Raw genomic sequence first — 113,424 nt, 5'->3', positions numbered from 1 at the left:
TCCAACCTGACCAGCTTAGGTAGAGCTTAGGGTCCCAGATCGCTAGCGCTGCAAGTGGTATTATTGGGCTAATGGGGGTAACAGATGCCTCTGTGACGACAGCATCTTTCCGTCTGTCCATCTGTCCATTCAAGCCGAGTCATCCAGAGCACACACCAGGTGTGCTCAGAAATAGAGTTCACATGAAAGGATATGGGGGCTTGTCATTCAATAGCACTGTGTTCGCATTCACCTCTGTGGCATTAAGCAAATCGATACAGACAAGAGTCGATGAATGAGGAGAGCTTTTGGGACTGTAGGAGGCAGCCAGTTACTCAAATGACAAAGCCCCCCCCATCAGCCAGCTGTTCATCCCAACAGTCGTTTGGCTTATATACAAGTTACTGCTTCAGTAGAAGCAAGGTGTTGGCACACTTTCTGATAGCTTGGAATAAGTGTTGAGTAGCCAGTTAGCATAAGCCATTCACAGAGCTATTCTGTTGGCTTAGCTCATTAACAAAAGCCCAGACTGTCGTGCGTTCGGAGTTCTCCCCGACTAGCCCCTGAGTGTGTCGTAACCATGTGCAGGTGCGTCAGAGCCCATGTTCCTACAGATTAGACCTGCTGCTTGGATACAGACTGATGCACTAGACCTGCACAGCACAGCAAACAGAGGCATTAAGGCCCCAAACACAATATTAGGCAAGCATAGACCCCATTAACCCTCTGCAAACTCCTGATCATGCAGTGGAGGTTCAGCGTGTTCTGTACAACATCTGACTTTATTAGCCAAGCAACTTTGCAAAGTGAAAAAAAGAAAAGCAAAAAGAACAAAAACTTCTGTGTATCCAAACATCCAGCCTACTATGCGCAGCTGGCGTTCAGCTCTCCATGCTGTGAAAACTGCCTCTTCTGCACAATAAGGGCTAGAGAACAAGGTTCAAGCAAACAAAGTATTCAGCAGATCATGTGTCATAAAACATGTGAGTGGGAATGTGGAGGACTAAAGTCACTGCTTTTGTCCTCGACTTCCTGGTATCTGGAATAAAGAGTCCCTCCCTTTCAGAGAACTTGTCCAATGTAAACCACAGGGTACACGAAAGCAATATCACAAAACTTTAGGTCTCACAGGCACAGCACAGATGAAAGCCATAGTACAAAGTCCAAAATAGATTCTACAAAATAAGCCACAAAGATATAAAGGCTTATCAAAACACTGATAAGACGCTAATTGCTTATAATTGCGTACAAGGAAGAAGTAAAATCAAAGCAGCGCTTCCCGGACCCCCCCCCCCCCCCCACACACACACACACACCTTGTGATTGATATAAGGTGGCAACACAAAAGAAAACATGTTTACAAGTTGCGTCCTGGCCACAGAACGGCTTGAAATAAATGTGTCAATAAAAAACATTTTAGGTACACCATATTTTTGTAAGTGCCAAGAGCTGTTAGGGGACGAAGCCAAAGCCACGAGATGGCAGGGAGTGTTTGTTTCACTTGGACATCAACTGGTTTCGTGTAGTTTAAGCAAATCTACATTAGGCAAACAGAGGACCGGAGGTACAAAGAGTGCAACACTTTGTTATGGTTACCTGTTGCTATTGGGCCCTCAGGTTTCCTGCTTATGATCATCATAGTTGCATTTAATACGTGATGCCAGCATCCGAAGTCGAAAAAGAATCAAACAGTAAAAAAAACCAAATGGTCAAACTAGTCACGTAGCAAATTTAGCTAATAGCATTGATAACTTCGCCGTGATCGGTTGTATCTGCTGGTAAGTGAAGTCCCAGGAACTTCGACTTGAGTTATAGTTTCGACAAAACTAAACTCAAGGGAACGTTACAAAGTGCTTTCTCCTGCCTTAATGAAAAGCACACTGCTGTAAGGTCAGTGTGTTGCTCTCACGCTGGCCCTGGCTAACATTAGCCTTGGCTGCAGTTTGAAAAACCTGAGCAGGCGGTGGGGGTCGCTTCCTTCAGCTAACGTTAGCTAGCCAGCTAGCTAGCACCGCCACGTCCAATTCGACTCCCCTGTCCAAACTAGTCTGAGTCCAAATACTACAGCTTGGTGGTCTGACCCGTGTGCCCCTCGCCTTTCTCTGTCGGTACAATGGGTCGATCCAGAGAACCATTCCCGTGCTTATTCCCGGGTAACGCTAGCTGACTTTGATGGAGGCAAACGGCGATGCTACCACTTGGCGAGCCCAGAGGATTGTCCTTCTCCGGGGCAGCTTGGGGCTGATTCGCTCGTCTTCGAGGAGGGCTAGCCAAAGGAGGCTAGCTGCACTGGTGCCCCATGTTCACAACAGCAGCATCCCTTCTGTAGTAAAGCTTCACCTGTACTCTGTTCAGTAATTAAATCTGCAGTGTTTAATCCTTCTCTGCGGTAGGAGTTTCCTATTCGACACAGCTGTGTGCTGTTGCTAAGGGCGTCTTCACTGAGCCCGGAATCAGCAGCCCACAGAGGGAGGGAGCAGGGCGGCGCTTCGCTTCCACGCAGCCAGGAGCAGAGCGCCCCACAGCGACCTGCATGAGAGTTTGATGGATAGTACCTTCAGATTTTAATGGCCTGTTTGGACAGGGAGAACGATTCCAGCTAGACAAACCCGTTTCAGTGGTCATGCGAACACCTTCCACTATCATGCAAAACGAATGAATGTATCTTTTAAATAAGAGGTTGTAAAAGAAAATAAATTGATAATGAAGGGCGCTTGCAATAATCCAAGTCTGCAGTGTTAAATGTTGATGAGTCAGAATAGAAATCAAATAAAGAAAAATCAATTGTAATGTTTTAGGAGGGAAATGGCCGAACACAACCTGGCAACCCAAAAGCTGATCCAATTAATGGATTGTAAATATTCTAAACCACTCCCAGTAATGATATACTAATCTTTATTATCGTCATCTACTGAACGCTAATAACTACTTCAGCCTACTTTCAGCTAGAAACACCGTTCAAACTTTAAAACGTTCAGCTTATTAAGGACATTATTGTTATAATGTTATGCCATTATTTTATGGCTTTTAAATATCTCTTATACTTTTAAAGGTTTTTATAAGTTTATATAAAAGAAAACATTTCTTAAATGGCGTCAATCAATCACGTCACATAGTTGGCCTTTATAGTTTCTACCTTTGAAGTTTAGCTAACTGGCTTTGAAGTTTGCGTAACCAATATAAGGAAACGGCATTTTGTTTGAGCTATTTGAGCAAAACCAAAACTTTCAGCTATTTCAGCACTTCAGCTTTTTTTTTTTTTTTTTAGCTTTGCTCGGAAAATCCTTTCAGCGCTGAATCATTCACAGTGCATTTTCTTTGCCACCAACTAACACTTATAAACTCTCTATAAAGGTCGCTTTTTTAAAAAATTGATACCATATGACTTCTACATTTAATGTACAGATTCATGTTTTTCACTTTGTAAAGCATTACACTGAGGGGCTAAGTAGAGCTCAAACAAGTTGGTAATAAACTTTTACTATTATATAAAGGGTTAATTGGTAATTTTAAAGCATTGTGCTGAAAATTCACTGGTTTTTACAATATCAGTATAACTGGATTTTTTTACTTCTCTGTCATAAATGCTATAGGGCTTTGAACTGGTATGGCACGTCATTTCTAGCAGGCAATTTGGACAATAGATAATTTTGATGGGTTTCAGCTTTATATTGTCTTATATTTCACGAGACAGAGAATATTTTAATCCTGAAAATAATCTTCTGATTAATAGATATAAAAACCAAATTAGTGGCAGCGCTGCTGTGTTAAGAAGTGCTAAGAAAACCTTTAATCAGGCCCACACAGTGGTGTTGGTCACTCACTTTGCATACACTGTCAGGAAAGTTGAAACATGGGTTGAAATTGGAGAGCATACAGAGATCTATACAGGGCTAGATATAGTTAGGGACAGGGTAGAAGACAGACAAAGTGAGACCGCACAGGCATGAGCAGGGGGAGAGGCCATATTCAGACAGCAATGCATGCTGGGTGGCGGGTGGTGCTAATCCTAGCTCTTTCTCAGAGGTGAGAAGAGGGGTCTGTCTATATTTGCTGCAATAAATAAGCATAGTGACACAGTTTTAGGCACCCCTCTGGGAAGCAGCCAGCTCTTAGGGCCAACTTGGCCGTGCTGATTATTCTAAGATGGTGGTGTGTAGAGAGAGTAGGGTGACAATACCTATGAAGTGATCACTTTCCTCTCAAAAGGGTTGAAGGTCAAAGTGTGGGGACTCTAATCACAGCCAAGGAATTTACAACCACAGCAAGAAATGGGGCCAGACACAAAGCTACCTATAAATCCTTGTGGGGGGTTGGGGGCACTTTCTGTATTCGGGCCTTGAGCCTGTTGAAGATACTGACACCTGTGCCTTTATTGGTCTGACACCTTCTATTGAATGTGGTTTGAAACAGAATCAGCAAAAAAACAAAAAAACAAAATACTGAGAAACTTGAATGCTCTATTACATGAAGTAAATCACAAATGTGTACTTGGGTATGACCATAGACTGTTTATATTCTAAATGGAGGGATGTGAATTACAGTTTAGATGTGGTATCACCACCTGCTGGTAGTATAAAATAAAGACAAGCGGTCTTCTAGTGAATAAAACAAGATATTGAAATCTTCAGCACTTCCATTGAACAATGAATTCGGTTTAAATCTTTGACCCTCTAGGTAATGTTCACTTTTCGCTGTAGTATGAGTTGTTTTTTGTGAACAAAGCTGAAACGCCTGGTCAGTCATTTTTAATTAAAAGGCATCTGTGTAGGTTTTCTTCTAAGATACACCCAATAGTTTCTAAGTCTAAAACTACCTTTATGACATATAGAGAAATACTAAAATATGAGCTATCAAGGAAGGACTTACTAGTTCGCCGCTTCAATACTAGTTTATAGTGATGTAACATAAAACCCAAAGATAAAACGAAATTAGCACATTTCAATAAAGGGATAACCTTTTTATTGAATTTTGATAGTCTGTACAGTTCTACTGATATATATCTTTACACACTTCTTCAGATAAAACAAAATAAATTGCAAATAAGCATGTTGTGACAAAAGCATGTCTCAACATCCTTGACATATCACGTGGTTCGAAAGAACCATGAAATAAATAACAAGAACCTCGCACACACACACTCACACACAAATACGTTCACACACAGAGTGCATGTTAAAAAGACACATGGGTGTTAAGGGTAGAGGAACAGACAGCAAAAATACACCACCGCCCAAGAAAACACATGCAAAGCACCCACACATAGACTCAGGCACCTGTGTGCTGAAACACACATTACACAGGGGTACATTAAACAAAAGGCACTGCCAGCAGGAAAAGCTTAGGCTTTGGGTGGTGGTGTCAAAAAAATCAAAATAAAAAAGGTTTGGGTTGACTGAGCATGTGCTTATGGACAACAGACCTCATTCATTAGTATTTATATCCATAAAATGAAGAATTTCCATTTTTTAAAAATGCTTTGGTAAATCTGTTATTTTATGATGCATGCATTCCAAATAGTTGTTCTTAAAACATCCATTATTACCTATATGTTGGGATATACGTGAACTCTCTGCAATGCTTTAATACTTGATAAATGAGGCCAAATGAGGGAGCGCCACACACACCAAAGTCACACTAGTCACATTTTCCCATATTAAAGGAACATGCAAGCACACACGCACACAAATGCGCGCACACACGCACGCACGCAAATGCGAGCACACACACACACTCACAACAACCATTAGGAATTATCAAAAGCATAATAATATTCATAATAATAACAACAAAGTAAAGATTTTGTCAAACTTTTTCCAGTGTCTACATTATACATGTGTTTTGCAAACACAGCACTGGTACATCATAGCCATTATCATGAATTTTAAATATTTTTTTGTTTCTTTTTTCCCTTTTTGGGTGGAAGGTGATGAGATGATAGAAAAGGAAAACAAAGATGCATGACCCAGACTAGAACCAATCAATGATTGGCATCTAAATGTGCAAAACAGAATCCGGTTTATTCTTTACATACACCACCCTTTATATCAATAAATTCCCTAACTCTCATACCTTTAAAATCCACTCAATACCTATGTGCCTCTAAGCTTTGGTGTAAAAATCATCTCACATTCAAATACACCCCATAAACAATAACAGTGTATGTAAAGTGTAACATCTGTAAAGGTCGTGAATTGTAGGCATCATTTGTGAGTGGAGTTCAGACAAGGTTGGTCAGATCAGGATTGATGGAGGGAAATGTAATCACAGTTATCATCTGAGAAGAGGCCAGGTTTCTTTTTCTGTATGGAGGAGGCAGGGGTGGTAACAGTGTCTGATGGAAGATCTTTCCGTCAGTTAATCACCTGACAGTGTCTTCACACAAGTCTTTACATGGCATTTAGGTGGGTGAATAACAATAATTACAGGGATGGAAGAGTGTCCTCTTTTTTTGCCTCTTTTAGGCTTTTTTTTCTCTGCTCAACACATGCTCCCTGAGAGAGATCAGAGAATGGATCTCGCTTTTTTTAATCTTTCTGGTCCTTGTTGTCATTCTCCTCCGGACTCCAAACCTGACACTGACACCTCCATAACATCTCAATAAAAAGCAACAACATCAATGATAACTCTATACATCAATTGCAAGAATAATAATAATAAAAAAAGAACACAGTGTGATTGTCCTTCCATCCCAAAGAGATGCAGAAAAAAGCAATCATGCCTCTCGTTTTAATTCTAACTCTATGTTCGGGGGGATGAGCTGAGAGAGACTCATGCATAAGTAACACTTGCAGTAGCAGCAGCAACAGTAGCAGAAGAAGAAGTAATCTTTAAAAACACCATCTCTTCACAACAGTCACAAATGAAATCTAATGTTGGAGTTTCAGGTCCTTGGCAATGAAAACACTACAAGTCCAATCAGTTAGCAGACCCACACAACCTGTAGGCTTCCATGTCGCTTTCAGCCGCAATTCTCTCCTCAGGGAGTGGATGTACGGATGATGTTGGGGTGATTCATATGTGTCCTGAGAAAGGGTTTGCAACTGCGTGTGATGTGGGTGTATGTGCTGTATGTTTGTGTACATATGTCGAGGGCTTTACATCCGGTTTTACATAAGTTCAGCTGTGGCTCCAGTTTCTGAGTAAGCTCATGGGGTCAGTGTTCAAAGGGTCAGTCTCTCCCTGGGTTGAAATCATAAGGTAAAAGGTGAGGGGTCAGGGATCATGTTGTTGTAGGGCCAGCTGTAGTTTCTTACGGTACGTGGCGTATTTTTGCTCCACTACCCTCACGCGCTCCGACTCCTCCTTCTCTAGGATTACAAGGAAATTTTGTAGCTCAGGGACAGAAAAAGCATGCCACTGTAAGAAAAAGAAAGAAAGCGAGAGAAAAAAGACTGTTAGACTAATGCAAACAGTTCTTCTCCATAGCCTTCCACGAATGTCTGTCAACCTGCACTGTAATAACTTCAAGTGTGTAAAAATATGTTTGTGTATGTTTGTATGCTTTTTTACCTCCACCTCTCCAGTCTCATTTTCCTTTAGGACAAAGCTGAGTTGCTCTGTGTCCGGTCCTGCTATCAACCTCAGCAGAAGAGGACGGTCACATAGAGGAAGCTTCTGGAACAGATCTGCAAATAACAAAGAAAAATATGGTGTTAAATGCTATTTTATTACGTACATACTGTATATCTCCTCTGAGCTGGTGACCAGGTGTGCTTTTCTCACCCTGCCCGTCCCGGTGCGTCTGCCTATACAATGCAAACTTGCGAGGATTGTCCAACACCATGAACTTCTTTAGCAAGCCCTGGATGACCTCTTGGGTGGTGGTGAGAGAACTGATGTGCAGCTGCTTCACACAGTCGGATGGCAGATAGAAAGATGTTCTTTTTTCACTCTGCCCACAGTCTGTCCCATCCTGGTCCTCTGACAGTGCTCGATTGTGGCTACCGGTCTGCCTTGACGCTCCATCTGATCTCACCGACTCCACAACGGGGACCGTGACTGGTCGACTGAGCCTCAGGTGGACCTTAATAAAGCCTGTGTAGGATCCATCTGAAGCCTGCAACCCACACAGACAAACAGGGAGACAGTTAGAAAGGACATTTAGGGAAATATACTATCTACTAGCTGGGCTAGTTAAGAAGGCTAAGTCTACAAGCAAGCAGCAGCTTAGATATTTTAGCATGAAAACTGCAAACATCTACCCTGGCTCTGTCCTAAAGTAACTAAAGTAGTATGAGTCAAAAAATATGCAGATCCACAATTCTTGTACAAATTAAACAAATAAGATGTAAATAAATGAGCTTTCGATGTGCTGTTACCTTTGGGCAGACCCATACTAGTTACATACTAAATAATGATAAATTGTCGGAACTTATAGAGTGATTTTCTACCTTATAAGTACCCAAAGTGCTTTACAGTTGCTTTTCATTCACCCACTTACACACCAATGATGGCAGCTGCCATGCAAGGTGCTGACCTGACCAAACAGGAGACACTGTGGAGTTCAGTGTCCTGTCCAAGTACACTTTAACAGGAAAAGATGGGGATCAAGCTGCCAATACTGGGATGGAGGGGCAAGTTCTCTACCTTCTTTGACACAGCCGCCCCAATAAAAATAATGCATCTTTAGCCATTCATTCTGATCAACTCACATGGATAAGAATTCTCTGGTTGTTCCTACTTTTATATGGTTAATTGCTACATATGTCCCAGCTCAACTTCCTGTTTCAATTCAATAATTAAGAAAGTGAGGAAGCTGTAAAATGATTTGTCATAGCTAGTTTATCATTATACTAGTACAAGTGCAACAAGTGTTTACAACTCACCAGTTTCATGCCATTTTCAGAGACTTGAGTGTTATACTCTTCTATTCTGGTCCGCACCTCTTCCTCTGATAAGTCTTTTGCTCCTCCCTCCTCTTCCTCCTTTTTCTCAATCTGCTGTAAGTTGAGAGAAAAATAAATGATTAGTGAAATGTAAATAAGAGGGTTTTATTTTTAACCAGCAGATGGCGCTGGTTTCACTTGCAGTCCTAAAAAATGGTCTACCTTGGTTGGCTAAATTTTATGAATAGACATCTAAATAATATATAGTCAATCTATCACATTTTTATTTAACAAGTGGACTGACAAAATTTTAGGCACAGCAGGTACAATATTTCGTTTAAAACAAGACTAAACGACATCTAGGCCAAGTTCTTGAGTGTGTGGTCTCTCACATTATCATTTACTTGTAAAAACCAGTTGCTCTCCTATCTAGCGCCATTTTAAAAAAGAAAACCTGCTGCCCTGATTTCAACTAATGCAGATTCTTATAGACCCTTCACCACCCTCCTCCTCCTAACCATGGTTTCACAATTCTGTAGATATACACAAAGACAGGAAATGTTGTGAATGGACTAAACCACACTCAATATTACAACACTAGTACACTGAAAGAATTGTCTCCCTGTCACTTTCACTTATTTCCCTCTGCGACTACTAATAGAGAGAGAGAGCGACAGAGAGAGAGAGAGAGAGAGACTAAGGCAAGAATAAAGTGGGAGGAGAAGGAGTCAAAGAGTGGGAGGCAGTGAAAGAAAGAAGTAAGGGGTAAGGAATGATGAAAGAATGGCTGCTGAGCCAGCCTTAGCAACACAGTTTGACTGGGTTATTTATAGTACAGTGGGATGCATCCTCTCTATCTCACAATTTTCTGGGACAGAGAAAGTGAAAGGCATGTGTGTGTAAGGTATTATTTACATTATAGGGACTTAAATCTGACCACACAATCACTTGTGGGAAATGACCGTCCTTGTGGGAAAAAGATGCTGATCCCTGTGAGTTTAACTGGGATCATTTTGTTTAAGATTAGGGTTGTTTGTATGTTTGGGGTTAAGTTAGGGTTAGGAGAATGAAATATCTTGATGACCTAGTGGATATAGTTAGGTTTAGGGAAACTGGACGGTGTGTGTGTGTGTGTGTGTGTGTGTGTGTGTGTGTGTGTGTGTGTGTGTGTAAAAGTTGATGCAAGGCAGGAATTGTTCACTAGGGGAGTCCTCAGGCATGAAGTCACTGTTTAATTCAATATTGATGCAGCGTATATGTATAAGTGTATATGTGTATCTTTGTGTTTGCAAGCATATAGAGTGTGGCACCTTCTGGCAATAAGCAACACACACACGCACACAGTGTAGTGCGGTAATAACATTTAAGATTCAAGGCTTTTGCTGGAAAATGTGTCCATATGTGAAAATGGACACATTCAGTGTCCTGTCCAGTGAAAACAAGACTTTTGATTCTGCAGTGAAGAAAGCTGATACTATTATGATCAACTTAAATGTCATTCATGTAAGAAGGATATTAAAACCCAGATTTCAATGAAACTTTGTTATCGTAGATAGATGTTATGTATTGCGAATGGTTCGATCTGGGAGTTAAGCAAAGAATCTGGAACATAAAAGCTAAAATTACTCTCAGTCCAATGCTACAAAATGAAAAGAAACTTGCAGGAATTCCTGTGTTTGTATGCGAGTTTCTAAAAGTAGCCGAAGCAGGTCTCTGCCCTCCCTTTCTGCATACCAGTGAGAGTGGTCAGAGGACAATAGAGCAGGACAACAGTGCTGTTTCCCCCCTTACAAAAAGTCTTGGGGACACCGACCTGACCAAACCAGGTCATAAGGAAGCCAATGACCAGCAAGACACAGAAACACAGAGAAGTGAAGCCTGAAAAGGCATGTGCAGTTTGGTAGTTGGTTACAGGAAAACACCAACATTTTGAGACACTGTAACTTTGGTCTTCAATTTGTGAGAAATTAAATCTTTTTTACTGTGTTTTTACTTATCAGTATAAGTTACAAATATCCGTGACCGAGACGCTGTCACTCTAAACTGCCCACATTTTATTTGTTTGCCCCATCTTAACCTGTCTGTCTTGGGCTGATAAAGGTTGACTTTCACGAACAATACCAGCCTCTGGCAGTAAGTGAGCCCACTCTGTCACTGCCTGGTAATATTAGTGTAACAGGTGACAGAGACAAGTCCAGTCAGCATCACATCAAACTGTCTGTGCATTTGTATATACTGACCACCAGTGTTAGTCAAATTCAAGTGTGTGTGTAATTGACATTATGATCCTAAGAAAACCCTTAACTCTGGAATCCTTATCTCTCGGCCAATAAGACTAAGTGTCTCTGTGAGAACTGCCTTAACAATTAATAATAAAAGAAGCTGTGAGAAGAATTCAGCAATAAAATATGCAAGCACAAACACACAAACACACACGCACCGACACAACTGCATGAGTTAGCAAAATGCCGTTACTGGGTCAAGTGTCGAGTTGGAGCAGCATGAGTGAGAACACACACACTGATTCGATTTCACAGCCCAGAGACTGCTGCGTGTCAGCACTGCCAGAACACACACAGAAATACAAACACATTTATACAAAGGTGAATATATTCTGGCACTTTCCTTATTTAGAATTAATATAATGTACAGGTTCGGAATTCTATGTTTCACTTATGCAACAGCCGAAAACATGTTAAAGTATGTTTAAGTTCATTGTACTAACAATACTTAGATTTTGTAGTATATCTGGTCCAACTTCTTTTTATAGTGTTATGTGTAGCTATGCATCATATGTTACAGTTTATATTTTAGTGTGTTTTGTGCATCGCAAATCTTTATCTAGATAATTAACGAGTACTTGCAATGAAGAAAAAAAATGCAATGCAATGAAGACTGTTCCAAAATTGTACAGAATAAAAACACTCAACGATGGGCCAGTACTTTAAAACTGTCCAGTTTATGAGTATTATATTGTATTGTTTACCGGCTTTTTCTGATGTGTGTTATGCTTGAGTGTGTGACTGTGCAGCAAACGTGTAAAATATGTAAAAAATGCATTTTTTAATCAACGGTGATATAACCCACTTATTTTTACTGCATTAAAACACAGGGCAGAGAGAACTGCACACAAAGTAGCTCCTGCACTTCAGTGATACACATGCAGATGCACATACACAAAACACATTAAAGCTGGTTGGCTTATCTGGAGTAAAAGGCTCAGACATGGAAATAATCCATAAAGAAAAGAGGATCTGAACTCCCCTTCTATTGATTTAATGTATCTAAATATATATCACTGTATATGTGTGTGTGAACATAAATGTGCACTCGCATAGAAGTAGACTTATACAGTGACACATATTTTATACACAAAATACACAACGATGGCTGTATTCACAAGATCTTTGCATATCTCATTTCCATAAGTCATTTCCACATTCAAACGCAGTAAAGAACCAGGACAGGTTAACTTTCAGGGAAGATACAGCACACTGCAGGGCTACCTTTAGTGCCAGGCACAATTCATTTGTTGAGCCATTCTTTTTCATTTCATCTCAAGGCTTCTTATCCTACGTATCCTTCTTATTTTTATCTGTTACATTTCTCACTATCGTTCACCTACTGTGCATTAAGCCCCAAAGACAAAAAGGCACCACCTAACACCAGTACCATAAGTAGGACTCTGCTTACATATGTTACAGTACATGACAAAATTATGTGAAGTAATCAAATATGCAAAACTAAGTCTCAGGAAGTGTGTGCGATGAGTTGCCATGGTAACTAGCAAAACGGTTTGCTAGTGTAAAGTAGTTGCCCTACACAAACGCGTGTACACACACACACACACACACACACACACACACACACACACACACACACACACACACACACTTGTCATAGTGCAGCAATACCAGTACCAGCTTTGTTTCTACGGAAACCTCTCCCACGCAGCATAGCGAAGGAACCTCTACCGAACCTGTAAGTTAACATTATCTGCTCAGAAGTTCTGCTAAAACACAGCAAACACATTATCTTTGTTGACCAGAGGTAACAGTTTGAGATGACACCACACAGCAGTGTCCAAACAGTGCTTTCAGATTATGATGTTACATCTATGCTACTTCTTTAACAAGCTGTGATGAATGTTGAAGAACAATGTCAATGTTACACAACAGATGTCTAATAGTAACCTTTTCCTACACTCTCACATACATTCACACACACCTAGAGGCCTACTTAAGCATGTACAAACACCACCACTTCCTCTACATACTTCTGCTTTTTGGTTCTATGTTTTTGATCTAAATGGCAGTTTAGTTTCGCATTCCAACTAAAATGTCTGATCCCTCTGAGTTTGTCTTACTCCTGCAATCACATTTGTCAGAGTCAGAGTGTTATCCTGATTCTGTACCTTCGCTGCATGTCTGGGTTTGCGGAAGAATGAGGTCTTAGCCGTGAAGAAAGAGAAGTCTTCGCTTTCATCGTCCTGGCTGCAGTACCCACTGCTCAGGCTGTTACTGCTGGTCATGGAGGGGGTCAACACTGTATTAACAGTCATGGAGAGATCCAGAGAAAGACTCTGGCACTAAAACAGTACCAGAGCGGCACAGTGACAGCTTGAGGAAGTCCTGGCTGTTCTCGAAAGGCAGGGCTGATGGAACACTCAGCCACAGTCAGAGTTTACACGCGTCCAACTCTCCTTTACTCATCCAGAAAAAGTCAGTGCTCCTCTGCTTATACATCGAGAGTTTAAGTTCCACCTGTGAGGGTGAGACAGGTGAACTCGGCTCAGATTCTGCACTTGGCGTGCTACTGGAGAGGGGACCAGGAAATCTGAGAGTAAGCACAGACGTGTCACTTCCTCCTGACGTGTGTGTGTGTGCAATCTCTGATGCCGGTGTCACAAACACGCATACACAGCATGTGCACCTGATCATTTGCAGCTAAACATACACAGATGTACACATTCATCCACAGTACGTAACCATTTCAGTCACATACACAGGCACATGGTGGTGTCATGGAGTCGGTTTACAGGTCGGTTTCAAGTTAACCCTGCTCACCTGAGAGCACCTGCTATATACTCACAAACAAATGCTCAAAAACGGATGCACGCAATGCCTCATCCTGCTTTCATCATGCTTTATATCTGTAAAGACCCTTCAGTGAAGAAATGACACCGCTGTAGATTCAGTTCAAGTCCTGGTTGCAGTAGTAGCGCAATGCCAGCATTTATGTGTAATCTGTCCGTCCCTTTAGTCCGGAGTAAACAGTAGCAGAAGATGATTTAGCCGCAGCAATACTGTCGCTCATAGACCTTGTACACCCTTTCTCCTCTTCTCTCCGTTGCTTTGGCAATACTACCACAGAAACACAGATGCCTCGCAGCAAGCCTCTCTCTCTCTCACTCTTGCCCTCCCTTTCTGTCTGTCTGTCTGTCTTTGCACCAGCTTGCCTGCCTCACTGTCTTGCAGCCTTGCTCAACGATCTGTGGTCGAGTATGCTATCAGCTTGCAAACACCCTCCCCCTTCTCTCTCCATTCTCTCTTCCTGCAAGCGACTGCACCCTGCAGAGCATGGCCACTTCCGCTTACAGACAGACAGAGAGAGAGAGAGAGATAAAGACAGAGAGACTTAAGTAGAAACGTTGATGAGGGAGAGATTTGAAACCTTACAGCTCCTGCTTTACATACATAAGTGCAGCAGCTACAGGAAATACTAGCTCAGAAGCTGGGAAATATTCTGATACTGACTATCTCCTTCACCAAGCAACGGTTGGCTGTAAACCCTTATAGCCACTGTAAACATGTGCATTTTATGGGGCCATGCCATATTTAGGACTTATTTGTTGATATTCCAACAACTCGGGAACAAAAAAATACAGAAAAACCACCTTAGCGGCAACCACTGCTGATGTTGGAGGCGTGGGATCATAGTGCATAAGGTGAAGGAAAACAATGGATAATAGCCCTCAGGGTGGACATTAGGGTGACCGCTAATCTACAATGACCCTACAATCTGCCCTCTGACTCCTAGCAGTGAATACCCTTTGTCAGAATGCAACTTAAGCTGCTGTCTCTTCTGAAATTAATCATGCAAATGGGCACCTGTCTTCATATGCCATTCCTGTGTTTAATATGATTTTAAAATGTACTCACGCATGATTCTAGGTACACATATATGCTACAGAGGAGACATAGCATGCAGGGAGTGTGTCATCGTTTCATCTGGTGTCTTTCTGTCAGGTTTGACTCGGCTGATGATTGAGTATTAGACACTTTGCTTCTTGCTTCCAATCAGTGTTGTCATTACTGTAAAAGGCCGTGTCCAGGGGGTGGGATGCTGCACACAAACACCCCCACACACACATGCAGCACATAGTGAACAACACTACTGCAGAAATAGCAGTGAACTGGGGGGGGGAAGAATCGATTTCTGCTGATGCACACACAATAGGGCACAGTAAAGACATAGGAAAGACAACACACAACCACTCATACGCAGCCACAGCTATAAAACAGAGCAATGGGGAGACAGAGTACTGCAGGAAATTAGCTGTCATGTCTTGTCTGCAGTACTAATGTATAGTAGGAAGCAAAGGGAGTGTGATTGTATGACAGTTCACATACCTTAAAGACAGCCATCTGTCACAAACATAATTCTGACTGAGCTCAGCTCATTATCTTCAACTACAGGGTCAATAAACTCATTAAGAATAGCAGTGGGAAAGCTAAAAATAACTCTATAAAGTATCTGTTTAAACAGACATGGGTGAAGTATTTTGAGGATGACTTGTACATAATTATTGTATCACTGAATTTCCTGTGGGTCATATAATATGAGTTACAACGATGAAACTACAGTTTACCTGAATTAATTGATAATGTCATATATTCCATTAGCACACAGAACATTTGCGAACAGCTAAAAGCACAGCCATTCCATAATAAAGGCCTCTACTGAGAACAGTGCTTAGCCTAATTATTTTGGTCTTTATTTTACTGATAATGTGAGGACATCAGGATCCACCACTGACTGAAAAAAAAAAATAGCCAAACTGCAGGGGGAGAGAGGAGCTTCAGACAAGAGGATGAAAGAGGCTATGAGAGTGAGTGGGAGAGCAAGAAGGAGAGAGAGAGGCACATCAGATGTCAATGTGTCCTAGGAGATTCTATCCGCAGAACATTCTGTGACCAAAAAAAACCAAATGAGTACATTTAAAAATTTATAAGTAGACGGCTTGTTGTGAAAGAGGAGGGTGGTTATGTAAAAGTGTGGGTGATGAGATCAATCCTGACGCATGTACACTTTTGTCGCACACACCCACACACAAAGAGTTCAATAGACTACAACTGAACAGTTGTCCTTTACATCCATAAAAATACACAAGGTCTGATACCTACCCTTCTTGTGTATTCTTATATTATTTCTCTTTTAATGCTCACCTTGTGCGGTTGGGCTGTGGAGAAGCAGTGGCTTCTGGGAGATTGAGTTTCTTCCTGCTTTTTGTCCCTCTGGTTGCAGTCCAGCTGGACCTGACTCTCACATTCCAGGTGGCAGGTATAGCTGCAGTCTGACAAACACAAAAACAGGCTAGTGAAAACCAAGAGCACGTATAGGACACAAGAAGTATGTGGCCAGCAGTGAAGAAAACACTTATCTAATGCAGTGAACTACACCTCTCTATGACTTGTACTGTCAAAGAGTCAAATGCTGATTAGACACCAGTAAGTGCCCCTTTCTGATTTAATCAACTTGTATGGTCATATAAATGCTCATATTGAACAAATAACTAGCTCCATCTAGTGGCTGATGCCAGTCTCACAGCTACAAGTCATTGACGGCACAGAGTATTTCTTAACACAACATACCTGACAATACAAGTTTGAGTGTAGAGGGATTTAGACTAAATATAATTCCATAGAGAGCCCCACCCACTGGATATACCCATTCATTTATTGTAATAATAAAGAATTAAGTTGTAATCAGGCAACTTAACTTACATCACACCACTGAGATCCACTTTCACATATCTAATTTCCCCTCATATGAAAAGAAATATGATGTCTTCTGGTGCAGACTCATTGCACAGATGGATAGTCATTTAATGGATGTACAATTCCGGCAGATAGCCCATAACAGAATCGAATACATAATGTTACACAGACATAATGCATTGCACGAAAGATGGGCACACTTAAACATTCAAGGCCAACAAATTGTAACAGTTTAGCCCCCCAAGTTTGGTCAACTCCCACCTTACTGCTTACTTAGAAAAGAATAGATTTAGGTACTTCCCCCAAGACATTCCAAAATAGTCCAGCTGTGATTTTTATTTGGTTTCACATATGAAAACCCGTTGAAAGTCTGTTTACGCTTTACAGACTTTATTGTGGCTGAAGGCTTTTCCCGTGAAATGGACATCTCACTTCTCTTCAGGCAGTGAGATAATCTGTGCTAAAGAAACGAAAGATTTTAAAGAGTGAGTGCAGTTTGAGGAAATTCTGAGTCAGATCCCTGTTTTGGCTCTCAAGCATAGGAGCTTCTTGAGGACCATCTTGCCAGCTACATATATTTAACAAGACTGAAGAAAAACATAAATTCATTTTTAACAAATACATTGTCTTCTGGTGTTGCTGCAGGCATATTAAGCTGGACTCTGTATGGTTGTTTTTCTGTTTACTGATATTAGTGACTGACTGTATTATTCTTGGAGAGAGACACCACTGCATCTCTCAAACTCAGCATCAGCACCAGCACCATAACCATGGCAACAAGCTTCTTGATGACCGCTGTTGAAACAGCAGAGCTCTATTTACATGGGGCCACTGGTAGAACACCATGACGTTTTCTTTACTAATTACCTATAATTCTCTGTGTAGTATTGATATCGAAGTTTTGAGGAGCTTGTTTGTGAATGATAAACTCCATATGTTTTCATAGTAGTAAATAACGTGTTTGATTACAGCACCCAGGACAAGGAAAGTAAAGGGAGACAGGAAAGGGCTTGCTGACCAGCAAAGAGTAAAGTTCAAGACAAAATATTCTTTGCTCATTACACTTTCGAGGTCACTGCATTATAAGAAGAAAACAGACAAGTATGTGTGTGAGACAGAGACAGGTTGGCAAATAGCTAGAGTGAAAGGAAAGGGCTGCAAAGCCTGGCTGACACCAGGGATGTGTTGAGGAAAGAGGGGAGTTCAGATAAGAGGTATTCTGCTCACGACAGTTTAGAGGCCACAGCAGAAAGAGGGATGGAACGGAAACACATAGGGGAAGGGAAGAGAGAGACTCTTTTCCTGCTCTGCGTCATTTCATTCATTCCATCCAGGAGACTCCACCTCAGCCATAGTTACAGTAAAAACAAATGTTTGACAATTTGGGCAATATTATTTTTAATATTAATATTATTTTAAATAATATTATTATTTAGTTCTTTGATGAGTTACTTAGGAAGGACCCTGGTCCCTTGGCTTTTCAAATAATTAATTTTAAGAGCAAGAACCAGTGAACCACAAGTAAAAATAGTGGCACAGTCAGACTCAATCAAAAACACCTACAGTATGACAGGCCACTGTCAGCAAACCACAGTTCAGTCAGGATCCAGATTATTCCCACACTGATAAGACAGAGTCTCTCACTCACACTCACATATACATAAACGCAAGAAAATCAGCCTTTCAGGATTTTTAACCAATTGTGGACTCATCTTTATGAAAACAAGGGTTTAACATGCACTTAAGTTACAGGATTCCTGTACCTGTTACTTAGAAAAGGTGCTTTTTGTTAAATATCGAACTCGTGATCTAGGCCTTTTCTTCGTTACCTATCAGCCACAACATTTACCCCACCAGTTTAATGTTGTGGCTAACTGGGGCATATATGCATAGGTGTGTGAAGGCCCAGAATAAGATGTACCTCCTTGGAATGTAGTACCATACTTGTGTGAGTCATAATAGAAACTGCTACAACAATCAAATGAATAAAGGCTATGAAGGGGTGCTGACACAGGCACAATCACAAGGCAAAAGAGAAAGCAAAAGAGAGGAATGTAAGCAAAAGGGCCATATTTTTTTGGTGGTTTAAATGTCAAAGACAAATCCCCCCTCTAGATTCCATGGTAGTACTTAATGGGTTTCCCTTTTACTTCTCTGGGGAAGTACACTGTTACAAAATATGGGAAGTTCCATAAATATAAAGACAGAAAGACTGATTCCTCTCTGCTGGAATTTTAAGAGAAGTTGTATTCAGATCTATTTACAGTAATGTCTGCCCCCACTTCTGGATTCTGGACATGATCAGAGACATTTTTCCATCCTACTTACATATTCATGACGTTAAATTAGACTGGAGCCTTTCTCCTCCTGATGTTGGCTTTTGATTGAAGTCTGCATCAAACACGGTATAGGAACCGCCAAGTTCTCTGCTACCTTTGACTAAAAAGTGCTTCAATCACAAGCAAAACTTCGAGAACCAGCTATAATACATTTTGAAAAAGCATTTATGATTAGAAGGCAAGCTTATCTAGCTGTCAGTGTTAGAGCATTTTATTTGACTTCCCTTTAAAGATATTTTCTTTCATGAACTGAAGAACTATGATTCGTTTGATGCCTGTATTCCCTTCAACAGGTTGAACTCAATTTAATTCCACTGAATACATTTATTCATGTATTGGTTTACTACTTCTATTACATCTCTGAAACCACTTAACACAGTCCTTCAGACCTGATTCTTCACATATTTTAATTATTTCTATCCTTATTTATACATTTTGTAATTCCTGTTTTGTATGAACTAGCTGCTGCTCCTCTAAAAGACAACATATTGCCTCTGTGAGGTATTTCCTGCTTTAATAAAGCTATTATTATGTGAACGCACACACGTAAACATCTATCTGAGTTTAGGACACCAAGAGATGACTGTAATGAGCCTAGGCTATAAACACCCATCACCATCTACTCCTTTGCACAGAGCCATAATGTCTAGCGTCTGGTGTTATGTGTCACCACTGAACAGTGGCCTCAGCTGATTCTCCACAGCTGAAGGTGTGTGTTCAGACTACCACTTTGTCTGCTATCCCATCATTCCAGTCTGACTGCTTCTTAACTGACACTGCCTCAAGACAGTGCTGGACAATAATGTAGACAGACAGAGATGAAGAAAAAAAAGCACCAGTAAAATCCATCAGTGCAATGCAAAGAGATGAGGGAGCTTATACAGTGGGTGGGGGCTGTGTTAATGTCCACTTCTGTATTTGGGTCGATAACAACCACTGCGAAGGAAGACAGGAAAGGAGGAGTGTCGATTACAGCGTGTTAAATGACGACAGTGAGAAAATCTTGGCTGCTAAATGAAAAGTTTCCAGAGTCATGTTTCTGTTTTCTACAGTATCTCCTAAAATCTCTGTCCTTTGTTCTCTCTTCGCATGGATTTCACAAGCCCAAGGAGGCATAAAATTCTCCTTATTTCAGTTTCATCTCCAGTAACCTTAGAGGGAGCTGTGTGTGATCAAATCTGGACAAATTGTGTGTGTGTGTGTTTCCAAGACAGAAAGGAACTGGAAGATACGGGATGTGGGTGGTTGTTTTATTGAGACAGTGGGTGTGTGGTAGAGACAAGGGAGGGTAAACAAAACAGATTAGCAGCGTTTCTCAGCTCACAGAGGATGTCTGGATGGCACCAGATAGACATAATGGCAGATGAACGGTGAGGAGGGAGAAGGTAAATAGGGGTTTGGTAGCTATAACGCATGGGTAAGGATATTACCACCATCACTTAATCAAGGAATTAAGAGCAGCTTTGGGGTCTTTGAGAGGTTTTAGCCAGTCTGATCCCATCATAGCTCATTTAAAGCAATTATAGATGGTCAACTGTGTGCCACACACACACACACTTTGATATGCTGCCCTGTCAAATGTGACCAAACTGATTTCCCGTAAACCTAAATAAAATCTGACCCTTCGCCTCGACATCTGTGTGTACATGTGAACAGTAATTTTGCACTAACCCTGTGCGTGTTTATGTCCATCACCACAGCATCTCTATCTTCCTCTCTCTATAACTCCATCTGTGCAGCTGCAGATGCTCCCAGAATTAAGTAAGCAAACACGAGGAGAACCGCGCTTTAATTTGTTCAAAGGCTTTTTCTGTCCACTAAGCTGCAGATTGATTCAACTGAATGTTCCAAGTGGAGCATTTTCTTATCGAGAAGGCTTCTGTGGCTGAAGATTACATAATTACCAAGTTTATGATCAGTAATTTTAATAAAATGCTCTTTTGTGGGTGTTTGTTGTCCTATACCTAGGTCATGTGGTGAAAACTGAATTATATCCATAAAATGGAGCAAAAAATAAATAAAAATCACATTGATGTTCAGTGATGTATAACATGTCCTTTTCTTATGCATTTATAGAAAAATGCTTTTCCAAATGAGTAACATTACTAACCTATTTTGTGCATTGTACTACCACCAAGTTTGAGGATTCATAAGAGACTGAATAAATTCGGATTGGTAATTGATTTTGAAGCTGCTAAGGCTGATATATTTTGACATTTATCACAAGTATCAATCAAACTCCAGAAATGCATTTTTGCCACAAATAGCCTCAATTTCTTTATGTTTGGTATCAACAATATCATTGACCTGGGGGATGCTGTAGCTCAGTTGGTAAAGGCAGTCGCACAGACCAAAGCGTGAGTGAACCCCTAACAGCCCATTCCCCTCCCCAGCTGTAGAGTGCCGGTCCAAGCCCGATAGAAATTGGGGAGGTTTGCGTTTTGAAGGGTATCTGGTGTAAAAACTGTGCCAAATCAACAAGCAGACAATGATCCGCTGTGGCGACCCTGAACTCATGGGATAAGCCGAAAAAAAAATAAAATAAATCAACAATATCATTTTCCTCCTCTTCAACAATTATCACATTTTTGCAGAGGAAAATTATAGATGGGGATAAAACAAAGCTATTAAATGAGGCATCTGATTTGGGCCACTTCACTCATAATACTTAACTGGGTTTTCTTACAGGAAGCACCATCTAAAAATACCCATTCTCTCGCTGTGGTAGCTTACGCTGTTGACGCTATTCCCGAAGCATCTGAGACTGCAGCATAACGTCACTCAGGTGGAGGGGTAAGCTTTTGATGAGCTGCACCCTGAGTCATGCTTGGTCAGGGTCTTATCAGGTTTAGACAGGAGGCCGAACAAGCACACACACACACACACACACACACACGCATACACCTAAGCTGCAATAGCATCTATTTTTATTCAATTGTCAGTCTCTTGCCATGAATGAATCAATAATTCTGCATTACCTTGCCATTTTGCTCACTCCGTTTTCTTGCTCATCTACACTTACAGCTAAGAAAGCATAATGTATTTGCCTCTACCCCACACTAAAACAGGCAAAACTGCCCCAGCCAGTCCTCTATTTGGTGAAAATATAGTGAATTTGATGCTACGCTGCCTCCAGCAGTCTCACTTGTATTTCAAAATGCCGCTAACAAATATGAATGTCAATATGATAATGCATTTACACTGCATATTCTTACTCTGGATTGGATTTTTAAATTAATCTGTGTGTGGATGTGAAAGAGAGATGTCTGTCTGAAGAAAGAACAGACTGATAAAATCTAGCACATTCATCCAACCTTTTTTTTACTGGACTATTCTACTGTTTACAGCAAATCTACAGCTTCTGTCCTCACTGTTCACACACAACGATATACACATAGACACTATGTGCTCTTACACAAAAGCCAGATCAGACAGGGGAATATAGATAGACAAAGAGTAACAGAGTTCGAAGGCCATACACAGACAGACACAGACTGATGCACACAATACCCAAATATTTTGGCCCACAGTTGGCCTTTCAGGCCAACCCGGCACAACCTGTCTACTCATCATCTTTCTTTTTTCTAAAATACTGATCCCGCTTTTGCTTGTACATACAACTTCTAAGTTTCATACCCCACTTTTTACAACTTGTGCACACTCCATTCTCCTCTCCATACCTGAGGTGGTTAGCAGAGATCCATTAGAGGATGATCTTCGGAGGATCCGCAGGCTGTCACTCCAAGAACGAGACTTGGGCAACCTCTTTAGGAGTCGCCCAAGCCGCCGGGACACCTGTCCAAAGCAGGCGCTGCCAGCCTCCCCTTCGGAATCACCCCTGACCTCCTCCAGATGCAATGACACCTGCCCGAGAAACGTTCTGCCCACCCTGACGCCTTCAGCTACCCCAGACCTGACCTCCGCCGCTACCTCCTCCGTCTCTTCCTCCCTCCCTGGGATGAGAGTCGCTATCTGTGCCATGGATGGAGCATGGTGGCACCATCTGGCAGGAACCGTTCTGTGTGCATAACCCTCGTTGGCCCTCTTGGCCTGCCCCTGGCTGCCTCTGTCCCTCTGAGGACTGCCCCAGCGCCAGCCCCCCCAGTTCCCCCCTCTGCCATCCCAGCGCAGCCACTCTGCCACCGGTGCCACGCTCCGAATAAATAGCCCCCTCTCCACTCGCTCTGCCACCCCTCCACCTGTGCTTCTGACACACTCCCTAAAGCTCTCGCCTCTCTACTTGCCTCACTCTTTTCTGCACTTGTCTGTCCTTGACTGTTGTCCCCTGCACATCAATGTGTGGACATGAACCCTGATTCTCTGCTGTGCTGCTTGCTTCTACTCTTAGCCTTTTTCCGTTATCAATGCTCTCTCATGCTCTCCCTCTCTCCTCTCAATCTCACTGACTCTACTGCAGCACCCACACAGTCTGCAGCAACAAACAGCCAGCTTAAAGGCACAGACACCCCCAAATGCAGTCACAATCCAGCCTTCTCTGCTCCCTTTTCTCATCTCTGACCAGCAATGGGAGCATTTCCCCTTCCCATTTCCTCAGAGGACACCTGCTCAATTAGTTGAGGTCATGGTGGACCAATGTGGAGGACAAATGTAACCGACCACGGCGCAGCTGCTTAATGATGCAGCCTCTTCTTCTCTGCCCCTTTTCTGTCTTCTTGGTGTGAAACCCAGCAGCTCGGTTGAAGAGAAGTGAGTCAACCACCCTGACTAACCCCACAATAGTGACATACAGTATCATGTCAGTGTGAAGGACATGCATCACCTCAAGTCTTCATGGGTTGTGGTGATGCATAGTCTGTTGGTTATTAATATGTGGTCAGAAAGAGAGAAAGCTACTGGGAGTTCTCCTCCTGCCCTACTTCCAAAATGGAAGAGTTTGGAGAAAGAAGATGTGCTCACCCATTTCCACTCGCAAGCTTATGACATAATCAAGAGCAATGCCACAAGAAGGGTATGCTCTGATGTCACTACTTTTCTCATTACTGTGTCTGTTGTGTTCATATAGGTTGGATATGATTGATAAACGCCTATAGTGCGCTCTTCCAACACGTTTAACAATGCCTTACTACTCTCCTTTGTGCTCTAACCACCTCTGCCATTGCAGTCCTGCTATCACTATTCACCAAGGGCAACCTAAATATAGCCTGTTTGAAAATCCCCACTGATCTGCCATACATACAGCAGAGCAGCAATGTACAGTAAGTAGAGGACAACACACCAAGCAGATATTTCGGGTAAAATAAATATTTTTTCATGCTCCATCTTGGCACATCCTCCATTTATAAAGGTCAAAAATTGTTGAAGGGTCTGCTTGGGTAAAGAATCTTTTCTGAACAAAAATGTACACAACATAATTGGAGCGACTGTGGCGCAGGAAGGTAGAGCGGTTGTCCACCAATCTCAATCACATGTCAAAGTGTCCTTGAGCAAGACACTGAACCAAAACTTAGTTGCTCCCGGTGAGTGTTATGAGTGTGTGAGTGCAAATGGGTGAATAAGAAGCAGTGTAAAGCGCCTTGAGTGCCAATAGGTAGAAAAGCGCTATATAAGTGCAGACCATTTACCATAACAGAAGTGTGATGTGATACTTTGCTGAACTTGTGTTTACTAGTTCTTTTTGATATTCAATGCAGCTTTGTATGCATATTCTATTTTCTTTCAAAAGACTTATGAGCTCTGAAGGAATGATTTCGTGAAAGTCTAGTTAAAACTATATTCATTGCAGGTGTGGCAGAGTGGCAGCAGTGGTATACCGAGACAAGAAGGTAATGAGCCATCTAACACAACTCTACTCCCATGTTCTCTATTTCCACTGTAAATGGCACTGTGATTGGACCAATGTGAATTGTATAAAAAGGTTCATGACACAAGACCTGCACTGGGGAGGAGGTGAAATAAAGAATTTAAGGAAAATATTATCCCCTAAATAGAGATCAGGGCATCACGGCAACACTGAAAGGGCAATTGTTGGCAATATGTGGTGAATTTGACTGCTTAAAGATTTTTATGTGGCGTTTCCTTGCTGCCATGTGTCAAAGTGAGGACAACTTCCTGTCTCTGCAGTGACCTGCACACAACCTTACATCTGCTCCTCTATAAAATGAAAATTAAAAAAGAATGCAACTACATGCAAATAATTTGAAGCCTAAAGTAGAAAATAGTACAAAAATTCTACATCAAATGTTTTAATATTACAATTTGTCTATCAAAAATATGTATTCTTCTACTTAGATTTTGAAACATGTTACTGCCACAGATGTCTAAATATAAATATATACCAATATAATTTGAAAATGGGGTTGTAGTTAAGTAATGCCTTTTATTGTGGTGAAATCATGTTTACATTACATTTACCTAGCCATACAATGTTCCACCTGCAGACTAATTTGTAAAACCAATAATTTTTTTTGTCTTTTCGGCTTATTCCATGAGTTTAGGGTCATCACAGTGGATCATTGTCCACCTGTTGATTTGTTGATTACACTAGATGCCCTTCCTGATGCAACCCTCCCCAATTTCTACTTGGCTTTGACCGGCACTGCACAGCTGGGGATGGGAATGGTCTGTCGGGGGTTTAGCGTCTTGCCCAGAGATGGTAAACCCCGAAAACCAATGACAAACTAAAACGGAGTGAGAATAAGGAGAGTAAATTCATACAAACATAGCCACACTGAATAATCTCTGTTATATCAAGGTATCAAAATGAGTTGAAATGCTTTCCTTCAGAAGTTCTTTAATTCTAGATTTTTAGGTGTGCAGATTTTCCTTTTTATTATTTTATTGTAAATTTTAAATTTAACTTCCAGTCTAAACAATTAACTAATTAACTGCAGAAAGGTAATAAAACAAAGTCTACTATGAGGCGAAGTGTTCTTATACAGTACGATTTTGCTTGGCTGAGATTGATGGTGCAAGAGAAAAACAAAGTTAATGTGTCAAAGCACTGCTGCCACATAAGCATGGGTCCCTGAAAGCTTTAATTAAATATTAATCTGGCGTCTGACTCTTGTCTTCTAGTCTGTAATCTGTCCTCTCAATCCCCGAGACATAATCCCCCTCCGGAAATGCCCAGAGCCTGACTAAAGGAGGATGCCATCCCCCTCCCTCACTCAATAATAGAGTAACTGTTCCAAATGGGACAGATATCGTTTTTTTTTATTGGTCGTATATACATACTATTGCTGTTTTTAGTAAATAATGGCTTGACATTTGGATACAGATCGAAGATCATCAGAGTGAGGGACAGATTTATTTCTCTAATTGAACCAGATTAGTGTCAGTAATCTGACATACAGTACAGAGCTCATACATGTCTAGTGTCATTCTTATCAGACATGTTGGTCATTTGTTTCAATATTTTATGCCCCATTAAGGCTGATTTCAAATATGGCTCCTGTCTGTAAGTGTGTGGTGGTTCTATCAGTAAAGGGTGGGGGTTGCTGAATAGTGTCCAATAAAACACAAGCATACACAAAAACCACCAGTAGGGATACATTCTTTGGACTCTACGACAACAAAGCATCAGAAATTGGAAGTTGACATATTGGACTGTAGGACAAGGCCACATCACCACAGTCCCAGGAGACACGAACTGCACGGTTCCAATGAGCTTCATATACACCAAAGTCAACACAGAGGGGGTGATAAATTAAAGACAGGCAGAGGGAGCCAGGCATTCACCAAGACAAAGACAGAGTGATAGTTGTTTATGGTTGCAAGGTCTCCGTCTCTCACTCCCTGTCATTTGCTGAGTGTAGTTGAAAGAACGGAACGTGTGTGTGTGTGTAAGGGCTAGAGAGAGACAGAGAGAGCTGTTTCTATTTTGGAAGTTTTGCTTATGTTTCTCCTTAAAATGGCTAAATTTGTAGGGCTCGTCATACATGTCATGGTGACTAACATTGCTGTACACCGCAATCACCTCTGATGTTTTCCAGGAAAAGGGAGCAAAAAAGACAGTTTGCTCAGGAGCACAGCTGTTGGCAGCACAAGCTGACAGCTAATTTGCTTGATCTATAAAGAGAACTGAAGAGGAAAAAAACAAAGTGAAGTTCATGGGTTATATAGAAACTCAGTACTGTGTGTGTAAGTATGTGAATAGTGCTCTCGCTCCACTGAGCTCTTGCTGATAACACACTAAATCAGACAGCTCTGCAGTGCTGGACAAACTCTCACTTTATTTCCTGTAGCCCCACTTACATCAGCTCTTTTTGCTCCTCATCGCTCTTGTTCTAGCTCTCCATCTCTCCTCATTTTTATCAGCCTGCCCCTCTCCACCTCTCCTCTGACTCTTTCCACTGTTTTTGTCATTGCTGATAGCAACTACTTGGCATCCTTTGCTTTTCTTGTGCAGTCTCCTTCTGGGCTGGTCCCTCTATTCGAGCCAGTTTTTAATCTGTACCCTTCTTCACCCACTTTTAACCTGTTCAATTTCTGTATTTCACTGTCTCTTCAGCCTCACCATGACAGTGTGCTGCTGACACAATGCCAACTCAGCAGTTGCATGCTCTTATATGCACACACACACACACACAGAACTTATGCATTATGTAATATGTGCAAAATAAAGCCCTACACATGTTAAAATCTTTGAGCAGGGCTCAGTGATTCCAGCCTAAAGTGCAGATGTGTGTACCTTTATGCACATTCTGACTACATTAAACACATATTCACACTGCTGAGTCAAACTGGCTTGGCCCAAACAGAAAGGAGCGAACAGAGCACAGAGAACAGCAGTTCAATATATAGCAACTGTCTGGTTTATGAATAAAATTTTTTAAATGGCCTTATATACAGTATATAAGTGCTGCTTACATAGTGTTTACGTGTTCTCTGGGTGTCACCAGTTCACCACTGTGAATTCTGCTATCTTCCCTTGCTCTTACAGCTGAGGCTTCAAATCACAGAGTGAAAACTCTTGAAGGCAAGGCTGTAAGGACAAGAGCTTTCCATGAGAGGACCATGCACAGATGTTTTGTGCCCTAATACAGGGACACCAGTATGGTAGAGTTAAGAGCTACTTGTGCCCTTCAGAAAATAGTCCGGATACACTCCAGTGAAGGCCAACATTCTGTGTGTAGAGGTGGTCCAACAATTATCCAATCCTGAGATCGCTGTATGACTCTGATCATTAATTGAACTGCTCAACTTAGCCGAAAACGGACTTATTCTACAATACACGTTCACAAACACGTTCACGAATCAATTCCATCAAGCAAGTTTCTCAAAGTGATTCCTACATCCACAGAACACGGGTAAGAACCTCCACAGCTACACACTGAGCCTTTCACTTCTACCTTGTTGGGATTCCCACTATCTTGTATTCAGTTCCTTTGCTCCTCTCTTGTTGTCCACGTCTGTTCCTTTCAATAGCTGAACCGCCTCTCTCGTAAAAAAACACATCGTTAACATGTTTCCTTGACAACTAGTTAAATTAACTTAAAAGGTAAAATACAAAGCCAAACTATAAAGGCTAACATCAAAGCCAAATGTAATTAATGACATCATCAGTACGCCTATGAGCATACTTCTTAATCTAATTAACCTTACAAAACACAACATAAACAAAAAACGAGGAGACCCTGGCTGGCTCATACACTCTGCACCATTTCATGATGGGAAATTAAGTACAAGCACACAACTGATAAAAATGTGTGCTGTAGCCTATAGATACTGTACATTCACATCGCGTGCAAAGAGAGGAGGCAAGTGCTTGGCTGGACCTATGGGTGACTGTAGTATCACTATTTCCCACTAAGAATCTACAAGAAAATAATAAACAAACGTGTCGGAGGACTCTACTTACTGTGACACGTGAGTGCCCGAGCATTGATCTGGCGGCTGCAGACGTCACACCAGTCCTGTGCGACCGGCTTGGCCTCAAATCGGTGTCCTTCGCCCCGCTCCGTCCTTACCCGGGGGTCCCCCCCCTGGGGAAAGATGGACCAGGCCTCCCTGCGGGAAGGTTCGGAGCGGGCCAGCCTCACGACTCCGGTCCTGCCTTGTGTAAGCCGCTCCAGCGGGAGACCACCATTCTCTCCTTGCGCTGACACAGCTGAGGAGATGCTGTGGTAGCCGCTGTCTCTGTGCCGCGAATCCCGTCTCCCGTGTGGCGCGTCCCGGTACCGGCGTGCCCCTTTGTGTCTATTCGCTGCTGACTCGCTTGGCATGACATTAATGTGAGACCTCTTGAACGAAGAAGTCCTCCGACCACCTGCGTAACGGTCCGAGTCACAGTTGCTGTTGCTGTTGCAGTCACTGGTGATGTGCCCGGTTTGACTTTCTTCGATCCTGGTCCCGTTGTTCCCTTCGCAGTCCGCTCTGCCCTCCTTTCTGTCCCGGTCCGGGCTACGTGGCGCAGCAGGCACGGCGGGGGCTACGCAACCTTCACCGGGAACCATTCGTCCACTCGCTGGCTCTGGGCACATGTGTTCCGTTCCCGACTCCGGTTCCGCAGTGACTGTCCAGCACTCCCGGCCGGTGCCCGAGCTTCTCCTGAACACCAACTTCTCCTTGGAAGGTTTCCTAAGCGGCGGGATTATCTTCCTCACGCTGGTCAATTTCAAGAAAAGCAGCGGTTCGGGGTGCTGCCCCACCACACTCGCAGACGCCATTGCCCTGTCCCCCTATACTGAGTGTGGTTTTCTGTGTCTGCCTGTTAGGTGTGTGTAACAGTGTGTATTTTCGTTCCGTGCCGTGACTGTAAACTCAACTCACGCCCGCGACAAGCGTGTAATAGTGACGCAGGGTACTCGTCGGCTCATGCCGGGGGCGCGCTCCATTAAATCCAAGCGAGCGCGCACACATCCCTGCTTCAAATTTCGGGTTTTATTTTGGCACTTCGAGATGAATTAGTGAGCACTAATTCACATGAAAATTGATAATTCGCGGAGACCTCACTGTAATATTCGTGTTGCTTTTAGCTATTTACTCCTGAACTAGTCATAATATGATCTTCTAAAACCACCTGCACTAAAAGTAGATTAGAATGACATGGCGTAAAACCCCAGTCACAGATGAAGAATCTTAAGACTACAAGACTGGTGGCTGCTAAGCAGCAGCATAACGTACAGAACACTAACATTTACTATACGTTCCCTATTTACATACTAGGCCAAACTCTATTAAAATGTCGTATGACAATATTAAAGAGCAACAAGTTGTACCAGGGCCTTACTTTTATAATGTAATCAACTTATTACTTTTGTGGTGTTGTATTCCTACTTAACTACACAACAGATCAACCAAATATGTCAATAGCAAAGACCCATAACAGCAACAGGACTGTCACAGCAAGGACTATAAACATTAATACTATTCAGATGTAGAGGAGTGAAAAATGTAATGATTAAAACAGTGTCACACTTGTTTGTGTAGGAACCCAAATTTTCCGCGTTGCCAAAAGCACGTCATATGACTTTCACAAAACCACAAAGGCCAGCACGTTAGGCTTGCCCCCTTGAGAAACCCCCCTTAGGACACTCACACACTCCTACACAGACCCACAGAAAAAACTCAGTTTCATTATTTTAAATGTCACAGCAGCTACTTGTTTTCTGTTTTGAGACCTTTCATTTTGAAAAAACATATTACAATAACTCAAAGTTTAACACTGAAAGTAATCTGAATAAACAGTGACTGTGAAAGTGTAGTTACTAAAGTCATTTGTGAACTTACTGACTTTTTAAAATATGGTGATTCATATTGACTAAAAGTTATAATCTCACTTTACAAGAGGGGACATGAAATGGCTTTTACTTTCACTTTTCAGTCTACCATTACTTCATCAAATGATTGATGATTTCTCAAGACAAAACAAATTAGATTTTAAAAATATGGAAACGTTTATAGGTAAAGTAAAAGTCAAATATAATTCACATTTTTTGCCACCCTTATCACTTTTTAAGCATCTATTAGCAAACACTGGGATTTCCCTTCATTGTAAACCACAATGGGTAATTTAATTTCATACAGTACATTTATGAACAGTCACGGGACTGTTACTAGATGCTGTGGTGAATGCTGAGTTTCCCCTGGTGTTGTTCTTCTCTTTTAGGGTGAAAACTGCAATAACATACTGAGAAATAAATTATGATCACAATTACACACACTAGAAGACACTAATAAACTACAGCACTGCACAGACAGTCACATTCATAGCATTTATACTTACATATTTACAAAGTAAATCTAGACAGGAAGTTACAAGTTTGACTGAAATAGACAACAGATAAGACAAGCCTGCTTCATCCAAGACACATAAATGCACAGACAGTGATAGCATCATTCTGGTTAACTTAAATCTTCTGTGGGACATACAAGAAACACAGCCTGAGAAAACACTCAAGCAGCTAACATTGCATTAATTTCCTTTATCCTGATAGTCCATCAACGTGGCAACCTATTAAAAATACAATAACAATAAGGAATTAATGAGGTTTGTATTGAACTGCTGTACTCAGTTGGTAACCACACACACAGATTTTAAAAAAATAAATAAAAAAATCATCAATAGCCCTTCCTCCTACTCTATTCTGTGCATCTTATCTCTTAACAAACATGTTTGTTGTCTTCAGTTGCCTCCTTTTCATATGACACCAACAGCAGCTTGTCTTTAAATGAAGATCCATTACATTGCCATAACTGCTGATTAAAGTAATTTAAAATGAGGTGTTTGTCACAGGTTGTATGTGGATTTATTTGCTAAGACGCTGTACATATGTCACAATGTAGAAGGTCTGGCCAGATTTGACTCCAAACTGGCTTCAGAATCCTCTCCTCCCAGACTAAACAACAAAAGAAACACAATCAATTAACATTGTACTGTTTCACCTAGTGAATACACAGGTCACAGGTGTGACACAGAAATGTCTAGACAGGAAGTAATTGAACTGACCTCTCTATAATGCTGTTGTTACACTGTAGTTCCCTCACCAAAATCTCCATTTCCTCCTTCAGATGGTGCATCCTAGAACAAAGTAAGAGGTTATCAGATGTTATCTCTATCTTATATGCACACACACTACACATGCAACATAGACACACACCTAGAGACCATTTTGTCCTTGTCCATGGGTGGGATTCCAGGCACTTGTCCTACTCTTGACTGCAGAGCGAAAAGTAGTTTGTCCAAAATCTGAGTACAAAATAGATGTTGCATCACTGCATTGCACATTCTCCATAAATCATTAAGATCACAACCAGATTAATCAAGCATAAACAATGAATTGAAAGACCACAAACATCATGTACGTTGGCAGAGACTTGGGGTTTCCACTAACAGAAATATTACAATGTTCAGATTTAGGTCAGGTATTGAAAGTGAATTTCTGACCTTATTCTGGTGCGGCTCACTCATCTCCAGGTCTGCCAACAAGTCTGTAGACAAAGAGCTGAATTCACGCAGTCGGGTCTGGATCTCAAGTAAAACACTGTTATGAAAAATGGTATTCAGTTACATTATCATATTGGCTACTTTTAAATGAGCAAAAAATGTGTTGGCAGAAAAAGTTGTTTTTTTTCTTTTAACGTCAAATTTTACACAAACCTAAAACCTTTTTATTTTACAGACCTTAATCAATTCATTCTTAAAAACTTTTATGCAGTACTGTTGTTCATGTTTGTTTGTGTCTGGCATAGTTTGCTTTAGTTTGGAACATCTGACCCTGCTTCTTGTTATGTGAGACTTTGAGTCTTCCTTTATAAATACACAAGACCTCATAGATAAGAGTAAGTTCTACATTTGAAATCAATATATTCATTGGTATAAATTAATTAGATATTTTACCAAATAAATAAATAAATAAATTTTAGCACAACAGAATAGAACATAGGTCACACACACCCCCTTGTCATTTGACATTTGAGTCTTTAGTTTTTTTGATAGACATAAGTAAAAGGACAGTTTATGACATGCAACAAAGGTCCTTTGCCAGACTCGAACAAGCGACACTGTAAAATTAAAAAAAATCTAGAACTGAAAACCTAAGTCTAATAAAATCTGTAATCTAAATATCACTTTGTTAAAAAGAGTGATATGACCCGTGACAGTGTAGGCTACCATATTCATTTGTAAGTCTGCAGAGTGTGTGACTGTTAAAACAAAAACACAGTTATCAAACTGTAAATAGTCAAGAGGTTTGGGAATAACATAGCTAAAGTAAATCTGGGGCAAAGATTGCAATGTTTGGACCATAAATATATATGTTAAGTAAGAACCTGCTCCAGTTTCTGGTTGAGTCCAAAAGTTCTTTGTATTTCTGAATACATTCTTCTCTGAAGAGCGATTTCACTCGCTTAATATGGTTCGACAGGTGGATTCTGAAAAAGGACGAGTGACAAGTAGATTAAGAGGAGAGCTCAGATTACCACACCCACAGGTGGGGTAAGTAGAACACACGCGTAGACACACAAATCTATAGTCAAAGACGCATACTCACTTCTCAAACTTGTGGATTTGTTCATCATTATATGCCAACTCTGTGGTGAAAATAGGACAATGTTCTCTCAATTGTACCAGGAATATAAATATTAACTAATATTATAGTACAGTACACATTATGAGAACAAAGACACACATACTTCCAGTAAGTCTGTCTTTACGATATTGCTGATGTATTGCTGTTATCTTCTGCAGCAGCACCTCCATCTTCTGACAACTAATGAGAAACAAACAACATGTTTAAAGATCAAGACCCATGAGACTATTCATTCCCTGCTTCCCCAGATTACCTCTTGTCATCAGCCAGGGTCTCTGCTACCTTGGCTTGTTGAATCAGCAGGTGCTCCAGTCGGTTCTGAAACTCTTGGATTCCTGCAGCGTATATAGGCAAGTGCTCATGGACCTGCAGAGATGTCAGCAATAGACTTCTAAACCTGATAAATCAGCAAATAACTATTCTGCCATAGCAAGATATTGTTACAAAGTCCACCAAACCTGGATTAGTGTACATTTTCATTCAGCATACATTGAGATACAATACAGAAAGAACATTGTGTGAGCCAATGGAAGTTTTCTCTGCGTTTGTTCTGTTTTGCTTTTATTTATTTTTTGGCTGATTCTTGAAAGGTTACGTTAATTCTGAAGGATATGTATAAGTGTAACGGCGATGTCATCAATAGCATCACATAAATGCTTTTGAAGTTTGCCTAACCAGTTATTAAGGAATGTTTTTTTTACAGCTATTTACAGCTAACGGATGTGGATTACAAGGTAGTAGTGGAAAGTTGAGTGTGTAGGTGTGAATTACTCTGGAATTCGATGAATTCGTTATCTGCTCAATTGGAACGTGGAACTCAATAAATGTTCAGTTTTGGACTACTGGACACGAGTAGGCCTGCCTCTACAAACATGTAATGAGGGTACTTCTTATTTTTACTTACCTTTTACTTTTATGTACACGTACTTTCACGTATACGTGTTGCTAGCACTGTTTTCCTAAGGACATCTCATCATTAATTGTACTGCACAAGTTTGTACCCTGAGTATTTGTCTAAAGGTAATTCGTTTTAGTTTGCCTAATTTGTCACACAATGGTTGAAAAAAATTATCTATCACCTTAACAAATTAACAGCAGCACAAAGTGGAGCATTCAAAATCACCATTAAAACAACAAAGACAAAACGATCCTAATTTCTTGAAGGTAAAATTTGTTACAGCTAGAAACATACATACAGTACTGATAAATAAGTTAACAATGGTAAATAGCAAAAAAGGGAACTTCCACAATCCAATTCCCCACACAGTACCACTGCCACTAACCACATACGGTTAATTTGCACTCACCAGTTTCAGCTTTTGACTGTTACCAGCTGAACCTTGGTTGTCAGAAGTGTAATGGCCTCTAAAAAGCATAACAGATATGGGAGGAGAGAGGTGAAAGGATACATTCATAGGTTAGATAATGACAATGATGCTTTACATTTGTTTAAACATGAACAATCTAACAAGGAAACAAATAGATTACGTTAACATTTTACTGTGTAACATAATGCTTGTCATACAAACCGGCAGTCAGTCAGCCATTTCCCACTTTTCACACAAGTTGATTTAGTGTAAACTTACAGGGTCTGTATCCTGTGTCCTACATTGAGGAAAGACTGCACTCTAACGTTGAACATTCTAATAAAGTGCATGCTTTCGCCACACTCCCTTCGTAACCCCATCCTGAGGAAAAATGAGTGAGACTGAATGAGATTTACCTGGGGCCATGATATAACTTGAGAAGGACACAATGCCGTGCAATGACACAAATATTAATTTAATTTGTTTTAGCATGTGTCTTACATATAGCTGTAGTATCCTTGCAGTAGAAGCTCTCTGTGTGTGTGCAAAACTTTAATTATCTTCAGATACTGGTGGACAACTCCTACAATTACCTAAAGATAAAAGGGGGTTAAATGAGATAAGGTTGGGTTGAGAGCTAAAAAAAAAGAATCAAACTCAAATCAAAAATTGACATAAAGTTAGACATGGGTGGGAGAAAAAACCAGCAATGGAGTAACACCTTAGTGAAGTTGTAGTCTGCTACGACATCAAACCTGGATGGGATGACCGGTGTTTCTGCTACAGAGAAGAGAAGAAGCCCAACAATATATGATATATAGAAACAAAGTGTTGGTTTATGGATGTACCTGGGAATGAATCATTGCCTGCACACTTTATTTCAATTATGATTAATTCTCTTTGTAGCTTGCCTTCATTAGGCATTGCCTAATGCAATACTGCAATACTTGCAATACTAACTCATCTCTCACTAGAAAAAAAAATCAGATCAATACAAACTCATCTCTGTCTTCTTTGTCTTACGTTCTCTGAAAGGAGGGCTGCTGTTAGCTTCAGGTCCACAGTTTAGCAAAATGAGGGGCTTCACAGCTGAGGTATGTGGGAGGTTGACCACCTTCATGTTGCCCTCCAGTGGCAGATCATGCCCCAGATACAGCAAACGTTGATGTTGAACTCCTATGCCAGTTTGAGATGCCACCTCCTCAAGGAAGACTGACACCCTGAGTGAGAGGGAGGAAGAGACAATTCCTGTTTCATCACTATAAAATTTAAGTGAACTGTTAGCTAATGTGACAGAGCTCAGGCCTGCTGCAGGGATTTAATTTGTTGAGAGGGAAAGTCAGGATTAAAGATAGAATCTAGAATTTAGTACAAACCTATATCAAAAGTATTATACTGATCATCCCTAATTAGTCTGCAAATTTGCTACACATTTCTGGAGTTTTATGTTGCATTTGTTGGTGGAGTAAACCAACAAAGTCATGTTGTCAGCAAGTAGTAAAACCTTATTTACATGGATCCACTATGTCCTCAATCCTCTTCCACCTGTTTGTCTCTGCTGCCAGAAAAACAAACCATATTCCCTGAGCTCATGTTGTGGCTCCAGAATTACTTTAAAATCTAACTAAATACTATCCTCAGATACTGGTGGGCAACTCCTACAATTACCTAAAAATCAAAGGGGGTTAATTGAGATAAGGCTGGGTTAAGAGCTTTAAAATAAAATTTGAATCAAAATTTGAGGCACGGGTGGGAGAGAAAACCAGCAATTTAAATCTTGGAATCTGTGGTTTCACACACAGGACAAGTTATGTCATGAACAGTTTCTTTCCCACAGGTTTACTAAGTCTTGATGTCATCTGCAGGGGAGAATCTCACATCTGATGATTGTCTATCACTCACAATATGAACAGCATTATTTTTGTTTTATTAAAATGTGTGTGATGATACAGATGTGACTTACGTGTTGTAGTGATGTATATATATACAGTATGCCATGGCCTGTTGCAGAGAGAAGACGTAAACTGGCTTCCGCTGCAGTATATCTGTGGTGGCTGTGAAAAACTGGTCAAATCCCCAGCACCTCTCCTGGTCAGCTTCCAGTATACCTGCTAACACTGGAACTAGCTGAACCTTCAGGCCCCTACAGACACAGAAAGAGATATATACTATAGATGGAGACAATTAAAGAAAAATATGTGTCCCGTTTTCTCATAACAGAATCACTGGGATTCATGTTCTGCTCTTTATTAAATGACATACTGCGACAGCTGGCAGCTGTTAGGGAGGTGGTGGCTCCAATCTATAGGTCCGCGCTCCAACCGCTGCATTCCAGCTATTGCCCCCACAGGTTTCTCTGTGGTTATTTTGAACCTTCACAAGAAAAAACATTTTGTGTATGACCTCAGCCTTCACAGACAAGCAACAAACATCCAGCAAAATGTCTGTAAGGGGAAATCCTACGCATTTGCCCCAATTAAAATGGCTGATTCATTAAAACAAAAAATCCCAGGATGAAAAAGGAACTTAGAGCAAGACGTTTAAGACCAAACTCAATGTCACAATTTAATCCATTATGTAAAATTCAATATAAAATAATAACTTTATTATAGCTACGACTAAAGGGGTGAGTGTGAAATGCAATCTTCCTATGAGAAATACATGTCTTTTGATTTACTTTTTATAAAAACTGCAAATGTATTAACTTACATGGTGGGCTTGTTCCTGCGCGGTCCTTCAAATGGTGTAAAAGGAAGACTGCCAGTGGCAGCCTGGTAAAATGTCACGCCAATACTCCACAGGTCAACATTCACTCCGTAGGACTTCCGATGAGTCTTACGCAGCACAGCACGTTCATACATGTCTGGATGCTACAAACAGATACACATACTCAGCAGTGTTTTGCCCCACCAAGAAACCTTTGCCACAGACTCTTCTTTTTATTGGAGAACATGAAAACTTAACATGATTCTTAGGAGCATTAATGCTGAACAGCTCTACAAGCTTTACATTATCCTACTTTGAAAAATGGTAATAGCTGTGGTAGCAATGGTAACAAGCTTGTAAGATATGCGCCCTTTATATATCAAACATACAATACACAGTGATGTGACATAATGTAATGCTGTTGGCTGGAAATATAAATTATATTTGGCCAGACATATACAGTCACTGTAAAGTAGACAAGCTAGTGCCTGTTGGTTAGTCAAGTGATTTGTATTTGCAGCATTTCCTTGCTCAATTGTTTAATCTCCTTATAACTAATCCTGCTTTGGCAAAGGGTATATAAGGAACATCTGTTTCATCATATGCTGCTTTCAGATCTTCTCAGTGTCTCCTCTCTTTCTCGCGCTGTAAAAATTCCTAAAACCAAATTTGATAAATGATTCTTCTCTCCCTCATTTCCCTATATATTTATTAGAGCCTAAGTATTAAAGGCAAAACTTATTTTTGTAATTATGTTAGTTTGTTACATTATTCATGAGCCACCATCATCTGTGATGTACAGAGGCCAAATCCCAGAAAAAAACTCTCCTTATTCAAATATACAGTATCACTAGAGGCCTAACCAGTCTAGAAACAAGCAGATGTGTAACACACACAATGTCTAAGACATCAAAGTGTTTGTTTTTATCAATTTTTATTTTAAAAAATAATTTTGAACTGCATAACATTAATACGGGTTCAGTAAGCTTTTCTGTAGGATTACTTACCAGATACTCTTCAGTTCCATAGATAGACACAAATTTCTCATCATCCTCCAGCTCTCTTGCTGCTCCAAAATCTGTCAGCTTATAAACAGACTTTCCGTCTTCCCTAACCTGTCGCATGATGTTGCCTGGCTTAATGTCCCGATGTACCACTCCGTTTTCCCGCAGGTGGTTCATCCCCTGCACTAAAGAGAGCACAGGGATGAATATTTCAGCAAAGCAAACCAAACAATTATTAAAATAAAAAAAAATAAAAAAATCAGATACACAGACCCACCTACACACTGTAATACAGTAAGGAACTCTGTTTCAACCAGGCCAAAGGCATTTTCTGGATCTTCCAGGAGGCTGAGCAGACTTCCTCCTGAGCAATACTCCATCACCAGTACCTTCTGTTTAGAGGGCAACTAAAGACACAGCAATAAGAAGCTTCTTTAAGTGGAAAGAAAAATTTGAATTTACATTATTTATTGCTCCTGTTTTTGAAATTATCTGACTATCTTGTAAGTGTAAGTGTAAGATCAGATACCAAATGCTATTTGATAAAAATGTTTAGTATTCCTATTGTGTGACCAAATTTGTCTTCTTCCTTTGTTGCTTCTCCTCACAACTTTTTATATGTACAGTAAGTAAGTAAGTAACCAGTTTACTCAGAGTGTTTATATTTATAAACAGTTTATGTAGCAGGTCAGTAGTCATATTTTCTCTCTATTGCTTGAGCTTATTTTGGAAGGTCAGGTAACAGAGTTTGAATAAGGATCGAGTTCTTATTTTACTGTATGCAGTAGTAAGAAAATAAACTGTGCTCAGTGTATATAATATATATAATATATGCATATATTATAGAATATTAATGGTTATTAATATTAATAAGCATGGTGTGTGTGTGTGTGTATGTGAGAAAGTCAGCATGTGAAATAGTCAGGAATGTAATCCTCTGGTCTTAAATGAGCAGTGCACAAGACTGTGTTTGTTGTAGAGACAGCAATGAAATCCCATCTTTTCACCTGCTAGACACCGCTTCTGTAGCTATGAAAGCTAAAGTAACGGCATTCCTCACGTTTTTAATACCAGTATGGATGGCTGGGGTTTGTGAAACACAAACAACTTACAGTAAACTGGGAAACGCCAAGTAAAACTAGCAAAAATAAATAAATAGATACATTTTACTCACTCAAACTTACCACCACTCATTATCTCACAGCACAGCGGCAGACTGAGAAACTTATGTAATGTGAAGTGATTGTGGAAAAATGCTGTATTTATAACCAGCACGCAAAATCTCCACTTTTTTTCTGAATTTCTCTTACGTCTTGTACAACATAAAAGGTCATCCATTACTTTTTAAATAGACATTTCCAGGTAATGTTGTGCATGAATATGGAAAAATGTTTAACCTGCATAATGGATACAGTCAGCTCACTGCAGAAGGGTGACTGTATCACATCTACTTAAGTATTTGTAAAGTCATTAGTGGCAGTCTTACCTCTTCCACAGCATAAAGTCTGACAATATTTAGGTGGTTAAGTTTCCTCAGCATCTCAAACTCTCTCATCTGGACCTCATGAGGGCGGTTGTAGCTCATTATGTTAAACACTTTGACTGCTACCAGTTCACCAGACCTCTGCACACAAACACATATCCTTGTGTCAGCAAAACACATAGAGCACCTTATAACAACGTCGAAAACAACCCACACATCCGCGCTGCAGCTACAGCCTGTTCTTATCGCACATCCTGGAGTCAGTCGCCTTTCAACCACCAAGTAGACTAAAACCTCTTAGTTGATGCAGCAGCGATGTCGTAGTGCTGTTCCATGAAAAAAAAACTGCATTATAATAATGAATTTGTTTTTAATGTGGCTTGCCTTGTTTCGTGCTCTGTATACACTGGCAGTAGCCCCTTGACCAAGGACATCCTGTAAAGACCACAGGTAGTTTGCTGTGCTGGCTGTCATTGCTGACGTACTGAAAAGAAAAAAGGAAATTGTGCAGACAATTAGAAAACCTTAAATAGACTGGGAAGGAAGCTTTGTGGTTTTTAGAAGACAATAACCAGCTAGCTAATTCATGAGAAAAGTTAAAACACAGTTAATAGATAGTAATATAAAAAAATGTCACTATCGTGGGCAAGCCAACCTATATTATATACACATACATAAAATTATAATATGGCGCGACTGTTTATTCTCTAAAAAATATATTACTTTTACTCTTAAGGCACAAAGCCTTTTGGCATAACTACAAACAATCTAGCCATTTTAATATAATTTGTCACTTGACAAAGTTTTTTATCCAAATAACTGTGACATAAATCCTGTTGGTAGAGCAATTAAAAGCTTCATCCCACATAATAAGTACTCAAATTTGTTGTGCAACTGAGTAAAATAATACCACACTGCTATATTTTGGTGCATCTGCCGCTGACATTTCTCCTGCCGGTGCGTAGTGCAGTTAGAAGTACCGCTCTACTAGGATGTAAAACATTGACGTATATTCAAATATTTAATTAGTTCAATGTAGTCAAAGATTTGATATAAGACATAGAGCATATATATATGTCTTATATCAAATCTTTGGATACATTGAACTAATTAAATATAGTCAAAGATTTGATATAAGACATAGAGCATATATATATGTCTTATATCAAATCTTTGACTACATTGAACTAATTAAATATTTGAATAATCAAATAATTGTTATTCATGAATATGCCTTAAAAGAATTAACTAAAGCTTGTAAATAGTATTTCATTTTTACTCACATGTCACACCATGAGACGGGAAAATGGCTTCTATTGAGAAGATCACAGATCTTTTTAATTAGAAAATCAAAATAGGCTAAATTCAGCTCTTAACATGCAAAAGACTTCAGAGGTGTTAATGTAACTTCTTGATAGAGAATATACCTATTCACCAACGCTGTCCTATTTATTTCATGGTCGAAACATAAAGTATTATGCTGATTTATATGCACGTGAAAACACTGTAAATCTACTAATTACTAATATGTTCATACATTACTTGGATGTATTCCCACATTAGTAAGGTCACACATGTCCAGCCAGCCACACAATACAATTTTTAAGTTATAGTTACATAATTACAAATGTTATAGCACCGATAAAAATGTTAGCATGTGTAGCTTCCAAAAACTAAAAGCGTTACGTGTTCGATTATGATGAGCAACATGGCACCTGAAGACTCATTTAAACAACGACCACATCGGTTATAACGTTAGTAAACTAGCAAATAGCATAAATTAGAAGAATTCACTAACTTAGCAGTAAATGAACGTTAGCGTACCTGAACGTTAGCCGTCACGTTAGCAAACTAAGTACATCAGTAACGTTACGTACTGTGGCTAAAGTCAACATACGTCTTTGCTGAGCGTCCGGTTAATCTGTTACAGGGTGGGACAGCGCGATTGTCATCGCCAAAGGTATCAAACTGTTCCCTGACTGTGCCGCGAATCCAGCTTGTCTGGAACAAAGTAACCAAAGTACGCCTACGTGCGAAACTTCTTCCGTAATGATAAAACGGCAGCTCACTGTACGTTACGTACCGGTTGAGCGGCTGTTTTCTCCACAGGTGCGACAGACGCACAAGTAGACGTCGTTGTATCGGACGCTTTACGTAATTCTCTGTCTCTGCCCAAACAATTCATGGGTTTCTACGAAGGCCGCGACCAGTGGCAGCGTTTGCTTCACGACGTCTGATGCGGGAAGTCAGGGCTTCACACGGGGCGGACTCTGGTCTACAGATGTGGGCGGAACTACGCAACAAGGTAGACTTTGTTTCACTTGGTGCCTGAAGTTCCGACTGTGCTAGCAGAGAGTGGGCTGGCACATACTCTTAGATTTGATACCAGTCTGGCCACCTCCAGGTCAGAAAGAAGCGTCAGCAGTTTCCACCCTGCTGTTCATGTATCAGCATAACGACAAGCATCAACAGTCGTTTCCCCGTGAGAAAGATTTCAGGGCATCATTTTTAGGATTTGTAGTTTACCATCATTGCAATCCTACATTCAATGAGAATATTTAAGTCGGTTGTGAAACTACTTGTGAGTCACAACCTCACAAGTGATTAAACTATTTTCCAAACTACATCATTTACATTTGATTATTTGACTCTCCATCTCTTCTTTGGACAAAGACGTTATTGGAACAAACATGAAATAAATGAAGAATCTTTATAGCAAGCAATGTTTATTTAAAAAAAACAGATTTACTACAAGTACTACGCAGAATTATATAAGGCCTATTTGATTAAGCTACTATTGCTATTACTGTACAATATTGTACCAAAAAAGAGTGTACCTCTGTAATGTACAACATTGTATATACAAAGTACATCTGAACACAGGATTCTCCAGACAACTATAAATAGATTTGACATTACAGTCTTTGTTTTTTTTTTAGTTCTGCTGATTTCACATGGACACAAAATGCATATTCAACAATTCTGACAAATCATCCCCACAGTTAGTCCACACACAAGCCAAGTTGTTCAAGTGCATGATGATTGATTTGAGATAGAAGAGGGTCCCAGCTCCCCTTGACAGCACAGCTGGACTATAATACAACAACCACCCACATGCATGTCTGTATGTAGTAGAGTTTACATATTGATAAGGTGAGTACATCACCACTAACACTCCCACAGTCACAGGCCCTCCAGTTGTCATGAGGTAAGAGCAACACAAATACACCAGGTAATACACAAACAGTATACAGATTAAAAAAACAATTATAAATTACCTGGTAGAGAGCATACAGGAATGCAGTGTGAGATTTATTTTGGGCGTAAGAGCTCGGGAGAATGTATGTAGGGATGTAGGGATAGTGAGGACAAGAGGGTAAAACGATTTCAATACTTCCTCAAGAAAGTGAAAAATTTTATATAAATTTATTTCATTCACTCTGAATGGCATGTTTCTAAGTCAGTGTTCAGCAACATATGCCTTAACTCATTGGGTCTAATTCTGCAAAGGTACTCAGTATCCCCCCCCCCCCAAAAAAAGATTTTTCAACGACATGGGTGTTGTTACAGCAGTGACTGAAAACGAGACATTTCATGGTTCCCTGCAGGTTATTTTTCTGGTCAAATGTACACAGTGCATATTTATTCAGCACTAAGGCTGCTGGTACTCCTGAACATGGGAGAAGAGTTTTCTTGTCGATCTACAGATATCTGTTGATGTTGGGTGGTATCCCTTTATAGTGGGTGGGAAAGGCTGGAATGAGATGAGCTGAGGTGCATACATAATCTACATCCACCCATGCTTTCACAGGCGCACATGCTCACACCCAGATGGCTACACATTTCCACATTTTATCATAACAGACTGAGCATTAATAAACAACTGGGAAAAAGGTAATAATAAAAGCAAAATTTGCCTAAGAGTGCACTGGATGAGGTGTTCGGTTGTGCTTTTATCTAAACACACTCAGGAGGAACCTCAGCTCCATGCTTCCAGTTATCATCATGGTTATTAAACGTACATACACACCATTAGAATATTAAAACCCTTTTTACTGTTAATTGAAATATATAGTTAAAGGAGCAAGCTGTCACCTTGTTTGAAGCTGTTCTATAGCTGGTACTGCAGATACATAAACTAATGCAATCAGCCAGCTTGCAACTGTGGCTACTGGTTATCGCCCCAGCATGCAAGGAAAACCTGAAAGGTGTTTAGCTGCCACAAAACACCACCACACACATATCTGAATAAAATGTGTGTGCGCACAATCCAACATTACATATAAAAATGTTGGGTTTCAGTGGTCCCCTACACACATACACAGAATAGAGCTGCAAGCAGCATAATGCCTCAAACCACCAGCGTTCATCATTTTATTGCTCTATCTGGATTTAAGATTACTGTGGTCCACGATAGCTATATTGGAGAACACTGCTCCTGCTGAGCTCCTCTTGTGGTACTTGTACTGAACAGTAATTTTACAACAAGAAAAAAAAATATATCACCAACATATCAAACACTAGAGGAATAGATAAAATAATGCTCTTGATCACAAGACTTGTACTGATATTTGGCACAGTTTTCTTTCCTTTAAACATTTTTAAAGTCCAGCTTTATCTCCAGTCTTCCACATCTGAAGCAGCCAGTCTGTGCTTTACTTCTACAAAGAGCAAGATCTTAGCATTTCACAGTCTGTTCTTGGGAATCAAATACTCACTCCCAGTCCTCTAGTCATGGGGTCATTGCAAAAGAAAAAAAATGTCATTTCCTACTTTACAAAATCAAACAGTGCTTTTTGATCCTCACTTAGATCTGTGTTGTAAAGGCAACTAACACTTTTGCAAACCCACTTAAACACAATTTCAAACATTGCAAATTAGTGTATGTAAGCTCCTGGTGCTCAAGGTATGTAGATGTCCATCCTGAGTCCTGTTCCCTTGTACAAGATTTTGAAAACCAGTGGTCACTGGAGTCTTTCTGGCAGCAAAAAACAAAGATGTGTCTTTGAAGGGCATCAATGGTTACTATGCCCCGTAATAGCTGGTCTGGATTAAGCTGAGCTGCCAGAAGAGGGCAGGAGAAAACTCTTGACACTCCAAGGGAAAGTGGTAAAAAGCCTGGACACCATGAGGTGAATGCTACACATGTGTAGTGGGTTAGGGGTCGTGTGTGTGTGTGTGTGTGTGTGTGTGTAACGAAGAAGTGCTTCTATCACATGGTAGAAGACCTGTAAGAATCTAAGAGTTCGTTAGGATCGGTGTCATCGTTTAGATCACGGCAACCTAAGCTGGACAGGATTTGTCATTAGACTGGGGTGGAGGTGGGGGAGGAGGAGGAGGAGGAGTGTATGGGAGTGAGAGCATGTGGCCTGCAGGTGGAGGAGGGGGTGTAGGGGGAACGGTGGAGGTTGGGGAGCCCATGGCTGGACTGCCACCCCCTCCTCCACTCTTTGGGAACACCACTGGCTTCGGCCTTGTTGCTGGGGGGCGCACCTCTCTAGAGGAAGGTACAGAAGAGGACAGAGAGGGCGAGGTGGTGGAGGGCAGAGGGCTTCGTGGTTGGCTCTTGACAGGGCGGAAGGAGGAAGGTGAATCGCTGGCAGAGGAGGCACTGCGCTGAAGCGAGTGGACATGCGAGGACCCCACCTCGCTATCCCGCAACAGACGGGAGTGGAGTGGACTGGAGGGCTCTGAAGCACCTCCTCCTCCTCCACCACCACTCCCACCTTTTAGTTGCTCCAGTGTGTCCAAGACCACATCAGGGGCGTGCGTATGTTTGGAGGTGCTCTGTCTTTCGAACTCAATCTCCTGCAGCATGAGAGGAAGATATAAAGTAAACAAACACATGTACACAACAATGTCTCTTATGGTAGAAAGCTGAACTGAGACCAGTACCTGTGCGCTGTGCTCAACCTGAGCTATGACCTCAGGATCCAGTGGTCTGTGATTACTGAAGCTCTTGGATCGCCCTGCTGTAGTTGTCTTCTTTAACTGTGGACTCTCCACCTAAACTTTCACAATGGTCGCGATTAAAAGCTGGCCACTTTCAACTAAACGGTCAATTTAACACAGTTATTAATTGGAGATACAGTAAAATGTTACAGTACCTTGGTCTTGAGAGAGGAGTGGCGAGTGACTGAGTTGAGAATGCTGTGAGCACTGACTGGTCGTTTCTCTCCTGTTTCTTTCACCAGAGCCTCGCCAGCAGGAAAAGAAGCTGTTCTCACCCCTCCTCCAGTAGCTCCTGGACTGGAACTGTCACTCTCTGAGCTCCGGAATGTTCTTCGGATGTTCCCAGGCTCTGAACGTTTCCTCAACCTGAATGTAATAAATGTTTCAGTTAAAAGCCTAATATGATGCTGAGATTCAAGTGAAAGGGTGCTAAAAGCCAATTCAGGGACAAAACCAACTGAAACCAAAAACAAAAGCAACTCTTTAATCATTTCAGTTGTTTTTTTCTTTTTTTTTTGGGCGTGTACACCTTGTGGCCCTAACTTAATTTTCCAGTAAAACAACTGTAAACTGGATTGTAACACACTTGTTCAAGTTGGCTAGGTAGATGTCAGCCACATGGGCCCCCGTAGGAGAAGCAGCACTTCCTCTAGTGGACACCCTCTCCTCCAGCAGGTCCCTGGAGTCAACATCTGGCTTTGGACTTCCCCGTCCTCCATCAGCCCTGAAACAATCATCATGACAAAGCTGACTATGGTGCATCCCACCCCCCAACTCAAATTAGTAGCTGCTGAATCCAGATTATGATAATGAAGAGAAGAGTTGGCTTTGATGAGAACTGTTTTCTTGCTGTACTAAATACCAGACATTAAACACATAACATAAAAACATAAAAACCAAGTCCAGCTTAAAGGGGAATTCTTGCATTGGTCATCCTGGGTATCATTTTCATATTATATTCTGTTATGAAAGTATAGCACTATCACTTTGCTCTCAAAATCTGTTGTAGAGTTTTAGAAAATGTGATTTTTTTATGCAGAGTTAGGAAAAGGTTTATTTGCAAATCCTTGTAGCTTTTCATCTAAACCTTTAGTACCTGTAAAACAATTACCCACAACTGGACCATCAATAAAATGTGTACATTGTGGTTTTTGTTTCCCAGTTTAGATTCTAAGACACCTGATCCATATTCTCATGTCTGCTAGCCAATCTAAAATGCACTCAATTTTAAAAAGCCTTTGTTTGTTTAGACCTATGTAAACCCATCATTCCACCCACATGAATTTAACAGGTGAAGTTGAAAAGGAAATTGATCTGATGTGATCTTATCATAGTAATTACGCATTCTTAGCTACGGTGATTTCCAGTGGACTGTTTTTACTTATGGTCAAACTAATGTTTGAAACTGTTAATGTTTTCTAGAGAAGGCTTTTAGACTGGAGTTTGCATTTCCCAGAAGATCAGAGATCATCCTACAGTATTTATAATAGAAAAATAGATGACACAAACTGAGCTGAGAATGTACCTTGAAAAGAATTTTATTGGTTTTATTGCTTGAGCAGATATTTGATCAAGACCAGGACTGAAATATGTCTTACGTGTCTTGGACCACAATGTATTGGTGTGGCACCAGACCATCCACTCCATTGTGTTGTCCCTCCCACCAGTCATCAGAGGCTCGCTGGTACAAAAGCAGAGAGGCACCCTTCTTGAACGATAACTCCCGACTAGTCCGTCCGGAGTAGTCAAACCGAGCAACAGCTTCAATCGGGTCTGACTCTGAAACAGCCAAGGAGCCTGAGATTCAGAGAAGAGTAGACAGAGACAGGATGCGACAGAAAAGCAAGGAGGTGCAACAAACATGAAAGAAAAGAAACGTGGAAGAGAGGGGAGGCCAGATTAGTTCACAGCAAGTTAATCCAGCTGTATTTAGTGACTGCACAGAGGTTAAGTCAAAGAAATGCAAAGCTATAACAAAGCAGCATAATTCACAGGTTTACTGAGAGCACGGTGTGAGCAGTTTTAAAAGGTTAGCCACAGTCACTGGTGAAAAAAGCAGGAAGATCTGCTGACAAGAGGAAACTCGTGAATTCTTTTATATAAACAGAGTGACACCTCAACCTCAACAACCATCAAATTATATTCCAGCTGTTCTGTCTGTCCACAATTACTAATGAAGAACTGTGTGTCTACTTGGAGGATAATACTGTAATTCAGCCACAGCAGTCCAGCTTTAGACCCACTCTTAACCGCTTTTGTTGAGTAAGCTGCTGTCAATAGGATTTTATGTTTCTGCTCTCTGTTGTTTGCAGATATTTGAAATAATGTCCTGAGATAACTGATAAAGATGTTTCTTTATGATTAATATAAGGCCCCACAATTTTTTATTGTTTGAGTAATATTTAATTTTCACCTCATCACTGTTATCTATCTTTACCCACATTCCTCCTGTCAAACATTTATTCTATAGGAAGACAATTGTATGCATTTCCCCAGAGCACAGATCACTGATATACTGAATTATACTGTAAAGAGAGGTATTTGCTTCAGTCCAATATTATAATAACTTAGAAATGTGCATTGAAAGATGGTCACACAAATAAATCTAAATCTAGCTCAAAAATCTAGCTCAAAAATGTAATTTTTTAAATATTTATCTTAAACAGTGCTAGTTTGTGTGTGTGTGTGTACAGTTGCTCCATTTACCATCTTCACTGTTGTTGTGGCTCACAGAGACAGTATCAGGCGCAGGTTCTTCCACAAGGGGGGGCTCACAGTGTGGACTATCACTATGTAGCCCGCTTAAGAGGAACAGAGAAAATTCAGATATGAGACCAGTTCAAAAGAAAGGTATGTGTTTAATGACTCACAGCTACAGCTCATATCCATCTGTTTGGTCACAGGCACTCATTCAGGACATACCACAATACAGTTTAGTACTGACATCATAACCCCTGTGCAAACCTGTACACTCTTTTTATGAACATTTTTGTTACAAATTTGTCTGTTCAGGTTTAAATCACTAAAGTACCCAGAGCTAGGGAAGTACACCAAGGCTTGTGGCCAGGTTTTTACATAAGGCCATGTCCAATGTGAATATTATCCGTCTAAAACAAAGAAATTAGGCAATTAAAAAAAACAAGCAAAATACCTGGGTGGAACAGCCATGCCAAAGGGATAACAGTTTCTGTTTATGCTTCATACAACACAGACTGAACAGTGCTCCTACAGTGTGACTTGCAGTCTAAACATCTGCACTGACTGGCAGCTGTAATTATAACTGGTGCCAAGGTTTATCATTACAGCAAAACTGAAAATTGGCCCTTGTGCACATTGTGGTGTGCTTGTGCATGCTGAGCTGATGTGGTTAGGCAGTACTTTAATCTCCTGTGTGATGGTGGGTAAGCTGATCCTCATGGTCCACTGGCCCTGAGCAGAGCAGACAAGCAATCCTCCTTTCTGTCCTCCTCATCACCCTAAACCACCCTTCTTCGCCATCGTAGTGGCTTCCTAGGTTATACCCTATAGGACTTATTGCTCCCCTCTCATACACATTCTACCAATTTTTGGCTCTTACCAAAAGTCATCTCCTGCTCCAGGGATTGTGTAGATGGGGCCTTGCAGAGCCTGCAGTCCAGGAAAGATACTGTCATGGTGAATGATGATTGTTTTAATGAGCTCGTTGACATGGGCCTGGCAAGAAACCTGGTCATTGCCCTCGGGGACAGACATCAGGGTGGGACCAAAACAGATGGCCAGGTTGTAGGGGTCCATCATGTTCTCCTCACTGTAGTTGGACAGGCTGTGCACAGGGGAAAGCAGAGTGTTTTGGAGGGCATTTTCTCCTTCTCTTAAAACATACAAATTATACAAAACAGCCATGAAATGTTATTTATAGCCTATATCACATTCTGTGTGTGTGTGTGTGTGTGTGTGTTTCGTATGAAATCAAGTCCAACAGTACACTTTACCCATGATATATCACTTAATTTGAATGATGATGAAGAGAGCTGATGATGTGTGTGTTTTTCAGTGCGTGAGTAGAACCAGGAGCTCTGAGATGACTGTAAATCACTTCGGCAAAAGAAGACACTTTCCCTCTGTCTCAGATCACTTGGTTTACTTGGGAGTTTCATATTTTAGGTCTCCCATCTGCAAAGTCTTGATGTCGTTCCCTCCCCTTTGCTACCTTCATTTACTGAAAGGCTACGTCATAAATCAGAGCACTTGGAATGTGTCTCTACATGGGTGGATAAAATACAGTACGGACTGGGTAAAAGCATAAATTCAGCTCTTTTCTACAACAAACAAAGCAAAACTTACCTAAAAGATTTTCTTTTACACAAGTCACTCTTATTAGTCTCTATTTGAATTATTCCTGCTGATGTTTTCCTGCTTTTCCTGGTCGTTTTTATGCATTTGGGTTTGTGTCTGTAGTAAGACCCTGAATGTGATACTGGGCTATAAAAATAAATTTGACCTGAAGTAAGAAATTTAACTATTCCCCAGGGATAAGGTGACTCTTTGATAAACTGCTGGTTTGAGAATTTGTTTAGACACATGCTCATAGAAATAAAGTCCAACAATAAGCCCAATCAAAAAACTCTTTGCCTCCTCACAAACCAACACCAAAACACCTAGCTCTAATCACTGTAGGCTTTCTTAAATACATTAGTATTTGTGGACAAACATTTATGTGTGTTTTCTCAGTGTGTGTCCTTAAATGAACGTTCCATTAACATGGCTCCTACAGGAAGTTTACATTTGGTGTGCCAGAAGGAGTTGAGAAGACCAAAGGACAGCGTTGTGACCTCTCTGGTTAATAAAACCCCTGAATGTTTAAGGGGGAATATCAGTGGTTTAGGATAGAGAATGTTCCTTAGAATGTTTAAAGATGGCATATTATGCTCTACTACCTTTATAACCAGATATGTAAATTCTGGTTTACTGCACTTTATATGAAATGATGGACCATTTTATATTCTTAGACGCAGTTATCAAATGGATGCATATACGGTACACTGCTACCAGATGGTTTGCTGTAATATTATTGTGTGTGTGTGTGTGTGTGTGTGTGTGTGTGTCTGCATCCTGCTACTCACTGGTTAAGGAAGGCGAACAGATATCTCATGATAATAAGGATTTTATTTGGCAGAGATTGCAGGACCTTCTTAATGTGGACTGCTCGCTCATGGAGGCTTTCCATCGCTGGAAAATAACACAGCCATAACACCCAGGAGATTACTCGCACAATTCAGCACACACAGAAATGCACATAAACCCACAAAACAATGCAACACTTACAGACACAGGATATGAGGTCATGGAAGACTTCCTTAGGGAAGAGGGCATGATCAAGTCCTCTAAAATAGAGCTTCAGTACACCCGCAATAGAGTCCATGTCGTGGTCATTCTGGTCCCCTGCCAGAGGATCCTCACCTATTTCCGGGTGAGAAGTAAAAAGAGGAGGGGGTAAGAAAAGATAATAAAGCACTGAATAAACATATTCTGTGTACACAAGTTAACTCTTGCTGAAAGCTGTACCTCTCTCAAAGGCATTCTTTATGTCGTTGACTTCCACCTGAGAGCCTGACACTCGAAAGATGCCTTCATGCTGCAGACCTACACAGATGTAAAATTCATAAAAAGGTGTTCAAATCTAGACTGCTTTTTAATTTCTGGAGTTCAGAGTTCGTGGAGATCATAGATTTTCAAACTAAAATAATTAGTATTGTTTAATTTGATCAAGAACCAATCACTCCTGACATAACACTGTAACCAATCGGTGCACAGAAAAGGCTGATGGTAAACCTATCACTTTACAGGAGAAATGTACTCACCATGGCGACTGATGAAGCGGATGCAGCTCTCGACCATCAGGGGAATGGCCTCACTTGAGTCCTGAAACATGGGGAGAGTTATTTCAGCAAGAGGAAGATGTGAAAATAACACATAGCACATTTCTTCTCAGGACGATTTTCACACACTCACACACATTGGTGCACAGTGGAGGAGGAATGGGTATCAGACATGAGGGAGAGAGGGTGGGTGCAGTACCCAGCTGTTGCTAGGAGACAGTGGTTTTTCCCTTTTCCCTTTGTTTGTTTTGGGTTTCAACAAATTTCTGGGAGGTGAGACTGGGGACTGTATGTTGGACATTATATGTGCCCTCATGCTATAAATCCAATTATGGTTTTATTTGTTGACAACTGACTATAATTTGAATTGAACAATCAGCATTTTCTCTGTGAAGTGATCGTTAATGACTAAAGCACAAGTCACCCACAAGGGGGAGCCAAAAACATGAGATTCCCCAGAGGAGAAGTTCTTTTGATGACCAATGTGTTATTTCAGACTGCATGATAGAATGTCAACAGACTGCACAGATTCCGATCAGTCTGCGATAATAAAGGTATGCTTTTGTGTGCTGGGTTAGATTTATTTGAATTATGTGATGATAAACAAAATGCTGTTGACATCTATGTGTCCATGCATCCTGTGAGGGATGAGGATAATGCGAGGAAATGTGTAGCATGAGTTAATAACAACGCTAGAGAGGCTCTAACTGGGAAACTAACATCCATTCAGAAACAAAACACACACACACACACACACACACACACACACACACACACACACAGACACACACACACACACACACACACAGTTATGACAGATAATTACCTGCTTCCGTACTGTCGAGTTTCTCCGTCCACTACACAGAGAGAGAGAGAGAGAGAGGGGAAATAAAGAAACAGCACTCTGTCATTATGTTCCCAGAGAAAGTCTATTTATAATTACAACTCTGGTAACACTTTATTTGTATACACAGACACATATGCACAAGTGTTGAGAATATCTATAAACAGTGACAGGGAAAAATAATACCTCTGGCTGCTAAGAAATCAAGCTTAAACACTGCTATATGAAATTGTGTGTGTGAGCATGTTTCCTTCCTTTACCACACCTACCTGGCAAGGCAACAGTCAGTCTTCTGACCTAAAGGAGGGAGAAACAGGAAGAGGGGGAGGGGAGAGGGGAGAGGGGTTGTGACAAAAAAGAGAGAGGGGGGGAAGAGATGCAGTTAAAGCAGAAGCAGGACACAAGGAAATGGCTTTAGATGAAACAGACACAAGGAGACAAACTTCCCATTTAATCACACACACACACACACACACACACACACACACAGTTTAGGAGAGGTTGTTGGTAAGGTTGTAGAAACACAGACATGTTCAGCCCTGAGGAAACCCCCCCTCCTAACACACACTTATACCCACAGCTGCATCGACATATGGTCACTGTCACTGTGACCTATCCCTCAGTACACACACAGCTTGTGATTATTTGATATATTAAACTCATTCTGTTGCCCTGCATGGGTTCTGATGTGTCCCACTACACTATTCATCTCTCTGATCTGTGCCCCATTCTGCATCTGGCCACTAACTTACCTGAATCCATCTCCCTTTTGCTGCATAGCCCCCAGTACACTCACACAAACAGGACACAAAGATGACTTCTAAAAAGATATGAAGGACACTCCACTAGTCCCACTCACTCTCTCCCAGGGTCTTCTGGATGAGGTCATGCTTGGCCTGCAGCTTTGTAATCAGGCTCCGGCCTTCGAGGAACTCTTTCAGTTTCTATAGCACATTGAGACACACGCGTCACATCATGTGCAGATTATAAACATGTATAATTAAAGTAAAACTTAGACCTTTGTCAAGTAAAGATCTCACTAATGCTTCTGAGAAATCATGGATGACCATCAATGGCACTGACCGTGAAGTAAAACTGCTCAGTCTCCTGCTGATTGGCCCGTCGCTTGGCCAGGCTGGGTTTGCTGAGATAGGATTCACTGAAGGTGGACTTGACCGACTCCATGCTGTTGCTGTGGTGGAAGCACTCAGACACATCATAGTCCTCCACAGTTACCATGTCTTGGATGGTGGACAGAGTGGCTTCCATGGTTTTCTTCACCTGCAGTACAGGGTAGAAAATATTATATAAATCAGAAGCTATGATTAACACACACAAAACAACTGTAAATAAATAATATTACTCAAACTGGAATATGTCAGACCTCTTCATTCTCAATCTTGAGTGTGGAGAGGCGGGACTGCAGTTGCTGGCACCTCTGGAGCAGGTCGCTTTCCAGTGGCTGTTGTGCACACACCACTCCCATCTGCAAAAACAAACATATACAGTTCATAGAGAAGATTAACAAAGTTATAAAACACATTTACAGATGCCCTCATTCTGACAAAACTGTACCGTGTCTCCCATATGTGACTGGAAGTCAAAGCGAGCTGGGGGACAAAAAACATTGTTGTAGGTCTCCATCAGTTTTTGTTTGTCCACATTAGGCTCTAGACTCTCTGCCGCTCCCTCCAGTGTCTCCAGGCCAGTGTGTCTAGATGTCTCTACATTCTGTTCTGCAGATAAGTAGGTCCTCAGAGCACGATGCAGGCTGGCATGGTAGCCAAGGTCACAGCACTGTCACACAAACACACATAAATAATATATAAAAAAAAAAAAAAATAATAATAATAATAATAATAATAATAATAATAATATATACACACACACACACACATATATATACATATATATATATATATATAAATAAAAACACACAGATGGCATGAAACATAAATAATAATGATACAATTAACAAAAAACAGACAAAAATCAGTTATTATTTAATAATAAAATGCTAAAAGAGGAAACATGCAACAGGACGAGCAGACTAGTGTCTTCATTAGAAAAGACTAACTTACTTATCTAACTAATATAACTGCTCCCAGAGAGTCAAACTGTGTGTTTATACTCACATCAATAATGTCGGAGAGGTCATGGATGTAATATTTGAAGACAGAGCAGTTTGTACCCTCAAGAGCTAGCAGGTACTCATTCCTGGCCTTGATGGCCTTCAGCTTGTTCTCTGTGTACTTAGCTTGTCTCTGATTGGAGGAAAGAACAGGTAGAGAGGGATAACAGGTGTTGGAGTAAAAAGCTTCAGTATTGATTATAGATAACAAGAAGTGAAGAATCATGTCTTGACAGGCCCCAGCTGTAGTGGACAAGGTTAGCAATAAACCATTCGTGTTCTTATAAATCATTCATGAGACACACATAAGTCAGTGTCACAACAGGTGGAGTGCTCTGAAACAGCTCTCCTCTCCCTTTCTTCTCGCTGCCCCTTATTTCAGCTCCCCTACCACACCAAGACCTACTCACCTTCTCCTTCATCTTTTCAATTTTTTTGACACTGGAACGTCTGACAGGTTTCTCCTCGGCTTTGATGTTGGCCAATGCGTCGGGGGAACGCGGCGTCTGTCTGTCGTCCTGTCGACCGGAACGTCCCATCTGCTTCTCCTCCTGCTTCTCTGCCTCCTTTAACTTGGACTCAGCATTCATGCTCTCAGTGTTGAACATGTGGTATGTCTTCATCACCTGGGAACACGGGTTAGGATTTGTAGACAAACATTTATGTGTTTTTTCTAAGTGTGTCTCCACCAGTTTTGGCTGTGGATCAAAAGTGGGATTATGCCAATCAGCAGAATGAAGACAGTGGAGTGCTGAGACACAATACATAGACAGATTTTTTTTAAATCCAGCACTGCCATTCTAAAACATTGCAGAGAATCCCACACACACAACCACACACACACACACGTCACTCAAACCAGATCTTTTATACTATAATTACAGCACTAGAGCTGCTTTTCTCAGTGGCTGAAATGAAACTTTATGCCTGCTTGCTGCTCAGAACCATGCTGTAGAAAGAAACTTTGCCCGCACACACACATTGTGATCTTCTTAGTCTTTCTGGCAGTAGTATGGTCACGTGTAACCCGACACTCAGTCCCTGACAGCGTGAAACCAAACCCACAGCTAGTGATGACGTGTGAAATATCAACAATGCTATAAATCTCTAGTTAGTAACAATTTGCACAACAACACATATTTGTGTAGTGAATATACATATGGCATTGTCAGTGTACATCAAGTTATCACGTTTTAAAACATACTTTATCGATTAGGGTATACATGCTTGCAACTCTGTGAGGCTGCAATTAGGCAAATCAGTGCTTTGACCTAAATGCCAACAGCAGCCACCATGCATACGTTGACAATGCCAAGATGCTGATGTTTAACAGGTGCTGTGATCACAATGGTTTAAAGTCTGTTAGCATGGTTTACACAGACTTTGAGGTTTGTGGATATGTGGTTATAAGCCAAAGCATTACACAAATTCTTATTTAATGTTGGTACTAATGAGAAAGTAAGGGGTATTACCACCAAATTACATGGGAATTTAACCAGTAGTTATTTGAGCATGGACCAAAGTGGTGGGTAGGTTGACCAAAATATCAGCTATCACTAAAACAAAGTCACTAGTATGACTACAAATCTTCATCCAATTGTAGGCAAGTGGCTCCAAAATCTTCATATAACTTCTTCTGTCTATAGTCCTATGCTAAATGCATTTCTTGCATTGTACTATTTCTTGTAGTAAAGTAAAAGAAAGTAGCAATTTCTTCTTTAAATATGCTGTTAAAAAAACTAGTAACTGTTTTGAAGTTGAGTTATCCAAGATGCAATGGATCACGCCATAATATTGAATTCACATGTTGTGAAGGTAATGTAAGTGATTTGTCTTACCGTGTAAAGCTCATTAAGAACTTTCATCACATCCTCCTGCAGCTGTACACCAACCTCTTTACTCTGAAGAGACAGAGGAAAAAGAAAAAAAAAAGACAGATTAATGCAAATGAAAAGTTCTAACCATTAGTCTAGTTCCTGCTGCTTCTGCTGTTTGTCCGCCACTCGGACAACTAATGACTTCCATACCCACGCAGCCATGCGGTCACATAAGTGCCCGATCATCAATCAAAACTAGATTATCTGGCTGTACAGCAGTGGATGAGTTGCTAGTTCAGATAAATGACCAAGGTGGCAGTGGACTTGATGGATGAAGAGTTTGAGGAGGCGGCTACAGATACTGATTGCTTCATGATGGCAGGGAGGCAAAAAGAGCAGGTCAGGGTAGGCAAGAGGGCAGAAGAACCAAAAACTGAGGACAAGATGGCAAAGTAGAAAAAAAGGCAAGTGACTTCACAGCAACCCACATGTTAGTACACTCAAAACATATTCCTAAATGTACTCCCATATGCAGCCATACTTATATAAAAAAAAATTTGAAATTACAGTATGTGTGCACAGATTCACACACATTGTACAAATGTGTGGTTTTGGGGATCTTTAAATAGTGCTGACTTAAACTGAAGGCAGACAAATACAAAACGAGGGATTGGTATAAGGGAGAAAAAAAAGAAAAGAAAAGTCATCACAAATATGATGTGGCATGGCAGAATAAAAGCAAGAACAGATTTTGCTAGTTCATGTAGAGCACTGGCTTCTTCCTGGAAGAGGGCACAGAAGACACTGTCAGATAAAAAAAAGGTAGAAGGTTAATGGAGAAAAATGAAATCACTGTGAAAAATTCACGTGGGAGAATTTCAGAGAGTAAAAGGTCAGGTACAGAGGAAAACTACAGTAAGAGAGATTTAGGGTGTCTGCACCAAAGCAAAGTGAGCACTATCACTTCTATAGTAGTTTCATATTAGGTGTCAATTGACCAGACTACGCCCACTAAAAAGCAATCAGCCCTGACTGAGCCACTCTATCTATCAACCTCTTAACCTTTGGAGATCTCATCTTGCCTGTGGTCTTTTAGTGTGGTTAAGCAAAACCACAGACAAGCAAAGCTCCATGCTTCACTAGCCCTTATGTCTGTGGTCCAGGTTGAGACAGAGCCCTCAACAGAACAGTTTAACTCATTCTCTATGTAAATATATAAATACTTTCTGCACTGCTACTGTCTTTCACTAAAAGGGCATTTGGTGTGTGAAGATGTGTCATGTGAAGATGTGTCATGGCCCCTGGTGAATTATCTGCTTAGTTAGCCTTCTGATAATGCACATTTAAGTTCATCACTAACCCGTACTTGATGAAATCGACCCTCAAAAACAAACAAAAAGGAGAGGCAGAGAAAAAGAGAGAATATGAGTGTTTTTTGGTGCTGATGTGTCAGATGGGCAGAAAAGTTAGGGTGGAAGTTTGTGGGTGTTCTCCTTGTCTGTGATCAGGCTGCAAATGTGGTTCAAAGACAACCTATCGGGTTAGAAATCAGCAGCCTCTACCATGAAATTCTGCATAGACTGCTTCATTTCTCTTTGATTAGATTACATTCTTTTCTTAAGCTCCACCCTTAAACCATGTTCACCAAATGTGTACCTTGGATCTTTACCTTAAAATAACATCAAGCAAAATTAGATCAGCATGCTCTCACTCTGAAACTTGAGCAGAACAAAGAATGATGCATGTAAAACAAAAACATAATGATTTCAATGATTATTATTTTTTTTATTAAGACTGATCATAACCTAAACCATACCAATACTTAACTAACCCTAACAAACCCTAGCATTTCATCATTCTAAAATTCGGTTCTGTTCTGGATTTAGTTCCCAGTATCTGGTCCCCATGAGTACATGCATGTCTCTACAAGTGAGAGCCACTATGTAACAAAAACAAACAAACAAACACAAAGACACACACTCTAAATTCCTGATTGTATGTGTGTGATGCACAGCCTCTCACGAGTCTGTGTATTTGGTCTAATATGTCCAGCCTGTAGAAGAACGACTGTCTCCCAGGGAAGGACTCAGCCTTGGTATTTGCTCAACAAGGTCACAGTAAGATCAGATCTCCAGAGTTATCGCTTCATCCATTCTTTCCTTGTCCTCTCATGATGGCCCTCTGTTTCTATTTCTATTCTAATTCCCTCGGTACTTTCTTTTTCTGCTTTTCTATCAGGTTTCTTCTCTCTTTTTTCCTTAAAGACAAAAAGGCAGTGATCTAAAAAGACAAGAGGCTTCTGTATGAGAAGCAGACTGCATAGGCTCTCCTGCATGGCCTAAGGTTCAAATGAAGAGCTGTCAGTCTATAAATCAGACAAGACAGAAATCAACTAAATTTAATCCACTAAGACAACCAATGTGGTTAAAACCACGCAGAACCTGTGGGTGTTTAAGCATGTCTTACCTTCTTGAAGAGACGTCCAGAGTCCTCACTGATCTGGGCAAAGCGAGGAATTATGTTGTTGAGGTAGAGGTCAGACAGGGTGGCATGGTCTCGACTCTCCCTCTTCACCTGCAGCAGCAACAGGTTCCAGCAGTTCACAGGAGATAAAATACTCTGTTCCTTCCTACATGTACACACACACACACACACACAAACACAGAGAGAGAGAGAGAGAGAGAGAGAGAGAGAGAGACAGAGAGAGATTTCAAATGTATTCAGGAACTTTCAAGTGTAATTTTAGATTAAAGAAGTGAGGTCTCTTATCTACTGACAGATCTCACACAAACACACACACAGACAAACACACACAGCATTCAGTAAGTATTCAGACCCCCTTCACTTTTTAAAATGTATTAGTTATTTATATTATGCCTGATACTCCAGTTGTTTAAATTTATTTTTACACAGAGTACCCCAAAATAACAACTTGTAAACAGAAATTTAGCAGCTTCCGTGAATTTAATTAAAGTTTTCTGCCATTCTTCTTCGCAAATTCTTTGCCATTTTCAGTTCTCTCTAGAGATTTCCAATAGGCTGGGCCTAAAACACGCCTGGAACTTTCTCACATCACACAAGAGCTCTGGAGCTCAGAGTAACCATCAGGTTCTTGGCCACCTCTCTTACTAAGGCTCTTTCACCCAGTCGCTCCGTTTGACCGGGTAACAACCTCATGGAAGAGTCCTGGTTTAGCAAACTTCTTGAATTTGAGGGTTATGGAGGCCAATGTGCTCTTGGGAACCTGTAGTAAAGCAGAAATCATTTGTAGCATTGCAAGACAGAGAGGTGTGTGCCTTCCTAAATCATGTCCAATCAATGTAAACTATCACAGGTGGAATCCAGTCAAGCTGTAGAAACATCTCAGCAATGACCAAGAGAAGTTGAGGTACCTGAGCTAAATGCAAAGTATTGTTACAAAGTGTCTGAATACTTGTGATATTGCAGTTTGTTCTTTTTAATACTTTTACAGACAATTCTCAAATTCTCTTTTCACTTTGTTGTTATGGGGATGTATGTGTGCTAGGGTTTATATTTATATGCCCCTAACATACATACGTATAGCAAAATACAAAATGTATAGACAAAACACAGTTTTCAGACCAGACAAGGCACTGGGATAACAGACACACAAAGAGAGAATGCCCAGACAGATTTATGTTCAAACCACACACACCCACACACACACACACACACACACACACACACACAGGGACGGTGAGCCAGCCTGAACAGAGGATTCAGCCAGGGTACAAAACACAGCAGGAATAAGTAAGACTCCCCCACAAGCACAGCTGTCGCAAAGAGGAATACAAGAAAAAGGAGAGAGAGTGTTGGAACAGACAAAGAAATTAAGTGGTTTAAAGACTGTAATGGTTTCACTAGCACTTTAATAGCTCAATATTGTTTCATTGTCTTTTGTCAAGTCCTATAAAGCAATTGCACAAATGCAAAGCTGTCAATGCCCTGCTTACTCCACAACACTAACTCTTTTGAAAGTGTGTGCACACAGTACATGTGACTTTCTGTATGTCTGTAGACACTATGGATGATCCATGGATGATCTAGTGGGTAAAATAGATTATGAGTGACTGTGAATGGATGAAAGAAGTTCTTTTTGCTATTAAGAGCAGCTTTAACTGGATACAGAAAGCAAAGAGCCAGAAGGCATTTATATCACTAACACTCACACACACACACACGCACACACACACACAGATGGCGCTCAGAAAAAGTAGAGTATTGACCCAAGCGTACAGAAGGTCAGAGAGACGATCTTTGACCAGGGGGTAGAGAGTGGGGGTGATGTCCATGGGGAGGTGTGAGTGAATGAGTGAGTGAGAAAGTCATAGACAGTGATGTTATACGTTGGTACTGGCTGTTGCTGTTACAATGGACAGATGGACTATGTGTAAGAATGATATTAATTCTAAAAAAACAAACAAACAAAAAAAACAAATCTACCTGCACACATTACAATACTGAAACTCTCATGTAAAGAGTTCATACGCAATGGTCATGTGGGCCCAAGAGCATTTGTATCACTTTCTACTTCTTCCTCTTTTGTTGTCATTTCTGTCTGTTTGCACAACATTTCCCCCACTAAAACAAGGCCCCAGTTCCTCTTTTTGCTCAACTGGTTCACCTACATGTGACATGTCTCCCTTAGCCCACCACGGAGGATCACCATGGCAATGGCACTAGAGGATTGGGTAACTCTGAAACCATTGGCTACCACAAAGTAAACAATGAAATATCATTGGCTCTCTGAAGGTCACATGGTGCACATTGGGTCTTAATGTCAGTCGCTGCCAATGAATTTATTTTGAGGGAAAATGCCAAATGTTCGTTTCCATTCAGGATCAAAGAACACAACATTAAAAGGAGCCTCACTGTTGGCTGTTATGTACAGCTAACACTAACTGAGCAGTTCAACACTGCTTTAACTAATGTTTAATTAGTTAGTTTAATGTTGGAACCCAATGCTTCAAATGCACTTTTTTTCATTCAGGATTAGGAAACGGGTCTGGGTGCATAATATGTAACATACGTTTACATACAAGTAGAGGAGAGGTGATAATTATCCGCATTTCTAGTTATCCTAACACTGAGATACAGTTCAAATTAGGGATGTCCCGATGTCACTTTTTCCCCAGACTGAGTACAAGAACTTACATTTGAATACAAGTACTAAACTGTTTCCCCTAATATGACTTGCTGGACAGTAAAACCACACACGAGAGCACACACCTGACAAATGTAAGTTCTGAGGCAGACAACCCCACAACTTGTTGTTCAACCAAAACAAAAATGGCGGTGAATAGCATTGAATAAATGGGAGCAACTATTGTAAAATCAACAAAAAGGAGAAAAAAGACAAACAAAGCACAGATTTGAGGTGAAATCCTGGATGGCGCGTCACTGTCAACACAGCCTGTAGATACTATAGAGGAAACGACTGACTTTGTAAATGTCGATAATGTCATTCACAAATTTTAAACATATGAGTATGACTGTAAGTAACTGGAACTTAAGACTTTAGCAGAACAGAGCCTGACTGTGCTTTACTTCTATAAACATCAATTATCTTAAAACAGCTTCAAATCAGAGATTTGTCCACCTCTGCCTACCTGTTCAACCAAGGTGACCTTAACGCAGCATCAGGTGTGACATCTGAGATGTTTTATATCATGCCGAGAGTCCAAATGCTTTTTCCTGTTGTTAAAGGCTGCCTTCCTATCCGTAGTTTACGTAGTTGCATTACATTTACATTTAGTCATTTAGCATACGCTTTTATCCAAAGCAGCTTACAAGTGAGGTACGGGTGAGGCATTACGTGTAAATTAGATTTTATCAAGAATAATTCCAGACTTATTCTACTTTAATATTTTCTTCTATTATTTTTAACAGATTTAGTCAGTTATAAACAGCAGCTTGGGGAACTGATCTGAAATAATAATTTATAAAAAACAATCACAATCTTTCCAAACTTAACTTCAAATGTGTGTATTTTTTGGTTTTAAATGAGTTGATAAAGGTTTTTTTTAAAACCATTGTTTATCAAGTGTTTCTAATTTGTTGTAATGATACAGTCTTATGTAAAGTCTGACTCAATTCCAGTTTGAAGTTTGAATGAATCCTAGTGCTACAGGAAGTTTGACACAGCTTTAATTCTGAGTAAATTATTTAAAATCAACCTTAGATACCTTTTTTTAAGCTCCATAACCACTGTAAAAGGGCAAGTAGGAAAAAGCACTGCAAGAATTTAAATGGATACAGCAACCACACATGTAAAATAAAATAAAATAAAAAAATCCTTGAGGTCACATGTGGTCGTATGATCCCAAATACCACATTGAAATAAAGTGTAGCTGTAACCATGTGTTGGGTCTACAGCTTATTAGGAGACTGGACTAATATTTAGCATAAGCGCAAGCTTTGAATTAGTGTGCAACTTGTGAGGGCTTTTCCATGTGACCAACTGCCTTTCAGCTCCAGAACATGCACACACACACACACACACACACACACACACACACGCGCACACACACTATGCTTAAACCCTATATCCCTTCACCACTGCTGTACACAGTCGGCCAAATAACAGGAATACCACGGGTCTCCGCGGAATTAACACGCAACTCTCACACCCCACATTGCTTGGAGTACCATCAATGCTTGGTACACACACACACACAAATCCACACACATCCCGGAAAATAGCTGAGATTCCAGCGTGGCACCCGGACTGAGCAGCAGCAGATGCAGGGAAACTGTTAACTATACAGATGTTGGAAGAAGAGAAAAGCAATAGAAGAGCAGCAAGAGTAAAGTGAACACTTGTCAGTAGGAGAATTTTATCGTTATGGCTTTATCACATATGGATTGACAGATTAAAGAGACCTGCTCTAGCAGCTACAGTAGCCGACGTGCTCAGCTACCAATTTTATTCGGTCTTTTTCCTCTCTCTTCTCTCCCGCTCTCTTTCCCTCCCCCAATAAGTAACACAGGGGAACACACAGACAACTGCCTCTGTATTGATCTGAGCTGGAGGGTGTGTGTGTGTGTGTCTGTGTATGTGTGAGTGAGGGGTTTGTCCTCGTGGCTAGAATTGGGTTTCGTTTAGAGAACCTATTGATTTCTTTTAGTCTGGCCCTGCATGTGTGAAGCACAGATGTGAGTATGCCCCCAGCAGAAAATATGCATTTTTTTTTCTTCAAAACTGTGTGAGTCAGAGAGGAAAAGAGGAAGGTGGCTGAGGAGTAGGTCATGGTTTAAAGGAAATTATATGGAGAGAGAAAATAGACAAACTGAACGGCACAGTTCTCAACAGTTTTAATCATTTTGAAAGATCATCTATAATATTTTGTAGAATAAAAAATAACATTTGATATATGAAGAAAATAAATATGTTACTGTTACTGTGTGGAACATCTTCATTAATTCTCTCTCCTAATTAACTTCACGAACAAACAGTAACATAAACCCTAGTGCAATGTCCCAAATATGCGAATGAGCTTGTGCGTGTAGCAATCGCTCTGTCCAGAATCGTTTGGAGGATTAAAAAGGATCGACTAGGCAGTTTAATTGCTTCTATATTGCATTAAGATGCTCATTTCTGTTTTGTGTGGATCAAACTGCCAAGCAGAGACTGATGTAAGTTAGTATTTTAAAAGGTACAAAGTAAGATTTGTTGGCATCAATCTTTTTATTTTCTTGCTTCTCTCTGCTTCTCTTTTCTCAGGAAGGAAGTCACCAGTTTCTGCAACACATTATACTGTTTGAAAGGCTAAATAAGGAATCTGGGTGATGATTAATCTTTTCGTTTCGTTTGGAAAGTTTAAACAAAACTCTAACAGCTGTCATAAGCACTTAAAGCTAAATGCATGCAGCATTGTAACAACCTGCAGCCCAGTAAGTTGCATTTTGTGTCTGTACTCTATTAGTTTGTCATACTTGAGTAGATGGTCCTTGGTACTGCGTGTCTTGGTGAGAAATCTCTCGGCCAGCTTCTCCAGGTTGCGGCTGTAGTCCATCTCAATCTCTGCCTTCTTCCTGAAGAAGTCCTGCAGGTCCTGAAGCAGCTGCACCCTCAGCTCACACTGCTGGTCCAAACACTTGAGCTGTTCTACCAGCTGGGCACGGATCTCTGCCAGGGTGAGAGAAAGACACCATCAGAGTCTGACTTCTTTGTTCACCTTATTATGGCATGAATGACCCAGATGTAGGACCATCTTACACAGAATGTTTCTTGCCCCCAAACTAAAATAAAAAAAAAAAACATCTTTGCTCAAATAATGTCATCTGCATGCATTTAGCCATTCAAGTTTGTTGAAAGCTACATGCATTACTGTTGCCAGTACAGCACTATCATTAAGATACCTGCCACAAAAATGTGTAAGATGTTAACATATTTCCAGCTGATAGATGTATAGGGATTCAGTTAAAAACACCTGGCAGATCCTGACACATCAGCCTGGAGCCTTGGCTGGATTCCATCCCCCTCCCACCAGTCTGCAAGGCATAGACCGCTGTGTATACATGTGCATCATCATGTTTATATACGTGTGCATTTGTGTGCATGACAGGCTATCCTCTTCCACACACAGATCTCCAGAGGCAATCATTTATCCCTGCTTATCACTTTTCATTTTCCGTCTGCCACCTTCCCCCTCTCACTCTTCCATGCTGCTCTCCAGTCTGGCCTCAAATTAATAGCATGCACTCAGTGCAGACACACTCAGTAACGATATTCAATCACCGGCTACAAAAAAGTCCTCTGGAGAGTCCTGCCCATTGCAGTTATAGACCGGAACACACAAAGTCTCCAAAGCGGCTGTAGCACACACATACTGTACACAGGATCGTGATAAGCTGGATCAGTGTTGACTGCTGACAAATTAATGCTATGCTCTCATAGCTCCCTGCCAATGTGAAGCTAATCATACATCTTTTAAAATAATTAAAAAACAACACACACACATGCACACACACATCCAACCGTCACACTTAGCAGCTCTACCATGACCCATCCAGTATAACTTTCTTACCTTTGCAACGCTGGCTGTAGAGAAAGCGGATAGTTTTGGCCTCCATGCTGGTTTCAGTGCAGTCTAGACTCCCCCCCACCAATCACACACACACTCTTACATGCAGGCAGTGTCAGTCGTCTGTCTGACAATAACTGTTGACGCTGCCTTTGTGTTTAACAGCTGAGAGTGCAGTTTCTCATTACCACAAAGAGAAGTGGGATATCTAAATGCTTCTGTGAGCAGCCTGCTCCTCCCCCGTCTCTCACTTCTCTCTTGTAAATGCCGACCTAAACATTGTGCCAGCGGCTGTAATGGCTCACAGTCATTCTTCGCTGAAGACTGGTGCTTAGAAGTATGGTGGCATTATGACACTATGGTGCAAACGATCACATACACAACAAATAAATGCATACACACAGTCTGTGTCTGTGCTAATGAGCTGTTGTGAAAATTTGCTTTGACAACATAGGTTACGGTCTGTGTGTGTGTGTGTGTGTGTGTGTGTGTGTGTGTGTGTGTGTGTGTGTGTGTGTGATTTACTCATCACACAGCAATGTCAATGATGGGGAGTGAGTCAGTGTCCCGCCTCTCAAGGCTGTGAAAAAGCTCAAGATGGCAGCCCCGTAATTAGAAGACCCAAGACAACAACACACAACACATGCAGAAACACCTCCGCTGAAAACAAGAGCTCTCATCCATGAATAGTGTCCAAAGGTGATAGAAAATCCACGTTAAGCAGCAGGGAGAACACATGAGGGGCAGAGAATACGTAGAGAGTAAAGGAGACAACAGCCCCATATGACCTCAATGTTTCAAATACTGGTAAAACTTATTTATTAGAGGGACAAGACCATGAGCAACAAAAACCCTCTTCAGTTGCATTTGGGATAAAAAGTATATACAGACAAAATTTACAAAAAACTGTGCCTCTCTAACCCAATCAAAGCTAACCATGAGCCCATTATCCTGTACCCTGTTGATACTGGCTGCAAAACTGAAGTTTGCTGATTGTTCGTCCATCTTTAAAATCATTAGGCACCATTATCATCAACAGGAGAGGAGTTTTACCTCAGAGACAGGGAGCTTGTTGTACAAAAGCGGAAAAAGCCATCATAAATGAGCGGTGCACGTCTTCCCTTCAGTCCCATCCCTGTTACACTCATAACAAGTGAAAACTGGAATGTGACGCCTCCGCCCCCTCCAGACAGCCCGGTCACATTTTCCAGGCAGATTAGAGCAGGTCTTGTCATCTGGCTCTGAGATTCCACTTTACTGATGCTCTCCTCAGTTGTCCCGCCATCCTCCTCCTCCACCACCTCTCTTGTCTGTAGCGCTGAGGGCTGTCTGGCTCTGTCTGCACGAGCCTTGTCCATACAGTTTTTACTTTGCCAGTTTTACCACACCACCAGCAAATAGGAAACAACTCAGCAGAGGGAGGATTAGAAACTCTTTCTATCCCAGAGATTTTCAAGTGTGTGTTTGAAGCCTGTTTGCATACCGTGCTTGTCTGCCGACAGATGTTTCAAACCTTTTGTAACAGTACCTCCAGCTAACAGAGGTCACTCGCTTCTTAGTGGCAAAGATCTGCCATCATTCACCTACAGAAACTGATCAAGCAGACAAATCTAGAACTTTAAACTATTTCCCCAATCTAGATTTGTTTAGTTTGAGGTTACTTCCCCGGTGTGCAGTCGATACAAACAAAGTCACACATACACACCACAAATGGCAATTTCTCCCAATAACATATCGTGCACAGTTCCATGTAAAATGAATCCTAATCACTGATCTGAGATTGTTTTCCTCCTGCTATTATGACTCTTTCACGTCACAGAGGTCACCTGCTGGTTTTGGCACTCAGTGATGGTAAAGGGATGGTGACATAATTCAGTAAAATGAATGCATCCTTAATATCTCTCCGATTAGAAAAAGAGTGAGTTGACAAACCAGCAGAAAATAAAAGGAATCTGATGAGTGTGATGTCTCAAGACTTTTTACTAACACCTGTCCCTCCTCCTCATCTATTATCCATTAGTTTGCTCATCAGGACCCAAGAAAAGGCAAAAATAGACGATGGGGACAGTGTAACCACGCTAGAATGACATGACCACCATGGCCAACGCCTGCTGTTAATTTTACAGTGGGCTGAGGCAGAAGGCAGCTGGTCTGGATTGCCTCAAATCAAACCAGACTCAGACACGTTTATGGATACAAATGTGTGGATGGATCCTCAGAAGGAAATAAAACACTGAAACATTGCCAAAAGGCAAACCACGCTGTCATATAATACGTCCTGTTTGGCAATCGCATTGTAGAACACAAATGTCATGTTTTTCTTGCAACTTTGCCTTTTGTGGCTTAAGTTTGTTTTTGCAGCCAACATACCACCAGCGTCAGGCTGTTTTGTTGGGATCTGAAGTGAAGGTTGCCCTGAATGCTTTTTTAAACTGGCCTAGATACAGGAGCCACACACATACTGCTACAAGCACTCATTATACCTGAAAAAACCCTGGGCTAAAGGCAAATGGCACACACATATACACTTCTAGCAGTTCACAGCAACACACCAGGAGCCCAAGCTGTCACTTTGAGCTGTTTTGACGGCAGCTATCCACTCCGCTCCTGGAAGCCCCACCCCAGTACTGTATTATTGGACTGTGCTTGCACACGCCGAAACACACAGCTACACACATGGAAACTGTCTACAACTAGATGTGAAGAATGTTTGAGATAGTGAGAGAGAGGATACAAAAAAAAACCCTCAACAGAAGATCAATAAATCGGCAGATGACAACTCAGTTCATTTAAAATCTCATTTCAGTGTACTGTAATTTTTCACTTTGAGTGTTAATTTTGAGGTTTAGTTTTGACCGGCTTTCCTATTGATAGTAAAATTAATGGAGTTAACAGTGCAGCACACTGGGATAGCTAATATTGGTATCCCTTATTAGTGAAAGTGAAGTCACATTAATATTCTCCTTCGACAGTACTGAAGCAACTGAAACACTTCAACAGTTGTTTGCATCACTGAAATACAAATTAAATTAAAGTTAAGTATAATTTCCAAGGTGCATTTGACTTAATCCATTAAACACAAGCTCTCTTTACCAGGTAAAGGTAAAAGTATACACAGTGGGAACAAGAGAACACAAACACACTCACACACATACCAACTAACTAGTTCTAAGAAATGTAAGTCATCCAACAAGGAGAAGCACAATATTACCCATTATTTTTGTTCTGTTTGTGTTCCGTGTGTACGTGCAAGTACATGTGCACACTGTGTTTATGCAGTAAGGCCTAGTCTTTGTTGCTCCAGGGGCTGATACTGCAGTACAGAGCAGAGGAGGGGGAGCAGAAGGGGGTGGTAATGGTTTTGAGTTGTACCACTATGAGCGCATGCCATTGTCCTTAGAAGAATGAAAGAAAGAGAGAAAAGGAGAAAGAAAAGAAAGCAGTGTAAAGGATGAGTGGGGGGAGGGAGGGAGGGGTGGGGGGTGGCACTGCGTCATAGTGAATAATATATCCATTCATCCTGGTACTCACAGGAAGAGTGGACAGAGAGACAGGAAGTCAGTTGGACCATTTTGTTGCCAGTAGGGAGCACACGGGAGGGGAGGGTCCTACTAAAACAACTGCAGGAAGCTAGTGTGTGTGTGTGTGTGTGTGTATGGAGCAGGATGGAGGATTAGACTGATATGTGTGTGTCTTTTTCTCCAAATTAAAGGGCCTCAAGAAAAAACAGGCAGCTGTAGAGTTGACCGACATCACCCTTCAAACCTGAAACTGGGCAGGAATATAGGAAAGACAAGAGAGACTGCAGGAAAGTGGGCCAGGGGGTTGCTGGGTTGAAGGGAGAGGTGTGTGTGTGTGTGTGTGTGTGTGTGTGTGTGTGTGTGTGTGTGTGTGTGTGTGTGTGTGTGTGTGTGTGTGTGTGTGTGTGTGTGTGTGTGTGTGTGTGAGTGAGAGAGAGAGTAGGGAGTCTGGAGCCTCAGGTTGCAGGTACAGTAGTATTTCTAATATGATTCTTCAACAGGGTGGAATCTATTAGTTCCAGACATGCCTGCCTAATAATGCTTCACTGTACACATGCACACACATATGCATGAGTGAGTGTGGAGAGGAGTAGAGGAAAAGATAGAGTTACACTGCAGTAAGTGTTGGAGGGAGAACTATTGCAGGAATGGAAAGATTCCAACCAATGTCATTTCCTTGGGTCTGAACATTTAGAAACACACACACACACTCACACAAAAACTTATATAGGCATATCCTCTCTCACCCAGAGCTTAAAACCTTTAGGAAAAGCAGTGTCGTCCTTAAAGATGTAAGTTAATGAGCTTAGTGACTTTTAGACATGGAAAACCCCTGCTGGAGCCAAACCATGGTAATGCTGCTCTGCATGGTAGAGGAAAGGGAGAAATAAAAGCTACTCTGTGCTATAGCTTGGCAGACGTATGTCAAGAACAGGTGATTTCTGAGGGTAACAGTAAAATTTATAGGCTTTTCTCAGGTACTTTATACATTTTACTTTTGACCCAAATCAACAATTGAATGATGCTTTTAGTAAAGGACGAAAACCAAACATACACACAAAGAAACAAAACTTGCCACAAGGTGCAGGCCTCCCCACATTTAAACAGTAGTTACAGAGTAGTAAATGCAGGGAATAAACCTGGATTTTAGATGAGAGAAGCAGCTCTACTTTTGTGGTGAACTGCCAAATATACAGCTGTGTTATAATAAATAACAAAATAAAAATGCATGACGCATTACAACTGCAGAACAATTTCTGTGACATTGAGTGACATTGTTTTTGGAAAGGTTCAGGCATTCATAATATAATTTTTTTATCTATTGTGCTAGATGTTCACTTTTTTTTTTTAACTGTTCCTGGCAAATGATAATTGGTCTCGTTAATATATCTTGCAGTGTGTGGTGGAACTCCACTACTTTCCTTACTGCAACCTTTTAAGTGGGGGAGGAGGCAGGAGGAGAAAGAGACTGGGCTGAGTAAGAAAGGGAGGTGACGGGGAAGGAGAGTTGGAGAAATAGTGGGGGGTCGTACTCAGCAAGGGTACATTCCTTAGCACTGCTCCGCAGCGCTCTGGTCAGACCAGGAAGTCATTAACCCTTTACTAGCCAGCCAACTCTATCTCTATGGTCTATGCAATGCAGGCTCTCGTCAGGGTTCCTTGGCACTGCATGAGCTCAGAGCCCAGGTCAAGGGTCAGGGGTCGCAACGCTAAAGGAGGCGGTCAGTCTCCCACGTCCACCAACTGGTGGAAAACACCTCTAACAATACAACTGTCAGTTTCGGGTCCGTCTACTGCTAAAGGAGTTCTAACTTCTTCTGGATCCTGAATCTACTCATCTATCACATCAGCATCCTGTTTAAAGCAAACGGGATCATTTTGGGCATACTCTTTGCTTCTTACCACAAAATACACATTCCTACAGGCTCAATTTCTAACAATCACATGCTCTGATTCCTTTCGTATGGTGGCACACAGCAGGCTGGAAGGCTTGCAAATTGGGGGCTGGGGTCTCTATGCATAATGAATTAGTCTGCTAATCAAAAGTTAACTAGCTCCTCACCCATTTACAACCCTTGTCTGCTTTACTAACCCAGTCTGGAAAGAAGCTGTAAGTAGGGGGAGGCATCTCATACAGAGGCAGACAGTGGGGATAGATGAAAGGATTTCAGCTGAGATGCTTGCTGCACCCATTTTCAGTACTAGGAATTGATATACAAGATTATAGATGCAATAACCTTAAAATATTTAACACCTTTACTTCATAAAATATAAATATATTTTTTTACTCTATAGCGTAATTGATAAAATAATTTGATTTGACTGTTTCCACACTCCTTCATCAAATAACCTTGCCCTTGTATGGATTCGTTTGAGTATGTGTGGTTGTGTGTGCGTGTGTGTGTAGTTCAGTCTCCAGAGTGCCATCCACCTGGTGTCACCTCTATTTCCTGTCTCCACCGGACACAGCCATCTGGGCCTCAGTCTGTTCCAACAGCCCTCATCTCTCCCTCTTCATCTCACAACTCTTCAACTCACTGTCTCTCTCTCTCTGTCTCTCTCTCTCTCTCACACACACACACACCATGTGCTGTAGGGATGCAAATCTTGACTGTACAGTGATCTACACCATCTGTCTGAGGAGGTATGGACAAAAACACACACACAAACATATACCATCCTGGGCCAGTATGAACGACAAAAAACTGAGCTGTCCCACTGAGTGTGCATGTGGGTGTGTATAAGTACGTATACTCTTTCCAGTGTTTCCAAATGGCCAGTGCATAACACCCCCCCTTAATCAGCTTAGCAGCCAGTCAGGGGATTTGACTAATCCACAACATAAGCATGGGAAGGAGCCCGCTGAGTGTGTCTGTGTGAGTGGTCCATCTGACAGTGTCTGAAGTAAGTTAAATCAACCTCGACAGTCTCGGACAGCACTCTCTCTAAGAAAAAAGCATTAAAATAATGATCCAAGATCCAGTGAGCGATGGATAGGTGTGGACTCTTTCATGTGCAGACACATCATCGGGTGGGTACTAGCAGGTTGACACATTCCTGCGACGCTGTGTGTAATAAATTCATGCTCTGATTAAACAGTCAACAATTCTTATTTTTTCCTTCATCGTTCTCACACTACTTTTAGTATTAGATTCGTTTGGCACTGCAGCATCAATTCACAGTTAGCTCAAGGGATTTGGGTGTTCACGTACGTAACACACCCTCCCCCGAAGGAAGCACCATTGTTTTGAAGACCAGCCCAATGTGTAATAGTAATTGTTGTGATTGGCAGCATCTGTCACAGAGCGCAGAGCGCGTGCACACACAGTGTGGAAACGATGTTTAGTATAATACATGTGTACATGATTGGTATGTATCTGCCAACACAGATAGCTCTTATCCCTGCATTCCAAGACACGTCAGCGGTATGCCAAAATGGCAAAGATGGAGATAGAGAACGTAGTGAGAGTTGAGAAGATAGGGCAGACATCAACATCGCACGTTAAAGGCAGCATCTGCAGATGGTTGCTGATCCCTGTCTGAATGCCAGTCGAAGTCAACATGGCTAAGAGAAAATAACAGGGAAATATGTTCCATCAGACAAAAGATGAGATACACAACAGGGGCCGATAGCATGAGATGGTATCACCGCCTCCACCTTTAGGTCAAATCTCTCTGCAGATACAACCTTCTACCCAGATGAGAGGAGGAGAGGGCCGGGGGAGGGGGGGGGGGACTTAATAGGGCATGTGCAGAAAATACAGTGATGCAGTGAAGGAGTGCCAGACACATGCAGCTCCAGCCCACTTTAGCAACATCTGCTGACACAGTGTTCTTGTGGTAGATTCAAGGATAGCTGTACAATATTTGTATTACTGCGGAAACAATGAATTACAAAACAAATTAGTCATGCAACTGATAATTAGCAATTCTGATAATTAGCATTTCTCCTTATAGTTAAATCAATCGTTGGTAATGTAAACAGCAATAATACAAACCTGAAAAACCTGCCTGTCTGTTCTAAGAAAAGATTACATTTACAACAAAGCTCTTAAGGAAAGGTTACATTGTAGGCGAAAACTGTATGTTATAATTAGAGAACAGTGTGTGATGCAAAGCATTTGGCTCTCATCCTGTCATCACTAAAAGCAGAAAAAGCTGAATCAGGATCAACCTATGCAGCAAATGCAATCACACCCCCCACCCTCCTGCGTTGACTGCACCCTTCTTTCCAACTCACTGCTCCAGAGGTATAACTCATTCTCGCGCTGTCATCTGTACATGTGCATGTAATGTATGTGTGTGTTTGCACACTACGGAGAAGTCCTTGCGTAGTAATGACTTATGCAGAGGCACAGCTCAGAGAGTACAGGCTACCCGCAGTAACAAGCTGACCAATGAAATATGGTTGCAATTTCAACAAGGCGGCAGTCTGTCACACTTTCACAGATACCAAAACCTGGATATGTGAGACGCAGTGCAATGTGCATTTAAAATGATCAAAGCCCCACCCTACCTGCCCCTCGCCCTGTGGAGAACAGAGCATTGCAATACAGGAAAACTGAGCAACCAGGGGCTTACAGAGTCATGAGAATGATTCCAGTGCTGTTAGGCTGATTATATAGGCAAATGTGGCTAAGGAGGTAGAGCAGTCATCAACCGATCCCAGGATTGTTGGATCCATTCCCGGCTCGTGTTGAGATGTCCTTAAGCAAGACACTGAACCCCAAAGTAGCTGCTCCCGCTGAGTGTAGGCCAGCTACATAGCATTGGTGCATCCCCCATCGGTGTGTAAGTGTCTGTGTGTGTGATTGTGACTGTGAATGGTTAAATGAGAAGCAGTGCAAAGCGCTTTGGGCATCGATAGAAAAGTAGAAAAGTGTTATATGGGTGCAGACCATTACCCACAGGGATTTTTTCAGTGATTTTCACATTCACCCAGCTAGTTAAACTTGTCCTAACATCCAACTGCATAGACACCCAGCTATTTGTCTGCTTGCTGCAGAGAGAGAGAGAGAGAGAAAAATTGGCTAAACACCATGAATAGGCTCCCAGTGAGGAGCACAACTCCACGCCTCACAGCAAACGACCACAACAGGATTTTGTTGAACTATACGAAAACAACTCTGAGAACATAGCTGGGGGAAAGACTCTTTTTGCTCCTCCGAGTCTGTTTCTTTGCAGCACTGTTCAATCTTGAGCTGGCTTTAAATTTGTCATAATAAGTAAACAATTTGTCTTTCACAAGGTGCATCAACAAGGGGAGGAGATGATTTCCTTTCTGTTTTCTTAAATGTTGTGACTAAGCACTTCAGTTAAAGGGATGCCCCAGTGAGGAGGAGAAGAAGTATCCTGGGATGATAACTTGGCTGATACCGACGCAGCATTCCGTCACTATTGGTCAATGACAAAAACTGATTATATTTTTCCCCATCAACAGAAATTAAAATGGAAAGATCGAGAAAACTAAATTAGAACACACTTTTTTTATACAAACAACTGAATATTTTATTGTTGTGGTGGAAAAGGCAACATGAAATGGCCTTCACATATAAATGCTTACAAAACACACTTATTTATTTATTTATTTATTTATTTTGTCCTTTCGGCTTATCCTGTGAGTTCGGGGCCGCCACAGCGGATCATTGTCCGCATGTTGATTTGGCACAGTTTTTACGCCGGATGCCCTTCCTGATGCAACCCTCCCCAATTTCTACTGGGCTTGGACTGGCATTGCACAGCTGGGGATGGGAGTGGGCTGTTAGGGGTTCAGTGTCTTGCCCAGAGACACTTCGACATATAGCCAGGGCCGGGGATCCAACCACTCACCCTATCGTCCGTGGACGACTGCCCTGAGCTAGAAACACACTTATTACAAACAGAAAATAAAAATGCTTGTTTTTCTGCTTTAGTTTACAGTATATAGTTATACTGCAGGTCCATTCAATCTCTTTGTCTTTTCTTTAGTAGCAGAGTATTAAGAGAGGGGTTAAGATAACAATGAATGTGAATGTTATCACAGTAATTCTGAAACAAAAGTAGTAGTAGTAGAAGTGTCAAGTGAGTTTATGTGCAGCTGTGCATTACTCTCATTGACTTTGTGGCTTCAAGGTATAATAAAAAAACTGTCAAAATGAGCTTATAGAGAATATGAAAGGTCATTCATTTCAACCGGCTTAATATGACAGTCAAACAGATTACACTAATACTACTTGAAATCACTCATTGCATTTATCCTTTTGTTTCTAAATATAAGTAGCATATTCATGTATAACATACATACATTGGTAAAAAATGTGAACAAGTGCGACAAGTTAAAACTGGGCTGGTTTTGTGTTCAAAAATGCAAAATGCTGCTAATACATTTAGTGATTTAGAATTTAAGCATAAAGGAGTCTGGTGTTTTCTAATTCCTTTAACGGATGAGCTTCAGCACAGAGGCACAATTTAAAACTTCATTAGGGCATATCAGCGTTTACCCATTCAATGAGTAGTGTGACATCACCCAAATAGGAAAATATGCTAAAGTCCTGGAACTTGCAAGACCCAACCAGTAGTATGAAAAATAAAATGGGACACTGTTATGCTTTTCACACTTTACTAATCTGTGACGGCTTGGAGCCAGGAAAACATCAGTAAAAAGTACAAAACCAGATATGCGGAGAGTTTACATGTTTGGTTTTAGATAAAAGAGGTAAAGCTGTGTTTGCATGATCACTGTTCTGCATAATTAATTTGTAAGTAGGCAACTGATGCTATGTGTTGCACTGGAGACTCCTGTAAAGCAGATGTATGAATGGGCGAACACTTACTTCGTTGTTGGGATATATCAGACTAAATTAATCTTCGTGTAGGAGGGCAAGTCAGGGTCAGAGTGAGCTCACTGGCCAAAGAGATCTCTACGTCCTTGCATAGTATGGTGTTACCAACTGCGAGATTCTGCAGTGGAGAACACAAACTTAAGCATTTAGAAAGTAATGAGACTAACCACACTCAGGTTTAGCTTATCTAAAGACTGATTGAGAGGATACTTTAAGGATCTGTTTTCAAACCACTGCAGCGTGACGAACACTCATCTGAGTTCAGCCCGAGGCTGTTGTGACACAGAATGAATGCAGCCGTTGTGCTACACACAAACACACATACACGCTATTGTTGCGCTCTCTCACACGTAACTGCCTAGTTCGCGAAAATTACATACCACTCACATGATTGTCCCTACAGCTCAGATATCACCATCTAATGGGTCACAACAAGCATCTTCGCAGGCTAATGATCAGCACAGTAACCGCTCTCTTAATGGCTGCAGCCTGACTCACACTGGGACAGATTTCACTAACATGCCACAGGCTGAACAAACTGAATGTTAGGCTAACATTTCCCCTTACATTTATATTGAATGACAGTATCAAGTTGATGACATGGGGTGAAATCATCAAGTGTTTAGTAGTTATGATCAACACCATTTGCTATCACTCTCTGCAGACTATATATTAACTTGTGTTTTTGAGCCAATTCTGCCAGTTACTCCCTAAACACAAAGAGAAGGAAGCTATTGCAGCCATGACTGACTTCTGGAGTTGTCAAATCCTGCCTCAAAGGAGTATAACCTGCTGAGCAGTGTTTTTTGCCAGTATGTATTATTCAAACAGGACTTCCTGGTTCATTTCTCATTTTCTTACTAATATCATCAATGACACCCACACAGCTACTTGTATTTGTTTGACACAGAGCCAGTAAGTCAGCTGATTAAGGAGAAGTTATCAAGCAAGGAAACCTGTCTATAAACTTCAGTGACAGCTAACGAGCATGTGTTTAAACATTGATGAGGAAGAAGCTGAACAGAAAGTGCCTCAGCTTTGACCTCAGTCTGAAAATGGGTCAGTGATTAGACGAAGTATGAAAGTATTAGATTGAAAAGACTATAGAGTCCTTATCCTGACAACCCTATGGTGGACATCACATCTAATTCCTGGTGCCCAAATCTCTTTGAAGGCCAGCTGATACATACAACCCATAAGTGTACACGTGACATACTGTAAATGTTGTCATCTGTCCCAAGTCTGTTTCTACACTATGCCCTCACACTATCCACAGCAGGCCTCTTTGCTCTTTGACGTCGTGGCAGCTTCCTGTACACAGGAATGGACTGCCTTCATACAAAGACAATACACCTCTCTAAGGAGCAGAGAGTGAAACACAGGGTTTTAATGACTCTACACAGAATGTGTGTCCTATTTCGTGTGTGTCAGAGAGAGGGCACGTCAGAAGCGGTGCAACACAATGGAGAGCTGCAGTGTGGGTGGCCACACCCTTTCCTCCTAGCTCCCCTCCACGGCCTCTTCTCCAGCCCCTCAAAACAACCTCAAGATATAAAAAGAAAGGGGACAGAGAAGGAAGAAGGGTGGGTACATACACAGGCACATCAAGAATCAAGTCCTTGATGTGAGGAAGAAACTCAATACAGCAAAAGAGCTGGAAGAAAATCAAAAACATATGAAAAGTGCCATAAAATGTGAAACATAACTGAGTGGAGAGAGAAAAAAACTGCACGGACTGGGGAGGGGGTTAAAAGAAACAAAATGGGGCCATAAAAATATCAAGAGAGTGATACAGTCCTGGTCAATCTGTAGAAATGAGAAAAGCAGCAATGCTGTGTGTGTGTCATTGTTGTTCGTGTGTTGCTGAATTATTGATGCTCCCTCTGAAGTTTAGAAAAGTAAGATAATTCTATGGTTAATGGATATGCAGGTAACCGATGGTAGCAGGTACAGGTAAACAAAGAGCACATGTGACCAGATGGTAGCCCCATCCCCAAATAGAAACAGCATGATTTATATTCATATTCTCAATTAGCAAACTTTGCATCCAGTCAATTTTGACAAGATTAGATCAGATGTGTGGGTTAGAGCCGTCTAAACTTGTAAAATACCTAAACGTTTGCTGTTAATGGCTTAAGGCAATCACTGGAGCTTCTTAACATCTGAGTTAACGTTTGCAAATCATCATGCCTGCTTACATGGAGCATGGTGTCCATGGAGGGAGCTGCTCTCAGAAAAGCCACACACCCTGAAAATAGATATCTGAGCTAAAGCGGTTCTGAGAAGAAGAACGCCACAAAATTCTTCCTGAGGATTGTGCAGGTCTGATCCACAGCTAATGGAAGCACTAAGGTTTTAGCCACTGAAGTTTGTTCAGCCAGTTCAAATCCAAGGATTCACTTACTTAGTTCACCAGTGCTTTAAATGATGAAAATATGTTCAATAAAGAGGATTATAATAATTTGTGGATTATTAGCTTCGGCACATTGTATGTTGTGTAAATTAGATTACAAAAATAAATGTGCTTTAATGCATTTTATGACTAATGCAGACCAGGCTATAGTTATTATTCTATTATACGGTTCACAGTCTTTATTGACCACTATGTGTATGTGCATATATGTGTGTGTGTGTGTGTGTGTGTGTTTGTGTGTCATCCCAATTGACAGTAGGCTTGAGAGTTCTGGGCAAAGAGTCTGTGGCTGGCAGGGGAGAGAAGAGGTCAAGGGTCATGGCAGACCAGAGAGAGACATGTGGCCCACACCTGTTTGAAACTTGCCTCAGTAAATCCTTAGTCAGACACAAAGTAAAGTGAGATGGTCATTAGTGCTATTTATTGTTTAGGTATTCTCTCACTACAAAGAAATCTCTCCTTTATCCGTTTCCTGCCTGTTTTCCTCTCTGACTGCCTCGCCTTCTATCCGCAGAGGAAGCCCGTTTGATCTAGCAGAGTCCCACTGTTCTGACTCTGCTGCTCCCAGACATCAGGCGAACACTCCTATTTCACTCAGTAAACACGAGCGCTCCCTCTTTTTCTTTCTGTGCTCCTACTTCACAAAGTAAGGAAAATCACAGATTCTCACTCTTTCCCCTCCATGCTAGAAATCAGAGACATTCTCCCTGTTGTACAGAAGACAGCAAAGTTATTCATGAATTCAAAATGGCCTTGATACGGTAGAATGCTTGGTGAGACCAGCTGGTCTGTGTGCATATGGACCATGTAGAATGTAAGCTATGACAGCGATTTTCACTCAAAAAGGACAGTGGACATCATTGTCAGCCCCCCAACAAGAGCAACACAATGGAGAGGGATACAGCCAGGGACCTGACTCACACATACTGTAAGCCTTCCTGGCCATAATCATTAACAAAGACACAGAAAACAATGGCCATTAAATGTCAATGTGTTTTGAAGAGATACAATAGCTGCTTAAATAGAAGGCAGCATACAAAAAAATTGCAAGTTTGTTTTTCTAAACATGTGTGTTTTTTTGCTCATAATAACTATATTCCCATATTAAATATTACTTTCAGTAGTCTCTGACCAGGAGAAACAGCTATTCAACAACTATTTTGTTGGATACTACATAAAGGACAAACAAGGCAAACTTGGACTTTGCAGTGAGTGGGAACTCAAATCCCATTTTATTGCCATTTTATTTTATTACTAAGATTTTCAGCAGTAAGCATCGACGATAATTAGACTTTTTCATATTGCATCTCTTTAAAATTCTGTCCATCGTTGGGATCTTTCCTACAAGATTTAAATAATGTTCGTGATTCACATAAAACAATACAGCCTTGGAGTTGATGGAAAGGACAAAATACAGTGCATGTTCATAATGTGGTATTATTTTGAATGTATTTTCTCTTTTGTTCTCTTTAATAAAAAACAGTGAGACATGATAACTCCTAAAAGCCCATTGTTTGTTTGGCTTCACAGAGTAGCTTCTTAGAGCAGTCAAAGCAAAAGGTCTGCACGCCACCACTGGGATCTAACCAGAAATCTTCCATTAATTCCTCTGGGATTAAAATGCATTTGCCATAACCACCAGTGATAATGCACACTGACGGAAAAATGAACGTACAAAACAAATGGAGCCAACGGTGGGAATCTATCACTCCAGAGTGGGAAGCCCAGAGGGAATACCACCAGCACATGACAAGAGCACCACTCACACTCAGCCACTAAGCGTGCTGCCTCCCACTGCAACCTTAACACAGAGAATGTCTGTGTGCATGTACATGTGTGTTATGGACAGCAACCTTTAGGATACAGCTCTGCGTTCAGAGAAAAAGAAATCACAGACAGAAAAACAGGGGAAGAGACGAGATCAGGGGGAAAGTGTCCGAAAAAAAGTGATGGGGGCCACCACAACATGCTTGTGTCACATGGCTATGCTACAAATGTGATGAGGTGATTGATGGGAAGGCCCTTTGTGCTAAAGGCCACTCCCCTTTACTCGTTCTCCTTCTCTTCCCCATCAACTTCTCCATAACTTCAATGCTCGAGGGTTTGAACAGGCACTGTGTTATTCAACTATCAGTCCAGCACCTTCTAACAAAGTGACAAGACAGACTGTCTTATTGCACACTGCCTATAATGTATGGAAAGCACTAGTCAGCTCTACATTATCCACTGTTCTGTTTCTGGCCCCTGCACAATAGGAATGAGTAGGGATGTATGTATAATGGGAGGGATGTTCCCTTTTCCACTTTGTTTGTAGCACATGGACTGAGTCGGAATGTAAAGGCAAGGGGGAAGGGGGCAGCAGGGGGAAGATGAGGGAAAAGGCAAAGGCAGTAATCTGAGAGGGGTATCCCACAGCGCAGACCAGCACATGCTCTATACCATCGGCTCTGGGCCCAGCACACAGTGAGAAAGACACTGGCAGAAGAGATGTTGTTTCAATCCCAGGCCTGAATTCATACTTTACTGAAAATACTTTGATGATGATACTAACGATGATGATGGCACTTGTCAAGGCCTGCGAAAGTAGCAGGTGGTTATACAGTCCTTGAAGCAGTGTAAGGATGTGAACCTTGACAAGGGCCAATGGTCTTGTAGGTTGGTTCTATCATCTGTAGTAGTCAGTACCAACCATGTAGCAACTAAAGATAATGGTAATGCAGAATCGTAGCTCAAGCTTGTGCATCAAGCTTTGATGCACACAAGGAGCAACCCAACAGAACAACTACTGTTGCACAAAATGCTGAAAAATATAAATGCTGGCCATGATCTAGAAGTGTGCATTGCAGCTTGCTGCGTATAGGTCTAACCTTAACTCACATCATTCGAATGGTTATATGGGGAAAAGATGAAAATATATCCTGCTGGTGCCAAATACCAGAGGATTCCTTCAGAGGGCCTGTGGAGTCCATGTCTCAGCAAGTTAAAGGTTTTTTTGGTTGGAGGGCTATGCAACATTGGGCTGACCATGGCCTTGCCACTTTTAAACATCAACTGAAGTTGCTGCTAGTGCACATTATGCATAAGAAATATGGCTATGGTCGTGACTCCATGTATTTGCCAAATGATATGTATATATCTGCATAAAAATATTACTGTGATTTCTTGTCAGTGATGATTAAATGCTGTTGGGTGACTATTCATTGAAGGCATAGTTCAGGATCTTCTAAGCTGGTCTCAACAAAAACTTAAGTGCCATTTATGTATATAGAACAGGCTGTTGGCTGTTAAAACTTTTTGTGTTTGAGATTGTTCCTTACCCAAGGCTAACATAGAAAGACAAAAGTCGTGGCTCATCTGTTGTTGTTCTGTTTACCAGTGTCGTTTAAAAGTAGTTAATGGAGTTGACTTGAAAGCAATTTTATACTTTCTAGATTCAGCATCAACAACAACTGATGAGGAGTAAGTGGAAAGAAATGTATTTTTTCCCCCTCAGCTTTGTACAAGGAACTTTATATTATGATAACCAGGATCAATTGGGATATTGGCTATAACTTTGTGTTCATTATTTTTTCTTACCTGCATTTTTCATCCATGTACTCTGGCTCATGTGTGCATAGTTTTCATGTGAAATCCCCTCCAAATCAAAGTTTGACACAGCTATGAGTTTGTACTTCATTTCTGATTCACTCTGTGATCATGCATTAACTTTGATAGATTCAGAATCTATGTAGCGCAAGGTGATGACTGAAGTTTCATGTGAAAGTCAGCTGAACTCTGAAGTGCATTTTAGGTGAAACAATGGCTCTATAAGACCATATGCATAAATATCACTGAAATGTTTACCAAGACCAGCTGGAAAGATCCTGAACCAATGCTTAAAACACTTAAACTCTGTCATGCTGCCTTGATCAATTAATCAATGTTTGACTAGAGGTCCAGTCAGTAAGCCTCCTGCAGTCAACCCATCTACAGACTGCAGTGTTTAAAATTTCAAGAGGCATGCAAGCACGCTGCAATGATGCAACTGCAGACTATTAGTAGCAAAGTGAGCCAATTCAAGAGTCAGTATTGTGACATGGTGTTAGTAAGACTAACGGGAGAGAGTGAATGTTTTGTCGTGTGAGTGTGCAGGATACACTGATCATCTTGAATGCCAAAACGATTCTTCAAGCATTTTTCATCAAACAGCATCACAGATATGAATGCTGTTTGACAGCATCACAGACTATCTGACATGAATAACCCCTAGATCGATTGAAACGCCCTTTTACACATGCTGACCATAAGTGCAGGAATCTTTTTATAAACAAACTTACAAACCCTCTATGTTTACTATAGTCCCAGCCTTTAATGAAATGCAAAACACCACTTTTGCATTTTTTTCAATGAAAGACACTAAAGACAATAGCACGCTGACTTCGGTATGTACATTTCTGTATTTGTTGATTCAATAGAACTGAACAAACATATTTCTACACAGTGTCAATGTACAGTATGAAGTATCACAAAGGTATGGAAAACTGCAAGGCTGCTATATTGAAAGACAGTGACTAATAAAGCGTTTGCTCGGCGTGTGAGTGATTATCTTGTGTATAATTAAGCACAATATAGACTATGCCATACTTGCTGCACAGGCCTGGTAGGTAAATGAAAGTATATTGTACAGTGACAAAACAAAAATGTGTACACTGTATCTGTTGTCATAGTTTATGGTTAAAATACAACCCTAGGACATGCCTAAACATGCACAAGTAAAGAGCACATAGGAGTACGTTCCCATTCTCACATGCACACACACACCCACACCCAACCACACACACACACCCACACCTCTTGGCCATGCTCAACCAGAGACAGAAGAGAGTCTGTTAACAGGCGCCTGTAAACCACTGAGATAAATATCAGGCCTCAGGTATGTGCTGCAACCTCTAGTTCCCTCCAACACAATGTCTGCTGCAGGTTAACCACAATATCAAGGTGGGTTCTTCTTCAAGGACATGTCAGTTGTGTATAAATACACATGTATATCACAGCATAAATGCAATCAGAAAAGTAAGTAAAGAGATATACTCACATTCTCACATACTCACAACACGTCTCAATGTGAAAACGGAGATTAGTGCATACATAATGCACATCCTGTGATAGGATTTTGACTCAAATTTTATTGATATTAAAAACAAAAGGAAAACAGACAGCACTAGCGGTTGTCTTCTGGCAACTCTTCACAGAAACTGATAAACCCATATATGTAGTTGCTTAAACACCAGAAATTAAATTCAGATCTAGATTACATAAATTCCTAATATAGTCTTGTTTCACCTCACTCCACCATTTACACACAATGTGCAGCGTCTATGTCAGTCTGTTGTGGCGACTGTTGCTCACATGTGAAAAACATTAGCTCAAATTAGCATCACTTTTAGATTTACTTAGACTTATGTTCAAACCAAGTTGTTTGTCAGAGGTAGAGAGAGAGTCTGAAACCTGTTCATGTCAAACACCACTACAGGTTTACCCTGTGTCACTGTCTTGCATACATGTCTGACATTTACCCTTCCTTGTTTTTGAAATATGTATGTCTGCATAACTGCGGCTCCGTTTCCTTCTGTCTAAACAGTGGGCTTCCTATCTTGAGTTATTCTACATGGAAAAGTGAAAACGTAGACAGCAGGACAGAGTTTAATCTCCATCTCCATTTCCTGCTGGTACAGAAGGGGCCAACAGTGACCTCAATGTGACCTCTAACTGAGGTCAATGTGTTTGGTGTACACAAACACCGCCCACATGGCCAACAAGCTGTTGATGTGGGTGTGTAGAGGTGGTGCATCTGGTTTGAGTGTAGAGAAAAGCGTAAGGAGGGGGGCCAGGGGCAAAGAAAGAACACCTGACTCTTACTATTTTCAGGATCAGAGAGCAAAAGATGCTCATCTTCAGGGCAGCTACCTACCCATACATGAATGAGTGTTGTTTTCATCCCAATTTTGTAGAAAAAAGGATGAATATGGGAAAGAAACTAAAGTATTCCCACACAAAATAGGTTTAAACTAAAGTTAGGACTCAGAACCCTTAACAAGCCTCTTTAAGCCTGCATATGAGCAGAAACAAACACTGGGAGAAACTGGGAGCAATCTGCACTAGGGCTCTGATGCTGGGAACAACAAAAATAGAACTGGTGCATCCACATAGCAACCAGAGGGAAGAACACTCTGTCCTCACACACATTTGTATTGAAGAAAAGAGGAGAGAAAAACGAGGGGCTGTGTGTGAGTGTGAAAGTGATGCAGATGCAGCTGAGAATAGGTGATGAATGGCTTCATTAAAACAGCATTAGCAGAGGTGTGAACCCAAATGGTGAGTGCCAGTGTGCTGTGGTTGCTCAGTTCCAACACACTTGTCACAATACTGAAATACTCTCCTTGATACCAGCAGAGCCCACCCATCCTCTTAAGACTCAATTACTACTCATTTGCAGTGTTTGATGTTAATGTGGGTTTAAAATGCAATCTCAGGCAACAAAAGTCAGGAATAAAATATCAATGAAAAGCCAAATTATTCTCAAGAAACAACTGCAAAAATGGATTATTCCTTCACTTAAAGAGCACCTCCCTTAATCTTCTTCAGATAAACAGAGGATACCACCTCACAATCTGATGGAGATGAGGAAACAGCAGTGACACCACAGAGAAGGAAAGTGATGAACAGAAAGAATAAGGGAGAGGAGAGCAAATAAGGAGAACAGGGATGCAAAGAAAGAAATCAAAGGAGACAAAACAGGACCCTGGTCTGAATGTTCAAAATGGAATCAAAGTATGTGACTGTGTATAGTGGTAACCTGATTAGCCAGACCCTACAGGGAAGACAAATCTACATTATTCCTCCTCATTTTCCCTCAGCTCCTCACAAACCCAGAAAAATGGGGGCAATTCAGTAACCCTAGCAACCAACTCTGCCTACGTGCAGAGAGAAGCTGCTGATGGAGGGGGGAAGGAGAGAGGAACAGGGAAACGGAGGTGGGGAAAGAAAAGACTAACACAAGTGCATACTGTACACACAATCATTGAATTGGGCCGATGGATCACACAGTCTAGTAGTAGCAGGGTTTCTTCCCTCCTTTATACCTCTCAAAAATAGACTTCTACTCAGGTTTCCCAGATCTCTCCTCCTCTTTTTCCTCTCTTTCCTCCCCCTTTTCCCTCCCTGATCAGCCTCCTTCCTTTTCTTCCTCCTGCTCTTCAGCCACGTATGAGGACTGTTCAAACACAACCTGTTTCCTCTAGCATCCCATGGGAGCATTGTCCAACCTTTCTACCGCTTGGTTTTCTCTCCTTCCTTTTTTGCCACCTCTCTCCTATGCATTTACAGCTCATGTCTGTTGTCCTATTGATTTTTTTACATGGGCATATGAGTGGGCTTTGTCTCTTTTCTGCCTAGCTTTGTATAGACCCCCCTGTTCTTAAAAGATATGCTCACATTTATACACACATACTCATACGAGGCCCACAAACATCCTCTCAGCTGCTTGTGAGTCAGTGTCCGGTGAAGAGACTCATACCAGCACACATGATATACGTGTGACATATGCTCACTGAAATCACAGAGTGATGATTATTTAGGCTGCCAATGGAGGCGTGTCTAAAATGGCCGTGTCACATGTCATCACAACTGACAGCCATCATGAAAGAAATGAAGGAGACAAGAAAAGAGAGGGGGGGGGGAGAGTTGAGTTGTGGACCAGCAATTTTCACAATGATCTATTTGTTCATTGGATGTGGGCTAAGAAAAAGAAAAAGATTGCAAGTGAGGGAGCAAATGTAGAAGATTGACAGATTGCGTTTGTGTGTGTGTCTGTGTAAGCGGGGTAGGTCAGAGCACAACTCTGGGTTTTACATTTTTACACACTCCCACCGGTTGCTCTGCTGTTGCTGTGTGTGTGTGTGTGTGTGTGTGTGTGTGTGTGTGTGTGTGTGTGTGTGTGTGTGTGTGTGTGTGTGTGTGTGTGTGTGTGACAGGTAAAGAAAGTGAAATCCAAACAAGGGAAAGGTCTCAACATGATCAATGAGGTCAGGTCACACAGACACAGACACACACACACACAGTGAGATAAAGAAAGAGATAGAAGGAGGGCCAGTGTGACCACATGTAATTTCATCAATCAACCATTATAATAAATTATTAGTTTAGCAAATCGTTAAGCAAAAACGCCCAAAATTCGCTGGTTCTTGCTGATCAATGGTGAGTGACTGTATATGTGTGAGTGACATGTATTTATACATCATGTATACATCAACAATCATTTCTCAGTTGAAATTCTAGAAAATTGAATCTTAAAAAACTTGATAATTAAATATTTTAATCAATATCACCTACCATTAACACCCCTCCACCAACACACACACAAAGATAAAATTATAATAGAAAAATAGTAACTTTTGCAGCACAAAACTGCTAAACCTTCAGCTTTCTTAGTGGAATGTTACAGTTGACATTATGCAAAAACACAAAGCAGTCTGTCAAGTTAGAGCCGTGTGTGTATGGGTGTCTGTTTTGCATGAACAAATATGACACAGTGTTGCAAAATGTCAGTACAAGAGGCAAACTATTGAAACATACATACAATCCAGGGTCATGTGGTTTACACACACTTGCAATCTTTTTCTCCACACCCACACACACGCTTCAGCATCTAAGCAGGAGCACCTGGAAAACGGAAGCGGGAGACTCCAACCAATCCCAACATGCCTCACTGCTGAAATCCTAGTAAAGGGGGTGGCAGCCAGAGTGCAAGGATCAGCCAACCATGGGAGACAAAACATCTGTTGCCCAATCAGCACATCTGGAACATGTGGCGCCAATGAGCAGCAATCATCTAGCAGCTGAACTCTGACCTTACCCACTTGGCTTCACCAGCTGCCTTTTTCTTCTCCACATATTTATCTCATTCATTTTCTAGCAACTCAATCCATTCTTACAGTTCTCTGTCACTGACATTGCCATGTGGTTTTGTGTTCCTCTCCACATCAGTGCTACAAACCGTGGCAATCAAAGCAGAAATTTCTCTTTGTATCTCTAATCTCTTGACTGCACAAAGTATGTAGGAGAGTAGGCAGAGATGGTTAAGACATCTCAGTCCAAATCACAGTTACTGACTTATAACTAGTGTTTAGAAATCTGTGTGTCTGTGAGTGTGTGCACTTAAGCAGACAACTCTGCACTTAAAGTTAGTAAATTGTGTTTTGTGTCATATCAAACACTGAAGAATGAGGAAGCACGTAGGTAGAAGGGAACAGAAAATCAATGAGTGTTTTCAGCCATATCGTAGTGGCGCACACACACGCGCGCACGCACACACGTGCACCCATGCACCAATGCACACACACACAAACAGAAGCACACACACACACACACACAAAATACAGAACGTTTTGTTCTAAAGTGACTTTGCAAAGACAATAGATAAAGTCTGTTCTATTCTGAGAGGCAGGTGTGCTGACCCTAGAGCTTGTGCTGTATGTGCGTGTACATCTTATGTGAAAGGCAGTTGAAAACAAAGCTGTGGCCCTAAACAGGAAGCATCTCACACTAACTGTACAACCTGTGTGTGTTCAAGACTGACCCCTGAACCTGAAATACACACAAACATCCTTCCTGACTGATTATTTTAAGTCCTGTCAGCAATTTTAATTCAGAGAACAATGCCAACGCACAGATCCAGGACCCCTCCTGTCAGTATCACACTGACAGACACCATCTGTACAGTGTATAGTGAATACTCACTATGTGATTGACTTGTGGTTGGTAATTGCGTCTCTGGTCAATACAGTCCAGCCTTAGTTGACAAGGAGTTGTTAAAAACATCAAACACGCAGAGCCATAAACGTTCCCTTAACTGATTGGTTTAAAGATGCCTTCCCACATCTTTCCAAGCATTCATTATTGATGTCAAGACAACTGCAGTAAATGGGTCTGTGTTGCAATAACGATCATGCTGTATGCTCCTGCCTGCTGTTTCCTTATTTCCCTCTCTCTTTCTATACTGTCGCTGTTAATAGACATAAAACAGAAACACTCTGCGATTCATGCCTGAACACCCCTCCACAGTCTCCCTGTTCCCCTTCATCAAATATACATCAGTCAACACAATATGCTCACAAACACAAAATGTAGGCCAAGCAAAGAGCCTCGCATGCATACACAAAGAAGGACCTACAATCCTGCTTGCAGACAAACCTCATGCTGTGTCACCAACTTTCCTATTGTGTGCAAGTGAAAGCAGCCATTTATCTCAAATCATATGTTTCTCTGGCTGCCTTGTAAACACACAGCATAGTAACATACACATAAGCAGACATGCAGTTTTTATGGCCACAGGCGTTCATCCCTCCTCAGGGAGAAAGATCAACATCATTTCTGCAGAGATGGATGACTTTATTAGCCGGTCTGGAAAATCATAATAGTTTACAGCCGTTTGGAGATACTGCTTGCTTCTTTGTGTTTATGTCAGAGACTATTTAGTTGAAAAATCAAGCTCTTCAGATCAACGTCAGATTGAATTACCACACAAAGCATACAAAAAAAACATAATAGGTACATTTTATCAGTGGCAACAGTGGTAACTATTTGCAAAGACAACCACTTATTAACATTCCCAGATGTGTAAAACTCTGACAGATGCTAAAGCACTGAGCCAAACCTGAAAAATGAAACATCTGTCAAATGTTTTTAAAGACTCATCACTCCCTAATTTTCCACTAAAATGTTTCCCATTGCATGAATTACAGCTTTCCTGTTAAATTATACAGCGAACTTGCTGACTGGTAAAGGAGAGATGGTTTTAACTGGTAGATGCGCACTGACTGGGTAAATGTTATGGGGCCTATAATAGCGAAAGAGCTCAGAGTAATTTGGAGTCTTTGTGAAGCAAAGTGGCTTTCTGGATTTAATTCCAAATAAGTGATCTGTGAACTATGAATGGTAAGTGATAAGCTCATTCCGTAAAACCATTTCAGTACTCTGTGTAGCCATTTGTGTCTGCGCTACAACACTGTCCCTCTTTTGTTTCTCTTTCTTTCTCACTCTCTTTTACCTTTCACTCAGTCTGTGTCTCTATACACACACCACCCACCCTCTTCCTGAGCAGCAGTGAAGATTCCTTGCATCAGCCAGAATTCCATATTGAATGTATCAGCAATCTCTCTGTGTGAAACAACACAGACTGGGAAAAACATGACAGTATTCAAGCACTGGTGTACATAAAAGCAACATGTTTCAGCAGAGAGCAGATATTAGCATGTATGTAACTGCAATGGCAGAGAAGCTCAACTAAAGATTCGCTAACCAAGACCGTTGTGTTAGCAAATGGAAATGAGATGTGTAGCTGCTTCATACCCTTCATTACAGAATCTCTAAGAGCAGTGGACAAGGTAATGACAGACTGTCTGTGTCTACTAGGGAAGGCAGACTGCTCGGAATGTCACAGCAGACACACAGCATCTGGAGACAACTCTACACAGATGGGAAAACAAGCAAACAAACACCTCAGACACTTACGTGGATGTACAGGTTTACCCTTTCATCTGTTTATTCCAGACAGGAAAAATGGTAAAACGTGTGGCCAGAGTAAAGAAAGGAGAGGAGAGACAGCACTACACAGGTGTTCACTATGGAGCAACTGACAGGAGGAATCAATGCCAATGGACAAACATTAAGTCTACAGTCTGACAAGCACAGCAGACAAGCCACAATGCAGCATTTTTACCTTTACACAGTCTGCTAAGCAGAAACTGCAGTCTAATGGGACATCGAGAGAACAACACTAATGTTACTGTGGTGACAGCTAAAGGGGTTTGCAGATAGGCAGGTAAACAAGAGGAACCCTTTAAAAGGCGGTGATAAACAGGGTGCAGAAGTGAGTCAAGTTATCCTTGATTACTTTGTCCATTAGTTCAACAGACCAGTAGCTTAGATTCGAGTATAAATGTGTATGTCATCATCTCAAAGCCCTGATTATTATGTAGATTTACAGACAAATGTGGATGTAGAGAAGACGCAAATTTAATTGCTTTAATTCTGAAACCTTTAAAGGCTATTTCTCTTTCATTTAGAACATCATTTAGTTAGGTTTTCATGCCTAACAATCCTCAAGACACTTGTTGAATCTATGCCAAGGGCCACTGAAGCAACCGGGGCAGCTTTTGGTGACTCCGCACTTTCGTAAAATCAGGAGTCACCCATCTGTTTGTTAACACCAGAAAGTCCATTTTGACAATACGGTGATGTGAAAGTCTCCCAACAATCACTTCGCTTTTCCACCACCTTGCCACGTAGCTGAGTTACAGGGGACAGACGCTCTACAGGTGAACGCAAATAATAATATGAAGATAGGGCATGCAGAGTTTTAATATGAGAGGAAAGAGAAGCAGTACTGGTAAAGAAGGGGGTGGTCCATCTTATGTAGTGCCTATCTGGCACTGCAACAGCAGTGGATAGTTGTTCATGAGGAGGGTAACATCCTGTCCTCTGTCTCCCACATCCCTCTTCCTGCCATCTGTGCTTATCCAGTCTTCAATGCATATCACTGAACCTCATCTGGAAAGTATTCATTGTCATTCTTACTGACGGCGCCCAGCTGAAAGCAGTAAACCTGCCTGATAGAAACCAACACACACACGGCCAGTAAACAGTTAACATCTGAAAGCCCCTTTTTCAACCACTATATTTTGCTGCTGATCTGTCACTTTCTTCATCAGCGGCAGAAGCGAAACCAATAAACTGTGATCAACGAACAACCCCGACCCCGTCCCCCACCCCACACACACATACACATTTACAGGATGAACGAATGAACGACAGTGCGCTGCACACTAGCAGCGCAGACACGCAGGAGACAGAGGGAAAGAAAACGCCCTGCCTTGTTCCATGTCGAAACCCCAATCCTTCTGGTAGTTTACCCAACAACCACACACACACACCACAGTCACACAGGTCTTTCTTGGGAGATCATCTAATAGACAAGTCTGGATAACAATGTTGATTTGTGGACGTGTTTTTCTGTCTTTGTTGGCAATCCGTGTGCCGCGTTTAAGGCGAGCGATCATACGCTTTGATGCCACGCTGATCATGACGTCCTGTGTATGATTACAGTTATTGACTTATTATTGATCCGCCAAATCCGCACAATGACAATCAACCATCCTGAAAGGCTGGTGAGATACAAAGGCAGACTACCCTTTACGCTTTGTAGGAGAGGTGAGATTAGGCTACAAAAAATGTATGTGCCAAGTCAAGGAAAATACGCTATTTATTAAAGGAATTGAGGTTGAAGCCTAAATCGCATCGTCCCACATGTGGAAAGCGTTAAAAAAAAAGTTTTACCTTTAACTTGAGCTTCATATTCAGCCACTATCTCCTTTTCCTTTCGGAATTTCGCCGGAGACGTCATAGCTGAGTTTGTGATCAAACCACTTGCCCTCGTTACCAAGTCAATGTTGTCTCAGTCAATCAATAAATGTCGTAGGTATGAGAAACACCACTCTGGGGGAGATTTTGAAAGGAAAAACAGAGGCCAGATGAGAGACCGCAGCTCGTCAGTGTGCCCGCGGATCTGTATTGTCTCCTCGCCTCTGTTCACTCCGAGCGCATTGTGAGTTTGGCGCTGCTGCTGCTGCACGTTCCCATCCGCCGCCGCGCCTCACCGCCTCCTCAAAACCGGTTATGGTGCAAACAACTTCCAAGGAAAGGAGATTCATTCCCCTCTTAAAAACTGCAGTGGCATGTCAGTCGGCACATCCAAAAGTTTTTGTATGTGTAGATACCTCGAGAGGCCGTCGGTCTTGCAGCTGCCCGTGCGCCAGTCTAAACTAAACTGCTCGCCCCCCCCCCCCGCTGAAGTGAGAGAGGAGGAACCGCGTGGAGATGGAAAAGCTGGCTCCTGGATTGCTCCAGTGCGCAGGACAAGCATGATGCACACATGGTTGGGGTTCATGTAGATATCTAAACCACATTTGGTGCACACAAGCCCGTAGTGTGTTTAAAGATTCGTATTAGATGTGTGTCTTCTTGGATCACTGTTTAATGTAAGGCCCATCACCATAAATGGTTATCACCAACGGCAAATAATTTTATCTTTCTTCAGAAAAGCACGTGTAGGTTGTTGCATCTACGTGCTACAGCCGATAACATCCTCACCGCCATTTAGAGCAAGAAGCCAGTTGCAATCTGAGTTTATTTATTTGATATTTTCCAGGTTGGGTAAAGCAAGTTTTCTGCCTCCTTCATATACCTTAGTAATTAGCACTTGTAATGTGTGACATTTACATTTAGTCATTTAGCAGACGATTTTATCCAAAGCGACTTACAAGTGAGGTACAAGGCAAGCAAAAATCTGTGTCAAGGAGAAAACATCAAAGCAAAACCCTCATGCTGAATTAATGTTACAGTGCTTACTAAATTGACTGTGTGCGAAACAACAAACACGTCAAACGCAACTACAACAATTGCCAAATAGTGTATACTAGCTTTGGCTTAATAGGAAGAAACATCGATGCTGACTGTCTACACTCACTGATTGTATTGTTCAGCACATTGGAAGTGCAACAACCTCGGCTTGTGTTTCGACGACGGCAGCTTCAACTAATAACAATGTCATTTGCACTGTTTACATGTAACGGAATCTTCCCATTCCTTCCTCTTTAACCTCAAAGCAGCAGTGCTATTTCTTTCTTTCTTTCTTTCTTTCTTTCTTTCTTTCTTTTTTTTTTTTTGTGATTTACATCGACAGAAACCCACAGCCCCGCCTAATTTTGTAGGAGAAGAGCTTCATTTCCCACGCCACTATTGGTGAAACACAATTGTCATGACGTATAACCGCGCCAATAGGTTTCTAGGACTTTTAAATATGGGCGTGTCAACTCACATTGCTAACCAATGGAATTTGGTTTTTGAAACAAACGCGGCCAATGGCGTCTGTTACTATGGAATTTATCCTATCAAAGTTAAAGCTGTGGTCTTTTAAAGCTAGTTTCAGGAAGTGCTGTTAAATACCAGGAAGTTGTAAACAAAGCTGACAGCCATTTAGTTAGCTGGTAACTATATCTGAATGGCTGTAGAGCCAGTACTGTAAAATAGGCTTGTTAACGCTAATACTGTGTGTTTATCAACAGTAGAACTAACCATTTTATTTTATATAGCGATATTTTCGCAGAAATAGTTATTTATCGGTGCGTTTGCTACACAAGCTAGCCTTGGCTGCTTTTCGTTTTCTCCGTAGGAAACGGCTAACGTTTGGCGTTAGAGCTAGAGTCAGCTAGTGCAAAGTTAACGTTCACAAAAATTAGATAGTTTTTCTAAGGAACTGCACTGATAGTGGGCAACATTAGTGCCCACATCTTCTTTTTTACTACATTTGCTCTCCACGGGCAGAAAGAACGAGGGAGTTCTTCCATTTTAGTAGGACAACAATGTCTACATCCAACGCTAATTTCAAAAACAAGTGTGTTACACAGGTCAACTGCATCTTCTGTGACTCTCTCCTCTGCACAAGAGGCATGAAAGCAGTGCTTCTTGCAGACACTGAGGTTGAGCTTTTTTCGACGGATATACCTCCCAATAGGTAAGTTATTTTCTAATTAGCAGTGCTGCTAGCCTTTGTTTATATCTGCTGTTGTTACTAGGGCAAGATATATTTGTTTGCCACCTGATGTTTATTATTTATTTGGAGGAAAGATGGGCATACGATTGGCACCCAAGCCGACAGGGATTAACAGGGTTGTTGCAAGAAAATGTGACATTAGAAACTATTCTAACCTATCATGGCCATGTTTGTTTGTCATCACACGCCCCCTCCCCCAAGAACTGTTGACTTTGTGGCCAGCTGCTACTCCACTGAAAGCTGCAAATGCAAACTAAGAGACATTGCATGTCTCAAGTGGTAAGTACGTCTTCTATAGCATACAGTGGTTGCTTTAGGAAGATCATCTACTGAGATTTTAACGCAAAGCACAGTCAGAAGTTAGCCCAGAAAACAAGTAGGTCCTGCTAATTGAGATGTAAATGTAATTGGAGATATATAATTTACAATATAAACAGTTTAAAATAAAATATTTGCAAAATATTACATTTAAAACATTACAGCATTTTTTTTCATTTAATATGAAATCAAAATAGTTTCTGAATAACTACTAATGTCAGCCCCCTCAACCAGAGTTAAAATGGAATTATGTAATTTGTCATCCTTTTTTAATTTTATTCTAAAGCAGTGTTTAGTTCTACAGTGAGGCTTTGTGGGGTTCTTTTGTATTCCCAGGCCTTTGTTGTTGTACATAGAGCAAAAGCAAACATCTGTTAGATAATAGACATCCACTAGTGGATTTAGCACTTTTTAGAAGTGCCCCTCAGTAAAATGCTGACACACATTACTTCTTTATTCTCTCTCCCTCCCTCACCCAGTGGTAATGTGGTGGGCTACCATGTTGTGGCCCCTTGTAAACCCTGTCTGCTTTCCTGTAACAACGGCCATTTCTGGATGTTCAATAGCGATGCTGTATCAACTCTCAACAGACTGGATGCAACAGGTCAGTAATAACTCCTCTTTGATAAAACTGGAATTTGTTGCCATTTCATTCTGTTTGTTGTATGTTATAGGCTTTTATAACCCTTGCTTGTGCCTGCAGGTCTCAATCTGCTCCTGTGGGGAGATCTTCCTGAGCTGGATGACAGTGAGAACGAAGAATCGGAAACCCCGTCAGAGGAAGAGTGCATTAGGTAGAGAGGGAAATGGACAATGTAAGAGACTGCACAAACCATGCTGAAATGAGAAAGAAAATAGCCTTGAACGGTAATTGAACACTCATTCACAGAGGGCTGAAAAGTGCTACTGCTTTGCTTTGCATGGGTTGAAATATAAAAAATCAACTGCAAACAGTGATGTCACAGCAGGTGTTTTGTCTTTGACAGGTGATTTGACTCTACTGATTACAGTGTGGACATAAACATAAGATACTCCAAAATTTGAACCCACAGAGAACAGCAGGTGCAGGTTCTTGGCCCTTTGTAATTTAGTGGTGAATTACCTTATAGCTGTGACCATGCCTTTCCTCTTCACTTTCACTGTTAAAAGCACAGGCACACACAGTCATACATCATTTTCTCTTTTTTTAATATATTTGCGTGGGCTATTATAAGATGCGGCTAAAATAGACTGAAAGTAATGACAACGTCTTAATCCAGTTCTACTTTTCATCTTCACTGGTCTTTTGATCAGCCTCATGAAAAATTTGGAGTGTGGGATGCTAAGATAATGGTACTTACTAGTGAATCCAGTGCTTTTTCACACCAGTTTCATTATGTCCATTTTTTTCTGAAAATATTCTTAAAACTTGCTTCTGTTATAAAGTAATCTGTGCATTGAATATGCTTTATTATGCAAAAAAAAAAACCTCACGAACGGTCATGTCGTAATGGCTTAGAGTGTCTGTGTGGCTGGGTGTTGGCTGAAAGTTTGAGTGCTTTTTGACTCCCATGTATTGGAGAAATGGCACAATTATTCAAGGATATAACCGATTTCCTTGCTTTTTAAGAGCCTATTTGATTAGATAACCTTACAATTTAAACAGTATATCTTGATATGTAATTGCGGTTGTTGTTGTTGTTGTGACACACCTCACAGCAGCCGTATTTGTTTGGCACCCAGATTAAACTGTAGCAGTATCTGATACTAACATACTAACTCATGCATAGGCTGTGCTTCCACAGAGTTCTGGAGCTGCTGAATTAAATGTTTATTGTATTGAGTGCAAATCAAGTAAACAGTTCTTTAAACAATTAAACAGGAAAGGTGGTAATTGACAAAAGTGAACTTTTAGGACACCTTAATCATTATTGATCATTAAGCAAAACTGGGAGACATAGGATCTAAATGGATGCTTTTTTTCCCTTTAAACATCACTTTTTAGTTCTACGTAGCGATATATTTGTAGCACATGTAGAGGAGATAAAGTCCAAAGAATCAAGGAACATATCAATATTGAACAGGCTGACTTCGCCTCCATTTATAGAGCAGCATTTCACTTTTTTTCTTTGTAATTTGTCCGGACATTAAGCTATAGATGGTAAATGGTCATAAAACCCTCAGCTATCAGTATTCTGTTGACCTCAACTTTGTTGTTATTGCTGACAATGAAGCTTTGTTAATCAGAGTTGATGCAGCATGTTAGCCGGATATCATTAATGAGCTTCTCTTCAGCCTGTTTTGACAGACACAAGCTTGAGCATCCTCCAGGCACAAGGTACTAAACTCAAATCTATTTTTAATTTTTATTTATTTATTTTTTTTTGGCAGTGCCATCCTCGAGCGCTTTTTATTGTTTCACTGCTGTGCCCTGCAAATATGATCTTGTCTTGAACAGTTTTTCTGTGAGCTTTCTTGTATAGTTGGTAAAACCTGTTGAAGAAGCAAAGGTAGAATGTCTCTTCTTACCTGAAGGAAAGGGTTAAAAGAAAGGTGGGGGGGTTTTACCTCCATATTTGGCCTCTAGGTCTATTCATGCTATTGCCTTTAGCTTTGGAAAAATATACATAGAGAAGGAAAGATTTGTCCAGAATTTCATGTCTTTCACATTTAAAATTATAACTGACAGTCTGCTACACTTGCACACGTAATTCTGTCTTATGTGGTAAAATGATAGGATACAGTGCATCAGCTTGTTGTTTAAGTTCACAAACCAAATATCTATAACCACAGACTTTCTTTATGTTTACAGACTTTGTTTACAAATGCATTGATTTGTATTGTGCTGTAGTACTTATGTTTTTGTTTATGTATTTAATATTTAATTTGTGTAGTGCTTTGTTTTATGTGTTTTAAAAAATTTGGATGTGTACAATTTTACCTCAAGAAGGTATCACTCATGAGCTTCCTCTGGCTAGGACAATTGTCAAATGATAATCAAAAGAATTATTTAAATGGCTGTTTTTGACGTCAATAACTTTTAACATGCCCTGCTGAAGATGTATATTTTGGAATTGCACTAAAACTGCATTGGTAGTTTAAAAAAAATAATTTGTTGTTTTGTATGCTTGTTAAATTAATAAACTTTTTTTTTTCCAAAATATCTCCAGTGTTCTATAGGTTTGTCTTCTTGTCTTCACTTTTTTTAGATGCCCATTAGCCCACATATGCCACATGCCCACATATTTGCTACTTATCCTGGGCTTCACAGAAAAGTTACTTTGATTTCAAGTTTAACTATAGGACATCATGAAAAAGATATTCCAAATGAAGTTTGTGCTTAGTTTTGTTTACTCTTATTCACGCTGGAAAACAGAAGACCCAGTTGAGTGAATGCCAGTACATGTACATTTTATGAAGTACTTTGTCTTCCACATTAAACCTCATCAACACATGACCTTAAAGGTAGTACGTGATCACTGGTTCTGTGCATATTGCTCTTTTGAGAAGTGGGTGGTTGTGAATGTTTATAGTAACAAGACAAGTCTATTTTTAATTATGTCAAGTTTCACTATTTGTTTTGCATACCGTCTTCTCTGCTGTTGTCGGGGCATGCACAAGGCAATTCAGATATGGTAAGAAAAAATTAAAATGGCTGTGGCTTACTGTGTTTTCACATGTTTTTCCACCATCTGCCCAAATTACAAATCATGCCCACACAACTGCAGCTCCATGTTTCTGATTTATTTTGTTACAATTTACCATCTGCCTGTTGTTTTATGTGCTATTCAATAATTTCTACACAGAGCCAAAGGCCAGGGTCAGGATAAACAGTGGTTTGGATTTCCAGGTTTCCATTAATATTACAGGACACTCTCTAACCAGCTGTCTGTCACACTTAACCCTCACCATGGTGACAGGTTGTTCCACGTCTGTGTGTAAATGAGACTGAATGAATGTGAAACAGGGTGTTGCTGAATAAAAGAATGTATGCACAGTACTCAGTCCTACCGGCCTTCCCTAAACAAATAGAATGTCAATATGCTGCCTCTCTGCCTCAGTGACAGTCAAGCTGGTTAATCAGGCAGATACTCAGCTTATAGAAAAACATGCTAATACAGGTCTAATACAGGTCTCACACCAACTGTGTGTTACATTATACCAACATAAACAACATATCTTATGAATTGGTGGATTTCAGAGTGGCCTATACAGGGTAAAATAGAATACAGCCAAGGCCAATTTACCTTTTGGAATGTTTTATGTGGTATTTATGAGAATTTTGAGACAGTAAAATTTACATTTATTTCTGCAGTTTCTCTTTTGCCTTCATTTGACATGTCAATGTTATTTTTAACTAATAGGGTTGCGAGAACCACTGGCCACAACTGGTTATTACAGTCCGAATCAGTGATAACCTACTTTGTATTTGTTTCTCGTATCTGTTCTGATAGTCTGTTTGCTAGGTTTTCATGTTTACAGTTAGTGATAATGGCTTCAAGCGAGTCCTGCTGCCACTTAACTGCACCCTCGGGGTAACCATAACCTAGATGACTTTGAATCTTCACAGAGGATTAAATGAAAATTGGTACTAGTGGTGTCAAACAAACTTTGAGGTCGGCTAATGTCAGAGGCTGAGAGATTTTAGGCATGTAGGTCTGTCTTAAGCTGAGAAGGAAAGCAGGCAGAAAGGTGAAGAGCTAAAATGGCAGGGGTTTGAATGACACACATGTAAACACTGGACAGGTAGGTAAAATTGTTTTACATAAACAACAGCCAGGTGAGTTGACACAGTGTGAGGGGTTCCATCAGTTAGGAACAGGTACTTCAACTGACTTCACAAGTAAATATGACACGCCAATTAAATTCTTTTACAGGGTCTTGTCAAAATTCTATTTTCATTGATACCAAATTCACTCATCTTTCATTATGCAAACACGAAAACTAACTTTTTTCAATGGTAGCATTGTGACTCTTTAAGAAGCATAAGTACCTGTTTATATGCCCTTGTACCCATAGTAGTGAGCCAGCATGGAATTCTTTTTTTAATGTTTTTTTTTTGCAATGACAATCAAAGCATCCTGTTTTTAAAAGTCCACCATTTAAATTTTCTGTGCCTCAAGGAATTTGTATAACACAGACAGTATATTGCCTATTAAGTATGTAATTAAATGAACCTAATTCAAAATGTTTTCAAATTAAAACCGAGTTGTTCTTAGAAGAGCTGTTATCTGCAAACAAACTGTAAAATCATCTTTCTGGTTAAAACCTCTTCATTATAAACCAGCTCAGACTAGAATGTATTTGTGCATACTCAGTGGCGCCTTATGCTTAAGTCACAGAGAGAACTCTGGCGCTCTCTGTTGGATGTGAGGTACAATGACATACACGCACACAGACACACACACACACACACACACACACACACACACACACACACACACACACACACACACACACACACACACACACGCACATACACACAAAGGATTCAACAGTAGCGGCATTTTTTTCATCACATACACACAGTATACACAGTGACAAACTTACAAACTGTAATGTACTGTAGAATAGGGCCTTAATAAAATAAAAACAAATATCTCACAGATTCACAGTGAGGTCTCACATAGCTTTCTTTTTACTTTTGAAAATAAATAACGTCTGGTTTCCCGATTTGTTTTGTTTCTGATGTCTGATGTAAGAGTACTGAACAACAACAAGGAAAATTACTACAACTACTCCCGATAAAACAAACAAACAAACTAAATAACTAACTAACAAACAAACAAACAAATAAAATTGTTACTGTTGTTATTTAATCAATACCAAAGAGGGCATATTCCTAAACGTTAAACTATCGAAATATTTTCATTAGAGACATTACACTGGACTAATGATGCTATATATTTATGGTTTGTTTTACAATTTTTATTTAAATGTAAAAAAAATCCAAACTTGAAAAAAAGTTACTAAACAAACAAGTATTTGCTATTTAATATTAAGTTTGCTAAATTTGTTTGTTTGAAACCACCTTTACCGTGTCCACCACTAGTCATGGTGATAATCAGTGACCTGTCGAACTGCAGTTTTCTCACTTGAGCGCTGCCAAAGGTCAACTGTGAAACCAAGTTCTGAAAATTGTGAAAACAGACCAACATATACATCGTCGGCATGTTCAATTATCGACTGCTTAAGTGTCTAAAATGGCTCGTTTCTGCTGAAAGTAACAACTGCTGATCTTTGCCATCGTTTGTGTGCTGCTGACAACTATGGTAAAACCCATTTAAGAGCACCATCAAACTGTTTTTTGTTACTTCTTGGGTAAAAATTATTGCAGACGATGACATTTCACAACAGGTGGAAAAAATTGATTTTTAATGTGAAAATTGAAAAACACTAAGTTTGAGTGAGTTAACATTTGACAACGAGTTAACGTTGAAAGTGGCAATTTTTTGAAAAATGCACAAAAAAAAAAACATGCCCAAAAAACTTGGTTGTTGAACACAATGCAAACGATGCCTGATATTGGAACTCGTAACAGACAGATCTCTGACGTCACTGTAATCCACCCAGGGCCCCCGAATGTTGGATATGGCTGACCAATTTTGTATGAGGTAGTTTAGAGCATCCAAGTCAAATTTGTAAGCGTTCATTCAAACTTCATTTGGATCATGAGTTTTTTAACTTCTTACAGAGTCACCTGCAGTTGAAGGGCAACTTCACCAATTTTCAAGTTGCTTTCTTTGGCTTTAGTTTAGGATGTAAATAGACATTAATGCTTTTAAACTTCCCTCTGACTTCACTGTATTGAAATATTTCTAGTTGAAAATCTACTCCTACTAATCTTTTTATCAATTGGAGTTTGGATGATGTCATCTGGAGGAGTTCTGGAAAATCAGGGTGAACATGAGTACAACCTGCATAGTGTGAGCAACAAGATAATAACCTGAACTGAAGGTTGGTCCAAATGATGCCACCTGGAGGCATTTTTTCAGCTAGAAGTAGAGAGATGAAACATCCAGAGTCAATAGACATATAAGAAAGAGTCAAAATGATTCAATCATTCCAATCAAAACACAGAATCACAATACTTCTTCAGAAGTGTTGTTTCAAATACCCTCTAATTTTCAAAAGGTAATTATACATTTTTATTAAAACTATGATCAAAATCTTCCACACAGACTGACAGTCCTTCTGTTTGTTAAAGATGTGTATGCACTAAGTCCTTCCATGTCTGCCCATGTCTGTCTTTCAGAGTAGAGGAGGAAACAAAGACTGCATGGGACCAGCAACAAGGAGCCTGGACTGCCTGCATCGTGAAGCCTTTTATAGAAAAAGGTCATTATACATTTATTTGATCTTATCAGCATGTTGTTGTTTATTGTTCCATCTTTACTAAAGTCAACTTGTCTCCTCTTGTTAGATATTTGTCTGTTACAGAAAAGAGAAAAACAGAGGAATCAAGACAAAGATTATAGATTTATATGTAAATCAGAAGTATACATTCTTTTGTTGGTATTGCAATACAGTCAGAAGAAAATGTTATGGCACTGTTTACAATTTTCCAGGTTTTCCACATAATTTGGTCATGAAGTGTGATCTGACACAGACAGTCATGAGCCATGTCTTCATAACACACCCATTAAACATACAAAATGATGATAAAGGATTGGCAACACCACCAGGCCTTTGATGTCACTAAACTGAACTCGACTGAGTTCAGGTGTTAATGCTGAAGTCAATCATCTTACAAGAGTGGAGTTGTGGTTTAGATGTACTTATATAAAACACTTAAAAAATGTCAGTGTGCTGCTGCTCACAAGTAGCATCAGCTCATGTGACTAATGCCTTGCACAAGGAGATATTAGAAGACCTACGATCAAGGGTTGTTGATTTGCACATAGCTGGAAAAGATTACAGAGTAATTTTAAAGACTTTTGATATTCATCAGTCCATAGTTAGAGATATTGTCTGTAAATGGAAACAATTTATTACTGTGACTCCCCTACATGCAATTTCAACTTAGGGGGACACAAACTTTCCCCTTAACCCAACTTAATAACAATTCCCCTCTAGTTAGTGCAAATGCCCTTTCATCATCAGAGTTACAGAAGTAATCAGATCCTGGAGTGTATTTTAAAAAATAAAAAAATCACAAAAAATAAAGTTACAATAATTTGCACTTCTCATAACATTTGTATTAATTTAAATTATTAATTAAATTAGAAGTGACTTAATTAATTTCTGTTGAAACAACATTTGTAGTGTATAAAGGTGCATTAAATATTATGTATATCAAAATAATTCTTTGTTTTACAATTTTTCTAATTCTAAAAGAAGGTGATGCAAACCTTTTTAGTATTTCCTAAACTTTGTATTATTATTTAATTAATGCCAGTTATGGTCTGCCTATATATGGAAGTAATTGTGTAATATGTATCTTCTTTTTTTTTTTGCAACTCGTTGTTGATATTCTCTGGTTGGGTCTGAAAGAAGGGCCACGTGTTCACAAACCACTCAAACCACTTTTGGCACAACCATCTGTGGCGGAAGTCAGGGATACATAGTCCATCACAAGACTGAGCGGCAGTGCTAACTGACCTATTCTAAGGGTGATTGAGCACAAGATATTCAGTACAGTAATCTCTCTTTCACTCACATGCAGCATTAATCAGCTCTACACAGTTGCCTGCCTTTTGGTTAACACAATGGGCCCTATATCAAACACCTTGGTCAAAACTAAAGTTAGCACCTGCAGGATAGGGCTAATGTGCTGCTGTAAAGGCTTTGCACAGCTATGAGCAGAAACAATAAACCAAAAAGAAATTGATTTCTCTTTATTTAAGAATATGAATTATCAAGAAAGCACCAGTCTAGCACAGTAGTGGAGACAGTGTAATACCAAAAGTCTGGAAATAAAAAGCCAGAAACTGTCTAAGCTGCCACGTATATAAAAAAATGTTTGCAGGCTTTTCAAATGCATCATAATAGCATCATAATGATGGCTTTTTTTGCTGCAGCTTTGGCAAATTGACACAAACCAAAGATACTAAAGGAAAACATGTTCATGTATTTGTATAGCTAATTATTTGCTTGCATTTAAACCCAGGATTGTTCTTTCAAGGCTTGTTAAGGAAAATGAGCTGCAAACAATTTATTAAACACTTGGTTATTAGTGCTGCATAGTAAAACCTTTTTTTTTTTTTCCTGGAAAATGCTTATGAGTACAGAAACTCTGAACAGCCACAGTTCTGTTGGTTCTTGACACTAGATGGTGAACTTGTACCATCTATGTAAGCTACCGCTAGCTGATCCTAGCAGAGTGACAGCTAGACACAAGATCTCACTGTCAAAGAAACACGTTAGAATAACGACAACTTTAACTGTGAAAAAAGTATATGTATATTTGATATGTTAGTATTAGCAATACTTGATTATGTCATGATACAAAGCCCTAAATGACACACAAGTGAGTAAAATAAGCAGCATCTGCATACTATTAAGGGCAGGTGGTTTGTTCTGTAAAATCTTAAAAAGATTTCATTGGGACTGGATCAACATTCCAGCTTATGTTATAGAGACACCCGCGTTTTAAAAGATTGAAATACTTTCCTTTAAGCACTTTTGCATTTAAATCCTTTTGCATTTAAATCCTCCAAGTAGATCTCTTTATTTTACTTGCTAGGACAGATGAAGAGGATTGTCATGAAATTAACGGTCACCTTGATCATCAGAGGGAACAGAATATTTTATAAGAAATATAAGGAGGTTCATAAAATCTCTGCAGTCTGTCATGGTCATCTCCTGATAATAGACCTAAAAGGCTAGGCTAATGTCCAGATTTGCCTGATTATGCATATTAATGACACCTCAAGTATTCATCACAAAAAATCTTTTTTCCATGGGTGAGGAGGGCAAATGGTAATAAATGGTTGAATTTATTCACTTTAGGAACAATCCCTTTAATCAGGAGAGGAAACTTTCATGAGATAGGCCAGGCTACCTGAATTTTTAATTGAACTAAATACATTTGGTATGTAATACCATGTCTTAACTATGAAAACCAACAAGTCTGTTAGGAACTAATAAGCCCATATACTTGAGAACATTAGATTATTAAAAACAATTGCTTTGCGATGCTTAGTCGGGGGAAACTGATTTGGAGGTTCCATGTGCAACAGTGCAGGTTTTCAACAACTGGGCTGCCCGCTGGCCTACTGCTATACTGTGAGGCAAGCTGCACTGGGCTTTTGTTGAAGCGCTCGAGATAACACAAAGAAAACTTCAAACAAGCTTCTTATTGTGCTCTATTCTTCTGGGTAAGCTGATTACAGTTAAGGATAAAAGTTGTTCCTTTACAGTAAACTAATGCCGAGAATCAGAGAGCACTAATTAAGTCATGGGGGATCCGAGGCGGTCGGCACGGATGTGTTCCCCAACGCCCAGACCATAGGGGTTCAGCGGGAACTTTACAGCCCGACAGCATTCAGCATCAAACGTGTTTGTCAGCTGAGTGTCCGGTTGAGGCATGAACCACTGGATCTGCAAAGCCACCTGGGAAAAAGAAGCAGAAGCTGCAGCTTTTTAGCCTGAGTACTGACAGGCTTGTCTATTCCCCTCTTCCCTCCATCTCACATGTAGCAGAGCTTAGACGGTTGCGCCTAATGCCATCTTTGAGGCAAACACAGCCACCAACTGTGCCTCAAATTTCACATTGTTCCATGTTCACAGAAGTGGTGTAGAGTTTCTCTATCAAGAGGTGAACCCAGGCAGGTCCATACAAAATCCAAATACACGTTCACATAACAAAATAGAAAGTGGCATTTTCTGCTGTGTGTTCACCTTCAGTTTAACCTTAATTTTGGTGGCCACCATCAAAAATTTTCCTCAATGCAATAAAAAATGGAAGGGACTTTAGATTTTTATTGTAAAATCTGACAAATTGTGAAACTATGAATCTGTCTATCATGTCAGGGTCAATGTATTATTTCCATTTTCTGATTCACAAAATGGACATTAGCACATTTGAGTGAAATGCTGTATACTTTATGTTTGCAGCTCTGAATAGCCACTGCTGAACCCCTGAACTATTGGTTGCTCTACAAAAAATTGTGTGCGTATAATGTATATGGGTACAGTTACAGCCAAATTTAAGAATACACAAATGCAAGTGTGTTAGATGTGTAAGGTTTACTTTTCATGTCTCTGTATTAGTGTGTTTTACATGAATATGCATCAGCTGTTACGATGTCGCTTCACTGACAAATGTGACTGACCATACACAGGCAGACACACACTGAGTTTAAATTGTTTGGTCCTGGCCTTTCTTTGCTTTTCTTCCATGCTGCTGGTTTTGTATTTTGTCTTCTTGTTAGCCTGGCCTCATTTATGCCCCCATATCCTACATGCATCAATCTATAGTATATATTTTACATTCAACTACAACCTCCTACCTTGTATTGCCTCTTTTAATGTTTTTAACTGCTAACAAATTCTATGTAGACCAGAGATCAGACCAAACATTAGCACCAGAACTAATTAAAAATTGGTAAACACACACACACACACACACACACACACACACACACACACACACACACACACACACACACACACACACACACACACACACACACACACACACACACACACACACTATTGCTTATTTGTTTTTGCCACCTTTTTATCTGGTTTAATCCCCTAGTCTTTGTTATATACATTGGCTTATTCAACTACATGTATTCTTTTTGCTCCTAAAGCAAACTATATATGATAGAGCAGCTTTTGGACCAGACAAAGAATCAGCTGGGAGATTAATAACAACAATTATTACAGTGTTCCACTGTCCTGTAAGATTTTGCTGTGCCAATTTGTTGTGATGTAGGAGGCAATTTATTAGGTACATCTGCAGCTAATAAAAGGTCTAATAAAAGATTTTGCTATACATTTTCTCTTTGTAAAGCCTGCTTCTGTTGATGCTGTTTAACAGAGGAGAGTAGTGTTGGATTTTAGAGGCAGTAGGTTTTGCTGTATTCTGTTGTCATTTTTGACAACAGAATACGAGCCTAATTGACATCAATGGTTTTGGCCAGAAAACCTGTTGGTACATCATGAAATAAACAAGACCACAGAAAACACCTTCCAAAGATAACCATGCATTTGCATCATCAACTTTTTAAAACAGATACACCAAAGTGATCATCCTCTTAATCCTAAGTTTTCTTTCAGGATGGCTGTATTGGGCTGTATTAGTTTCAGGAATTAAACAGCTAACTAAGTACTTTTATAGTTATACTCCTTTTCTTATGATTAGGAGTTTTTTTCCCCCTGCCTGTAGCCACCTGTAAATTACAATGTATTACTCCAAGAGTTAAGACTGTGTTCGTCCAGCCCATTGTGGCATATTTCTGTGTTTGTGAGTGTGTGTGCGTGTATGTTTGTGTGTGTACGTGTTCTGGGGGAGGGGTAGAGAAAGTCTGGGAGAAAAACCTTTAATCCGGGTGCTGTCAGGCCCAAACCCGGCTTGACGTCCCATTGATGTGGAACAGAACAAAACACAGGGCCCCTTGCTAAGCTCCCACTGGCTCACTCACACACACTCACGCATACACACACACACACTGGGGCCCCTCTCTAAAGCCCCCAGTCCTGGCCCCTGCTCCCTAACTAGGAAGGGCATTCCTCAGCCTAGGCACACGCGTGTGCATACAAAAACACACTGACCCTCGCATTTACACACACAGACACACAATCTTAGGTGAAGGAAAACAACCTTAACTCTTCAGCCATGTTTTGTAATGTACAGGTAGTCACAGCTTAAAGGTTTCTCTTTGCTATAGGATAGTATGTATATGTAAGTGAGTGTGTGAGACTCTCAGATTTGTGTCTCAGTCTGCAATCTTCTATAATAGTGAAGGCACTTACTCGGTAGGTGTCTTCCCTGGCCCTCTACCATAACCTTACCCATCACAGCTACAGGCCTAACCATAATCCTTATCCAAACGTAAATCTAAATTTAACCCTCAAACAGCTCTTTGAAATTGTGAGATCCCCACAACATAGAGCTAATGATGAACTAAATTTTCCCACAACTATAGAAAGAGATATACACACACACACATGGACACACATCATAAGTTTGAGTTGCTTGGATACATTTAACAGAATCCAGATGCTCCAGCGTGTGTTGGCAGAAATGAAAGTGTGTATCCGTGGTGACAACAAACAGTTATTATTGTCCTGCTGTTTGGACAGCTCCCAGTCTGCAGCATCTCTGTTTACTATTAACTTAAAGTGAAAGAAACAGAGAGAAGGAGACAAAGAGCAGACACAGAGAAAACCAGGGGCAGATGCTGTTTAAGCAGACTCAAAAGGGACTTATATTAGAATAAACCTGGGTTATAGCCAGTGGTCTGGAACTGTCAAGGATATTGTTTATTTTGCTGTTGTTCACTGGGTGGCCAGCAGGTGGAGGTGTGGGCAGCAGTCAGTCATGGAGCAGAACTTTGACCCAATGTTGGCCCAGAGGCAGAAGCATTTTGATTGATCAGTTTAGTTTCAGTTTTCCACAGCAAAGGTGAGGTGGTCCTAACTGGTTCAGTTTTCAGTCTGAGGGAGCTGCCACTCGTGATCGCTTTGCACTGGGAACCTGAAATTAATATGAGTACATAAGGGTCTGCTACTCACCCACTCACACCTACAAGGTCCGTTTCTCCTTCATATTCTTTAGAACTAAATTCCCTCCTTGATTTCCACCGATAAATTACAGTGATCTTTATTTTCCCCCTACAGTGGAATTCTGCCACTTCCGTTTTGGAATGTCAGAACTTCAAGCGAGTCGCTTGTTTGGACCGGGCTGAGGTCCAGAGAGGCCTTAACAGTCCCAATCAAAATGTTTTTATTGACGGGTGAAAGCAGTCGGGCCGACAGCACCATTTGGCTGTAATTGGTCGGCAAGTGAGGGGTGTGTTTGAAATACCCTATGTAGAATGGCAGCCTTTAAAAGAGCACACACGCCCACCCCTGTTTCTCTCTCCCGTCACCTTAAGAGAAGCCAGATGGGCCACGGGGAAGCAATCACCCCTCTATTTGTCTTGGTGCTGATCAGGTTAGTGAAGTGTTCTCAGGCCTGGCCAGGAGTCTACACACTGCTGCCTGCTGTCCCTGTTACTCATTGAGCTACATGATTCCAGCCAACTGGCCCAGTCAAACCGCTCTGGGACTGTCTAAATAACAGTACAGTGGGTGGGAAGGAATGCTCTATCACCAGGAAAGGTTCATAAAAGGGCAAAAGTAATGATTTTTGTCTGTTACTGTCTCAGCGTAGATGTTTGATATAAGACTGGGCCGGATGAGCACCAGCTTTCTGCCTACTGTGCAGCAAAAGGATAAGTAGCTGAGTGAGCAAATGTATAAATATGAGGGTCAGCAAGAAAGGTAGCTGGTAGCTAACATCTTTCATGTGTTGATGTGAACACCACCATTTAGGGCTGGGTCAATGAATGGGAGGTTTGGAGGCAGTTGCGCGTGTGTGAACATTCCAGCCGTTCAATACAGATGGTTTGGTTTAGAGCAATGAAATGAGCACCACACACAGAGCAGTGACAGTGAATGAAAGCCAATGATGCACACACACACACACACACACACAAATACACATAGCCCCTACTACACAGGTTAATGGAGTGACGGTATCCAGAAGGAATTTACTCAAGGACTCAGGGAGTGAACTATTAAACAGCCTGAAAACTGCCCGGCAGAAACTCCAAAAGCAATGCTCATTTTTTTTCACATTGTTACACATCTGTAGCTTCTTAACAGTGGCACATGGCTGAAGGAGCTCTGTGTGGTAATTGGAGGTGAGAATGGGAGAAATGGCAATGACGAAAATGCAAAAAGATGATCAGTGATGAAAACGAAGGAACAAAAAGAAAAGAGCTCAAGTTTTGCTGGGCCACAGCTGGGCCATCAGGCAGACGCCTTGGTAGTGAAACCTGATCCCATTCAGACTTGTCCACCTTCTGATTGGCTGGCCTTCCCATGAACCCTTGACCTTTGACTTTGTCTGGGGCTTGTGACCTTGAGTGAAGTACAGGCAGAGTGTTGGATCTCCTCCCAAAGTCTTGTCTGTGCTCTTTCTCCTTTCTCTCCTCTTTCCTCTCTGCCCATTCATTTCCAGGGAGAGCAAGTTGGTGGGGAGGAGGTGGAGAGCAGAAATGTCAGCGAGACATTAAACAGAGTACGTCTGTGTGTGCTCTCATAGTCCAACCTGTCTGATTTCCCTCTTCCCTGCATCCCTCCCCCCTCTACCTCCACCTTACATCTCCTCTAAATACACTTCTTCACAAAGCTATAAATTTATCCTCTCTTCCCCAAATCTCTTTTTGTTCCATTCAGCACCCTTATCACTTTTTCTTCTGATCCCTCCTTCCCCTTTTGGCCCGCATATGGTTTATTATGTACCCTGTCAAATCCAGTGATACAAATAATTCAACTTTTTTTTATCTCAGTATTTTTGGTAACATCATGTAAGTTAACAGGGAAATACCAACCATTTTTAGAAAAAGCTGTACACAATTAATGTCTTGAAATGGATTCATTAGTAAACATTAATTTTTACTATTAAAACTACTACTAACTATTAAAAAAACCTACAGAAAACAAGATACAGTCTGTGGGGTTTATGTAGGGTTCTGAGAAACATTTCCATGAAATTGTATTAAAGGAATAGTGCAACATTTTGGGAAATAAATGCAATCACTTTCTTGCAAAGTGTTAGATAAGAAGATTTACAGTGATAAATGGTAAGCCATGCTAAATGTGAAGCCACAACAAGCAACAGGTCACTGTGCAAAGAGTGGAAACTGAGAAAAACTACGGGTTTGGCTCTGTCCAAACAGCCTCAAACATTTTACTATCTCTAAAAATCTCTCATTTTAGATTTTAGATAAAGATGTTTTGGAATCCTGTTATTATCTATTGTTCCCACATCTCCCACATCTAACTACCAGATTGCAATAACTTCATTACCATGTGGATATGAGGAGAATTACAAACTATTCCTTTCATTTAACCCAAAAATCCCGCAATGCATGGAATTTCCACCTAAGAAGCCAAATAGGTGAATACATATTTTTCTTTTAATTGTATTGATCGATTTTATGATTACCACAAATCCAGTGGTTACAAAAAAATGTTTCTGTCATCTCTGAGTGTCATGCTGAACACTTCATGTGTCTATTTCTACATTTGTGCATCTTCATTAAAGTTCCTCCTCTTGACGTGCACTGATCCTCTTCTCTTCTCTTAGACTTGTGGACAAACATATGACTACATGTAGTGCTCGCAGATACACGCAGACGTCTCTGTGCTGTCCCAGTACAGAATGAGGCAGCAGAGTGCAGCAGAGCGCAGTAAAGTGTTGTTTATTTTATTGGTTGTTTATTTCGCTCTGTAAAACATGCCACTCAGGGACCTTGTGAAGCGATGTACTCAAACCCCTGTCTCTGTTTCTCTGTGTCTCTCCCAGTGAAAACAATGTGTATATTGAGAGTGTTTCCTTCACTAGTCTGTGTAGATGTGTAATCCATCCAGTCAGACATTGTAAACAGCATCTCTCTGTGTTTATAAATACTGCCCAACCACTTTAATGAATTTATGGTAATGCCTTGTTCTACTGCTTCTGCTGTATGTATGACTGTGTGTGGGTGTTTACTGTATGCGTGTAAGGTGTGAGCATGCATGTTTTACTGCACACATTGGTTTCTGATGTTTCTGGAGGGGGTTTTATTTCCTATTTTGTAGAGCCTGGTTAAAAGCTTAAAACCTGTGACAACAGCAAGCAGTGACTGACTGTCATGAACTGATGTGCCACAGTATGAAGTCTATTAGAAAACCAACTCCGTTATATTTCATTTACCTCACTTTAACTCACCACAGTAAGATCTGATCTGTTAATAATGAAGAATATGTGCTATATTTTTGTAGACGGTTAAGACATTGAGTTTGACTTTGATGATTTTTTAAACACATGGCTGAGACAGCCACTGGCCATTAACTTGTTGGGTCTTATTTCAGCACATTTCCTTGTTTGTTAAAATCTAGCAAGACATGAAACTATATTTCTAATGTTGGAAGTCTGTTGAAAGGGAAACCAAAGCATTCGTCATTGGATAAGTGGTGGTGACTGGCCTGTGGCTGATTTTTTTGCCTCTCACAGTGTAAGTCTGTTGTGTTGCATTGCATTGACTGGCAGGTTGAATAACTTATGATCTGTTGTACACCAGACTAGCACCAAAGATTTCCACAGCCAAGAGCTTAAATTGCTGTTCAGTACTGTAGCTCTGCCTGCTGTTGCTGCTTCATACTGTACATTTTCACATATCCCTAAACCCGTTATAAGTCACTGTTACGTGTTTTACAGACACATCTTTCAGAGCCCTTCTGTGTAGGATATAAAAGTTGGGGGTTTCATATTAGCGTCCCCTTCACTTGGCTCATTCATTATATTAAAAAAAAAAACATTGGAAAATCATCAGAATGATTTGAGCGATACTTTAGAGGCAGGAGTGCGTCTCAAGTCATGTAGAACATCTATATCGTATTGTATTTACTGTCTACCACAGTGATGGCTGAATTCTTGCTCAGCTTCAATTGGAGCATTGACAAGAATAGACTTATGAATACTTTCACTGATCATCACATCTAACTTACATGAAGTACCCCTCCATTTATGACATTTGAGTTCTATAACAAAAACCACACGTGTTTGTGTTAAAGTCAGTAAGCCCTAAGACTGTGTCTCTCGACTTTTGCATGGATGGTCACAAGATTCCTTGTTTCTTTCAATCAAAGCCATACCACTCCCAGTAGTAAACCAAGCAGTAATTTTAACCCAATTCCTGTGTCAGTTTGGGTGGAGGCCAGAAGATCTGGATCTCCCTGTGCTCCCCCAACCTAAAATGAAGTCGGGTTGTCTTTCAGAAGCCCGAGCAAGCAATGACATCCTCACTACTCAAAATAGTTATTACTGTCGTTTTAAAGTATCTAATGAGAGTGGGAAGACAATGTGAAAGGGGCTGATTGTAGTGATAAACACACAGAGAATCGACACTCGAATCGGCAGATCCCCTCTGCTTTATGGAGCTTTATAGTGTGTTTCAACTAATTGTGTCGCTCCCTAAAGTGTTTTGGCTCACTCTTACAGCTGGTAGGGCTCTTAAAAACCTGCTAACTTACCGGTTGCCCACTGGGCTTTAGGCAGTTTTACACTTGTTGGCTTTCCGCTCACGTGTTGGTGGTGTAATGTTAACATTACATACATTGAGCAGAATATGCGAGAATGCTGCATCTTGTTTGTGTCTTTCATATAGTGAGAAAAGGGTAATTGATACATGCAAACATGTGTCTCTGAACCACTTTACTGTTGCAATCAGCACTTTGTTTGAGAGTTAATCTCCCTCCTCTAAATGAACAGCTGGTCACAGCCCAACTCTAGAGAAAGACCTAGAAACATCACTTCCTAAACCACAATGTTTTCCTAACATGAGCTACCTGATAAACTAAAAACTTCTGGTGGTTATACAGGATAAACTATCACATATGACTTTAGACAATCCATTTCCGCTTGATGTCGAAGAAGCTTCATGTCAGCATCATCAACCATAACCGACACGTACAACACAGAGTCTCTCAAACCGAAACTAAAGCGTGTTTGTCCTGGTATGTAGGAAAAGATGGTTAACTAGAAATTTTGTGTTTGCTAGTCAATGGCTCCTGTAGCATTTACCGTGTTTTTTGTTGAGTTGCTCCTAGACAAAGTCATCATGGCTCCTTCCTCATCAGGCCCGACAGGTGTTATTATATTGAAATGAGAGCAGTGATGTATGCATCTGTAATGTGGACCTGTCTTCTTCTGCTTGATGGAACCTGGCACTT

The 113,424-nt window shown here is 40.8% G+C and overlaps 5 protein-coding genes across 28 annotated transcripts in view; 1 reads left to right on the top strand and 4 right to left on the bottom strand.

Annotated features, from left to right (window-relative positions):
- Positions 1 to 2,429, bottom strand: part of dyrk3 (dual specificity tyrosine phosphorylation regulated kinase 3) — a 10,668-nt gene extending 8,239 nt beyond the window's left edge. The window contains exon 1 of the mRNA XM_067504617.1: positions 1,576 to 2,429. Within this exon, the coding sequence (XP_067360718.1) occupies positions 1,576 to 1,618 (43 nt within the window). The 5' untranslated portion in view covers positions 1,619 to 2,429. The remainder of the gene's footprint in view (positions 1 to 1,575) is intronic.
- A 2,773-nt stretch (positions 2,430 to 5,202) lies between these two features.
- rassf5 (Ras association domain family member 5) lies at positions 5,203 to 29,892 on the bottom strand. 4 transcript variants are annotated; one of them, XM_067504361.1, is made up of 6 exons: positions 28,967 to 29,892; positions 16,256 to 16,383; positions 8,808 to 8,918; positions 7,705 to 8,038; positions 7,492 to 7,607; positions 5,203 to 7,338 (listed from the first exon to the last, which is right to left on the bottom strand). In XM_067504361.1, exons 1-6 carry the CDS (start codon positions 29,772 to 29,774, stop codon positions 7,195 to 7,197), a joined length of 1,641 nt encoding a protein of 546 aa, XP_067360462.1. In that variant the 5' UTR covers positions 29,775 to 29,892; the 3' UTR covers positions 5,203 to 7,194. The 4 variants fall into 4 exon arrangements, with proteins under 4 accessions (XP_067360462.1, XP_067360461.1, XP_067360464.1 ...); XM_067504360.1 differs by having other exon boundaries at positions 8,808 to 8,921; positions 28,967 to 29,890; XM_067504363.1 differs by lacking the exons at positions 16,256 to 16,383; positions 28,967 to 29,892 and adding an exon at positions 13,222 to 14,324.
- Positions 29,893 to 31,095: 1,203 nt separating this feature from the next.
- On the bottom strand, positions 31,096 to 42,430 carry ikbke (inhibitor of nuclear factor kappa B kinase subunit epsilon). Of its 14 annotated transcripts, none has more exons than XM_067504345.1 (22): positions 42,222 to 42,430; positions 41,422 to 41,471; positions 40,523 to 40,622; positions 40,142 to 40,279; positions 38,933 to 39,062; positions 38,659 to 38,840; positions 37,655 to 37,815; positions 37,208 to 37,318; positions 36,909 to 37,088; positions 35,969 to 36,165; positions 35,667 to 35,725; positions 35,447 to 35,538; positions 35,225 to 35,326; positions 34,946 to 35,003; positions 33,892 to 34,004; positions 33,742 to 33,818; positions 33,600 to 33,639; positions 33,379 to 33,480; positions 32,495 to 32,591; positions 32,208 to 32,296; positions 32,057 to 32,128; positions 31,096 to 31,946 (listed from the first exon to the last, which is right to left on the bottom strand). In XM_067504345.1, exons 1-22 carry the CDS (start codon positions 42,321 to 42,323, stop codon positions 31,883 to 31,885), a joined length of 2,316 nt encoding a protein of 771 aa, XP_067360446.1. In that variant the 5' UTR covers positions 42,324 to 42,430; the 3' UTR covers positions 31,096 to 31,882. The 14 variants fall into 14 exon arrangements, with proteins under 14 accessions (XP_067360446.1, XP_067360447.1, XP_067360450.1 ...); XM_067504346.1 differs by having other exon boundaries at positions 42,016 to 42,376; XM_067504349.1 differs by having other exon boundaries at positions 41,963 to 42,375.
- Positions 42,431 to 42,863: 433 nt separating this feature from the next.
- On the bottom strand, positions 42,864 to 92,378 carry srgap2 (SLIT-ROBO Rho GTPase activating protein 2). 7 transcript variants are annotated; one of them, XM_067504342.1, is made up of 24 exons: positions 91,917 to 92,378; positions 76,121 to 76,247; positions 64,697 to 64,889; positions 59,207 to 59,369; positions 56,762 to 56,824; positions 55,334 to 55,549; positions 54,928 to 55,056; positions 54,368 to 54,589; positions 54,177 to 54,278; positions 53,876 to 54,073; positions 53,652 to 53,736; positions 53,062 to 53,089; positions 52,775 to 52,805; positions 51,931 to 51,991; positions 51,635 to 51,712; positions 51,395 to 51,529; positions 51,193 to 51,298; positions 49,668 to 49,892; positions 48,797 to 48,891; positions 47,689 to 47,887; positions 46,677 to 46,814; positions 46,246 to 46,456; positions 46,034 to 46,144; positions 42,864 to 45,946 (listed from the first exon to the last, which is right to left on the bottom strand). In XM_067504342.1, the coding sequence occupies exons 3-24, from the start codon at positions 64,774 to 64,776 to the stop codon at positions 45,422 to 45,424; spliced, it is 3,201 nt and encodes a 1,066-aa protein (XP_067360443.1). In that variant the 5' UTR covers positions 64,777 to 64,889; positions 76,121 to 76,247; positions 91,917 to 92,378; the 3' UTR covers positions 42,864 to 45,421. The 7 variants fall into 7 exon arrangements, with proteins under 7 accessions (XP_067360443.1, XP_067360438.1, XP_067360440.1 ...); XM_067504337.1 differs by lacking the exon at positions 76,121 to 76,247; XM_067504339.1 differs by lacking the exon at positions 76,121 to 76,247 and having other exon boundaries at positions 46,052 to 46,144.
- A 423-nt stretch (positions 92,379 to 92,801) lies between these two features.
- Positions 92,802 to 97,651, top strand: fam72a (family with sequence similarity 72 member A). Of its 2 annotated transcripts, XR_010914426.1 has the most exons (5): positions 92,802 to 94,152; positions 94,393 to 94,470; positions 94,989 to 95,113; positions 95,213 to 95,376; positions 95,496 to 97,651. XR_010914426.1 is itself a non-coding variant. In XM_067504364.1 (4 exons), exons 1-4 carry the CDS (start codon positions 94,001 to 94,003, stop codon positions 95,305 to 95,307), a joined length of 450 nt encoding a protein of 149 aa, XP_067360465.1. In that variant the 5' UTR covers positions 92,802 to 94,000; the 3' UTR covers positions 95,308 to 97,651. The 2 variants fall into 2 exon arrangements, 1 of the variants encoding a protein (XP_067360465.1); XM_067504364.1 differs by having other exon boundaries at positions 95,213 to 97,651.
- Positions 97,652 to 113,424: the final 15,773 nt, after the last annotated feature.

This window comes from Channa argus, chromosome 5, assembly GCF_033026475.1.
Source record: "Channa argus isolate prfri chromosome 5, Channa argus male v1.0, whole genome shotgun sequence".
Lineage (NCBI taxonomy): Eukaryota > Metazoa > Chordata > Actinopteri > Anabantiformes > Channidae > Channa > Channa argus.
This window is presented reverse-complemented; position numbering and strand designations above follow the sequence as displayed.

What these genes read in the sequence shown, in the direction of transcription:
- rassf5 (XM_067504360.1), bottom strand. Translation starts at nt 29,774, where the DNA reads ATGGCGTCTGCGAGTGTGGTGGGGCAGCACCCCGAACCGCTGCTTTTC. An exon ending in CTGAAAATGGCATGAAACTG is followed by an intron (nt 8,039 to 8,807) that starts GTGAGTTGTAAA and finishes TGTGGGTTGCAG; the next exon opens with GCTTCAGATGGATCCTACAC. An exon ending in GACGCACCGGGACGGGCAGG is followed by an intron (nt 7,608 to 7,704) that starts GTGAGAAAAGCA and finishes TGTTATTTGCAG; the next exon opens with ATCTGTTCCAGAAGCTTCCT.
- ikbke (XM_067504345.1), bottom strand. Translation starts at nt 42,323, where the DNA reads ATGAATTGTTTGGGCAGAGACAGAGAATTACGTAAAGCGTCCGATACA. An exon ending in TATATACATCACTACAACAC is followed by an intron (nt 36,166 to 36,908) that starts GTAAGTCACATC and finishes CCTCTCACTCAG; the next exon opens with GGTGTCAGTCTTCCTTGAGG. An exon ending in GTGAGCCGCACCAGAATAAG is followed by an intron (nt 32,297 to 32,494) that starts GTCAGAAATTCA and finishes TTTTGTACTCAG; the next exon opens with ATTTTGGACAAACTACTTTT.
- srgap2 (XM_067504337.1), bottom strand. Translation starts at nt 91,983, where the DNA reads ATGACGTCTCCGGCGAAATTCCGAAAGGAAAAGGAGATAGTGGCTGAA. An exon ending in ACTCGACAGTACGGAAGCAG is followed by an intron (nt 51,992 to 52,774) that starts GTAATTATCTGT and finishes CCCATGTTTCAG; the next exon opens with GACTCAAGTGAGGCCATTCC. An exon ending in AGGTTGAGCACAGCGCACAG is followed by an intron (nt 45,947 to 46,033) that starts GTACTGGTCTCA and finishes CTCATGCTGCAG; the next exon opens with GAGATTGAGTTCGAAAGACA.
- fam72a (XM_067504364.1), top strand. Translation starts at nt 94,001, where the DNA reads ATGTCTACATCCAACGCTAATTTCAAAAACAAGTGTGTTACACAGGTC. An exon ending in GACATTGCATGTCTCAAGTG is followed by an intron (nt 94,471 to 94,988) that starts GTAAGTACGTCT and finishes TCCCTCACCCAG; the next exon opens with TGGTAATGTGGTGGGCTACC. An exon ending in CAACAGACTGGATGCAACAG is followed by an intron (nt 95,114 to 95,212) that starts GTCAGTAATAAC and finishes TTGTGCCTGCAG; the next exon opens with GTCTCAATCTGCTCCTGTGG.